The sequence below is a fragment of the Rhinoderma darwinii genome, chromosome 2 (assembly GCF_050947455.1).
Source record: "Rhinoderma darwinii isolate aRhiDar2 chromosome 2, aRhiDar2.hap1, whole genome shotgun sequence".
Classification (NCBI taxonomy): domain Eukaryota; kingdom Metazoa; phylum Chordata; class Amphibia; order Anura; family Rhinodermatidae; genus Rhinoderma; species Rhinoderma darwinii.
Window position 1 is genome coordinate 41,718,128 of NC_134688.1, and position 144,179 is coordinate 41,862,306.

At 42.3% G+C, this 144,179-nt stretch overlaps 2 protein-coding genes across 3 annotated transcripts; both read left to right on the forward strand.

Moving 5' to 3' along the window:
• The first annotated feature begins 20,368 nt into the window (after positions 1-20,368).
• On the forward strand, positions 20,369-94,416 carry CUL5 (cullin 5). 2 transcript variants are annotated; one of them, XM_075851589.1, is made up of 19 exons: positions 20,369-20,448; positions 38,687-38,796; positions 47,339-47,438; positions 48,808-48,984; positions 49,137-49,278; positions 50,238-50,383; positions 50,474-50,554; positions 53,009-53,102; positions 66,695-66,825; positions 67,045-67,152; positions 68,444-68,508; positions 69,135-69,267; positions 77,783-77,914; positions 81,357-81,480; positions 81,867-82,042; positions 82,735-82,896; positions 83,029-83,147; positions 87,058-87,181; positions 88,743-94,415. In XM_075851589.1, exons 1-19 carry the CDS (start codon positions 20,425-20,427, stop codon positions 88,935-88,937), a joined length of 2,343 nt encoding a protein of 780 aa, XP_075707704.1. In that variant the 5' UTR covers positions 20,369-20,424; the 3' UTR covers positions 88,938-94,415. The 2 variants fall into 2 exon arrangements, with proteins under 2 accessions (XP_075707704.1, XP_075707705.1); XM_075851590.1 differs by lacking the exons at positions 20,369-20,448; positions 38,687-38,796 and adding an exon at positions 43,898-44,019 and having other exon boundaries at positions 88,743-94,416.
• A 21,251-nt stretch (positions 94,417-115,667) lies between these two features.
• On the forward strand, positions 115,668-136,516 carry ACAT1 (acetyl-CoA acetyltransferase 1). The gene is made up of 12 exons (XM_075851591.1): positions 115,668-115,779; positions 118,863-118,910; positions 119,391-119,508; positions 119,614-119,709; positions 119,818-119,918; positions 121,352-121,495; positions 122,741-122,891; positions 125,227-125,322; positions 126,704-126,817; positions 133,309-133,373; positions 134,214-134,371; positions 135,606-136,516. The coding sequence occupies exons 1-12, from the start codon at positions 115,726-115,728 to the stop codon at positions 135,724-135,726; spliced, it is 1,266 nt and encodes a 421-aa protein (XP_075707706.1). The 5' UTR covers positions 115,668-115,725; the 3' UTR covers positions 135,727-136,516.
• Positions 136,517-144,179: the final 7,663 nt, after the last annotated feature.

A 144,179-nucleotide genomic window follows, 5' to 3' on the forward strand; every position in this document is an offset into this window, starting at 1 on the left:
TATTCAGAATCCTGACACTTCTGACTCTTTTCTTTGAGATTTCTAGCAAAGGAAACGAAATCTCGCGAGATTACGGAGGTAAACGAGATTTCGTTTCACTTGCGGGAATCTCACAGAAAAGAGTCAGAAGTGTCAGGATTCTGAATACACATGACGTCCAGGCTGGATGATCATGTGTATTCATTATCAGGACACTTGAATCTCTGTTTATGTGGCTGCACATCGCTGCTGTGTAAATGAATGGAGAGGAGTGTATGATGCTGACTGGTCACTGATTGGTCAGCGTCATACACGTAAACACGCCCAGTTAAAAACACAATACACGCCCAGTTGGACATAACGAAAAAAAAACGCCCAGTTGTCCATTTCAAACCTCATTTGCATATATGTATATATATATATATATATATATATATATATATATATATATATATATAAGCTAGTAAAGTAAAAGCAGCACCGTTCCTCCAGTGTGGGGTGCAAGTCCCTGTTCAGACACACGACCAGTGTCACAAATCCACAGACAAATCCAATACACAGGTCAGCACTCCAAGATAAAGTGTAAAAGAAGGATCCTTTATTCACCACAAGCGCAACGTTTCAGCCCTGCTCAATGGGGCCTTTCTCAAGCGATACATTTCAGTGTTAAAGTGCACATATAAATACGTAATTTGTGACATCCTTGTAATCAGACAATAAAATTTCAATCATGTATAAAATATAAAACCTAGTGCAGAACAATGTGATCAAAACATCACCCTGGAGTGATTACATGTTGGCATTGAAAATGCGTGCAATTAATAATAAGGGCAAATTGCCCAAATAGTTGAAAAGATTAAAAATACGATCTAATTGGCAAACTGCCAATAGAGCTAATACAGGTGTAAAGTATTTCCGTATAGTATACAAAATTAGTTTCAATAATAATGAATCAGGCTCACCGTTGTTTGAATCCCCCTTCCTCCACCATGCTTGTTGATTATGCCGATGCTTCCGGGTATCTATGCGCATGCGTCCGATAGTATGTCACTCTTTATAAACTCAAAGTGAGTCGTGGCACGCAAACACTTAGATGACACGCATCATGTGACTGCTCTGTCTGTCAGTGTGTCGGAAATCGTAGCAAACTTAATACATTCACTTTGTACTTCATAGTAGTGTGTATCTCAAATGATTATCACCACTAAAAGAAGCATACTTAATCATACACAGGATATTTGAATATTGAATCCATTTATTATAAGGAACGTAATCCTCAAAAATGTTTGCAAACTGAAATTATATCGTAACAAATGAAAAAATAGAGAAGTGAATGTAAAGTTACATTGATTTAGTCCTAACATACAAAATTGATATATTTCATATAATTTGATCTATATAGAACAAAACGAATTTCAAATTCCAGAGCATGGCATCCACCCTTTTTAATAGTATAGCATGGAATCAGGATAAGGGGATCCATAATAGGTGGGTCTTCACAATTTATCTGAAATAAGTAAAAAAGAGAGAGAGAGATATTTCAGATAAATTGTGAAGACCCACCTATTATGGATCCCCTTATCCTGATTCCATGCTATACTATTAAAAAGGGTGGATGCCATGCTCTGGAATTTGAAATTCGTTTTGTTCTATATAGATCAAATTATATGAAATATATCAATTTTGTATGTTAGGACTAAATCAATGTAACTTTACATTCACTTCTCTATTTTTTCATTTGTTACGATATAATTTCAGTTTGCAAACATTTTTGAGGATTACGTTCCTTATAATAAATGGATTCAATATTCAAATATCCTGTGTATGATTAAGTATGCTTCTTTTAGTGGTGATAATCATTTGAGATACACACTACTATGAAGTACAAAGTGAATGTATTAAGTTTGCTACGATTTCCGACACACTGACAGACAGAGCAGTCACATGATGCGTGTCATCTAAGTGTTTGCGTGCCACGACTCACTTTGAGTTTATAAAGAGTGACATACTATCGGACGCATGCGCATAGATACCCGGAAGCATCGGCATAATCAACAAGCATGGTGGAGGAAGGGGGATTCAAACAACGGTGAGCCTGATTCATTATTATTGAAACTAATTTTGTATACTATACGGAAATACTTTACACCTGTATTAGCTCTATTGGCAGTTTGCCAATTAGATCGTATTTTTAATCTTTTCAACTATTTGGGCAATTTGCCCTTATTATTAATTGCACGCATTTTCAATGCCAACATGTAATCACTCCAGGGTGATGTTTTGATCACATTGTTCTGCACTAGGTTTTATATTTTATACATGATTGAAATTTTATTGTCTGATTACAAGGATGTCACAAATTACGTATTTATATGTGCACTTTAACACTGAAATGTATCGCTTGAGAAAGGCCCCATTGAGCAGGGCTGAAACGTTGCGCTTGTGGTGAATAAAGGATCCTTCTTTTACACTTTATCTTGGAGTGCTGACCTGTGTATTGGATTTGTCTGTGGATTTGTGACACTGGTCGTGTGTCTGAACAGGGACTTGCACCCCACACTGGAGGAACGGTGCTGCTTTTACTTTACTAGCTTGTGTGGTTGACCGATAAAGCTTTGCACGTTTTCTAAGATGTCTACTACTAAGGATCGTCATCAAGAATCTACACAACCTGATGTCTTCTCATATACTCAAGCCGACATGGAGAGGATACTGCAAGGCTCAGTGGGAGATGCCACATTCCTATCGATTCCCTCAAGTAGAGATTCTAAAAGGAAATTTGAGTATGAAAAGAAAAGGACTATTACTATGGGTTTACATTTGTCCACCCTGACGGAATACTACAAAGTACACAGAATTCCGAGAGGTATGCGCTCTCAAATGAAACCTAATCTCTTCTTCCAGAATAGTGATTTCTGCACTAGATACATGCAAATTTCTAATAAGTATGCATTAGATATCCTTTTATTGAATATTGAATATCTACAAAAAGATCTATTATCAACTGAGGCCAAAATGCAGTCTGCGGAGGCATCATTAAAAACACTGTTGAACACAGAAGAATTTGACGAGTATATGGCTAAATTCAACAACCATTTGATAAAATTTCGTTCAGAATTGGAGGAGACGAAACGTCAAAAATGGCAAAGAGATGCCGATGACGACACTAACGGCAATATTTACAATTGGCAAATTGAACAGAAAAACTTCCAGCGTTATGTTGGTAATGACAAATCCCAGAACAGACGCACACGTTTTGACGACAGGAGGGAGGAGAATTCCATCGCGGAATATAATCAACGTGCTCCAAGTAGACACACATATGAAGATCCAAGGAGAGATGAAAACTTCACCATGGGACATATCCAAAAAGATTTTTTAGGACACACCAGGGACGAAGGGCGTCCACATATGGCCAAAGGAGGACTCGACGTGGTGGAAGAAAACATTCCAGACAACGGAAATCCCTCACTACCCAGATCACCCAGATCAGTGAGAACACGGACACAACCCTCACGCAAGATGGACTTTCCACGGAAACGCTAGTGGTAAATATTTCATCCACTGTACTTACCAATGCTCAGTTTACTGTATTGAACAAAGGTCTATCATTTTGTCCCACAACCAAAACTGATTGGTTTGAACTAGAACTAGACTTGTATAGATTTTACCGTACAATCAAACTTAAAACCTGGTTTGCAGAACATAGTCATACTTCTACTGATGCCAAAATTGGGGAATTAAAATTATGTAATTTTGATTTGTTTTTAAAGAGCGATTTTGTCCCATGCTGTAATTCACCGGCTATTGATACTTTTATCACAGCCGTGAAGTTGGATATTGGAACATTAAAAGAGGAATATAAAAATCAGAGATTTAAACATCCAAACATAACTAAAGAGGAGATGAAGGCTATATCTGAACTTAAAAACAATCCCAAAATTACTATTAAACAAGCAGACAAAGGGGGTGCGGTAGTGGTGATGGACACTAAGGATTATGTAGATGAAATATCAGGACAACTACAGGATAGATTGGTTTATGGGGAATTAACATGTGACCCTAAATTTAACATACAAAGACTCCTTGATAGGATCATTGAGAAAGCTACACAGAACAAAATTATTGATAATGATTTAAAACAATTTTTATTGGTCAAACATCCTGTCACACCCATTATCTACACACTCCCCAAGATACATAAATCCCTCAATAAACCCCCTGGCAGACCCATAGTATCTAGTATGGGTTCTGTTTTGGGAAATGTCTCTATATTTCTAGATAAAATATTGCGACAATATGCAATTGAGGCACCTTCTTATATACGTGATACTTCTGATTTCTTACTAAAAATTAGGGAGGTACAGATTCCTCACACTGCCCTGCTATGCTCGTTCGACGTAGTGAGCCTCTATACGTCGATCGATCATGCGAGAGGCATGTCCTCCATTTTTAAGACTCTTCGCAATAGTACGTATTCACAAATTTGCATCGAATTTATTCTTGCCTTACTAGATCTGGTATTACGATATAATTATTTCCTGTTCCAAGACCAATTTTTTATTCAACTTAGAGGTACGGCCATGGGTACTAACGTAGCACCCACCTATGCCAACATCTTCATGGCCGCCCTGGAGAGGGATTCTGTCTGTGTCCCACCACTTCGGACATGTACTGAGATGGTGGAGATACATAGACGACATCTTCTTCATTTGGCTGGGGTCGGATACAGAATTAGACTCATTTCATGATTATATTAATCACATTGATCCAGACATTAAGTTCACACTAGTCAAGTCTAGTCAATCCATTGAATTTTTAGACACTACTATAACCAAATCAGACTTGAAATTGACATCAGATATCTTTACTAAAATTACAGATAGGAATAACCTTTTACGCTTTGATAGTAGTCATCCTAGAGGTCTCATTAAAGCTCTTCCATATAGTCAATTATTGAGAGTCAAAAGGATTGTGGACACTGATGAGAAAAGAGAAAAGAGGTTCGATGAAATGGGTGCAAAATTTATCTCTCGCAAATACCCCAAAAAATTGATTCAGAAACACAGAGATAGGGTACTATCAACAGATCGAGAGACATTGTTATCCACTACAACGTCCATTCAAAGAAATAAAAATAAAAATAATATGACCAATAGGATACCGTTTGTATCCACTTTCAATGAAACTAGCAACAAGGTTGCCAAAATTTTATATAAACATTGGTCTATATTAGGGAGCAATCTCAAATATGTCCCGGAATTTTCAGTACCCCCATTAATGTCTTATAAACGGTCAAAAAATCTGAAGGATAATTTGGTGAAAGCCGACATAGGTTCAAATAAAAAAGTGACACAAACCTTTTTGGGGAAGAAAAAATTGGGATGCTTTCCTTGTTTGAATTGTGTCAATTGTAAATATATGAATAAAGGTGAATCATTTATTCACCCTACAACGAATATGGAATTTAAAATTAAGCAATTTCTCACCTGCTCCTCAGATTATGTTATTTATCTGTTGCAGTGCCCCTGTGATCTCCTCTATGTAGGAGAGACAACGTTAGATTGCAAGACACGTATCAACAATCATAGACATAGTATACGTTCCAAAAGACTGGATTTACCTGTATCAAAGCACTTTGCAGAAGCTAATCACTCAGAGAAGGATTTGAGATTTAGAATTTTGGATCATATTACGAAATTGAGACGTGGGGGTGACAGAATATCCCTTTTAAAAAAACGGGAATTAGAATGGATTTATAGGTTGAATACACTACGTCCTTATGGACTAAACGTTGATTTCAAATTGAGTGGGATAAGATAGGGGGTGGTTTGCCCTTAGTCTTGTTGGCATTTCTACATGTTAGGGAGTATGATTAGACGATGTGCATATATTATTTTATTAACATATACGTCTCTCTCTCTCTCTTTTTTACTTATTTCAGATAAATTGTGAAGACCCACCTATTATGGATCCCCTTATCCTGATTCCATGCTATACTATTAAAAAGGGTGGATGCCATGCTCTGGAATTTGAAATTCGTTTTGTTCTATATAGATCAAATTATATGAAATATATCAATTTTGTATGTTAGGACTAAATCAATGTAACTTTACATTCACTTCTCTATTTTTTCATTTGTTACGATATAATTTCAGTTTGCAAACATTTTTGAGGATTACGTTCCTTATAATAAATGGATTCAATATTCAAATATCCTGTGTATGATTAAGTATGCTTCTTTTAGTGGTGATAATCATTTGAGATACACACTACTATGAAGTACAAAGTGAATGTATTAAGTTTGCTACGATTTCCGACACACTGACAGACAGAGCAGTCACATGATGCGTGTCATCTAAGTGTTTGCGTGCCACGACTCACTTTGAGTTTATAAAGAGTGACATACTATCGGACGCATGCGCATAGATACCCGGAAGCATCGGCATAATCAACAAGCATGGTGGAGGAAGGGGGATTCAAACAACGGTGAGCCTGATTCATTATTATTGAAACTAATTTTGTATACTATACGGAAATACTTTACACCTGTATTAGCTCTATTGGCAGTTTGCCAATTAGATCGTATTTTTAATCTTTTCAACTATTTGGGCAATTTGCCCTTATTATTAATTGCACGCATTTTCAATGCCAACATGTAATCACTCCAGGGTGATGTTTTGATCACATTGTTCTGCACCAGGTTTTATATTTTATACATGATTGAAATTTTATTGTCTGATTACAAGGATGTCACAAATTACGTATTTATATGTGCACTTTAACACTGAAATGTATCGCTTGAGAAAGGCCCCATTGAGCAGGGCTGAAACGTTGCGCTTGTGGTGAATAAAGGATCCTTCTTTTACACTTTATCTTGGAGTGCTGACCTGTGTATTGGATTTGTCTATATATATATATATATATATATATATATAAAATAGCTCATAACTTGGCCAAAAATGAACGTTTTAAAAAAACAAAAACCGTTACTGTTATCTACATTGCAGCGCCGATCACATGCAATAGGAGATAGGGATTTGAGAATCTGGTGACAGAGCCTCTTTAAGCTCTGTCAAGGTCAAAAGTGGCAACAGCAGTAAGGGGTTAAAGGCCTTTTATACTGTTCACAGGCTTGTTCTTACAGGCCAAATTACTTGGCCCAAAAATTTCCACCACATATACCGCTACCCAACAATTTGCCATTGACGAGTCACTAGTGCATTTTAAGGGGAGGGTGAAATTCAGGCAGTATTTACCCAACAGGTATGGCATAAAAATGTATAAGTTGAGTCGGAGTCGGACTACACCCACACTTTTAGAATTTACTTTTAGAATTTATGATGGAGGGACAATCACATTAAGCCCCCAAACTGTCGTCCCCCCCCCCCATCCTGACTACAACCGGCAGGATTATGTGGGACCTCCTGCACCCACTGTTTGATCAGGAGTATCACGCGTACCTTGATAATTAGTGCACCCCTTTTCAAGCACCTGTTGAAGCGAAAAGCGGTTGTGTGTGGGACAGTCCATAAAAACCAGAAGAACCTCCCAAAGACCCTTCTGAGCCGAGTCCTGCAGCTTGGGGAGAGCAGGGCACCCCATAGTGAAGGGGTCCTTTTTGTGAAATACAGGGACAAAAAGGATGTAAAGTAGTGTTCAAAAAAATAGCAGTCCAAAATAATTACCTGATAAATCAATGTTTTTGGTAGAAGTGATATTTTACTTTAAAGTCTTGTATAGTAGAAAAAAAATAGACTCAACAAAAGACACGGAAGGAAGCGGGGAACTACTGTTTGAATGGGTCAAATAGCCATTTATGGACACTGTTCATATCTGATTGGACAGTGTCACAGCCATAGTAACACGCCCCCTTGCCAGTACACGCCCCATTCACTGTTCAGGGGGTTATTTAAATATCGGGGGCCAAATATAACGGAGCCGATATCTAAATAATGGAGGGAGATAGAAAAAATGTAAAGTGCCCCAGGGTTTGTGCAGCCCCCCCCCCCCCCCCAGCCATTACATGCTGCACTCAGCTGCACATGTATGGGGAGGTGAAAGGTTCTCTTTAAGGGGTTGAAGAAGCACGCCACTTTATTTTTTATTGCACCCTCCATTTGTACATTGGTGTTTCTGTGGGGTGCTGTGTGCAAAAATACTTACCAATGCCCGCATCTTGTCGTTTTTCAGGTACAGCGCCGCTCACGGGATCTTCATTCTGACCTGGTCTGGAATCTCTGCTTTTCAGAAAACTGGAAGTCAGGCTCTCAATGCATTCCTATGGAGCCTTGATCTGCCTCCCATAGGAATGTATTGAGAGCCTATGTTCCAGTTTATTCAAAAGCACAGTGACTCCGGTCACGTCAGAGAGAAGATCACGTGAGCGCCGCTGGACCTGAAAAAGACAAGATTGGTAAGTATTTTTCCACACAGCACCCCACTGAAACACCAATGTACAAAAGGAGGGTGCAATAAATAAGAAAAGTGGAGTGCTTCTTTAAGTGAAGTCAAGTAACCAGCAAGAACTCCCAGCAAAGTCCCGTTGTTGAAAGACATGTCGTGAATAGGTCAAAATTTGCCAAAGAACACATTGACTGGCCCAAGGAGAAATGGCGCAACATTTTGTGAACTGATGAAATCAAAATAGTTCTTTTTGGGTTTAGTGGCTGCAGACAGTATGTCAGACGACCCCCGAGAACTGAATTCAAGCCACATTACACTGAAGACAGTAAAGCATGGCGGTGCAAACATCATGATATGGGGATGTTTCTCATACCATGGTGTTGGGCCTATTTATCACATACAAGGGATAATGGATCAGGTTGAATATATCAAAATACTTGAGGAGATCATGTTGCCCTATGCCGAAGAAGAAATGCCCTTGAAATGGGTGTTTTAACACGACAATGACCCAAAACACAGAAGTAAGCGAGTAACATCTTGGTTACAAACAGGATTGAGGTAATGGAGTGGCCAGCCCAATCCCCTGGCCTCAATCCATAGAGAACTTGTGGGGTGACATAAAAAATGCTGAAGAACTGTGGAATGTCGTCCAATCTTCCTGGACTGGATACCTGTTCAGAAGGGCCAGAAGTTGGTCGACTCCATGTAACTCAGATGTCAAGCAGTTCTCAGAAACAACGGTTATGCCACGAAATATTAGTTCAGTAAAGTGAAATCTGAAACATTTTTTCAGTTTATACATTCCATTTTTGAGTTTTAAAGAAAAACACTGGCACTGCTATTTTTTTAAAAAAGCTAATATTCCTTTTTCTTTACTTTGTGTAAAGGATTAACCCCTTAATGACCGGCCTATTTTAGACCTTAATGACCAAGCTATTTTTTACGTTTTTCCATCGTCGCATTCCAAGAGCTATAACTTTTTTTTTTGCCTCGACATAGCTGTATAAGGTCTTGTTTATTGCGGGACAAGTTGTATTTTTTAATAGCACCATTTTCGGGTACATATAATTTATTGATTAACGTTTATTAACTTTTTTGCTGCGGTAATGGAAAAAAACCCATAAATTTCGCCACTCTTTTTGCGTCTTAGATATACGCTATTTACTGTGTGGTATAAATGAGATAATAAGATAATAACTTTATTCAGTGGGTCATTACGATTGCGGTGATACCAAATTTATATAGATTTTTTGTATGTTTTACTACTTTTACACAGTAAAAACAATTTTTTTTTCAAAATGATTTGTTTTTGTCGCCATGTTTTAAGAGTCATATTTTTTTTATTTTTACGCCGATGCAGCTGCATGAGGGCTTGTTTTTTGTGGGACGACTTCTAGTTTTTATTGGCACCATTTTGGAGTAGATGCGACATTTTGATCAGTTTTTATAAAAAAAAAAATTGAAGGCAGGATAAACAGAAAACAGCAATTCTGGCATTGTTTTTTATTTTATTTTTTTAAGGAGTTCACCGTGCGGGTTAAATAAAGTAATAGCTTTATAGGTTGGGTCGTTATGGACGCGTTGATACCAAATATATGTAATGGTTTAAAAAAAAAAAAAATCCCATATTAACCCCTTAACGTCCGGCGTATAGTGTTTTTACGTCGGCCGTTCAGGTTAGTTCATCTGAAGCGCCGCCTTTTCACGTCGGCACTTCAGAAGAACTTTCCCCGCATCGTGCGGGGATCTCCTGAAGCCGTACTGTTGCTAACAGCCTCGGGCTCCAGGGCAACGATCAGAGACCACTAGTAGCGTTCTCCGATCATATTTAACCCCTCAGATGCGGCGCTCAATAGCAAGCGCCACATCTGAGTTATTTTAGAGGGAGGGAGCTCCCTCCCTCATCCCACTGGCATCACCGCGTTCATCGCGTGGTGCCGATGGGTTCTATGGCAGCCTGGGGGCCTAACAATGGCCCCCAGGTCTGCCTTTAGTTATTTCCTGTTAGGCCATGCCAGAGGCATGACCTAAAAGGTGCCTGTCATTTTTATACTGACCGGCAATAATACACTGCAGTACTGAAATATTGCAGTGTATTATAATAGCGATCGAAAGTTTGCACAGTAAAGTCCCCTAGTGCGACTAAAATAAAGTAAAAAAAAGTTAAATAAAAATTTTGAAATAAATAAATGTCCCAAGTAAAGAAAATAAAACCCCCACTTTTTCCCCCTTACAAAATACTTTATCATGAAAAAAAGTAAAAAGTTACTCATATTTGGTATCGTCGCGTCCGTAACGAACCCAACTATAAAATGATTACATTATTTAACCCACACGGTGAACGCCGTAAAAAATATAATAAAAAACAACGCCAGAATTGCTGTTTTATGTTAATCCTGCCTTCAAAAGAATTTGATAAGAAGTGATCAAACCGTTGTCCTGCAAAAAAAAAGCCCTAATACAGCTGCATCGATCAACAAATAAAAAGTTATGGCTCTTAAAATAAGGCAACACAAAAGCAAATAATTTTGAAAAAAGTGTTTTTACTGTGTAAAAGAAGGAAAACATAAAAAAAATCCATATAAATTTGGTATCACCGCAATGGTAACGACCCACTGAATAAAGTTAATATGTTACTTATACCAAACGGTAAACGGCGTAAAATTAAGATGCAAAAAAAGTGGAAATTTCAGTTTTCTTTCCAGTACTCCACTAATAAAATTATTAAAAAGTTAATCAATAAGTTATATGTACCCCAAAATGGAGCTATTATAAAATACAACTTGTCCCGCAAAAAAAAAAGTCCTTATACACCTACGTCGATGCAAAAATAAAAAAGTTATAGATCTTTGAATGCAACGATGGAAAAACTTACAAAATTGCTCGGTCATTAAGGTTTAACCCCTTCCCGACATCCGCCGTATATATACGGAGCAGTCGGGAGGTGCTTCCCGCAAAGCGCCGTATAGGTACTGCGCAACGGGAAACGGTAATCGGTGCTAATTGCACCGTGACAAAGTAAAGATGGCTGCTGTCCCTGACAGTCACAGGACACAGTTAGACAGTGGTGATTGGTGCTGTCTAAGACAATACCCATCACCACCAACGTCACCTAGGGAGGTGGTGGTGATGCCACCTCTAGGAGCGCTGTGATTGATCAGTCTGTAATGACCGACCAATCAGAGCACCGTGGGGTGTTTTGAACATCGAGACCGCTCTGCACGCCGCCATTCCAGTTTGAGGCAGCGTGCAGAGAGGTTGAGAGACTGTCTGCTTTGGCTTTGCTCGGATTTGTAGTGCGATCTGCGCTACTGTGTATAAATGAGTGTCCTATCTTGCTACTTCTGTCTGATCATCACCAGTCTTTTTTTTTTGTGATCAGACAGATTGTTTTGGCCCTTTCCCTGTCCTTGGGCCTGTCCCAATCCACCCCCTCCCTGACCCAATCTACCCCCCCCCTTTCCCACCCCACCCCCTCCCTGATCGAGTCCTGTGCCCACTGAGCACTGATCAGTGACCACCATTACTGATCAGCATCTGTGCTAAATTTTTGGAGCAGGATTTTTTTTTTAAATTTGCACCATCTCCCTGTGTGCGCCCTGCGGCCACAAAGTGCTGGCTAGTGACCGCCATCACTGATCCGCATCCATAGTTTTTTTTATCGCAGGTTCTTTCTTTGTACCTTTTTTCACCCACACCAATTAGCTGTGTGCGTCCTGCGACCGCTGATCAGTGATCGCCATGACTGATCGGCATTTGTGCTCAACTTTTGGTCCAGGAATTTTTTACTTTTGTAATTTTTTTCCAATTATAAATTTGCCCCATCTACCTGTATGCACCCTGCGGCCACAGACTACTGATTAGTTATCAGCATCTGTGGTAATTTGTTGACGCAGGTTTTTTTTTTAGGTCTTTTTTTCCCCTGCACCTTTCCATAGACGCACATCACTGATAGCATATTTTCTGGCGCAGTTTTTTTTTTTTTTTTCTAATACACTATAAAATTTAAAATATAATAGTAGTTAGGTGTAGCTAGTAGATAGGGAGTTAGGGTAGCATACGCCAGCGTTAGAAACGTTCATTTAGTTTAGATCTAGATAGATATATCTAGCAACTTTTTTCTGCAGTTTTAGTAGAAATTTACCGTAGTTCAGTTAGACTACAGTTTTTTTTAGTAATAGATAGCGTCAGTTACTGATGGACGTTGTTTTTTTTTTAACTGAAGTTCGTCCAGTAAATTTTTAGAGCCTAGTTTTACTGTAGCATATTAGTTAGACTACAGGGTTTTTTTTTAGTAATAGATAGCGTCATTTACTGACGGACGTTTAGTTGTTTTTTTCTAACAGACGATCGTACAGTAAATTCTATTCTTTTTTTTTTTCCTTTTCTTCTCTTCTCTTTTTAAAAAAAATAATTCTTATCTTCTAATTTCTGTTCACTATACACGTGTAAAAACACTACTCACACACACCCCCTGTGTAAAAATAAAAGTTGATTACACGTGTAAAAACACCACACAACCCCCTGTAATAAATCAAAATGTCTCAATCGTCCAGAAGGATGTATTCAGTCGAGGAGGCATACGCCATCATTGCCTCTGACACTGATTTGGCCAGCGAGGGAGACGAGGAATATGCACCACTCCTTTTAGTTTCCTCCTCCTCCAGTGACGAGGAACCCCCCCCCCCCCCAAAAAGCGATCCAGGATAGCAACTGAGGCAACCCCAATGATTGATCCCATGTGGACCCCACTCCCCCAAAATTATGAGCCTCAAATTCCTGATTTTATACGCAGTTCAGGAATTCAGCTTGAGACTGAAGGCCTCAGAGAAATGATGATAATGCACAGTGCCCGCCCCAGGACGACCCCATATTTGACTGTCTATTTAAAATCAGGCCACTCATTGATCATTTCTACACCCCCGATAAATATATTTCCATAGATGAGTCTCTTGTTCATTTTAAGGGGAGGCTTAAATTCTGCCAATACCTGCTCAATAAGAGGGCAAGGTATGGAATTAAATTGTACAAACTGTGTGAGAGTACATCTGGGTATACACACAGGTTTAGGGTTTACGAAAGGAAGGACTCTATTATTGAACCCCAAGAATGCCCCCCCCCCCATTGCTGGACAAGGGTTATCATCTTTACGTGGATAACTTCTATACCGGCATCCCACTATTTAGGTGCCTTTCTGACAGAAGTACTGTAGCATGCGGTACTGTGCACAAAAATCAGAGACCTCCCTAAAACACTGCTTAGCCAAAGCCTCAGAAGGGGTGAGAGCAGGGAACTATGCAGCTATGCAGCGAGAACATGCTGTTCGTCAAATATAAGGACAAGAGGGTTGTCCTTATATTGACCACAATTGATGGCAGCGGCAGCACCCCTGTCCCTGAACGAGGTACCACCAGTGACCCAGAAGCCAAATTGCATCCTGGGCTACAATAACTACATGGACGGGGCTGATCTCTTTGATCAAGTACTAAAGCCTTATAGTGCCCTACGGAGAACAAAGACATGGTACAAAAAGCTGGCCGTGTACATTGTACAGATGGCATTGTATAACGCTTACGTACTATCCCGATGTGCAGGCCGGACAGGGACATTCCTTAACTTTCAAGAGGTGGTGATCAGGGCACTTCTATTTGGGAACCAGGCAGGGGAGGGCACAAGCACATCTGCTGGTAGCGATGGTCCACGTATTGTACAAGGGCAAATTTCCCCAATGAAGTGCCCAAAATTGCAAAGAAAGGAAGGACGCAAAAAAGGTGCAGAGTGTGTTCCAAAAGGGGAATAAGAAAAGACACTATTTACCACTGTGAAACCTGCCCTGAAAAACCAGGCCTGTGTATAAAGGATTGCTTCAAAGAGTACCATACATCCATAAATTAGTAATTTCATGCTTCATTAACCCCTGGATTTATCCAGTTAAATCCTAGTTCCAAAAGTCAAATGGCGCTTCTGAGCCCTGTCGTGTGTCCAAACAGCCGTTTATTACCACATGCGGGGTACTGTTTAACTCGGGAGAAATTGCTTTACAAATTTTGTGGAGCTTTTTCTCCTTTAGTCCTCGTGGAAATGAGAAAAAATTAGCTAAACCTACATTTTCTTTGAAAAAAATTTAGATTTTCATTTTCACTGCCTACTTCCAAAAATTTCTGCAAAAAACCTGTGGGGTTAAAATGCTCACTACACCCTAGATAATTTCCTCAAGGGGTGTAATTTCCAAAATGGGGTCACTTTTGTAAGGTTTGCTCTATTTTGGCCCCTCAGGTTCTTTGCACATGTGACATGGCCTCCCAAAACCATCCCTGTCAAATTTGAGCTCCAAATGGCGCTCTTTCCCTTCTGAGCCCTGCCGTGTGTCCAAACAGCCATTTATGACCACATGTGGGGTATTGCTTTACTAGGGAGAAATTGCTTTACAAATTTTGTGGAGCTTTTTCTCCTTTAGTCCTCGTGGAAATGAGAACAAATAAGCTAAACCTACATTTTCTTTGAAAAAATGTATATTTTCATGTTCACGGCCTATTTCCCATAATTTCTGCAAAAAACCTGTGGGATCAAAATGCTCACTATACCCCTAGATAATTTCCTCAAGGGGTGTAGTTTCCAAAATGGGGTCACTTGTGGGGGGGTTTCCAATGTTTTGGCCCCTTAGGGGCTTTGCAAATGCGACATGGCCTCTGCAAACTATTCCTGCTAAATTTGAGCTCCAAAAGCCAAATGGCGCTCTTTCCCTTCTGAGCCCTGCCGTGTGTCCAAACAGCCGTTTATGACCACATGTGGGGTATTGTTTGACTCGGGAGAAATTGCTTTACACATGTTGTGGAGCTTTTTCTCCTTTAGTCCTCGTGGAAATGAGAAAAAATAAGCTAAACCTACATTTTCTTTGAAAAAATTTAGATTTTTATTTTCACAGCCTACTTCCAATAATTTCTGCAAAAAACCTGTGGGGTCAAAATTCTCACTATATCCCTAGATAATTTCCTCAAGGGGTGTAGTTTCCAAAATAGTGTCACTTGTTGGGGGTTTCCACTGTTTTGGCACCGCAAGAGCCCTGCAAACTTCACATGGTGCCTAAAATATTTTCTAATAAAAAGGAGGCCCCAAAATCCACTAGGTGCTCCTTTGCTTCTGACACCCACTGCTGATGACGCCAGCTCAGCCATCTTGCCGATGGTACTGGAAGCCTCTTTGGCCCCGCCGACGACGGGGCATAGGAGGATTCCGTTACTGGCAAACCGGGAGGTAAGTATTAGGCCTCCGATCGCCTTTGCAGCCACCGGCAACCCAGCGATCACGTTGCTGGGGTGCCGGTGGCTATAAACTCCTCACATGCTGCGATCTCTATTGAACGCAGCATGTGAGGGGTTAATCTGTCTGATTGGAGGCTAGCTCAGGTCCTGCCCGATACCTCAGGGTGCCAGCTGTAACATACAGCTGTCACCCGGCGGTGATGTCGCTGGCTCAGTTCCTGAGCCAGCTCCATCACTTTCACGTACAGTTACGTGGAATTGCGGGAAGGGGTTAATTCCTATGAAACATCTAAAGGGTTGATAAACTTTCTAAATGCTGTTTTTAATACTTTGAGGGGTGCCGTTTTTAAAATGGGGTCACTTGTGGGGGTTTGTATAGGCCCCTCAAAACCACTTCACAACTGAACTGGCCCCTTTAAAAATAGCCTTTTTAAATTTTCTTGAAAATGTGAGAAATTGCTGCTAAAGTTCTACTCCTTGTAACGTCCTAGAAAAATAAAATGATGTTCAAAAAATGATGCCAATCTAAAGTAGACATATGGGGGATGTTAATTAGCAACAATTTTGTGTGGTATAACTGACTGTCTTACAAGCAGATATATTAAAATTGAGAAAAATGCTAATTTTTGCAATTTTTTCGCTCAATTTTGGTGTTTTTCACAACTAAATACTGAACATATCAAGCAAATTTTGCCAGTAACATAAAGTCCAATGTGTCACGAGAAAACAATCTCAGAATCGCTTGGATAGGTAAAAGCATTCCGACGTTATTACCACATAAAGTGAAACATGTCAGATTTGAAAAATGAGGCTCTGTCAGGAAGGTCAAAAGTGGCCAAAGCGGGAAGGGGTTAAAATACCTTCGGTATTAAGGGGTTAAACTCACTTGTATTATTTTTTTAACACTACTGTATTTATCCAACCATGATGCCAACTCCTCCCTTGTCTCTGTGTGTGGTGCAATATCCACAACGTCACCACCTGTGTGTATCCAGGTATACAATAGATCCATGGCTAGAGTGGATTTGTCAGACCAGATGCTCAAACCGTTACAATGCCATGAGGAAGTCCAAAGTCCGGTACAAAAAACTTGCTGTGTACTTCATCCCTATGGCATTGTACAACTCATTTGTCATCTACAGCACTGGTCACCAGGGGACATACCTGGAATACCAGCAGAACGTAACAAAATCCCTTCTTTTTGGTAATGTTGCACAGGTACGAGGAAGTTCTACCTCCGCAAGTGATGTCACCAGGATAGTTCCAAAAAAGATAAAAGAAACCACATACCAGTGCGACACCTGTCTCTCTCACCCTGGACTGCGAATGAAGGAGTACTTACGCATCTACCACACCTTTCTGGAGTACTAAATTTATTATTTTCATCCTTCCCTTTGATTATGTCGTTTCACCATTTAAAATTTGGACTCTGAACCCCACATGACAAAGGTAAAAATTATCATTATATCACTAGATGAGTACCTAAGATTTTAAAGACGGTGTAGTATGTACACAATTTTTTAGACTTCGCAAACATGACATGGTGCCCAAAAATCATCCAAGTAAAGATAAGGCCTCAAAATCCTTGTGCTGTTCCTATATTTCCAGGCCCGGCTATATGTGCAGGCAGCAGATTAGGGCCAATTTGGGGGTAATTCTAAACTCAGAATAGCCCAATAAATGTTAAGGTGCTTTTCCTCACTTATATGTTCTGTTCCTGAAAATTTCTTCCGAAAAATCGGAAGCAGAATGCCTCAAAACATCTGCCCATTGATTTCAATGGGGAAAAACAGCGTTCTGTTCGGACGGGGCGTTTTTTACGCGGCTGATTTTAAAAGTGGACACTTAAAAAACGCCCGCGAAAAAGAAGCGCATCACTTCTTGAGCCGTTTTTCATTGACTCTATAGAAAAACAGCTCCAAAAACGGCCGCTTAAAAAACAGCTGAAAGTCAGGAGCTGTTTTCCCTTGAAAACAGCTCTGTATTTTCAGACGTTTTTTATTAAGCGTGTGAACATAGCCTAAATGTCGCATTTGTGAAAAAAATGGAACATTTTATTTTGAATGCCAGATTTCCACTAAATTCTGCAAATATGGGGTCAAAAAGGTAATCACACCCCTAAATTTTTAGAGGGGTGTAGTTTTCAAAATCGGGTAATTTCTGTGGGTTTTCAATCATTCTGGGGGCTCAGTCTCCTCGAAGATCAAATGGAGTTGTTGGACAAATCATGCAAAAATTGGGCCCTGAAAGTCTAAGGGCTTGTCCACACGTAACGGAATTGCCACAAAAAACTTGTGTAGCATTTCCGCTTAAACTAGCAGACAATCCACTGCGGGAAAAACTGCACCGTTTCCTGCGTTTTAAACTGCAGAAAATTGTGCAGATTTTGCTGCGTTTTTTTCAAATCTGTGAGATGTGATATCTCCCCTGAAAAACGCAGGAATTGACATGCTGCGGAATGAAAAATACGCACTGCAGGTGAATTTAAGGACTGTAATTTTATGCAGTGCGTGGATGACATTTGCTCATTCACACCCACTTTGCTGCTACTGTATTCTGCTGCAGATTTCCTGACGGAAAATATGCAGCAATTAATTTACGTGTGGACAAGCCCTAAGGGTATGTGCACACACACTAATTACGTACGTAATTGACGGACGTATTTCGGCCGCAAGTCCCGGACCGAACACAGTGCAGGGAGCCGGGCTCCTAGCATCATACTTATGTATGATGCTAGGAGTCCCTGCCTCGCTGCAGGACAACTGTCCCGTACTGTAATCATGTTTTCAGTATGGGACAGTAGTTCCACGGAGAGGCAGGGACTCCTAGCATCGTACATAAGTATGATGCTAGGAGCCCGGCTCCCTGCACTGTGTTCGGTCCGGGACTTGCGGCCGAAATACGTCCGTCAATTACGGACGTAATTAGTGTGTGTGCACATACCCTAAGACTCCTCCGTCACTTCCAGGCACTGCCATGTGTACAGGCAACATATATGGGCCACTTTGGGGGTATTTTTGTACTCAGAAGAAATAGCCCAATAAATGTTGTGGTGCTTTTCTTCACTTGCATGCTCTGTGTCTAAAATATCTGTCCTATAAATGACGCATTCGTGAAAAATTTTAATTATTTTTTTTTCACACAAGATTTCCACAAAATATATGTTTTTTAAAAGGGGGTCATTTCTGGGGTGTTTTCATTATTCCAGCACTTCCACTGACTGCTCTTCCACAGTGGCTAGGTGCATACAAAAAAAAAAATGTCAGACCTGGAGGAGGCCATTGTTAGGCCTTCGGTTGTCATAGCAACCATTGGCACTCTGAAATCTCGTTGCTGTGGGGCCCCCGATGGCGTTCAACCCCAGAGATGCCGCAGTCGCTATTGACTGTGGCATCTAAGGGATTAATTGGTGTGGATCGGCGCTAACTTTGGTCCCTGCTGCTACAGCAGGGTGTCAGCTGTAATATACAGCTGACACCTCCTGACGATGCTGAGCCTGCGCCTTCACCATCATGTACAGTTAAGTGAGAAGGTGCTAAGGCACTAGCGCCCACGACGTAACTGTATGTGATTGAGCGGCAAGGTGCTAAAGGGGACCTGTGAAAAAACGGCAAATACTCAGCCCCCACGGAAAAACGTTTACAAATTATTTTGTGTTTTATTTTTTTCGGCGTGAAGAGATGCAAAAATGTCTGAACTTTATTCTGCGGGTAAATTTGATTCCAGCGATAACAAATTTACACATCATTTTTTTACTACTTTTACAAAGTCAAAACAAATTGTTAAAAAAGCATTTATTTTGTGCGGCCATATTCTGAGACCCAGAACTTTTTAGTGGATTATGGTATGAGGGCTTGTTTTTTGGGGAGCGAGCTGTAGTTTTTATTGGTACCATTTTGAGGTACACGACATATTGATCACTTTTTAAGAGTGTAACGTGACTAAAAAAATAGCAATTCCAGTGTTTGTTTTTTTTTTTTTAGTAATTTTGTACCCAAAACAAAATCCTTATATTGCTCCATTATGAATGGAAGCCATAGCGCTAATGTGTTATCAGGGTCCGTGGGCGTCTGTAAGCTTTGAATAAGGCCTGGCCCAAATTTACAAAGACTGGCGGGTTTTTTATAACTGTCTACCCAAACTAATATTTATGCCATTATTCCACATAATGTGGCCTAAACTACATCTCCTATGGACACCACAGCCCCTTTTCTCGTTGCTCGCCATCCTTGTCCGTGTTACGACAGAGCCTATTGGATGTTTCTCTATACACCTCACAACCAGGGAATGTAGGAGCGCCATCATTTTCGCTGCCTCCATCTTGTTAGCATGTGTTGCCGAGGTTCCTCACACCCATGAGGAACTAGAAAAAGGGCGGTTGTTCTGAGGCGCCTTTTCAACGAACGCCACAGAAGCTGCCCTAATAGAATATACAATTATTAGCTAATTCTTTTGAAAACCCGATATTGAGCTTATATTGCTACAAATAGATGGCCCCTAACGGCTTCTCCCGCCCTCATCTATTCCGACCCTCATTCTACACCACCCGTCGCGCTAATGGCGGATTGACGTATTTATATATTCTGTCCCCGCCCTACTAGCTAGCCCCTGACCAATGGTGAGACGAGTTATCGTGATTGACAGCGGTTAGCTAAATCGTTCTCTTACAAGGAAGTCATGTGACCAACAAACGTCGAAGCCCCTGGAGATCCCGCGGGATGTGACGTGACCTGAGGGAGATCTCGCGGGATCCGGCGGGAGGACAAGTTCAGGGAACATGGCGACGTCTAATCTGTTAAAGGTAAGGAGCCCCCCCTCCTGCTCTGCTGCTCTCCCGTGGCTGAGGAGTGGACGTGTTCTCCAGCTGGAGTGAAGTGTGTAGTGACGGGCACCGGTGGAGCAGAGCTGCACTGTGTCTTTGCGCTGTCATGTCCATCTCCGGTTGCTGTCACTGACAGCACTGGCCTGAGTCGCACACAGGTCACTGAAGCTGTCCCTCTGTGTGTGATCTGTGGAGGGGAGGCCATGTCCTCCTCCCTGGCACTGGTCATAGTAATGGCTGCTGACGTAAATGTACTGCTGACAACCGATGTAATAAATGAAGCGTGTACGTGATTGCTTAGTTTTCAGTGAAATTTAAAGGGGTTGTCTAGAATTCTGACTGGGAACCAGTGAAAGTTAAAAAAAAATCTGGTATAATATTACTGTTAGCGTTCTTGTGTCCCCCGCTGCGGTATAATTCAGTCCTTTATGATAAGGTCACATAGATGTTTCCATAGTGACGTAGCGTCCCGGAGACATGGCAGTCACATGACATCATTGCTCCATGGACCACATATCACTGCGGCCCACCGTCATTGGCTGATGTGATAATGCGACGGTGGATGCAAGTCTCTGCGGCTTAGTCTTACGGAGCCAAGGGGTCAGTCAGGTTTTTGTTGGGTGACAACCAATATGGCTGCCATTACAATGTGCAGAGAGGTGGTCACCCAAGTGACAGCAGGAAGAAGGGTCACAGCCTGGACTGTCCTCTCTCCCGGTACATCCAGGGACCCCGGGGTGGACGCAGGAACCGATCTTCATCTTACCGATTGGGAAGGATCAGAGAGGATGAGCAGTCGCATTGTAATCTCCCCCTGCGCTTAATCAGATAATTTGGCAACTCTATGACTCGGGGGTTCACTACCGTCTGGTCTCTTCACTTGTGGAGATTATATGAAGGCGTTGACATAAGTGATGTGTGAACTCTAGACATCCTTTCCTTCTAGGAGGCTTTGTGGGCCTCTCTGCTTGGGTCAGGTTTTTAGCCACAAACATGACTTTTTTTATGATTTTTTTATTTTTATTTTTTTACTAAATGTTACATTTTGATACAAAGTTGCATGAAGGCGCCCATGAGTATAAAGTGTTTGGCATTTTCACAATGTGTCCGGTATCTAATTTCAAACATTTATTTTGGTATGGGACATACAATGTGTTTGTGTGTGTGACGTTCCGTTGTGGGAATATTAAAGTGACATCTGCCAGTTATTCCCTCCTGTAGGAAGAGAGATTTCAATAATAACATAACATTAGGAAATTCCTATTTCTACAGTTTCCATCTGAAGCTTTTATGGCCTATCCATATATATTCTCTATACCTGATATATGGGGGTTCTCTAAAACGCCTACTTATAGGGAGAATATGGGGCCCATGCAAATCGTCCGATACTTACACCAGCTTTGATGGAGAGGTGCTTGTCCTCGGCAGTCTCCATTGAAGTCTATTGGAGCTATGGAGAAAGCGGAGTGCTACTTGCATGGTCGCCTCTCCATTGATCACAATGGTTAAAGCAGCCTCTGCATCGAATCCGCAAACGGGACCTCCTGTTCTCCCAAACAGCTTTAAAGGAAACCTGTCAGCAGGTTTGAGGTCACCAAACTGCTGACAGGATGATATATGGGAGGGGGGCATTTTAAACGTACCTTTTTACTCAACCATGCAAGATGCATGAGCGAATTTTTTTTGAATTTTCCTGGTGCGCCAATCGCAAGTGTCACAGAGGCGGGACTTGATGAGCAAGTTATCCTGCACTGCAAGCCCCACCCCCCTCTTCCGACTAACCGCTCTAGCGGTCCCCTGTTTGTCTACTAGAGCTGTCACTCAAAGCACAGAGTGACAACTTTAACCGCCGTGCCAGGGGAGTCAGACGTCGATTTCTCGGTCATGCAACTTGCATGACCAAGATAAGGTTACATTTAACATGCCCCCCCCCCCCCCCCCCTTTATATCACTCTGTCAGCAGTTTTTAAAGGCATCTAAACTGCTGACCGGTTCCTGTGATTACGCCACATTGTTGCAAGGGAATCCACAGTAAATACATTAATGGTCAATGAAAATATATGGTTTGCGCAGCTCGCGGTTAGGTGAGATCAATAAATCGTACATAAGTGTTCAGAAGCTTCGTGAAGTTGCTTTAGTTTGTCAGACATGTTGCGCTTGTAGGATCTTCGTTAGGATGGAATATTTATCAAAACATCAAATCTGTGTCTTCTGTAATCATTCATTCAGGGAAAAAACCCCAAAAGATTTTGGCCTCCGAGGGGGTGATAACGTAACAGTAGTGAAAAACACATATAGGTCCAGTTCACAGAGTTCTTCGACACGGAAACCGCGCCAAAAAATGGCCAAAATTGCCTCACATTGATTTCAATCGGAGACGGGAAAAAAATGCGACATGCTCTTTCTTCCTGCGGTTCTGTCTCTGACCTCCCATTGAAATCAATTAGAGGTCAGAGAAAGTGTTTTTTGGCTGCGACCGAAGAACGCCGCAAAAAAAAAAAATAAATATCGCAAAGAAAGTGCAGGCATTTTGCGGCAGATTTTTCTGCCTGCAAAAAACTCTGTGTGAACATACCCATAGAGTGATTACAGAGAATACAGATTCAGTGTTTGGGTAGATATTCCCTCCTAACAAAAAAACGGAGATCTTGCAAGCGCATAGTGGCTGACGTCAACTGAAGGAACAACTCCACTAAGCTTCTGAACCTCTATGCACCACGTGCTTTTCTGTTTACCAACACACAGAGTGTCATAATGATGGCGGCTGCGCAAAAATCACGCAGCCACGCATCATACGCTGCTGACACACAGAGCTGATCTGGACCTTTTGCGTGCGCAAAACGCCACGTGTGAATCCGGCCTCACTCTAATAAGGGGTTGCCCAGATGGTCTAAGCCTTTAACACTGTTCTTAGTAGGTACCTATTCACACTGGCATTTTTCTCTGTTAACGTGTTTTATTGATTTTACTCCAATATTTTCCGTAATGGACCAGTCACAGATCCGGCCGAAAATACCGAAAACATTAGCGCAGCCTGCAGCACTATTGTTTCCAGTAAAACCATGGAAACCCGAGCGAACCTTAAAGTCAATGGGTGTTGTCGGGTGCCGATGGTGTCCATCATACAACAGATCTGGCACTTCTGGTATTTTCGTTGTTCTGCTTCTCTGACCGAGCAGAACAATGGAAATGCCAACGCAGGTATGAACGGACACCAATCCTTTAAATGCCGCCTTTTAAGCTCCGTTCACATTTGCTTTTGCCCTTCCTTTTTTAACGGATCCGCCAAATTTAATGGAAACGGACGCCGAAAACGATGTCTAACTGAAGCAAACCGAAGGTAATGATCCGACAAAAAAGCAGAAACTTTACCTTCTGTTTGTTTCAGTTTGGCATCCATTATATTTGAATGAATCGGTCTTTTTTTTTTTTTTTTCTGTTTTTCTCCTTTTTTTGATTTAGGAATTGATGCGCCATAGTAAAAAAAAAAAAAACATTATCCGGGTATGTTCAAACTATTAACAAAATACATCTGAAAATACGGAGCTGTTTTCAAGGGAAAACGGCTCCTGATTTTCAGACGTTTTTTTGAGTAACTCGCATTTTTTGTGGTGTTTTTTACGGCCGTTTTTGGAGCTGGTTTTCAATAGAGTTTATGTAAAAACGACTCTAACAACGTCCCAAGAAGTGTCCCGCACCTCTTTTGACGAGCCGGCATTTTACGCGCCGTATTTTGACAGCGACGTGTAAAATAAAGGCTAGTGGGAGCAGAACATCGTAAGACCCATTGCAGGCGTAATGGAGCCGTCTTTTCAGGCGTAATTCTAGGCGTAAAACGCCTGAATTACGTCTGAAAATAGGTCGTGTGAACATACCCTTAGACGGAATGAATAACAGACACAAATGGAAGACATTCCGTCGACTTCAATGTTAAAAGAAAAAAAAAAATGAAACTCCTTTCTGTCAGGTTTTAGTCATTTTGCACAGAAAAATAGCGCAGTAGACTACGCTATTGTTTCCAGCAAAAATACGTAAATCTGATGAAATGGAGCTGAGGCTAAAAATAACCCCATTGAAATCAATGAGTACTTTGATGGAAAAAAATTGTTTCCCATTTTTCTGTTTCTGTGACGGAACAGAATAATAGGAAACACAACTCGGGTCTGAACAGAGCCTAAACAAGTGTATGATGAGCGTATGTGCTGGATGCAGTGAGGAGGGGGTGACTCTTACATGTCCACCACCATTAATGCATGAACCCTTCTACCATTGTACCCATTGCACCATCTTTATTCTGGCACGAACGGGAGCCGATAGGTAACAGATTGTTATATATATTAGATGGTTATAGAAGGTATATACATTTTACTTGCCCAGGTAGAGAACCTGAAAAAAAAAGTATGCAGCTTTCACTTTTTTCATGTAATTGTTTCTCTCTGCTCAGTCTTTGTTCGGCTGACGGCTCTTCTGCCTGATTCCCCCATAAACATGCATGCTCAGATTAATACCATGCATGTTTATTTCAGTAGGAACATGAGGATAAGCGGTGAGCCAAACTACTGATGTCACTTATCTCCCAGTACAAACGACAAAGATTGCCTTTAAGATGCATCTAGTCTAAATCTTTAATTGCCCTGATGGAAGACATTGGGGTACCGGCAGGCGCCTTACACATTAGGCCGCGTTCACATCTGCGTGAAGGCTCCATCATAGATCCGGCAAAAAAATACCAGAAACAATAGCGCAGCGTGCTATGGGATAGAATTAAAAAAGATCGGCACCAACAGAAAATTTCTGGGAGTAGTGGCTACCCGGTTATGTACATGTATATACATTGAAGCATTGAGTGTATTACTCACCCTGTTCTCCACGAGTTGTTGTTTTTTTGGGGCGGGGGGGGGGGGGGGTTCTAGTCCTTTGCCCATTCTGCGCTTATTTGTTTCCGTGCTTTTGTTGATTTTGTAGGACGGCTACCCAGTGACGATTTACTATAAACCCATTAGTTGCAGGCTCCATTCACACTAACGTAAACAATGGATTCGTTGTCCGTTTTTGCAGCCTGTGTCGTCCGTGTGTCCGCCGCATCTGTTCCATATGTTTTCACGTCACCAGACTTCAATGGGCGAGACCGAGCCGCAAACACGGACAGGAATAGGACCTGCTCTGAGTTTTGCGGCCCGGTCCTATAAACTACATCTGTGGAAAACACAATAGTGTTCATTGGATCATAGAAATGAAGGGTCATTTATGGTGTCAACTGCAGGCGGCATGATGAAGGGACAGGCGTCCTGATTGCACGAAGCTATGTTAGGCTTCGTTCACATCTGCGTCGGGACTCCGTTGATGGGTTCCGTCTGAGCTTTCCGTCAGGGGAACCAATTAACGGAATTCAAGCCGAAAAAAACGGAAATCACAGGTTTCTGTCTGCATCAACATTGATTTCAATGGTGACGGATCCGGTGCAAATGGTTTCCGTTTGTCACCATTGTGCAAGGGTTCAGTCGTTTTTGACGGAATCAATATCGTAGTCCCAACGCAGATGTGAACGAAGCCTTAGGCTGGGTTCCCTTATCGCGTTTAAAATGTGTTTTTGCTGAAAAATCGCTCCATTTTGCTGCGGTTTTAGCTAAATTGTGGCAAAATGACGCGGTTTTGCTATGATTCACAGCAAAAAAATTCTGACTGCAATGTGAGAACCCAGCCTTGTGCGCTAAAGTCCTGCAGCAGGGAAAAAAAAAAATAACTGGAGAGGAGTTGCCCAGCGAACATTTTTTTTTTTTTTTTTTTTCCCCCCAAGCCGGTACTTATTGATACTAAGATTTCACCAAATCTGCCACATCGCTTTAATCATATAGGATATGCCAAGATATGTCATAAATGGTGCGGGTCCCATCTCTGGGAAATCAACTGATCGCCCCAGGAACACATTGAATAGGGGGATGTCTCATCAGACAATGTTGTTCAAGTGGCACACTATTTTATGAGGGATGGTTAGGCGATATACAGCTTATTTTGGTCTGTACCCCCAAGAGCCAATACTTAGTATTATGTGTGTACTTTTTCTCTTCAATAAGTTTTATTAGAGATTTACAGGAAAAGTAAAGAAAGAGCATCATATGATACAACAAAGAACCGTGAACAGGTATCACAAAGTCTCCGTCAAAACAGCTTATCAAAAGAAGACATATAAGCAATGAAAATAGGTGGGGGGTAGGTGAAGGGGCGGTTAGAGAGAGAGAGGAGATTACAATTCCGTAATCAAGGTGGTAGACAGGTGTGGATGGGCATAACTGATCTGGGGGGCGCCAAAGTTCCTCGAAGTTCCTGTCCAGTAAAATACTTGTGAGCTTTTCATGAATAAAGTTTTGATCCATTCTTGACTTGACTTTATCAAATGCGAATGTACTCTTTTTGTGAGCTATGGTTATTTTATCGGCTAGGAGAACATATGAGAATAGCTTAAATTGTGGATGCATAAGTTCCGGAGGTTTGAGATGGAGGAGAGCGAGTTTGGGATCTTGACGAAGGATTATACCAAATAAGCTCTGGATGAGTTTGAATACTCGGCTCCAGAATCTGGTGAGCTCAGGGCAGGTCCTCCATATGTGGTACATGTCGCTGGGTGAGGAGCAACCACTGAAACGGGTAGCAGGAATTGCGTTAGCAATACGCCTAGCGACTAAACGCCACTTCATCGTAACTTTATATGTCGATTCCATAATTGTATTTATGGAGCAGTGTGAAACTGTGCTCCAAATGACTCGTCCGTCCACTACTTCAACAGTTGTCCCCAGGTCCTGGTGCCATCTGTCAACCTATAGATGAGTATCAGGGGGGTGACTAAGCAGCTATTTACAAAGTGTAGATATTAGACCTCTGGAGGTCGGGCATTTTGCGCAGATTCTCTCGAACTGAGAATAAGAATCAGTTTCAGCTTTATTGCTAAAGAGTGGGGAAATAACTTGTGTTACTGGGGATCTGTTTAGGATTTTGTAGATCACCGAACGAGAGAATCCGAGAATGGGTGGGAGAAAGAAGATGTTGACACTCAAAAAACCATTGGACCACCAGCATATAAAGGCCAGATAATTGTCTGCACCTGGGGAGAAGGGGGTTATGCCATAGTGAGATGAGGGGCAGATGTGGGGAGATAAGTCACGATATCCCAAACATATAAGAAATGTGTAAGGGTAGGTGTTAGACGGTTAGAGCGTAGAGGGGGGAATCCATGGTAAGGATTGAATGGGGATGGGTGAGACCTCCGGGATGTCCAGGTACACCCAAAGTGGCATATTTGTGGTGGCATGTAATCTGGTCGAGGGTGCCATCAGTGTGGGTACTTTTTAATTGTTTTTATTAATTTAGTCTTTCCAAATGATTGACCTTACATTGTCTCTCTCTCTCTTTTTTGCCTATATTTTATTTTTTTTGGTGTGGGGTCAATAGGGTTTCTTCCTGTTACTTATAGCAGTGCCAGCCTCTTTTGTATTGTGCGATTTTAAGTTTTGCTGGATCTGTATTTACCCGTACGATGAAAAGGACATATTATTTACTGAGCACGTTGGACACAGTGAAAAAAAATCTTAAAAGCAATACTAGAAATGCAGATTTTTATATATTTTTTTTTTTTTTTGTCATCCCACCTCCAAAAAAGTGGTCAAAAAGTCATATGTACCCCCAAAATGGTACTAATGAAGACTACAAGTCATCCCACAAAAGTCCTCACGAAGTTCCAATGACGGGAAAAGAAAGATGTTATTGGTCTTTGAATTGCTGCATTCAAAGACCAATAACATCTTTCTTTTCCCGTCATTGGAACTTCGTGAGGACTTTTGTGGGATGACTTGTAGTCTTCATTAGTACCATTTTGGGGGTACATATGACTTTTTGACCACTTTTTTGGAGGTGGGATGACAAAAAAAAAAAATTAAACATATTTAACACTAAAACATATTTTGTAAAAAAAATAATTGTTTTTATTGTGCAAAAAGTTATCATGTCGTTTATAGGGTACGTTGTACTCGCCATAAGAACAAAACCCAAAAAGCAATTGCGGACTTCTTTTCCACCATACCCATAAAAAAAATCCTAAATTGCACGATACATTATATGTACCCTAAAATGGTACCATTAAAAACTACAATTTGTCCCGCATAATACAAGCCCTCATATGGCTACGTCGACATAAACTGTTACCTTGTAAGGTGCCACCTCTGGGATCCCCCTCTCCATGTCCATATGCCCTATTTTTCTAAACAGAAACCACAACGGAACCAAACAGTCCCCATTATAAGTCCGTGGGGTCCGTCATACGACCCATCCAAAAATGCGTTTTGGTTTGTTATAATCTGGAAACCCAACGCAAGTCCGATCAGAGTCTTAATTATAATCTAGTTGGCCTCGTACATCAAAACTGTCTAACAGAATAAACGGCAACCAATCAGAGCTCGGTTTTAATTTCTTAAATTGTTCTGGAAAATGAAAGCTCTGCTGTTATTGGTTTCTATGGGAAACAGATTTTAGAAATGAGGCCCAAGGTTTTTATTTTATTTATTCCTTCAATTTGAATATAAGGTGACAGGGGCAGCTACTAAACGCTGGTGTGTCTGACCCCAAATATAATGTGAATGTTAGGTGGGTCACGCATGTGAGCTTGTACCATCTGTAAGCCTGGTAGATTTATTTATAGAAGAGGGCAGGGGCGCATTGCTGAGGTATTTGCATTGCTGTCCGGTTTCTATTTCAGACATTTCATGTCCAAGCAGGTTTGACATTGTAGAAAAAGTATTGAAAATGTTCCTGCTAAGAAAGGATTTAAAAGACATAAAATCAGCATATTTAACCCCTTAGCGCACCAGGACGTACCGGTACGTCCTGCATTGAAGTGCTTTAAGGCACAGGGACGTACCGGTGCGTCCTGGCTAAAAACTGTCACCCTGTCAAAGGACAAGGTGACAGAACTGTGCCGTCAACTGTTTATGACAGTTGATCGGCACAGTAAGACGGCAGGGGACCATTCACAGCGGTCTCCTGCCGGCGATCGCTGTGATTGGTCAGTCAAAGCAGACTGACCAATCACAGCTCTATGACGTGTGTATGTGATGACGCTGGCTCAGAAGCTGAGCCAGCGTTATCACCGCCGGGAATCAGCTGCCCGACGCCCCTCTGCAACGGCCAGGACCGGAGCTAGGCTCCGATCCGGCCGATTAACCCCTTCGATGCATCGATAAACGTGATCGATGCATCGAAGTGGCTTGTAGCCCTGTCGGCAACCACGATGGTTGCCACGGGCGCGGGTGTCAGCTGTTTGTCACAGCTGACATCGTGCCCTAACGGCCAGGACCGGAGCAAGGCTCCGATCCGGCCGATTAACCCCTTAGATGCAGCTATCGCTGCATCTAAGTGATTAGATCGTACCCTATGGTTGCTAATAACAACCATCGGCACCCGCGAGTGTTCTGATGGTTGCTATGGCAACCATAGCCTAACAATCGCTTCCTAGTACGGAAGCCTATTAGGCCCCGCCGGGAGGCGAAGCCTAATAGGCTTGCTGTCAGTGAATAGCTGACAGCTCTAATACACTGCACTATGTAGGTAGTGCAGTGTATTAGAATAGCGATCAGGGCTTCATGCCTTCAAGTTCCCTAGTGGGACAAAAGTAAAAGTTAAAACAAGTTAATAAAAATGTTGTAAAAAAGTAAAAAAAAAATAAGTTTCATGTTAAAAAACACTATAACAGCCTTTTTTCCTATAATAAGTCTTTTATTATAGGAAAAACCAAAAAACATAAATAAAAGTACACATATGTGGTATCCCCGCGTCCGTAACGACCCAAACTATAAAAATATCACGCTATTTTACCCGTACGGTGAACACCGTAAAAAAATTAAATAAAAAACTATTCCAGAATCGCTTTTTGTTAGTCACTACCCCTTGCAAAACAGAATAAAAAAAGGGATCTAAAAATTGCATGTACCCCAAAATTATACCATTAAAAAACGCAGCCCGTCCCGCAAAAAACAAGCCCTCCCGCAGCTTTTTTGACGGAAAAATAAAAATGTTATGGCTCTCAGAATCTGGTGACACCAAAAATAAATTATTTGAAACAAAAGTGATTTTATCGTGCAGACGCTGCAAAACTTAAGAAAAACTATATATATATGGTATCGCCGTAATCGTACCGACCCGCAGAATAACGTAAAATTGTCATTCATAGCGCATGGCGAACGCCGTAAAAAAAATAATAATAAAAATCATCAGAATTGCAGGTTTTTGGTCACCTTGCTTGCCAAAAAAATTTAATACAAAGTGATCAAAAAATCGCATGTACCCCAAAATGGTGCCAATGAGATCTACAGATTGTCCCGCAACAAATAAGCCCTCACCCAGCTCCAGGGAAAAAAAATAAAGACGTTTTGGCTCTCAGAATATGGCGATGCAAAATGTGCAGAGTGTCCAAAAGCGGATAATATCGGGCGCCATTTATCAGTGCGACACCGGCCACGTCTGCGGATTATTATTTATTTACCGAATTATTATACTCTCTTATTATACCCCTGATGTTCTCCACACAGCTTACATATGCCCCCACATCATAAACTGAAATACCAGCAATACCCCAAACAAAACAACTAGCGAGCAAAATCCACGCTCCAAAAGCCAAATGGTGCGCCCTGCAGCGTGCCCAAGCAGCAGTGTACGTCCACATATATGGCATCGCCATACCCGGGAGAACCCGCTTAACAGTTTGAGGTATTTGTCTTCAGTGGCACGAACTGGGCACAAAATATTGTGCACTAAAATGGCACATACCTGTGGAAATTTGCAATTTTCACTTTGCACCATCCACTGAGCATTCATTTCTAATAGAAAAAAAAAAAACCTGTGTGGTCAAAATGCTCACTACACCCGTTAATAAAATGCCTTCAGGGGTGCAGTTTCCAAAATGGGGGTCACTACTTGGGGGTTTGTTTTACTATTTGACCCCAGAGCCCTGCCGTTGTGGGCTAATGCTGCGAAAATCACCAAAATTGGTCTCACATGCGCCTTTCACTCCTAAGCCGTCATATGTCCAGGCAAATGATAAATGCCTTGAGGGGTGTAGTTTACCAAATGGGGTCACTTTTGCCGGGTTTGCAGTATTTTGGCCCCTCAGTGGCTTTTCAAATGTGACATGGGGCCGCAAACCATTCCAGCAAAACTTGAGCTCCAAAAGTCAAATGGCAATCCGTCCTTTCTAACTTCCGCCATGTGTCCAAACAGCAGTTTATTACCACATATGGGGTATTGCTGTGCTCAGAAGAGTTTGCTTTACAAATATTGGGGTGTTTTTTCTCCTTTATCTGTTGTAAAAATGAAAAAATCTGAGCTAAAACTACATTTTATTAGAAAAAATTTCAATTTTCAATTTCACGGCATAATTCCCATAGATTCAGCACAAACCGTGTAGGGTCAAAATGCTAACTATACCCCAAGAAAAATTCCTTGAGGGGTGTAGTTTCCAAAATGGGGTCACTTTTGGGGAGTTTCCACTGTTATGGTCCCTTCAGGGCTTTGCAAACACGGCATGGCACCGAAAACCATTCCAGCAAAATCTGCGCTCCAAAATCCAAATGGCCCTCCTTCCCTTCTGAGCCCCGCTGTGGGTTCAAACAGCAGTTTATTACCACATATGGGGTATTGCCGTAATCGGGAGACATTGCTTTACAAATGTTGGGGTGCTTTTTCTCCTTTATTCCTTGTAAAATCTAAAACATTGTATGTTTTTCCAGAAAAAAAGTAGATTTTCATTTTCACAGACCAGTTCCAATAAATTTAGCAAAAAATCTGTGGGCTAAAAATGCTAAATATACCTCTTGAAAAAATCCTTGAGGGGTGTAGTTTCCAAAATGGGGTCACTTTTGGGGAGTTTCCACTGTTATGGTCCCTCCAGGGCTTTGCAAACACGACATGGCACCGAAAACCATTCCAGCAAAATCTGCGCTCCAAAATCCAAATGGCCCTAGTTCCCTTCTGAGCCCTGCCGTGGGTCCAAACAGCAGTTTATTACCACATATGGGGTATTGCCGTAATCGGGAGACATTGCTTTACAAATGTTGGGGTGCTTTTTCTCCTTTATTCCTTGTAAAAACGAAAACATCGTATGTTTTTTCAGAAAAAAAGTAGATTTTCATTTTCACAGACAAGTTCCAATAAATTTAGCAAAAAACCTGTGGGCTAAAAATGCTAACTATACCCCTAGAAAAATTCCTTCAGGGGTGTAGTTTCCAAAATCGGGTCACTTTTGGGGGGTTTCCGTTGTTTTGGCACCACAAGACCTCTTCAAACCTGACATGGTGCCTAAAATATATTCTAATAAAATAGAGGCCCCAAAATCCACTAGGTGCTCCTTTGCTTCTGAGGCCGGTGTTTCGGTCCATTACCGCACTAGGACCACATGTGGGATATTTCTAAAAATTGCAGAATCTGGGCAATAAATATTGAGTTACATTTCTCGGGTAAAACCTTCTGTGTTACAGAAAAAACTGTATTACAAATGAATTTAGTAAAAAAAAATTGAAATTTGTAAATTTCACCTCTACTTTGCTTTATTTCTTGTGAAATGCCTAAAGGGTTCAAATAATTTCTGAATGCTGTTTTGAGTACTTTAAGGGGTGCAGTTTTTAAAATGGGGTGTTTTATAGGGGGTTTCTAATATATAAGGCCCTCAAAGCCACTTCAGAACTGAACTGGTCCCTGAAAAAATAGCCTTTTGAAATTTTCTTGAAAATATGATAAATTGCTGCTAAAGTTATAAGCCTTGTAACGTCCTAGAAAAATAAAAGCACGTTCAAAAAACAATGCAAACATAAAGTAGACATATAGGAAATGTTAACTAGTAACTATTTTGTGTGGTATAACTATCTGTTTTACAAGCAGATACATTACAATTTAGAAAAATGCAGATTTTTGCAAATTTTCTCTAAATTTGGTGTTTTTTACAAATAAATATTGAATTTAACGACAAAATTTTTTCAGTATCATAAAGTCCAATGTGTCACGAGAAAACAATCTCAGAATCGCTTGGCTAGGTAAAAGCATTCCGGAGTTATTACAACATAAAGTAACACATGTCAGATTTGAAAAAATAGGCTGTGTCCTTAAGGCCAAAACAGGCTGTGTCCTTAAGGGGTTAAAGGTCTTTTTCCAGTGTAAATGAATCTTAAAAGGGTTATTATGGGTTCAGCAAATTCATTGTGGAATAAATACAACTTTCCAATCTGCTTTTTGTAACAATTCCTCACCGTTTTAAAATCTCTGCTTGCTGTCATTCAATAGACATCTTCATTGTTTACTTCCAGTCGATTTAAAAATGTGTCCTGGTCATGTGATGTGATGTTCTGTTCACACGATCGCCAGCGGTTTCAGTATTATTGATTTAAGAAAATCGCTGCAGATTGAAGGCTTGACAGGACATCCGAATGCTAATGTAAAGCGCGCCGTCCACTGCAGGTATCCGAGCTGTGCCGCTGTGTGTCCATCACATGACCAGGACGGATTTTTATCTACTAGAATTAAACAAGTGTAGTATTGAATGACTTCAAGCAGAGATCTAAAAAACCAGAGGAATTGACAGTATATTGGAGTACTGTATAACTTTAAGGCTGGGTTCACACCGTTTTTTGCGGGCAGAAAATCTGTCTCAAAATTCCGTTTGGATTATGCTCTGCCGGCACGCCGGGCAAAAAACGCAGCGAAATACGCTCTCTCATTTTCGGCAGTTTTTTGGCGCGTTTTCCGACGCGGTTTCCTCGTCAAAAAATGTGTCAAAACTCCGTGTGAACTTAACCTTAATTTTACAAAGAATAACATTTACTTGTTGAAACCTTAAAGGGTAACTAATCTTTCAAAAAAACTTCTTACATGTCATAGTGACATGTCAGAAGTTTTGATCAGATCGGTGGGGGTCAGAGCACTGAGACCCCCACCGATCGCTTAAATGAAGCAGCAGCAGCGCTCGAGTGAGCGCTGTGCTGCTTAGTTTCTGATTGGCTTTTCTCGGAAAGCCGAGCAGTTGGTATACGGGCTCAATTGAAAGCCTATAGGCCTGTACACCAGCTGCACGGATTTCCGAGAAAAAACAATCGAAAAAAAAGCAGGAACCCACATACTAAGCAACAGATTCCCCTAACCCCCAGTCTTTTGTCACCTGCCTGACTTCACTCCCCCCGGCTCTACAAGAGGCTCATTTTCTGCATTTCCGCTACTGCCCGAAAAACTATCCTGCAGACCTGGCTGGGTCCAGATGTCTCCTTGTTACCGCTAAACACCAGCCTTTCATACACAACTGCAGCCCAATCGTCTGGAATTCTGTACATTGAGAGTAAGCGGACACCACCCCCTTCTATATTTCTACAAGATCCCTATTTGGAGTCACCCTGGATGACCTGCTCCCTGGAGCCCTCCCATCGGAATAACCCCTAAATGACCTAGAGACTTTATAATAAAAAAAAAAAAAGGGTGGGGAGGATGCAAGAGTTCAGAAAGAGTCTGAACTCTTGCATCCTCCCCACCCTTTTTTATTTTATTTTTTTCCCCTTTCCCTCCTGTTCTGTTTTTGTTTGATGTGGAATTCCATGCCTAGTTGTAAAAAAGTTAGATAATATTTACAATAAAAACATGTTGATAAAAAAGAAAGAAACTAAGCAGCATAGCGTTAACACGAGCGCTTCTGCCGCTTCGTTTTGGGGGTTGGTGGGAGTCTCAGTGCTCGGACCCCCACCGATAAAAACTTCTGACATCTCATGACATGTCAGAATTTTTTTTTAAAGTTTAGTTACCCTTTAATACCTCTTGAAATGGGTTGTCTCTTTTTTGTATAGTAGCCAACTGGGCGATCAACTGATCGCTGCAGGTTGGGCTTCTCTAACCCCCATCGATCCGCTCTGGAAACCGCATCTCGCTATAAATTTGAGCAAAGCTTTCCATATCGGGAGCCGCTTTCCATTCTGGCTTATAGAGGGTGGTCCTGGTGCATATTGGGCAAATGGACAGAGGTTATCTTCATTGTATAATAAAATACAGTTTTAACGAAAGCATTACCTAAAAACTATACATGTTTGGTATCGCTGTTATCATAACAAAACCTGGAATTAAGTTGACACTTTATACCACACCGTGAATGACCTAAAATGTATCCCAAAATATAACATGGGGCGTTATACAGCTACGTTCAAGAAAAAAAAACAACCTTTTAGCACTTGAAATGAGATTATGGAAACTAAATCGAGTGGCTGCGTCCTAAGGGTGCGTTCCCACAGGCAGGATACGCCACAGATTTTGCATGCATTTTTTAAGCCAAAAAAAAGAATTTAATCCATGAGAGCAGACCTATAAGGGTATGTTCACACGCTTAACAAAATACGGCTGAAAATATGGAGCAGTTTTCAAGGGAAAACAGCCCCTGATTTTCAGCCGTTTTTTAAGCAACTAGCGTTTTTCGTGGTGTTTTTTACGGCCATTTTTGGAGCTTTTTTTTCTCTATAGAAAAAATGAAAACTGGCTGTAGAAGTCACTTGCACTTCTTTTTCACAGCCGTTTTTCAAAACGGCCGCGTATAAAAAACGCCCCTTTGGAAGAGAACGCCGTTTTTCCCATTGAAATCAATGTGCAGATGTTTGGAGGCGTTCTGCTTCCGACTTTGCGGCCCCAAAAACAGCCGAAAATAAGCCGTGTGAACGTACCCTTAGGGCTTGTCCACATGTAACAGAATTGCTGCAGAAATTTTCTGCAGCAATTCCGTTGAAGTATCAGACTTTCCGCTGCGGCAAAAAACGCACCATTTACTGCATTTTTGACTGCAGAACATGATGCGTATTTTGCTGCGTTTTACTCAGTGCTTGGAGATGGTGACGACATCTCTGAAAAACGCAGCAATTCAGTCCACTTTCTGCAGCAGGAATTGACATGTTGCGGTCCGAAAAATACGCACCACAGGTGAGTTTCTGCTCTGAATATTTACGCATCGTGTGGATGAGATTTGTTAAATCTCCCCCACTTTGTTGCTACTGTATTCTGCTGCGTATTTTCCGTTTGCAATTCCGCTACGTGTTAAAGCCCTAAGGGTTTCCCGGCCGGGTGCCGGCCGTTCATAAATCGGCCGGCACCCGGCTGCATTAGGAATAATAGACCCCTAATGGGGCTATTCACACGACCGATTTTTTTGACGGCCGGGAAAACCGCCCGTCAAAAAATAGGACATGCTCTATTTTCGCCCGGGTACCCGGCCGCCCGGCTCCCATAGAAGTCTATGGGGCCGGGTAATACCTGGCCATCACCGGGATGTGTCCCGAGTGACGGCCGGGTTTTCCGGCTCTTGCGCTCTATCTCCTCCTCCTCACAGCGCAGAGTGCATGTGAGGAGGAGGAGTTGATGCCATTCTGACGAATGGCATCGCTGTACACGGTGTGGCAGGGCCGGGGTGTACAGCAGGTGGAAGGGAGCGCTGCGCTGGCTCCCTTCTCCTGCTTGTTTTAAAAGCGCCCTGGCCCGGCGACACCTTTGATGGCGCCGCTAGCAGCTGCAGCAGCTGCTGCGGCTGCTACTACTACTGTAGCGACGCCACTATAGCAGAGCGGGGAGGTATCTCCCCGCTCTGCTATGTGCTAGCCGCACTTTAGCTCCTTGAAGGAGCGGAATCCCCGTGTGTTCGGGGATTCCGCTCCTGGACAGAGCGCTTGATGTCTCTGTCCATATGTGGGCAGTGACATCAGGGGAAACTCCTGAAGCGGAATCCCCGAACACATGGGGATTCCCCTTCAGGAGTTGCCGCTGATGTCACTGTCCGGATCTGCCCGGCCCGGCACGGATGCATAACTTTATGCAAACCGGCCGGGCAGAATGGCCGATTTTACCGGCCGGCACTCGGGCTCGGACGCGACCCGGTCGTGTGAATCCCGCCTAAGGCTTTTCTTTTTATATATTCTGTTTAGGTTGCCTTGCTGGTTTTGGCTTGAAAAATACTGGCAAAATCTGTGGCAAATCTGCACTGTGGGAACAGGGCCTAAAATATGCTACGTCCACTAATATACAATACTATGCAAAAGTATTTAACCCCCCTAAAACGTAAACAGATTACAATTGTCACTAAAGTATAATGTACCTCCGTATGCCTCTAATTCGTACCGAGGCGTACAGAGGTTTTCTCTATCGAATTCTGAATGACACAAGCCTCTTCTAGTTAAGGCTTAAAAGGGCTGTATCATAAAGATGGCGGCAGGAAGTTAAGAATTGGTTATCGCCGGGGGGGGGGGGGGGGGGAGGAGACCATGGTCAGCCACATGCTTCCGCTGCAGGGAAAATTTAGCATTACATGCTGGTCACTCAAATTTCAGTGTGGCTCTCCCTTCCGGCTCATAGAAGGGGAGGTTCCGAACGGGAGACCGCCTCCATGATTTCTATATGCCCAAATAGGGCATACGAACCGGGGTTGTCTTGAAACAGCCCTTCAATAATTTTTCTTAACGTTTTGTTTTAAAGGGGTATTCCAGCCTCCAGCACTCTACACCTATCCACTGGATAGGTGTAAAATGCTGAATTGGTGATGTTCCATCCACTGGGACTCCCACTGATTGACAGAGCTTTGGACCCCAGTTCCATATTTCCCTCAGCCGCAGGAGGAGTGTGAATTGAGCGGAGGCCGGCCATGCACGGTACCACTCTTTTCAAAGTCTATGGGACTGACCGTCGGAGGATCAGTGCAGAGGAGGACGAGATTATGGCAACAGCGTAGCTCATCGAGCTAGACCCTTTCCGGAATCCCTTTTTGTTTTTTGCATGGTTTTGCTGCCTTGCCAGGTGGGATGTGGGGTCATGGGACATTGGGGGAAAGTTGGTACCCGCATCTATCAGACATTTTATCCTGGGGATATGCCATAAATTTCTGTCTTGAGACAACCCCTTTTATAAAAGTTTTTTAATACATTATATGCACCCTAAAATGGTGCCATGAAAAAATACAACTCGTCCCGCCAAAACAAGCCCTCTAACAGCTATGTCGACAGAAAAATTAAAGTTCCAGTTCTCAGGATGCAGTGATACAAAAATGTAAATTAAAAAAAGAGAAAAGCTGTGTCCTCAAGGCCCAAAATACCTGTGGTGCCAAGGGGTTAAAAACACATAGTCCAATCCTAGCAGACCTGAACTGATTTTATCTATGTGCGTGTGTTTTATTTTTCAGAATAAAGGTTCCCTTCAGTTTGAGGACAAATGGGATTTCATGCGACCTATAGTTTTGAAGCTTTTACGTCAAGAGTCTGTAACAAAGCAGCAGTGGTTTGATCTGTTCTCGTAAGTATCCCGAGTCGTTGCAGCCCTATTAATTACACATATTGCATGTTTAGAGCGTTACGCTTAAAGGTAAAACACTTCCTGAAATGTCAAACGTTTCTGGGGAATTTAACAGATGTTTCTAATATTTCCATATTACATTTTTCTGCAATAGAAAAGAAAAAATGAATAACAGTGAAAAAGGAAGCTGAAAAAAATACCTTTTTATGTATGGAGAAAGGTGTTCTCATTGTCACCATTGTGGGTGGAAGTTTGGTTATACACAGACAAGTCACATTATTATGACCACCGTCTAATATCCAGAGTAACCGGCGTGTGCAGCACGGACAGCAGCTAGACGGGCTGGGGGTGACTCCATAAGGTGCTGGTCTCCGGTATCTGGAGCCGCTGACTGCAGTACGTCCCACATTTTCTGGAAGGTGCGTGGAGGAGGATCCATAGAGCGAACAAGACCATCGAGGTCCCACAGATGCTCAATTGGGTTAAAGTCTTGCGAATTAGGGGGCTAGAGAAGTACTTGGACGTCTTAGTCGTGCTCTTCCAACCACTGTCGGACATTTCTAGCCGTGTGACATGTCGCATTGTCTTGCTGGAAGATTCTATCTGCCCCAGGGAAGACAAACAGCATGTATAGGTGGAGGTGATCTGCAACGATGGATTCATACACAAATCGGTTCAGTGGCTGCCATATGGATGAGTGGGCCAGAGAATGCCATGAAAAAATTCTCCAGACCATAACACTGCCGCCACCAGCTTGTGTTCTTCCAGCAATGGCTGCAGGGTGTTTGTTCTCTGTTTCTCGCCTGACACACCAATGGCCATCCGGTCAATGAAGCAGAAAACGTAACTTATCAGAGAAGGCAACCCTATGCCAATCGTCGGTGGTCCAATTCCGATACTGCCGTGAAAATGTAAGCCTTTTTTTCTGATGCACCTTTGTTAGCATAGGAGTAGTGACCATCCCTCTGCTTCGGAGCCCCATACGCAGTAGGTTTCACTGAATTGTTGTGTTAGACACACGTCTGGTAGCCCCTGGTTGTTTTTCATGGTGAGCTGCTCCACTGTAGGGTTTTGTTCGGCTTTCGTGCACCTTTGTAGCCGACGTTCACCCCTCACATCAATGGCACGGGATGCTCCGCAGTTTCCACCTCGGTTATTCCCACTGGTGCCATTTGGCCACTCACTACACTTTCACCACAGCAGCACGTGAGCAGTTCACAAACTGCGCTGTATGAGAAATACTGACACCCTTGGCCCGAAAGCCAATAATCATCCCTTTCTGCAACTCTGATCGCCCCATTTACGCATGGCAACAATGAGTGATGTGTTCAGACAGCCTATCACACCCCTTATATACCCACCAAGCCCACGGCACATCACTTCCTTCGTGGGCTACGCGCTGCCGACGTCAAAAATAAGAGGTGGTCATAATAATGTGACTCGACTGTGTATCTCTTCTGTTATCCTGTGACACAAAGTTCAGTTCATGTAATAGGATTTCTATATCACGGGTTTGAACTAACATTGTGAGCACGATCTGCACTTGTTAACCATTTTCCACACCTTCATGATCACAGATGGGGAGCAGATCCCTATACTTTTTAATCCTGTACCTGCGTGATCACTTGTGGGAGGACAGCTGTGATTGACAACTGATGTTATAAGGCTTGTTTTCAAAGGCGTTTTTTTTTGGGGGGGGGGGGGGTTTAGCGTTTTTATAGCAGTTATTATGTGCTTCTTAATTGCTTTGAAAACGCGATTTTAAATCTGCATTAAAACCATGTACTTTACTTGTAATAGCCGCAGGGCCAAAAACCGCATCGCAAAATTCGATGTAAAACACGTGGTTTTTAAAATGTTTTTGAAAGTAAATAAGGAGCACATTAAAACTGCATTAAAAACACGCTGGTATTAAACTTGGGTTTTATTGTGCTTCTCAGCGTTATATGTGAACAGAGCCTAACGCAAAGCAGTCGCTTTAAACTTTTCTCACAATACAAATAATTTTTCAAGTTTTTCTTCAGCAAGATAATCCTTATTCTTAAGGAATGTTCTAATCTCTCTAATTTGTGCACAGTAATGTTATGTTGTCCTAGAAAACATTCTCTGATATAAAGAAATCTGCCATGCAAAGGGTGAGATCTGCTTCTGAAATAAAAAAAAAAAACGTTCTCGTCCATGTCATTCGAGGATACCGAAGACCTAGAGTATGGGTTGGTGCCACTGGGAGGCACACACGGAGTAAAAAAAAAAAAAAAAAAAAGAGTTCGCTCCTCTTACCAGGCTATGGCCCTCCTGCAGACACTAAGCTAACCAATTTCGGTAAAAGGCGGGTCCATCTACCATTTTTTTCTTTCTTTTTTTTCCGTTTAGGTTGGGAATACAGGGTCAACTTGATCACCCTGTTATCCCATTACGAGGACAGAGAACAGTACGGTCTAACTTCACTGTTCTCTGCCTTAACTCCAAGAAGACTAAATGGCACAGTGGAAGTCCTACTCCCCTGTTTCCAGCCATGGGATCACGTGCAGTTCCAGTCAGCTCCCTTTTCAAAGGGGGAAGGCACGCCGAAGGGGTGATCCTGCTGGACTCCCGTGAGCCGAACATGAGGGGTTTCTTCAAGACATGGTGAGAATTGGAGGTGAGTATATAAAAACCAACCCCACACACACGCGCACGCTATTTTCTTTGGGGATTGTTTCCAGTATGAACCTGTCTTTTTCTCGCTATGCATTAAGCCCTGTCCTTGTTCTTGAGCCGTGTCTTCCTCCGGGCTGCTGCTAGTCATGCTCCATGGTCTGCTGTCACTCAGGCACCGTATCACAGGGGGCTGTTTATTTTATTGGCACTGACCACTTCGGCATCGACCCCCTTGGTATCCTCCGATTCCCATAGCATGATCACTGTCTCCATAAATGTATCCCCCAGCTTGTGCACTTGCAAGGCCTCTTCTTTTTTTTTTTTCTTTTTTTTTTCACTTTCCATCAGGGGGTGTGGCTTCACAGTAGGACTCCTATCAGATAGCAGCGTGCAATTTCCTTCCCTTCTCATTGGCTACCCAGCTTGCCGGGAATCTTTGTCGTCCTCCTTTCCGCTTCCCACTGTAATATTAAGTTTAAGTGGCGCCAATCTCAATCCCTCTGCACTTCTGGGAGCGAGACATCCTGTTGGGGGCCCACTGCTCAGCCAGGGACTGAGACAGCCTGTTTGTGCACTCGAAGTGTCTGACCTTACCAAAGTAAGCCAGTCCATGCTGGGCATGTTCGGCCGTGGTTGCTCCAACTGCGGGGCTTCCTCCTCTGCAGATCCACTGTACAGAAGACCCCACAAATGGGCTAGATCTTCCTATTCATGCCATGCCACAGTGTCTCTTGCTACCTCTATCTCCCCTCCAGGAGCACGTTCCGACGTTTCTTCCGAGATGAAGATTGCTCCAAGGGTGAGGCCTTTGAGTCTGATCTGGACGCAGAACAAACGTCTTACCCTTCATCCATGGTAGACTGCCTCATCATGCCTGTCCGGGAAACCTTGAAGGTAAAGGATTGTAAACCTTCCTCCACCCAAGAGGGGTTCTTCTTTCCCCATCCCCGGTGTTAACCTAAAAGATGTTGTTCTCTCCAATGGGTAGAAATTTCCAGACAGGCATTTTTTTCAAAGTCTATGCATTTGGATGTAATGAATCCCTTCCCTGACCCCGGTTTCTTGTCTGACTAAGAATACTACCTTTCCTAGATGTGACCTCCTTCTAAAATCGCCACGATGGCAGGAGACAATACTCTGCGAAATCCTCCTTTTGAGGCAGCAGCTGGTTCGGCCTTAAAACCGATCTTTGCTTGGGTGACTAGAGTCGCTACTGAATGGGCTAGATAACTTCCCCGGGCCATACCTTTTGGCACTCCTCCCAAATAATTGTCAGATCTTGCCCACCAGCTTTCGCATGCTAGAAAGTACCTCTATGAAGCTTTGCTGGATGCGGCCAGGTAACTAGCGTTCTAAGGCCCTCTCTCTGGCTATTGGCGGCATCCTCTGGCTTAAGTTTTGGTCTGCGGATGCAGCCTCTAAGAGATACCTAACAGCTTTCTCTGGCTCTCGTCTTTTTGTGGTAAGAGTTCAGATTTTTCACAAAGCAAAACTCGTTGTACTGGTCCAGCTAGGAAGGGAGTTGCTCAACTTCTGTCATTTCAATGTTTTTGTAGCCTGCACCCAATTTTCCAGGAAGCCGAACCCGCAGGACCAGAAGTCGTACCCTTTCTTTAAACTGAACCCTTCCTGGCACCCTAGCCATCCAAACCTGCTCCTGGCAGAACCTACTCTGCATGAAAATGACCCCCATTTCCTCCCCCCTTATCTCATTCTTTATTAGGACGTCTGACTCTCCCATGTTTCATACGCCTGGGTACGCGAGGCAGTCTTTAAGGACAACAAGATATTTTATTTTCTTCCCCTAAATCGTTTCTTCCCATCAGTACCGTGTTCCCTTCAGGACTTCTGCCTTTTTTCTTGTCTTTCAGTCTCTCCCCTCCAAGGTAGAGATTGTTCCGGTGCCTCCACAGAAATGTTTTCGCTGGATTTATTCAAACCTGTTTGTCATTCTCAAGAAGGATGAAACTGTGCGCCCTATTCTGGACTTGAAGCGCCTCAACTGGTATGTCAGGCTTTGTTGATTCCGGATAGAATGTCTGTGCATCCATGAAGCAGGGGGTATTTCCGTCAATGGATATCCAGGATTTATACCCTAACAATCCTACCTGTTTTTCCCACTGAGTTTTCTTCATTTTGTGTACCAATCTTGCTATTACGAGTTTGTGGCACTCCCAATTGGTCTAACAATAACTCTACAACTATTCATAAAGATGCTCTCCTTCGTGATAGAGCTTTCTTAATGGTGTAGCATCCATTCCATATCTGGACAACATCATGATCAAGGCACCCATCTGGACAGTCTCCAGATAACTCTTGACAAATTGGCCCGCTTTGGTTGAATCATTAACGTTCTTGCTCTCCCCCTCTCAACAAACTCCTCTTTCTGTTTGTGTTTCTTCACAGCTCGGGACAGAATTCTTCTTTCGCAGGACAAGCTCCTCTCTCTGCAACAGCAGTCTCTTCGAGGACACACTCTGGTGTCAATCTGCCACTATGGTTTTAGTCGCCCAGTTCCACACTGCAAAGACCCATTCTCTCCCAATGTGACAAGATGCGGGACCAACTGATTCTTCTTGCTCTGTAAGTATGCCATTCTCTTTAGTGGTGGCTCCTCTTCTCCAAGGTCTCACATGGCCGCTCCTTTCATCCACTCAGGTGGTTGGTCCTGACGTCGGACGCCAGTCTCCATGGGTAGGGAGGAGTCTTCTCAAATGTGACCGTTCAGGACTAATGGCCCCTCTTAAGTCCATCCTTCTGATCCATGTTCTGGCAAGGGATGATTCTTCTCTACCTCCATCGTTGAACACCACCTATCAGGTTACCCATCAGAATTTAGACAGACCACAAAACACTGGTTTCTTACCTGAACCACCAAGGTGGGATCCTGTCCGAAACAACCAGCATACTGAAGTGGACGGAAACTCACGTTCCAGCTCTCTCAGCATTTACCATCCCAGAAGTGGATATCTGGATCGAGGAGAGCTCTTTGAAAGGTCAGGTTTCAAGCCTGTTAGCAGCCAAGTCTGCTGTAGGTACCTTTCTGCAAGGGGTGGCATATGCTGTACCCCCTTACCGTCAGCTTCCCTGGAACCTCAATCTCATCCTGGATGTACTGCTGTCCACTCCATTTGAGCCATTAAACAACATTTGTCTCTGCCTCCTGTCGGGGAAGGTATCATTTTTGGTGGCAGTCGTCTCCATTAAGTGCGTGTCCAAATTGGCTTACCTCTCTAAGTCGTTCCCCATTCATGGTGATACATCAGAACACGGTGGTTCTCCGTCCTGTCCCTACCTTTCTGCCTAAGGTGATTTCAGCCTTTCACCTGAATGAGGATATTTTTTTCCCCTCCTTCTGCCCCTAACCACCCATGGAGCAGTCTCTCCATAATCTGGACGTTGTCTGTGCATTGAGAATTTAACTTGCGTATACTTCTTCTATTCGCTGCTCAGATTCCCTCTTTGTTATCCCGGAAGGCCCTAGACAGGGTCCTGCAGCATCCATGACCACCATATTCAGATAGATTCCGTCTGCTATTGGCAAGGTTTATCAGGTTAAGGGCAAGTAGCCAGCCTCACTTACGTGTAATGGCCCACTCCACCAGAGTGGTGGGTCCCTCGTGGGCGACTCATCATAGACCCGTGGCTCTTCAGGTCTGCAAGGCTACTAAATGGTCTTCCCTCCACAACTTCTCAAAACTCTACAGAGTCCATCCTTTCGGTCGTACAGTTTGGCAAGTGGCGCTGCATTAGACCACTCGGTTATTTTTATTTCTTTTCCCCACCCCTAGGGACTGCTTTGGGATAAACAAATGCCTTCTGTGTCTTCAAGACACAGATGGGAAAACCAAATTCTTTTTTTATTACTTACTGTAAAATCCTTTGCTTGTCAACGTTCATTGGGGAACATATTAGACACCCAATGTCTTTTTCTTTTTAGGTGTTCCGACCGTTTTTCTCCAGAGTGTGTTTCTTCCTCCTAATTCTCATATGGTTTTCATGGCTGTTTATATGTTTATCTTTTCTTACTGATTCTATGCAAACTGGTTGGCTCAGCGTCGGCAGGAGGGGTATAGCCTGGTAGGAGGAGCTAACTTTTTTGGCAACAGCCTATACCCAAGTGCATCTGTGTCCCCAATGAAGTGACAAGAAAGGGATTTTACGGTCGTAATAAAAATCCTGTTTTGCAGATAGTACAGTACTATGTGTCTCCATGGTTATAGACTTAAAAAAAAAACCTCTGGATTCTAAGCCTGCAGTTATACTTCCTTTCATCTGTCCCCTACTTGCAAACGGGACAAGGGAGACACCATAGAGAAGAAAAGTTTGCATAGGAGCTGTAAACACAAAATAAAAAAACTTTTTGCACAAAAAATCATTGCAAAAGTAAATCTGCCCTTTAACTTTAATTAACCCCTTAGTGACTACCAATACGCCTTTTCACGGCGGTCACTAAGGGGTCTTAGGCTTTTCATGGCGGCCCAGTCTAAGCCCTGCCTGGGTGTCCCGTGCAGGCTGGAGCCGGGGCTTCGCTGTCTAATGACAGCCGGGCTCCTGCTCTACTGGCCATGATCGAAATTTACTTTGGTCGCGGCCGTTTAACCCGTTAAATGCTGCAGTCATTACCGACCGCAGCATTTAAGTCATTTGCAGAGAGAGTGAGCTCCCTCTGTTACCCATCGGCGGCCCGCAAATGAAATCGCAGGCCTCCGATGGTGTGTCATTGCAGCCGGGGGCCTGATAAAGGTCCCCAGGTCTGCCCTGGGCATGTGCCTATTAGCATGCGCCAGTGTTTTTGGACTTTGCAAAGGCATTTGACACTGTCCCTCATAGACGTCTAATGGGTAAATTAAGGACTATAGGTTTAGAAAGTATAGTTTGTAATTGGATTGAGAATTGGCTCAAGGACCGAATCCAGAGAGTTGTGGTCAATGATTCCTTCTCTGAATGGTCACCGGTTATAAGTGGTGTACCCCAGGGTTCAGTGCTGGGACCACTATTATTCAACTTATTTATTAATGATATAGAGGATGGGATTAATAGCACTATTTCTATTTTTGCAGATGACACCAAGCTATGTAATATAGTTCAGACTATGGAAGATGTTTGGGCGTCCAGTTGGCAAATGAATTTTAATGTAGATAAATGTAAAGTTATGCATCTGGGTACCAACAACCTGCATGCATCATATGTCCTAGGGGGCGCTATACTGGGGGAGTCACTTGTTAAGAAGGATCTGGGTGTACTTGTAAATCATAAACTGAATAACAGCATGCAATGTCAATCAGCTGCTTCAAGGGCCAGCAAGATATTGTTGTGTATTGAGAGGCATGGACTAGCGGGACAGGGATGTAAAATAGAGCAACAAAGCTAATAAGGGGCATGGAGAATCTAAGTTATGAGGAAAGATTAAAAGAATGAAACCTATTTAGCCTTGGAAAGAGACGACTAAGGGGGGACATGATTAATATAAATATACATTAATGGCACATACAAAAAATATAATGAAATCCTGTTCCATGTAAACCCCCTCAAAAAACAAGGGGGCACTCCCTCCGTCTGGAGAAAAAAAAGGTTCAACCTGCAGAGGTGACAAGTCTTCTTTACTGTGAGAACTGTGAATCTATGGAATAGTCACCGCAGGAGCCGTCACAGCAGGGACAGTAGATGCTGCAAAAAAGGGTTAGATAATTTCCTAGAACAGAAAAATATCAGCTCCTATGTGTAGAAATGTTTCCCTCCCCTTTTCCATCCTTTGGTTGAACTTGATGGACATGTGTCTTTTATCAACCGTACTGTGTAACGTTGAAAATACACCTTAAATTGTGAAGAGTTACACTGTTCTTACGTTCCCTCCCTTTTTTATTTTAAGTTTTAATAGTGTTTGTTTTTTGTGTTGCAGGGATGTGCATGCGGTATGCCTATGGGATGATAAAGGTCCAGCAAAAATTCATCAGGCTTTAAAGGAAGATATACTAGATTTTATCAAGCAAGCTCAAGCTGTGAGTGATTTATTGTTCTCATTTATTCCCACTTAAAATTCAATTATAGGACTACATATTATAAGCCTAACTAATGTTCTATGGTTCTAAATTGGTATAAATAAACAAAACTCCAATAGCAGAGCATGTAAAAGCTATTATAACATTTGTCAAGAGGCATTGTTTATTTAAAAATGCCTCGCCTATGTAGGTGGTTTCAAGGGATACAACCATGGAGTGTTTTGGCAAATATTAACGGCCTTGGTACCATAGATAATCCCTCAAGGGAAAGAATGTAACTTCCCCTCCACCCCAGTTTGCAAAGTACACCCGGTTAAAAGGTAGGGCAAATAAAGGCCTGTTCACATCACCGTTCATTTCCGTTCCGCTATTGATTCAGTCGGAAAACAGGAAACCTGCCGGAATGGTGACGAACGGAAACCATTAGCGATGTTTCCGTCACCATTGAGATCAATGGTGACTGAAACGGAAGCTGTGCTTCAACTTTCCCTTGCGGGGGTTCACCCGACGGAAACCTCTGACGGAACCCCGGAACGGAAAGCGAACGGTGATGTGAACAGGCCCTTAGATCCCGGCCAGCGTTGTCATGTGACCGCGCCCGATTCCTACAGCATCTGCTGTGTAGACTGACTGAAAGTCACATTCACTATACATTCCTATGAGACTCACATTGAGCGTCTCATATGCAAAGAGAAAGTGAAGAGTATTCCGACAATAAGCTGATCGTACATTGCCCTGATGCTGAGAACCTCCGCGATCAGCTGTATTCTGAGGAAACATGGCAACAAGTGTTCAATATCATTGCAGCACCACCACAGGTTAAATTAAGCATTGGTCGGATAAACCCTTTTAAAGTGGTTGTTTTATAAAGATAACCTTGTCCATATACCCCATTAGGGCATATGGATGTCATAGAGGGGGTCCTTCTTAGGACCCCACAATATAAGAGCGGCTCATACTCTGGGAAAACCAGGCTGTCGATGCATTGCTACGTTCCCTTTGCAACGGCCACTGCAGAAGAAATGTATAGTTTCCCTCAGAGATCGCCGGTGGTTAGAGACGTAGGCTTGGACTCAAGAAACTTCTTAAAAAATTATTTATATAGTGCAAGATGGGACATTGGTAAAGTAAGGTTAAAAATGAGGACCACTGACTTGGTTGAGATAAGACATGCTGAATAGCCTAGAAATATAATCTTCTTTGTGGTTATTCTTCTGTTACGTCTCATTCATTGTTAACTAGCCAGAAATTGACCCGCAACTTGATACGTCTACTGGTTTTAATCTGAGATAATCCAGAGTATTTGATTATGTTCTGCTGATTTTTGTGGATAATGTGAATTTGTCCTTTTTCGTCTTTCACTTTACAGAGAGTTTTGAGTCATCAGGATGACACTGCTTTACTTAAAGCTTATATTGTAGAATGGCGCAAGTTCTTCACCCAGTGCGACATCTTACCCAAGCCCTTTTGTCAGCTAGAAATCACTTTAATGGGTAAACAAGGAAGCAACAAGAAATCAAATGTGGAAGACAGTATTGTTCGAAAGGTAGGCCTCGCTCCATATTTCATTTTGTTTTGTGTCAAATTTGAGAGGGTCTCAAGTGACGGAGAGTTTAACTGTTTTGCTTGAACATGATTCTCTATTTTTTTATTGTAGGTTGCCTTTTAATCTGCTTGTGCATTGTCTTCCTTTTGCAGCTAATGCTGGATACCTGGAATGAATCTATATTTTCAAATATTAAAAATCGGCTTCAAGATAGTGCAATGAAGCTGGTCCATGCCGAGAGATTAGGGGAAGCATTTGATTCCCAACTAGTCATTGGCGTTCGAGAATCCTATGGTAAGTGTCTTATGGAAGCTGCAGTAGCATTACAACAGATTTTGTGGTTGATAACCTTTCCAGCTGTTTTTTTACATTTGAGATTGATCTATTGACTTTTTTAGATTTTGATATATTCTGCAAATACATTTCACAGGCATTTAAAGTTGTTTTCTTTATACAACATAAATGGTCTATCCTTAGGGTAGGCCATCAATTTGTGATCGGTGGGGGTCTGACCCTTGGGACCTCTAACGATCAGCAGATTTAAGGGGCTATGGCACTCCTCTAAATGCCACAGCCCCTTGATTGTTTATGTGTGCAGCAGCTCATCCGTACAGGAGTCTGTGCCTGGTATTATGACTCAGTTAATTTTGCTGATCAGTGGGGGTCCTACGATGGAAGGCTCAAGTGTGAAGTGAACTGAGTTTTATTAATCTGTATGTTTTGTGCTCTTTAGATGGGATGCACGAAAAAGTGTATATTCTGTCCTTACAGTAGCCTTAGGCTATTTCCACTCTTGCATTGTGCTTTCCAGAAAGAACAGAACCCCTGACCTTTTGCCAGATTTAGCATACAGTTAATACCAATGGGGTCCGTCAGGTTCCATCATGGGGTTCGTCATTTTGCTGCGCTATTCTCATGAAGTCTGACATCGCCGGCAATGGCTCTGAATAAAGCTTCTGATGGCAGTGTGAACATAGCCTTATGGACAAAGCTATGTGGCCCCTGAGGTCCGTGCATGGGGAGCAAATTTAAAGAGGATCTGTCACATAGTTATGCCTATCAGAGACTAGGGGGCAGTTGCAGCAGAGTATATGAGCATTATTGGACTCATGCGCTGCATCGCATCCTGCACGCCTCAAGTATAACAACTAAATTTACCATACAAGTGACAGACCGCTGAAATCAGCGTGTCCGTCCCTTCTTTATGCTGCCCTCAGACAGGCCTCGTAATTTTTTGTGCATTGATTTTGCAGTTAACCTTTGCTCAAATCCAGAAGACAAACTCCAGATCTATCGAGATAATTTTGAGAAAGCCTACTTAGATTCTACAGAGAGGTTTTACCGGACCCAAGCCCCTTCCTACCTGCAGCAAAATGGTGTACAGAACTACATGAAATATGTAAGAGAACCCATTAGGTAAAAAAAATAAAAAAATTGTGTACAATCGAATTGTTTCTCCAGTTTCTAATGGTCGTTTCACCCTGAACAGGCAGATGCTAAACTTAAAGAGGAAGAGAAAAGAGCAGTGCGCTACTTAGAGACCAGGCGGGAGTGTAACTCTGTGCAGGCGGTGAGTATACGTGTATAGTTCGATTTCTATTTTTTGAAAGAAAAAGCAAGTGAGAGATTTTAAAATAGTGACACTTTTTTTTTATTTTTTTTTATAGTTTGCGTTCATCATTATATAAAGTTTATAATAGAGGAGAAAGTTTTAGAGAAATTTTGTTTTTAAAGGGTAACTAAACTTTTAAAAAACTTCATTGTGACATGTCAGAAGTTTTGATCGACTGGGTCCAAGCACTGAGACCCAAACCGATAGCTAAGAGGAAGCCGCAGAAGCGCTCGGGTGAGTTCTGTGCTGCGTGTTTTAGATCCGCTTTCTTCATAGGCTTTCTATTGAGCCCGCACACCGCTCAGATTTCCTCAAAAAGCCGATCAGAAGCGTCAGAGTTAACCTGAGCAGCTTTGTTTTATTTTAGCGATCGGTGGGGGCCAAAGTGCCCGGACCCCCAATGATCTAAAAACTTTTGACATGTCTGAAGTTTAGTTACCCTTTAAACCTTTAGTTACAAATGAAAGTGCATTTAAAGGGAATGTGTCGCTAGAATTTTTTTTATTTTTTTTTAGTTAAACATTTAGTATAAAAATGATTTACACATTGTTCTAATTTTTTAGATTTTTTCACAAGTCAGGAAATATTATAAATTAGATTTAAATTTATAACATTTCCATGTGCTGGTCACTAGAGGGAGCAATTCCCAAAATTGCAGCATTGCAACGTGGTAAAGCAACCTCATTGCTTTATGCTGCAAAATTGGAGAAGACACACTCGCTCTAGTGTGCTCAATTAATCCCCCTCCTTTATCCTGGCTAGTGCCAGGAGAAAGGAGGGGGTTGAATGTTCAAACTTCCTACACTGTGTGCCGCCATTTTTTGAGCGAATGTACAGTGTAGGAGGATTAGATACAGTGGTAATCACACAGTAAAACACAAACATAACTTACCTGCTCCTGCTGCCGCCGCTCCGTCCGCTCGCTCCGCTCTTAGTACTTGCTTCTGATCACGTGTCCGGAAGCCGCGACCGGAAGTAGTCATCTTACTGTTCAGCCGCGGCTTCTGTCCACATGAAAATGGATCCCCAATTTTGCTTGGCCGAAGACCTTCCTTTTGGACTGTGTGGCAGCGGCGCATGCGCCGTTCCCACACAGACGGCGTACGTTGTAGTGAATGGAACGGCTCCCGTTCGCATTCTCTATGGGGATGTGTGTGCCGTATTCCATCTCTGTATGTGTCGTTAATCGACACATACAGGGATGAAAAAAAGAATGGCAGCCCCCATAGTGAAGTAAAAGTTAGAAAAAGTGAAACACAAATAAATAAAATGTATTTAAATAACACAATAAAAGCAAATTTCTATAAAAAAAAAATAATTTCCGCGACACCCGTCCTTTAACTGTAAGTGACTTTTACACTGCACAGTAATGTATGCTGATTTCGACCAACAGCACCTCTGTCCAAATAGACAGATTTATGAACTTTTATCTTGGCAAGAGTTTTTGTTGAAAAGTTAATGACCATTTAAATGTAAATAAACTTGTATTTAAAAAAACAAAAAACCTTTGCATGAATCAATAGGACTAGCTAATATAAGAAACTTTGTAATATATCTTATTAGAGAAAAATGCCTATTTCTCCTCTTATCAGCCTGCTTTCCTCCCCCCTCCTAACTGTTCACTTACTCTGAATTTTACTCTGTCATATCAGCTCACTGAAGATTTGAGTTACAGCTGCCCATAGAAGTTTATGTACAGGGTAGGAGGGAGCACGAGCATAATAAGAGAAAGACAAAGAGAGACAGATGTTGCTGCAGCTTCTAGCTAGTGTTTTATCTCACCCCAGTGCTGGAGTCACAGCTACACTGCTATATAATGTCCTCCATGCTGCATTTCTCTCTGTGTGCAGCGTATAGAAGACGTGATAACCGATACGATCCACCCACTAGCTCAAAAACAACTGAGAATTCGAGAGATCCTGCAGAGGGGAAGACTGCTAAAAATGCAGAATACAAGTTCTATAATGGCCAGAAATAGTGTTATTCCTCATGTACACGCATATGACCGCTTATTCTGATGAAACGTCACCTAAAAAGTTAGGGACGTTTCAGATAGGATCTGTCGGCTCTCCTGACGTGTGTTTTAGTAAGTTCTTTTATTTAGGAAAATTCAAGGTGGGGTCTAAATAGAAGCCGACAGGAGGCCAGACTGCATAAATACATAATATACATAAAATATGTCCAGACCTGAGCAGACAAGGTGGGGGGAGTTATGATGCTTGCCCGGAGGTCATCTTGAAGGTCTATGGCCGAAACTATATGTATCGTGGTATGTTTGATAATCCAGCACCTGCCGGAATAAAGACATTTCACTGTATCGGCTTTTATGAAAATATAATGTTCTCTTTACTTCTGTAGTGCAAAATATTGTGAAAAATCTAATCATACAGTAACTTGTGTTTAACTTTACAGCTGATGGAGTGTTGTGTGAACGCCCTTGTAACGTCCTTCAAAGAGACTATTTTAGCTGAGTGCCAAGGAATGATCAAGCGCAATGAAACGGAAAGTAAGTGGAACTACAAAAACGAAGTCGCAGTTCATGTGTTGACAGAGATAGCTATCTGCCACTGTGAACACGTCTGGCCACCGGTATCCTTGTCTTCTAGGAGGCTGTACGAGCTATGTGTGACCAGAACGGTCATGACGGTGGCAGAGCTGCAGTAGCTCATAGTGGGAAGAGGGGCATTAGTCCACAAAATGTATTGGCATGAGATTCCTGTCAGGGGGACGGTGGAAATTGCTCTGCTTGCAAGTAGTTCATACATCCAATGAGGCTTCTTTTTACATGTGTTCGGAAACAAGTTCTCTTCTACAGTCCGGTGCAAAGGTTTGGGCAGCCCCTGGTCAATTGACATGTCTTCTTAGTGAAAGTTAATATAACCTCTGCAGTGAACTAATAAGCTGTGAAATTGTTTTTTCGCCCAGTGGATAAAAATCTGTCCTGGTCATGTGATGGACACAGAGGTGCACAGTTCGTTACAAGACACATCTCTGGAAGTACAGAGTAAATGTTCCGATAGTATGACAGCAAGCAGAGTTTGGTAAAACCATGAATTGATACAGAAAGTGTTTTGGAAAATCGTTATACAAAGAATAACCTTTATTTCCTGAAACCATAATACAGCTTCTTAACACCTTGGCAACATTTTCGGCACTAGTGCTGTGTAGTTAGTGCAAAATGCCATAAATGTACAGAATGAAGATGAGCTCCTTTGTGCACCACAATGTAACTGTACGTTGTGGTAAGGACTAACTTCTCAAACCACCCGGCCATTTACCCCTTAGATGCCGTGGTCATTAGGAGAGGGCTCCCTCTGTTTCCCCATCGGCAGCCCTGCAACGCGATCGCAGGGTGCAGTTGGTTGTCATGGCAGCTGATCAACTTTTATTTTATAAGTATTAGGGTTATATGTGGCGTCAGACGCTGCAAAACGCCGCTGTCAGCCAAATACGTCAGTTAGTTGGTCTGATGGGTCGGCTGACAGCAGCTCCTGTGTGCCTCCATGTACAGAGGATACTTAGAAGCTGCATTGCTGAAACAGAGCAAGAAAATGTTATTAACCCCTTCACGACATCCGCCGTATATATACGGCGCATGTCGGGTGGGGGAGTATGGAACGGGCTGGGCTCGCTCCGTAGGACGAGTGTGTTGACTGTGTGTTACAGCCGACCCTTCCGGGTAACGAGCGGGATCCCGATCGAGCGTGATCTTGCTTGTTTAACCAGTTAAATTCCGCGGTTCATAGCGACCGCGGCTTTTAAGTCACTGAAAGCGGGGGCGATTTGTTGGCATGGCAGCCTGGGGGCCTGATGAAGGCCCCCAGCTCCGCCATCTTTGTACTCCTATGAAGCCCCTTCCTCCGGCAGGGCTTCATAGAGGACTGTCAGAATCACGATATACTGCAATACAATAGTATTGCATTATATCGTGCAAGCAATCCAACGATCGCTGGTTCAAGTCCCCTAGGGGGACAAGTAAAAAACAGTAAAATAATTTTTTTTTTAATAAATAAAATAATTACAAAATTGAAAGTAAAAAAAAAAGACCTTTTCCCTCACGCATGTAAAAAAAATAAAAAGTCTCCCAATGTACCCCAAAATGGTACCAATAAAAAAATACAGCTCGCTCAACAAAAAAAAAAGGCCTCATACCACTAAATCACTGGGAAAATAAAGTTATGGCTCTCAGAATGTGGCGACAAAACTCCAATTTTATTTTTAACAATCTGTTTTTTCCTTGTAGTAAAACAAGAAAAAAAACTCTATAAATTTGGTATCGCTGTAATCGTATTGACACGCAGAGTAAAGTTAACATGCCGTTTTTACCGCACGGTAAATGCCATAAAAACAAAACCACCCAAAAGATTGAAGAATCGCTGTTTTTTTTTTCATATTCCACCCCACTCATATTTTTGTCGAGTTTCCCCACTACATTATATGGTGCAATAAATGGTGGTGGGAAAATCTACAACTCGTCCCGCTAAAAATCACGCTCTCGTACGGCAATATTGATGTAAAATAAAAAAGTTACGGCATTTGGAATGTGGGGACTGAAAAACTAAAGTGAAAATCCGAAAAATGGCTGCGGCGGGAAGGGGTTAAAATATATTGCAAAACCGAATAGTATCGCAAAATATATATATTTCAGGAAAAAAACAGGCAACAAAAGTTTCTACAGCCTTTAAGGCCCAAAATAGCTTCTTCCATAAAGAGGATCTGTCATTAGTTTAATTCCCTATCTCCTAGGCGCTATGATGCTGATAACTATAGTGTAATTTTTTTCAAAAACGTTTATTTGCATAGTTACATGCATTTATCTAAATATGCTAATTTGGCTATAATAGCCAAATAGGAGGGGACTCTTTCTTTTCACTGTGGGCGGTGTAATTTTTTTTGTATGACGCTGTACAATCCGCTTCTCCCCCTTCCCTGCCCAGCAACACAGTGTGATCATATAGTATACGGCTTCCATTCCCTGTGTTTCCAACTGGTGATATCTCCGGTTGTGTCACAGCTAGGATCTTTTAGAATCCCCTCTTTCATTTGCCACCAGAACTACTGTTCTATGGTCCGCAGCCAGAGATGGCTATTTGAAGTGATCCCCCTTCCCTCCAGCCGCAGTCCCTCACACTGTGTGAAGCAGCTTCATGCTGATAGGTCAGAGGCTGTGAGGAGGCTCCACCTCCGGGCAATCGCTGCTGTTCGCACCCACTTGTCTAGTATAGCCTTATTTGCATATTTAGAAAAAAAAGCTCCTAACTTTTAAAATAATAAACTTTTTGGGACACAATTTTCACTAGCATTATCCGTGTGACAGCACCTATTCGATTAGCTAGGCGATTGGGCATTACTAAACTAGTGACAGATCCTCTCTAAGGGCTTAAATGGACATTAACTTTTCAAACAACTTGTGCTAATCTAAGACTATGTCCACATGGAGCCTTTTGCAGGCTAAATCTTGGGGCAGATTTTGATCTGCCTGTATGCCTCTTGCAGCGTTTTTCGCCCACGGCCATTGAGCGCCGCGGGCAAATACGCTTTCTCTGCCTCCCATTGATGTCAGAGACGTAAACGTCCGAAGATAGGGCATGTCACTACTTTTTCCTGTGAGACGGTTTTTCCGCTTGCGGGAAAAAAACTCCTCCACCTCCCATTGAAATCAATGGGAGCCATTTTCAACATTTTTTTGGCACGGTTTCTGGCGCGGTTTCCGCGTCAAATGTGTCAACTCCGTGTGGACTGACCCGAATAATTTACCTGATATATATCAACTTTGTAGTTTACTTACTGTTAAAATGTAGTTGTTTTATCCAATCAAATTCTGTGTGAAGTCTCCCTGTAATCAGCTTTCCACACCCTGTTGTCAAGCTAAATCCGTTTCTAGTTACAGAGCAGAATTGACAGGCCACAAAAGGTGAAGGTGTATCTCCTCCACCTGCCAAATACGAGTCTGTGGGGAGGGGAGCAGGATGAGGGAGCAGAGAGAGTGAGTCAGCAACAGACACGCTGCAAGTCTATGGAGGGGGGAGGGGGGAGCAGGAGGAGAAAGCAGGAGCAGAGTGAGAGACACAGATTTGATGGTAAGATTTCTATGTCACCCCAGTGCTGGATTCTCCGCTACACTGCCCATTACTGCTATATAATCTCTTCCATGCTGCTGCAGCTTCTATGTGGTTGATAGATCGAAGAGGAGAGTCCTGCTCTCATATTTGTGCGCAGTGTATAAAAGACATGATAGCATTTAGGCACAGCCCACTATCTCAGAGACAATTGACAATTAATTATAGATAGAGCCTGCAGAGGGGTAAACTGTTAAAAAAAAAATGCCACATACAAGTCATATAATGGTAAGAAATAGGGTTATTCCTCATGTACAGACGTATGAACGCTTATTCTGAAAAGTCAGGTACTCTTTAAACAGAAGGCCACATACACACGATGCGTATTACGTGCAGATTTTCTGGGGTCAAATTGGCAGTGTAATACAGTAATAGCAAAGTAAATGAGATTTTAAGTAATCTCCTCTACATGTTGCAGTATTTTTCTGCGCGTAAATTGACCTGCGATGCATTTTTTAAAATCCGCAGTATGTTATTTTATCTTGCATTTCCGTCTCAGAATCCAAATTCCGTGTCAGTATCTATAAAGTTTATAAAGAGAACACCCCAAAATAGCATAAAATCTGCACCTATTTCCACATCAAAATCTAAAAGGTGCACCTAAAAACGCATTAAAAAAAAAAAAAAAGCATTATTAGGTGAAGATTTTACCAGCGGAATTACCTGCACTTATCTGTGGTTTCTGTACCAAATTACGCAATATGTGCATGTAGCCTAACGTGTCAAATGCAATTTACTTATATATTATTACATTACATCATTTGTACGGTTGAAAAAAGACACATGTCCATCAAGTTCAACCAAGGGATGGGAAAGGGGAAGTTAAAAATTTCTACACATAGGAGCTTATATTTTTTCTTTCTAGGAAATTATCTAAGCCTTTTTTAAAGCCATCTGCTGTGACCAGCTCCTGCGGTAGGCTATTCCATAGATTCACAGTAAAGAAGGCTTGTCGCCTCTGCAGGTTGAACCTTTTTTTCTCCAGACGGAGGGAGTGCCCCCTTGTTTTTTGAGGGGGTTTTACATGGAACAGGATTTCACCATATTTTTTGTATGCGCCATTCATATATTTATATAAGTTAATCATGTCCCCCCTTAGTCGTCTTTTTTCAAGGCTAAATAGGTTTAGTTCTTTTAACCCCTTCCCGCTCCTTGACGTACTATTACGTCATGGCAGCTGTATCGTTCGCGCTCCATGCCGTAATAGTACGTCTCGGGAGTAACGGCCGTTTCGGCCGTCCTCCCGACACATACAGGAGCTGTGACGCTGCTGTCTTGTTCAGCAGCTGTCACAGCTCCTACAGCGGGGACCGATCGCTGTGTCCCCGCTGATTAACCCCTTAAAAGCCGCGTTCTATAGAGATCGCGGCTTTTTAGGGGTTAAGCTGCCATCGCCGGCCTGCTACGCGATAGCGGCCGGCGATGGTGACTATGGCAACCGGACACCAAACAATGGCGTCCGGCTATGCCATAGACGGAAGCCTAGTGGGTCCTGACAACGTCAGGACCCACTATGCTTGCTGTCAGTGAGTAGCTGACAGTTCTAATACACTGCACTACGCATGTAGTGCAGTGTATTAGAATAGCGATCAGGGCCTCCTGCCCTCAAGTCCCCTAGTGGGACAAAGTAATAAAGTTAAAAAAAAGTTAAAAAAAGATGTGTAAAAATAAGAAAATAAAAGTTTTAAAAGTAATAAAAGTAAAAGTCCCACTTTTTCCCTTATCAGTCCTTTATTATTAATAAAAATATATAAACAAACAAATAAACTATACATAATTGGTATCGCCGCGTCCGTAACGGCCTGAACTACAAAATTATTTTGTTATTTATCCCGCACGGTGAACGCCGTAAAAAAAAATATTAATAAACCGTCCCAGAATCACAATTGTTTGGTCACTTCACCTCCCAAAAAATGGAATAAAAAGAGATAAAAAAGTCGCATGTACCTAAAAATGCTACTGATGGAAAATACAGTTCGTTACGCAAAAAATAAGTCCTCGCACGGCTTTATTGATTGAAAAATAAAAACGTTATGGCTCTTAGAATAAGGTAACACAAAAAGTGAATGATTGTTTACAAAACGTATTTTATTGTGCAAACGCCATAAGACATAAAAAAAACCTATAAACATCTGGTATCGCCGTAATCGTATCGCCCCGCAGAATAAAGTGAATATGTCATTTATAGCGCACGGTGAACGCTGTAAAAAAAAAAGTATACAAAAACAATAGTAGAATTGCTGTTTATTAGTCACCACGCCACCTAAAAATGGAATAAAAACTGATCAAAAAGCCGCATGCACCCCAAGAAAACTACAATGGATTCCTCAAGGGGTCTAGTTTCCAAATTGGGGTCACTTTTGGGGGGTTTCCAATGTTTTGGCACCACAAGACCTCTTCAAACCGGACATGGTGCCTAATAAAAAAGAGGGCTCAAAATCCGCTAGGTGCTCCTTTGCTTCGGAGGCCGGTGCTTCAGTCCATTACCGCCCGAGGGCCACATGTGGGATATTTCTCTAAACTGCAGAATCTGGACAATACGTATTAATTTGTGTTTCTCTGATAAATCCTTTTGTGTTATAAAAAAAATGGTATAAAAAGAGTAAATTTCACCTCTACTTTGCTCTAAATTTCAGTGAAACACCTAAAGTGTTCATAAACTTTCTAAATGCTGTTGTGAATACTTTGAGGGGTCTAGTTTCTAAAATGGGGTGTTTGATAGGGGTTTCTAATATATGGGCCCCTCAAAGCAACTTCAGAAATGAACTGGAACCTAAAAAAAAAAAAAAATGAGGCAATACTTCGCTTCTTACATTATACTGATAATGAGCCGTGCCCACTCCGAGATGACCCCAGTTTTGACCGTTTGTATAAACGGAGACCCCTATTAGACCGTTCCAGTGCCCGGTTTTCCCAAGCATACACCCCCGAGAAGTGTTTTTCTATTGATGAGTCCCTGGTACATTTTAAAGGGAGGGTTCAATTCCGCCAGTACCTGCCAGGTAAGAGGGCAAGGTATGGCGTGAAGATGTATAAGCTGTGCGAGAGTGCATCAGGGTATACCTACAGGTTTAGGATATATGAAGGAAAGGCCACCCCCAAACCAGACTGCAACCTGGAGTACAATAGGTACATGGGAGGGATGGACTTGTCAAATCAAGTCCTGAAGCCCTACAGCGCCATGCGGTGTGGTATAAGAAGCTTGCCGGGCACATCATACAGATGGCTTTGTACAATGCGTATGTGCTACGTCGATGTGCAGGCCAGAGGGGAACTTTCCTGGAATTTCAAGATCTAATCTTTAGGGACCAGGAAGGGGGGGCACCCAGTACTTCTGGAAGCGAGGCCACACGCATCGTACCAGGGCAACACTTTCCAGGAGAAGGTCCCCAAACCGGTGGAAAGGGAAAGAGTCAAAAGAGGTGCAGAGTCTGCTATAAGAGGGGGATAAGGAAGAACACAATATACCAATGTGACACGTGTCCCGAAAAACCAGGGCTCTGTATAAAAGATTGTTTTAAAATGTATCATACATCCCTTGATTTTTAATTTACCCTGATGCACTCCGCACAGCTTACCCCCCTCATCTTTCCCTTCTGAGCCCTGCCGTATGCCCAGGCAGCTGATAACAGCCACATGTAGGGTATTGTCGTACCCAGGAGAACCCACATTACAATTTAAGGGGTGTATATCTCCCGTGGCGCATGCTGGCCACACTATATTGGACACTGAAATGGCATATACATATATAAAATTGCAAATCTCACACTGCACCATCTGCTGCGCATTATCTTTTACACAGTACCTGTGGGGTCAAAATGCTCACTACACCTCTAGATGAATGTCTTAAGGGGTGTAGTTTTTAAAATGGGGTCACTTCTCGGGGGTTTCAACTGTACTGGTACCTCAGGGGCTTCTGCATACATGACTTAGCACCAGAAAAGCTCCAGTAGGCCAAATGGTGGTCCTTTCCTTCTGAGCCCTCCCATGGGCCCAAAGGGCAGTTTATCACCACAAATGGGGTATTGCCGCACTAAGGACAAATTTGGCAACAAAATGGGGTATGTTGTTCCTTGTGAAAATAAGAAATTTTGATCAAAAATGACATCTTATTGGAAAAAATATCATTTTTTTCATTTCACAGCCCAATTCAAATAGGTGCTGTGAAAAACCTGTGCGGTCAAAATGATAACAAAAACCATAAATGAATTCCTTGAGGGGTGTAGTTTCCAAAATGGGGTCACTTCTGGTGGGTTTCCATTGCTTTGATACCTCTGGGGCTCTGCAAATGCGACATGGCACCCGAAAACCAATCCAGCAAAATCTGGACTCCAACAAACACATAGCGCTCCTTTCCTTCTGAGCCCTCCCATGGGCCCAAACGGCAGTTTATCACCACAAATGGGGTATTGCCGCACTAAGGACAAATTGGGCAACAAAATGGGGTATGTTGTTCCCTGTGAAAATAAGAAAATTTGATCAAAAATGACATTTTATTGGAAAAAATATCATTTTTTTCATTTCACAGCCCAATTCAAATAGGTGCTGTGAAAAAACTGTGCGGTCAAAATGATAACAAAAACCATAAATGAATTCCTTGAGGGGTGTAATTTCCAAAATGGGGTCACTTCTGGTGGGTTTCCATTGTTTTGATACCTCAACGCCTCTTCAAACCTGGCATGCTGCCTAAAATATATTCTAATAAAAAAGAGGCCTCAAAATGCACTAGGTGCTTCTTTGCTTCTAGGGCTTGTGTTTTAGTCCACGAGCGCAGTAGGGCCACATGTGGGACATTTCTAAAAACTGCAGAATCTGGACAATACATATTTAGTAGTGTTTCTCTGGTAAAACCTTCTCTGTTACTAAAAAAAAATTGAATAAAATTGAAATTCAGCAGAAAAAATGAAATTTGCAAATTTCATTTCCAATTTGCTTTAATTCCTGTGAAATGCCTGAAGGGTTAAAAAACTTTCTATATGCTGTTTTGAATACTTTGAGGGGTCTAGTTTTTAAAATGGGGTGTTTTATGGGGGTTTCTAATACATAGGCCCCTCAAATCCACTTCAGAACTGAACTGGCACCTTCAAAAAAAGGCTTTTGAAATTTTCTTAAGAATATGAGAAATTGCTGTTTATGTTCTAAACCTTGTAACGTCCAAGAAAAATAAAATAATGTTCAAAAAACGATGCCAATCTAAAGTAGACATATGGGAAATGTGAACTAGTAACTATTTTGGGTGGTATAACCGTCTGTTTTTCAAGCAGATGCATTTAAATTCTGAAAAATGCTATTTTTTGTAAATTTTCTCTAAATTTTGCAATTTTTCACAAATAAAGACTGAATATATCGACCAAATTTTACCACGAACATGAAGCCCAAAGTGTCACGAGAAAACAATCTCAGAATCGCTTGGATAGGTTTAAGCATTCCGACGTTATTACCACATAAAGTGAAATATGTCAGATTTGAAAAATGGGCTCTGAGCCTTAAGGCCCAAACTAGGCTGCGTCCTTAAGGGGTTAATCTTTCCTCATAACTTAGATTCTCCATGCCCCTTATTAGCTTCGTTGCTCTTCTTTGTGTTTTTTTTTTTTTGTTTTTTTTTAACTCTAGAGCATCCTTTCTATGAACTGGAGCCCAGAACTGGACTGCATATTCTAGATGAGGCCGCACTAATGCTTTGTACAGTGGTAATATTACATCCCTGTCCCGCGAGTCCATGCCTCTTTTAATACACGACAATATCCTGCTGGCCTTTGAAGCAGCTGATTGACATTGCATGCTGTTATTAATTTATGATCTACAAGTACACCCGGATCCTTCTCAACAAGTGACTCCCCCAGTGTAGCTCCCCCTAGGACATATAATGCATGCAGGTTGTTGGTACCCAGATGCATAACTTTACATTTATCTACATTAAACCTCATTTGCCAAGTGGACGCCCAAACACTGTGTTTAAATCCGCTTGCAATTCACGAACATCTTCCATAGACCGAACATTACTACGTAGCTTGGTGTCATCTGCAAAAATAGAAATAGTGCTATTAATCCCATCCTCTATATCATTAATAAATAAGTTGAATAATAGTGGTCCCAGCACTGAACCCTGGGGTACACCACTTATAACTGGGGACCATTCAGAGTAGGAATCATTGACCACAACTCTCTGGATACGGTCCTTTGAACCAATTCTCAATCCAATTACAAACTATATTTTCTAAACCTATAGTCCTTAATTTACCCATTAGGCGTCTATGGGGGACAGTGTCAAATGCCTTTGCAAAGTCCAAAAACACTAAATCCACAGCGACCCCTCTGTCTAGACTTCTGCTCACCTCTTCATAAAAACAGATCAGGTTAGTTTGACAACTTCTGTCCTTAGTAAAACCGTGCTGGCTGTCCCTTATGATACTATTTATTGTCACATAATCCTGTATATAGTTTCTCAATAGCCCCTCAAACATTTTTCCCACAATTGATGTTAAGCTTACTGGTCTATAATTACCTGGGGAAGACCTAGAGCCCTTTTTGAAAATAGGCACTTTTGCCCTGCACCAGTCCCTTGGCACTATACCAGTCACTAGAGAATATCTGAATATTATGAAGAGGGGGACAGAAATAACTGAACTAAGCTCTTTAAGAACTCTAGGGTGTAACCCATATGGTCCCGTGGCCTTGTGTACATTTATTTGGTTTCATTTAGCTTGGACCATATCTACATTCATCCAATTCAGTATATCAACTGATATATTAATATAATTAATATCCAGCTCCCCAATTTTGCTTGCTATACTTCTGGCATTTGTGAACATACACTTTAACTTGCCTTTAAATTTTTCAGTATCAGAAATTTGATTTATTTGACATTATTTGGGCATTTTTATTTTCATTGCTATTTTGTAACGAAAGGATCTCCTTATCTTGTTGTCTAGTCCTCTCCCCACAGTCTGCTTCTCCCGCCACCAATATAGTCTGACCCCTCTCTAACCTAACTACCCCTTTATCTTCTAAATTGGCCTCCCCCTCAGCCCTAGTTTAAATACTCCGCCACCCCAGCTAGAATTCTCTCCCCCAGCACAGCGGACCCCCTTCCATTTAGTTGCAAATCATCTGCAGAATACAGTTTGTACCCCCAATGAAAAGTCAGCCCAGTGCTAGAGGAACCCAAAGCCTTCTCCTCCACACCAAGACTTAAAGAGGCTCTGTCACCAGATTTTGCAATCCCTATCTGCTATTGCAGCAGATCGGCGCTGCAATGTAGATTACAGTAACGTTTTTATTTTTAAAAAACGAGCATTTTTGGCCAAGTTATGACCATTTTCGTATTTATGCAAATGAGGCTTGCAAAAGTCCAAGTGGGCGTGTATTATGTGCGTACATCGGGGCGTGTTTACTACTTTTACTAGCTGGGCGTTGTGTATAGAAGTATCATCCACTTCTCTTCAGAACGCCCAGCTTCTGGCAGTGCAGACACAGCTGTGTTCTCGAGAGATCACGCTGTGACGTCACTCACAGGTCCTGCATCGTGTCGGACGAGCGAGGACACATCGGCACCAGAGGCTACAGATGATTCTGCAGCAGCATCGGCGTTTGCAGGTAAGTCGATGTAGCTACTTACCTGCAAATGCTGATGCTGCTGCAGAATCAACTGTAGCCTCTGGTGCCGACACGATGCAGGACCTGTGAGTGACGTCACAGATCTGCACTGCCAGAAGCTGGGCGTTCTGAAGAGAAGTGGATGATACTTCTCATCAGAATGCCCAGCTAGTAAAAGTAGTAAACACGCCCCGATGTACGCACATAATACACGCCCAGTTGTACTTTTACTTTTCAACACGCCCAGTTGTACTTTTGCAAGCCTCATTTGCATAAATACGAAAATGGTCATAACTTGGCCAAAAATGCTCGTTTTTTAAAAATAAAAACGTTACTGTAATCTACATTGCAGCGCCGATCTGCTGCAATAGCAGATAGGGGCTGCAAAATCTGGTGACAGAGCCTCTTTAAAGAGGCTCTGTCACCAGATTTTCAACCCCCTATCTCGTATTGCAGCAGATCGGCGCTGCAATGTAGATTACAGTAACGTTTTTATTTTTAAAAAATTAGCATTTTTGGCCAAGTTATGACCATTTTTGTATTTATGCAAATGAGGCTTGCAAAAGTCCAACTGGGCGTGTTTACAGTAAAAGTCCAACTTGGCGTTTATTATGTGCGTACATCGGGGCGTGTTTACTTCTTTTACTAGCTGGGCGTTAGGAATAGGAAACGAATGAGCATCATCCACTTCTGTTCGTTAACACCCAGCTTCTGGCAGTGCAGACACACAGCTTGTTCTCGAGAGATCACGCTGTGACGTCACTCACTTCCTGCCCCAGGTCCTGCATCGTGTCGGACGAGCGAGGACACATCGGCACCAGAGGCTACAGTTGATTCTGCAGCAGCATCGGCGTTTGCAGGTAAGTAGCTACATCGACTTACATGCAAACGCCGATGCTGCTGCAGAATCAACTGTAGCCTCTGGTGCCGATGTGTCCTCGCTCGTCCGACACGATGCAGGACCTGTGAGTGACGTGTCAGCGTGATCTCTCGAGAACACGGCTGTGTCTGCACTGCCAGAAGCTGGGCGTTCTGAAGAGAAGTGGATGATACTTCTCGTCAGAACGCCCAGCTAGTAAAAGAAGTAAACACGCCCAGATGTAACACACACAATACACGCTCACTTGGACTTTTGCAAGCCTCATTTGCATAAATACAAAAATGGTCATAACTTGGCCAAAAATGCTCGTTTTTTAAAAATAAAAACGTTACTGTAATCTACATTGCAGCGCCGATCTGCTGCAATAGGAGATAGGGGTTGCAAAATCTGGTGACAGAGCCTCTTTAAGTACAACTGGGCGTGTTTAAAGTTAAGTACAAGTGGGCGTGTATTGTGTGTGTAACATCTGGGCGTTTTTACTTGTTTTACTAGCTGGGCGTTGTGACTAGGAGTGTATGATGCTGGCGAATCAGCATCATCCACTTCTCTTCGTTCACACCCAGCTTCTGGCAGTGCACAGACACACAGCGTGTTCTCGAGAGATCACGCTGTGACGTCACTTCCTGCCCCAGGTCCTGCATCGTGTCGAACGAGTGAGGACACATCGGCACCAATTAAGTTATCTCTCAGATTCACACACACAGGAATACAGCAACACAATCCGGTTTTATAACTCCACTTATATCACAAGCCACTTAATTCAGCTAGCTCAGAACATATCATGGAGTAAGTCCCAAGGCAAGAAGTGCACCAGACATTAAAGGCGTTTTCCAGTCCCTAAATTCAGGATATGTCCTCAATAGCTGATCGCTCTGTGTCCGACTCCCGGGACCCCCGCCGATCACCTGTTTTGAAGGGGGTGCAGCACTCGTACGAACGCTGCTTCCCCTTCATTTCTTCTTGCTCACGTGAATGTTCGACACACATGTAGCACTGATTCACTTGAATGGGAGAAGAAGGCTGCAATTCCTGTGAATCGCCGCTACATCCTTGTCGGCGATTCATTGATCAAGTAGAAATGAAGGGGAAGCAGCGCTCGTACAAGCGCTGCACCACCTTCACAACAGGTGATCGGCGGGGGTCCTGGGAATCAGACCCCGTGCGATCAGCTATTGATGGCCTATCCGGAGTATAAGCCATCAATTTTTAGGGACTGGAAAACCCCTTTTAAGAATTCAGCTGAGCACACCTAACATGGGATTTATCAGGGTTGAGCCAAGGGTTATATGACGTTTTAGGATGAATTTACCTTCAGTTTGTGAAGAGCCCTATTAGAAAGCAATTCCCTCTCTAGAGAACACGGCGAGGCCATAATATGGAACCCATGAGGGTCTGACAACATTCGTGTGTGAGATAAATATAGCGGTGTCGTTTGAAAATATTTTACATGAATGTTATGGACCGTGCAAAGTATATGATGAGTCGTCTTTGCTTTATTCTTAGAATTGCATTTAATGTTTTCCCTGATGGATAAAGTTCCTAATGGGATTGAGCCAATGTTAAAAGACTTGGAAGAACACATTGTGAGCGCTGGGTTAGCGGACATGGTGGCAGCTGCAGAAACCATTACTACTGTAAGTTTCCTTCCTTTACATGGCACTAATGCCCGTAATGTTAGTTCTAATGAATCTGGATCTAGAATAAGCTGCATTTCTGTCTCTATAATATCATATAGGGATGAGTGGATAATAACCGTAAATGATTGACCGTAGTAAGCCGCGTATTGTGACATATTTTTATTAAATGGAACGATGGATTATTATTTTTTTTATTTATTATTTTTTTTCCCCAAGGATTCGGAGAAGTATGTAGAACAATTACTGACGTTGTTTAATAGATTTAGCAAATTAGTTAAAGAAGCTTTTCAAGATGATCCGAGGTTTCTTACTGCTCGGGACAAAGTAAGTTTTTTGGTTTTGTTTTGTGTGATTCTTTATAGATGAAGTAATTTATGTTCAAAGTGAGCAAAGTAAAAAATGTTCATAATGAGTAACCTGGACGTACGAGGGTGGGTAAGCATACAGGAGGAGTTGATTATTTCGGTCTGGCAAGTTCCCAAGGTGCTTGGTGGTCCATACGCCCTTAAAGAGGCTCTGTCACTAGATTATCAAATCCCTATCTCCTATTGCATGTGATCGGCGCTGCAATGTAGATAACAGTAAAGTTTTTTTGAAAAACTATCATTTTTGGCCAAGTTATGAGCAATTTTATATTTATGCAAATGAGCCTTTCTAATGGACAACTGGGCGTGTCTTGTGTTCGTTACATCTGGGGGTGTTTACTTGTTTTACTAGCTGGGCGTTGTGAATAGAAGTGTTTGTCAGCATCATATGTCAGCATCATGCACTTCTATTCACAACACCCAGCTAGTAAAACAAGTAAACACGCCCCGATGTAACAAACACAAGACACGCCCAGTTGTCCATTAGAAAGGCTCATTTGCATATATATAAAATTGCTCATAACTTGGCCAAAAATGATAGTTTTTCAAAAAAACAAAAACTTTACTGTTATCTACATTGCAGCGCCGATCACATGCAATAGGAGATGTAAATTTTAGCAGTAATTTTCACTATGGAGCGTAGCAGGGTAGAGGCTCGTGCTGGTTGTTTATTTAAAGAAGTATCTGCCGCAGGTACATTTGCAAAACGGATTGCAGTTGGTGCACTACTGGTCCCAGTGCACCCAGAAAAGACATAATGTTGTTAATATGTAACCTATATGTTTTGGGACTACATATCAAAAGCAACATTTATTTTTTTTTCTTCCGGGCATGCTGGAGACTATAATTCTCTACAATAACCATGGAGGGTCTTTTTGTTTTGTTGTATACAAATAAGCTTATTAGGATAAATTACGCACATTGATGCGTCTGAGGCCATATGAATGAATAATGTACCTTGCCTGGGGGGAGGGAAATCCAACTAACACACACCCAGTGCAGTTATGTAAAATCTCTACAGGAAGACAGGCGGGAGCCAGAGAGGAAAGTGTCTCCAGAGCTCCCCCTACAGGCTCCTGAATGCTTGTCATCTGCAGCAGAAAATTCTACTACAGAAGACAGCAGTGGCCCCTTCTTCCTCAGGGCCCCTGTGCTGATTGAATATGATTGAAACGCATGAATCCTTGTTCATTTCTCTTGTTTACTGGCAGTAAAATCTATTGATTTTGATTTGACTTTATCTATTTCAGGCATACAAGGCTGTTGTGAACGATGCTACAATATTTAAGCTGGAGCTGCCACTAAAGCAGAAAGGGTAACGTTTTACAGCTCATACTTTAAATTTCCAGCCCTTTTTGTTTTGTTTTTTTGCTAAAAAAAAAAGGGAATTTCACCAAATTGTGATTTTGGTAAAATGTTATTTCAATAATTCAGTCCTTTATGTATTAATGATCTTACAGTATATCAGAGTTAAAGCTCCACAGTTACAGATGCCGTTAAAGTACATACAAAGGGAGGCAATAATATCCTACAGAGGGATTTAGAAAAATGGTAGAAATTCTATTACAGAATTAAAGGGGTATTCCCAACTTAGACATTTATGGCATATGCACAGGAGATTCCATAAATGTCTGATAGAGGTGGGGCCAATTCCACAAAGCCGGACGGAAAATTTGCAACAATTCCGCTTTGTGTGAACGTAGCCTTATCATACTAGTAGATGATGAACTTCTCTAGTGCACTTTTATGACATGCCAACTTTGCCCAGAAATAAGAGAATCCCATTCTCAACATTGAGGTGGCTGTGTGTGCACATATTGTGTCACAATCACTGAATGGGAATTTCAATAACCTAAAAGTGAAATTTTTATTTTATGTTTTTTTTTTTGTTTTTGTTTTTTTACTAAACTAAAAAAAAAAACGCGATACTTTTTGTCACAGGGTTGGATTGAAAACACAGCCTGAATCAAAGTGTCCCGAATTACTTGCTAATTACTGTGATATGTTGTTACGAAAAACGCCGCTCAGTAAAAAATTGACTTCTGAAGAAATTGAGGCAAAGCTCAAGGAAGTGGTGAGTGCAAATTAAATCTTTGATTAATTCAAATATAATTTTAGTCTCACTTACATCTATTAAATATCTGGTATGTTTTGTTTTGAGAGCTTGCTCGTCATGCGTCCGTGCTGTGTCTTTTTGCTCAGTGTAATACTGCAGTAGGCTAGGGTCCCTCTTGGTTTTGTGTATGTAATATATAAATATCTATCTATCTATACAGCACACAAGAAAATGGCGACCGCACTCTGCGAACACTAATACCACCTAAGCCGCTAAATATAAATAAATATGCATTACTGCTAAATCCACTTACAATCAGGAGGTTCTTAGCGCACATTTTGATCACATTGTGTGAGCCCACCTGCCACGACAAGGCGACCTCTGTAAGGTGGGAACCTACGCTGCACATACACCCAGAACTGGGACTAAGCCTACATATATACCTGGGGATGGTGGGAACCAGCATTAAACTAATTTAAATCACCCAGGAAAGCATGGGAAGAGTGCAAGAACAACAATGGAGGCAGTCACTAACCCCACATATATGGATACCATAAACACAAAAATGTGAACAGCACATTCCAACAAAATGTGCATACAGGTGCAAGAACGCCTGTGACACTATATATATATATATATATATATATATATATATATATATATATATGTATATGTGTGTGTATGTATTATGTACTCTCTGCAAATTATATTTTGTAGCTAAATTTTTCACACAGGATGTAGCAACCAGCAAACATAAAAAAATAAAAAAATTAAAAACCCTGAGCGTTCTGAACAAACTAATAATACATATAGGACTACTTGACTTGATCCTTTTGGAATGATGCATATGTTTAACCATGTAGTAACTGTTCAAATAAGATATGGTGAGCAGAGAGACAGACACTGTCCATAGAAGTCTATGGAGAAGATGGGGAGCAGAGTGAGAGACAGCTACGCTGCCCATATAGGTCTATGGAGGAGAGAGCAGAGTGAGATAGAGCAACACAGATACGCTGCCCATAGAAGTCTATGGAGAGGGGAGGGAAAGTAGAAGGAGGGAGCAGAGAGAGGAGGTGCAGGTTGCTTGTAAGAGTTATAAGTCACCCCAGTGCTGGATTCTCAGTTACACTGCTCATTACTGCTGTATAATCTCTTCCTTCTATATATGTATGATAGAGAGAGAGAGCAGGACTCTCCTCTTTTATGTGTGCAGTGTATAGAAAACATGAAAGCAGTTAGGCTCCAGCCACTAGATCAGAGAATACTGAGAATTAGAGCGAGTGCCTGCAGAGGGGAAAACTGCTAAATAATGCATAATACAAGTTGTATAATGGCCAGAAATAGTGTTATTTCACGTACGTACACATACACACACTCTCTCTCTCACACTCTCTCACACACTCACACTCTCACACTCACACTCTCTCACACTCACTCTCTCACACTCACTCACTCACACACTCTCACACACACACACACACACACACACACACACGTGACCGCTCATTCTGAAAGTCACCTGTAAAGGTGCGCTTTAAACTTCAGAGAGGATCTTAGACAGCATATTCATTTTATTTATTTATTTTATTATATTTTTGTGAATATGATATCCGACAATACCAGGGAGTACCATACAGTCAAAAGGATATATATACACGTCACAATTACAGCGTTTAAACCAAAAACAATAGCCAATAGAGCACATAGCAAAATTATCACAATAATCATGACCATTCTGGACAATGGCAGAAAGCAAAAAGCACATAGAAATTTAGTGTTGATGCTTTATTATAACACTGCATACTGACCGCCGAGATATTCCCTCAACAAATATATATACACAAAAACAACGTATAAAAACAATGTACATTAACACTTGATATATTGAGTGCTTTTGGAGAAGGTATGTATAAAAAGAAAGTAAATTCTAAAGGGGGTGGTATGGCCATATCTGTTATTTCAACACAGACTGCCAATTCAGGTCATTAAAGTAGGGCAACATTAAAGTGCCAGGAGTGACAATGTTCCGAGAGGCAGAAAGTCGTATGGGAAGAGGATACACAGATCTATAGAGAAACTCAAATATTCAACCCGGTGTAGAACAGGTGCAGATTCAAGGGAGTGTCTGTAACTTTTCCATGGGAACTAAATCAAGGAAAATTTTGAATGAGCTCTACGCTCCCAACTCACCAATTCCTCCATTCTATATGAATGATCCATTTTGATCATTAGCTGGTGTATGGAAGATGTATTCTTGAATCTCCAATTTAGAGGAATCGGCAACTTGGCTGCTGTGAGACTGTGTGTAATAAGGTTATTTCTGGACGGGCAGGAGGAGGTTGGGAACCACGCTAGTATTAGAGAAGCTGAGAAAGTTCTACTATTCCCAGTTACATGATGGATCAAATTAGAGACTTCCGGCCAAAATGTTTGTATTAATGGGCATTCCCACCATAAACGTGAAAGTGAACCAATATAGTCGCCACATCGCCGGCAAGACCTATCGGGAGACAAACCAATCTTATACAAATATTCCGGAGTTCTATACAATCTAGTTAAAGGGGTTGTCCGGGATTAAATGACTTTGTGCTAATGCTTGTAATTTATAAATGTAAATACATTTGTAATATACTTACATTTTCCAAAGTGGCCCGGTTTCCAGATCACTCTCTGCACTGGCTCTGGCCGCTTTGTTGATCTTGAATTATTTTCCGGGTATACGACACGTCTCTCCACTTCCACGTGTGGAGGCGGTAAGTCTTTCCATCTATTCAACAAGACCCATCTAGTCAGGTGATTGGCCTGATAATAGGCGAGTCTGGTAGCCCCATTCCTCCCTGAGGTTTTTTAAGTATGAGGCGTCTCGGATATTTTGTAGCTCAGAGGAAACTAACAAATAAGGACCTTATTTTATTAGAAAAGGATTGGGGAAGAAAGATGGGAACCATCTGCAATACATATAATAACTTTGGTAAGACGTAAGTTTTAATGAAAATTTTTCTTCCCATCCAGGGCGAAAGCGAGTTATTAACCTCTTAAAGGACACAGACATTTTTTCATTTTTCACTTCCCGCATTCCAAGAGCCATTAACGTCCTGTATTTTTGCGTCAATAGAGCGGTGTGAGGGCTTATGTTTTGCGGGAGGAGTTGTTGTTTCTATTGGTAGCATTTAAAGTACCATATAACATACTCGGAATCTGAAAAAAAAAGTATTTGCGGGCTGAAATTGGGAAAAACTGTGATTACTCCATTATTTTTTGGGTTCCGTGTTTACATCTTTCACCGTGTGGTAAAAACAACTTCATTTTATTATGTGACTCATTATGATTACGGTGATATCAAATTTATATAGATTTTTTTTTATATTTTACTACTTTAAAAAAAACAAAAAACTTTTTGTTAAAAAAAATAATAGTTGTAACTTTTTTTTTTTCCCGTGCATTGAGCGGTGTGAGGGCTTATTGGCACCATTTGTTGGTACATATGACTTTTTGATCACTTTTTCTTACATTTTTTGGGAGTGAAGGTTACCAAAAAACTGCAATTTTGGCGGTTTACAATTTTTATTTTTTACGGCCTTCACCGTTTTACATTACTTCAGAGGAAAAAGGGGGTTTTTTAACTTTTTTTTTATTTATATATATTTTTTTTGCACTACTAAAAATGTTATCACTTCTTTTTAGACATTTTATTAGTCCACAAGCAGGGCTTAACAGAGGCAGGGTGATGGCAACACTGGGGGCCTTCATTAGGTGCGTCCTGGTGCGCTAAGGGGTTAAGGTTTTGTAGCTGGCTTTTCATCTGGGATACAAGCGGTTGATAGTTTAATGAAAGGTTCTTGGGTACGAGGATTCCCAAATATTTTATAGCCACTTCCTGATGTTTAAATGGAGTGTGGGAAACAAGAGATGCAATATCTGATATTGGAAAAATATCTGATATTTTGGAAAAATCTCAAACTTAAACGTCACAAAATCAGAACTCAATGTATCAGCACGATACATTGAGTTCTGATTTTGTGAAGTTTATGTTTGAAGTTTGAGATTTTTCCAAAATCAAAAATTGTCAGGATCTGAGGTATCGCAGAGGTCGGATTGGTGATAAGCAGTAAATAGTCTGCAAAAGCAGCTGTGGTATGTGTAAAGCTACCTACTCCCAAACCTGCGATATTCCCATCCTGACTGATTTTCTGGATGTGGATTTCCGTGGTCCAATATAAAGAGTGAGGGTGACAGGGGGCAACCTTGCCTCGTGCCATTTTGAATATAAAAACGTGGCGATAAAGTGCTATCCAACATCCAACTAACTTGGTCGAAAGCTTTCTCTGCATCAGTTCCCAGAAACCCCAGAGGAATCTTTTTATTTTGGGCATGATGAATGAGGTGAATCAAGCGTGTAGTGTTATGTTTACCTTCTCTGTTTGGCACAAATCCCATCTGTTCTGGGCCAATGTGTTTATTTAGTAAGGGTTTTATTCTGTTGGCTAAAAGTTTCGCCCACCATTTTAAATCTGCGTTTAAGAGGGAAATCTGACGATAACTGCCACAGGAACATGAATCCTTGCCTTCTTTTGGGATCAGAGAGGTATGTGCTTCTAAAGCTTGTGGAGTAAGGCGACCTCCCATGAGCAGGTCATTACATATCATCAGGAATTTGGGGAGGAGGACAGGATTAAATTTTTTATAATAGGAGATCGGAAGGCCATCTGGTCCTGGACTTTTGCCGTTACTAATAGAACTCATTACCGAGGTGAGATCTTGTAGCGTAAATGGAGTCATGAGGTTTTGTCTATCAACCTCTGTCAATTGATGACAAAAACTGTGAGGTTAATTCAACTACACCTGGGGTCAAAGGAAGGTTGTATAGGGAGTTAGTAAATGAGAGAAATTCAGCAGTGATGCCCTCTATATCTGACATGTGTTGACCTCTCGCATCTTGAATAGATGAGATGAAGGTCTGTTCAGATCTCTTTTTTTTTATAAATGAAGACATCACTTTTGAACCCCTGTCACCATGCGCATAAAATTTAAATTGGCTATATTAACAGTTTTTAGCTGAGCGAATATTCAGAAGGTCCCGGAGCTTGAGTCTTATGTCTGTGAGGTCTTTCTGAGCTTGTATAGCTTGGTATTTTTCCCCAGTTCTTCCATAGTGGGAATTTTGTACCACTAATAAGTTTCGTTCTAATGACCTTTTTGTTTTTTAAGTCTGGAAGTCAATGCAATAAACTCACCTCGTATAAAAGCTTTGTGGGTGTCCCATATCACTGGGGAAGAAATGTCAGGAGTCTCATTCAGCTCAAAAGACACACAGACCTCTCATTACGCTCAACATCTCGGTCATTGTCTAATAAAGTCTCATTCAGTCTCCGCGACCATGATTTAGCAGGGATGTTCGAAAGAGTCAAGTTTAGGTATACTGGGGCGTGATCAGAAATGGTGGTCACATCTATATCTGCTTGTAGGACCGCTGATATGTGTTTAGAAACAAAAAGGTAATCTAATCTGTGATGCGAATCATGTAGGGGAGAGAAGGAGTAGTCCCTTTTCTCGGCGTGAAGGTAACGCCATATATCAATTAGTCCTAAGGTATTGAGGGTTTTACGAACTCTGTAAGGAAGCAAAGGAATGTGAGGAGTGTTGAGTAGAGGTGTCGAGCAATGGATCACGGGCTAAATTTAAACCTCCGCCCACCAAGAGCATGCCCTTTGCAAAACTATGAAATTTCTCGTTTGTAGTAACCAAGGTACTTGTCCCCTGTTAGGTGCATATAAATTCACAATTGAGAGTGTTATATATTCGCTATGTTCCCCTTAATAAACAAAAAACGAACTTCCGGATCTGATTGTGATAAAACATGATCAAAGGGAAAAAATTTAATAGAAGGCTATGCTCACACTATTGGAATAAGAGGATGGATGAGAGCTATGAAACCATTTAGAGTAGTGGTGGTGACGCATTAAAAGTACATGTGGGGTTTTAAAATGGGTCTCGGAGTAAAATTATATCCGATTTCGACTGTTTAAAGAGGGAGAGTATCTGGCTTCTCTTCTTGGGTTCATTCTAATAGGGTTAAGAGTCATCCTGGTATAGACCATAATGAGGAGAATCTTTAAGAGGTGTCTTACTTCTCTCGGGACATAGGGGTGTACGGACACTGAGTATTGACCTGTTGGTGTGTTGCACTTCTCCATAAGAGCTGGGAACAGGAGCTGAACCTACTACCATCCGGTTTCCTCCTTGAGCACCAGGAAGAAAATGAGTTAAAGAGTCTCTGTCACCACATTATAAGTGGCCTATCTTGTACATGATGTGATCGGCGCTGTAATGTAGATCACAGCAGTGTTTTTTTTAGTTAGAAAAACTATCATTTTTGACTGAGTTATGACCTATATTTGCTTTATGCTAATGAGTTTCTCAATGGACAACTGGGCGTGTCTTACTATATGGCCAAGTGGGCGTTGTGGAGAGAAGTGTATGACGCTGACCAATCAGTGACCAATCCGCGTCATACACTTCTCTCCATTCATTTATACAACACATAGCGATATAGCTATATCGCTATGTGCAGCCACATACACAAACACTAACATTACTGCAGTGTCCTGACAATGAATATACATTACCTCCAGCCAGGACGTGATGTGTATTCAGAATCCTGACCACTTCTCTGTTTTACAGCATAGCAGGCGTAGTCTCGCGAGATTACGCTGTAAACTGTCATTTACAGCGAGACTACGCCTGCTATGCTGTAAATCACAGAGACGTGCAGAGAAGTGGTCAGGATTCTGAATACACATCACGTCCTGGCTGGAGGTAATGTATATTCATTATGAGGACACTGCAGTAATGTTAGTGTATGTGGCTGCAGATAGCGATATATCTATATCGCTATCTGGAGAGTAAATTAATGAAGAGTATTGTGTGACGCTGATTGGTCAGCGTCATACACTCCTCTGTACAACACCCACTTGGTCCTATAGTAAAACACGCCCAGTTGTCCATTGAGAAACTCGTTAGCATAAAGCTAATATAGGTCATAACTCTGTCAAAAATGATCGTTTTTCTAAATAAAAAAAACTGCTGTGATCTACATTACAGCGCCGATCACATTATGTAGAAGACAGGGCACTTATAATGTGGTGACAGAGCCTCTTTAAGTGGGAAACAAGGGTTAGAACATACATATATATCCAGTAAGCATAAAGCGACACCGGCTTATTAACAGCACATGTCATGGTGTCAACATATAAGGTGATGACCAGATTCATCATTATAAGTAAAGTTAGGAGCGCATATATGAGTAATTTAATAAACCGGTAACTGTTATATACATTTTTACACAACATAGATCTAAGGAAAACCTAAGGAAAACCATTAAGTAGCGGCACCTAGAACCTCAACTAAAGTATCTTGTGTAAGGAGGGGGTGACCACTGTCCATTCTATCTATCCATTAGAACACATGGTTCAAGACCAGAGGGTTATGTGTAGTAAATAAATGGATTTTAGGGTGCCAAACATCAAGGAAACAATGTGTGGAAACCCATATTACTAAACCAAAGATAGTAAGCCGCATTCAACGTTCATTTCATGTAAAAACAAACAGTCTATGTCATAATGGGATTACTTTTCTATTTAGCAAGTTGGGTTCGAAATGGAAAGTATTGATCGGAGCTCAGATTCCTGAGTGCAGTCCGTATCTATCCTTATGGGAGTGAGTTTTCCATGTTTCTTGTGGACTTTCGAACCTTTGCTGGAGCCAGCGACTTCCCAGGGAGTCCTAAAAGGGAGGGAAGCGACATTTTGCTCTTGCGCCCAGTCTGGGATATTTAGGTTAGTAAGATCTATAAACGAAAGCGCATCCTGGAGCTCTTCCCGGTTATGGATAGAGAAGTGTTTGCTTAGAAAGCATATTCATTCTAAGAATTTACAGGATTCTCTCCGGGATGTTGGACTTAACAGAACCCCTGCGTCCTTGATGAGAAGCTATGCATAGGAATACATTGAGACTGCATTTTTTGACCTTCTGGCATAGGACTGGTGGCAAAAGATTTAGTAGATAGAGGCTGAAACATGTTGTCTATTGGCAAAACCAGCAATATTTATGTATTGGGCTAGACTTCGCAACATGAGGCTGAAAAAATACTAAAGATAGTTTGGTAAAAATCTGCACCATGCCTCAAATTCGTACTTTTTTATTTTTTATTTTTTATAAAACCCTATTTACTTGCATTGTTTACTGTACTTTCTGGTGCAAAATCTGCAACAAATGCCGCGTGTGTGAACATAATCTATGATGACCACTGCTCTGTCAATTATGTACCAGTGTGTATCTGTTTAAACCTCAGGTTTACTGTATTGTAATCCTTGATACATTAGAAATATACTTTTACTATATTTCTAAACTATGGATGAATGAAACGTGTCAGTGTGTATATATGGATTTCTATATATTTTTCAAATTTTTTGTTTTGGGGTTACAAACCTGGTATTTTATATAAAATTGTGAATCTTCTTTCTGCTTTCCGCAGCTGCTGGTGCTGAAATATGTTCAGAACAAAGATGTCTTCATGAGATATCACAAAGCTCACCTTACCAGACGTCTCATCCTGGACATATCTGCTGACAGTGAAATTGAAGAGAACATGGTTGAATGGCTCAGGGTAAGATAAAATAAGTTATTGTTGTTGTTAAATTAAACTCAATTGGTTTTATTAGCATTCTGGGCTATACAGGGTGGCAGCGTTCTTGATGGAGAAGCTTTTATAAACCCATGCACACTACCTTTTCTAATAACTTAAAGGGTTTGTTTAGTCAAAGACCTTGGCATATAGCTAGGATATGCCACCAATGTGTGATTGACCGGGGATTTAAAAGGGGCATTCTGATGTCTAATCTGAGCTTATCCATAGGAAATTGTGTTACTGGTGGTCTTGCGTTTCCTAATGCTTCTCAAAATTGGAGCCAAAACGGGGAAGAAAGAACTGGCGATTCTGCTGACCGTGTTTACTTCACTTCCCAAAGACTTAAATGGAGAACGCCATCCGCTGCTGAATTGCTGGTCCTCTCATCGCCTGCAACATTTTCTTTTTATTTTACTATTAAGATGGCTTGAAGGGGAGGGGGCTTCTGGATACTTTGTGTTCCCTTGCCTTGGGGAGGAGTTTGGAGTGTGCTCATGGTCTGAATCTGCAATAAGCGTGTCGGCAGTGCAGTGTGCTTCAGTACAACCAGCAGGATCCTGCTCTTTGAACCCCATAGATGCCGCAGTTAACAGCGACCGCGGCATCTAAGTAGTTAGGACATCACGGGGTGTCGATGGCTGTCATGGCAGCTTTGGTGCCTAATGAAGGGAACCTTGTGCTCCTATACATTAGGAGCCAGAAAAAACCCACAATCTGCTGCAATACATTAGTATTACAGTATAAAGTGAAAGTGGTCCAACTTAAAGTTGTGTGTGTGTGTCCTTCTCAATTAGTTAGAATATCAAAAAATGAAACTCCTATATTATGTAGATTGATTACACGCAGAGTGATCTTTTTCCAGCATTTATTTTAATGTTGAGGATTATGGCGAATAGTTCATGAAAACCCAAGATTTTGTCTTTCAGAAAATTAGATTATTAAATAAGCCCAATATCAAAAATTCTTTTTAATACCGAAATTTTCGAGCACTCCATGCTTCCCTCTGCTGACAAGCTTTATGGAGATGCTGATTTCATTTTCCAGCAGGACTTGGCACCTGCCCTCACTGCCAAAAGTACCAATACCTGGTGTAATAACCACAGTATCACTGCGCTTGATTGGCCAGCAAACTCGCCTGACCTAAACCCCATAGAGAATCTATGGATTATTGTCAAGAGGAAGATGAGACGCAAGCAACCTGGGCTTCCATAACCCCTCAGCAGTGCCACAGGCTGATCACCTCCATGCCACGCCGCATTGATAACACCTCAGCAGTGCCACAGGCTGATCGCCTCCATGCCACGCTGCATTGATAACACTACAGCAGTGCCACAGGCTGATCGCCTCCATGCCACGCTGCATTGATACAGTAATTCATGCAGAGTCGGAGCCCCAACCAAGTATTGAGTGCATGTACTGTACATACTTTTCAGTAGGCCAACATTTCCGTTTTAAAAATCATTTTTGAAATTGGGCTTATATAATATTCTAGTTTTCTGAGACACTAAGTTTTGAGTTTTCATTAACTGTTAGTCATAATCATCAACATTAAAAGAAAAAAAATGCTGAAAATAGATCACTGTGTGTAATGAATCTATAGAATGAGTTTCACTTTTTGAATTGAACTACTGAAATTAACTTTTTGATATTCTAATTCATTGAGAAGGACTAGTCTATATAATAGTCCTTCTCAATGAATTAGAATATCAAAACGTTTATTTCAGTAATCCAATTAAATTTTTTTTTTAAATGTATATATATAATAAAAATGTTGTATGCGCCCCACTAAAATGATGGTATGCTTTGCAAAAAAATAAGCCCTCACACCGCTCAATCAACAAAAAAATAAAAACTGATGGCTCTCAGAATATGGTGACACAAAACAATTTACAAGTTGGCTTTTTCCTTGTAAATTGAACAAAACATAAATTTGGTATCGCCAAGTTACGGCTTTTGGAAAGTGGGGGGGAGGGAAAATAAAAAAACGAAAAAAGACTGCGGAAGGATGTGATTAATGCAAGTCTGGTTTAAATTTAGGAACTGCTTTCTGACTCTTCTATTTGTTTTTTTTAAATCAAACAACTTTTTATTAATTTACTCCAACAAAGTATAAACAGCTGTTACATACAATAGTAATCAATTTTTTCCCCATTGTACAAAATGCAGGCATGGCCTACCAAGGCCCCTTTCACAGTACACGTTCTCTATGTCCCTCCCTCCCCCTTGCCCTTCAACAAATTTTCATTTGGGAACCCTTCAGAAACTTATCCCCACCCCCCATCTCACTCTCCTTGCACTGTTATAGGAGACATCTATGTATCACAGCATTAAACCATCCACCACATCTTGCAATGAACCACTCCCCCCCCCAACCAACCAACCCCACTCCCCATCCCAACCGCAGTACTCCATTCCTTCCCAGGCATATCCTGCCGAGCATCTCGCCACCTTATATATCCAAAACATACGCCGTCGTTAAGCGACCCTATGAAATTCCTTCCTAACTCGCCAAACCATGACTTTGTACCCATTTGCCCCATTGTTTGTCATATTTGTGCATTGCCCCTCGCTTCATATGATTAACATATCCTACCAGTTCAGGTAAGCCCGGAGGATCCCTTTGCAACCAATATTTTGCTATTTGCTTTCTGGCATGATATAACACTTTTTTAAGAGACCGTAATTCAGCTCGATCACCCCCCCCCCCCCCCCCCTCCCAAACATCCCAGAAGATATACCTTAGGATCTAACGGGAAATCCCTTCCATACACCCTCGTTAACATTCCGCCTAACCTCCCCCCAGTATCTACCTAGTTCTGAGCAGCTCCAGAAGATATGTTTCAAATCCGCCCCATCAGACGAGCATCTAGGGCATTCCATTGTTGACCTAAGCTGCATTTGTCATAACACCTTAGGCGTCCTAGACACCCTATGTAGCAAAAACCGTTGCGATCTCCTATGTGCAACACTAATGGAAAGTACTTTCGGAGACTCCAGTATATCCCCCCATTCTTCATCAGTAAGAGCCCCTACATCCCCTTCCCATTTTCTTTTAATCTCCACCATAGGATCTCCGTGGAATTTGGAAAGTAACGTGCAACATACCAGAGATCTAATACCGTTCGTGCCCCTAGCGCCTAACACCTGTTCCACTACCCCCACGGTGGAGCAACTCGAGTCCACTGATCTAGCCTGAGCTTGTGCAGCATGACACAGTTGAAGGTACTGATAGAACAACCTATGCGGGAGCTCAAACTCCTCCTGCAATTGAGAGAACAACTTGAAATGACGCTTCTATTTTTACTATGGTTACTAGTTCCATGTTCTGCTCAGCAATGATAAGAAATGTATTACAGAATTAGTTAGGAATGAAACTGCTCATCTGATGCTTCACGATGGCCGTGTCTTGTATTCTCTGTAGGAAGTGGGAATGCCTGCAGATTACGTCAACAAGCTGGCTCGGATGTTCCAAGACATTAAAGTTTCTGAAGATTTAAATCAGGCTTTTAAGGAAATGCATAAAAACAATAAATTGGCACTTCCAGGTAGGAGATGTAGAAGATATGTCTGCCCTGTGTTTGTTTAAACTGGTACATTTAACCATAGTTTGTGTCTATGTACAGATTCTAGGTACAGCTACACAATGAGCCTTATTTATCAAAACTGTCTGACATTAAAACCGGTCTTGTTGCCCGTAGCAACCAATCAATCAGAGCTGAGCTTTTAGTTTTGTAAACTGTTCTGGAAAAATTAAAGCTGAGCTCTGATTGGTTACTATGGTCAACAAGGCCAGTTTTTTTTCTATTCGACTAATTGGGTATATGAGGCCCAATGTGTATGAATATACAAAGTGAGCAGTTTTTTTTTTGTTTATTTTTTACATAATTCTATGTATACTAATCTTGATGATTGTAACTCTTTGTTATTGCAGCTGATTCTGTAAATATTAAAATCTTAAATGCTGGTGCTTGGTCGAGAAGCTCTGAAAAAGTCTTTGTGTCCTTGCCTACTGAACTGGAGGACCTAATCCCTGAAGTGGAGGAATTCTATAAGAAAAACCACAGTGGTAGAAAACTGCACTGGCATCACTTGATGTCTAATGGCATTGTAAGTATGTAGTGGTAGAAGACCGCATTGGTCATCATGTCTTGGGATGTCTGGGTGTCAAGCCTGCAGCTCCCTGAATAATTTACCAATGAAAGGGTCACTATCGTTCTACAGTGCTGTCAGAAGTTTTGACGTGTGGGGGTCTGGGTGGCCGGATCATTTCAGCGATCGCCCCCAACCCAGAAAAGGTGCTCAGGTGAGCATTGTGCTGCTTTGACTGTGTGATCAGCTTTGGCGGGGTTAGCGGTGTATAGGCCATAGACTTTCTATGAGCCCATACACCATTCTTCTCCGCTGAGCTGAACACAGTCGATCAAAAGGCAAATGATGAGTTCCTCATCGATCAAAACTTCTGGCATGTCCCTGCCGATGATCATCATGGTGGTGTATACACTAGACTTACGGGACGTTGCATATGTATTGAAGAAATTACACGCAGTCTTCGCATCCCACGGCAGTAACTGAATGACAAGACTCTATGGATCCAACTTTCTCTGAGGCCCGCAATAATTGGACAATATTACGCCATATCTCTATGGATGTAATGTCAGGGAGGCCACGTGACAACAGGTTTCTTTTGGTTTGAGGACATTCCCTTTAAAAAAAAACAAAAAAAACCTTCCTTTTTATATGCCGCTGTACTACGTTTTGAGACATGTTGTAATACAGCTAAATACTGTTGATAATTTCAGATCACATTTAAGAATGAGGTGGGTCAGTACGACCTTGAAGTGACCACATTTCAGCTTGCAGTTTTGTTTGCCTGGAATCAAAGACCTAAAGAAAAAATAAGTTTTGAAAATCTTAAATTAGCAACGGAGCTACCTGATGCAGAACTCCGGAGGACTCTGTGGGTACGTCCTTGTTTCTATTTCTGTTTTGTTGGCGTACTTTTTTTTTTTTTTTTCCTGTATTGTTAAAATTGCCTCCTAATTTGTGCCTTTCCTTACAAAAGTTAATGTTTTTATATTTTTATGTTTATTTAGTCGCTAGTAGCTTTTCCCAAATTGAAACGTCAAGTTCTGTCCTATGAACCACAAGTTAACTCACCTAAAGACTTTACGGAAGGCACCTTGTTTTCTGTGAACCAGGAGTTCAGCTTAATGTAAGTACTTTATTGAGTGCTTCAAACTTTCATGGGGGGGGGGGGGCTGGTAATTGCATTTCATTCTGCGTTCTGCTGTTTACCTTTCATAAGTAACAAAAAGAAAACTCTTATGAATATATTAGGCCAACTCTTTAAACTGATACTCCAGGCAAAAGCTCAAAACACAGCTAGATGTTTATCCTAGCCCCAAAGCCTATTTTATGGGGTCCTTGCCGAATGGGGGATCGATGACTTTCTTCTGGCAAGGCTGATCCTGCAGCCTTACCTGCACAATCAGGGCAGCGGTTGTTTTGATCCACCCAGAAACCTGTGTAGGGAACTACTCCGTGCGTGCACACGCAGAATTACAGTAAGTCATTTCTTATAGGTTCCATGGCGGGTCAGGATAACCACCGCCCAGGATGAAAGTACTGCCAAAAGACACCAGTGGATCCCTCAATCTGCGGGTGCCTTGTAAGACTGGGGCTGGGGTGGGCCCCTCTTTCCTTCCCTCCCTCCTCTCCAGTTAATGGCTGTATTTTCAGTTTTTGATTAGGGTTTCACATTCATTTCTGCATTAAAAGGATTCTCTACAGAGTGATCTACAGTAATTTTATTTTTATTGAACCTGAAATAATTGAATGCAATGAATCACCACCGGAACATCTAGTTGGTTTTAGAAGTCACATTTGTCAAAAGAAGATTAACTGTGGTAGATCCAACTGTTATTTAATCATGAAGCCAAGACAATCAATACCAGGGCTTCAAAATAATAAAGGACTAAATACAAGAAAATCTTTGCTGTAGGACAGTTGAATTACTCATTAAAAATGGACAGAATATGGCACAACTGTAAGGCTGCCAAAAGAGGTTGTCCTCAAAATGTGTGATCATGTAAAGAGGGCACTAGTGAGGGTGACCTCCAAAAGACCTATGACAATCGTGGCTGAGATGGAAGAGACTGCGCATTTATCAGCTGTTGTTGGTTGTTTTTTCAGTTAAAACTTTATAGGAAAGTGGAAGAGAGAAAGCAGCATTCATCTTTGACACGTTGGAAACCCCAAAATCAAGTGGGATGATGGGTTAAAAATCAAGCATTTCGGCCATAAAAAAACGCTGTTAGGTAAACCGCACAGCACTGAAAACGCCATCCAAATCATGAGACATGGATGGTGGTGGCAGCAGTTGGGGATGCTTCTCTTCTGAAAGTAGTGGGCAAAAAAAAGGGAATCCTTAAAGGAAACTTGCTGCAGTATGCAAGAGAACTGCCATTTGGGAGATGATTTATTTTCCACAAGAAAACAACTCTGAAAATAGCTACTAGAGCATAAAGCATAACTCTGATTATATACAACTTTTCATAAATCAATAGTACAAGCAGACATAGAAGACTTTTGTAATATATCTTATTACAGAAAAATGCCTTACTCCTTCCGCCACTCTCCGTCCTTAATTTTTTACTCCTAGAATCCGTATTCAGTGAGGCAGAGAAGATACAGTTTCTAAACTCAACTAAGAGATTAGGTTACAGCTGCCCATAGAAGTGTAGGGAGGGGGAGCAGGATGAAGAGCAGAGAGAGAGAGTGGCACACAGAGACGCTGCTGCAGTTTCTAGTAAATGTTATTATCTCACCCCAGTGCTAGATTCACAGCTACACTGCTCATTACTGCTGTATAAGTGATCTTCTCTGTATGCTGTGTATAGAAGACTGTTTCCTATTCTTCTGCTTCCTCCTCCCCCTTCGCTCTCCATAGTGTTATATGGGCAGCTGTAGCCTGATTTGTCAGTGAAGCTTAGAATTAGTCTCGACTCATTTGTGACACAGGTGTCTCTACTACTTACGAACTTGCAGGGGGTAAGTAGTTTTGCATTCATTTATGTTTTGTTTAACCCGTTAGTGACCGACCCATCGTGTTTCTACGTCGGTCACTAACGGGCCTTATTCCGATGCCATAGACTTTTTACGTCGCGGCATCGGAATAAGTTTACAGAGCAGGGAACTGTCAGATCTCCCTGCTCTCAGCTGCTAGAGGCAGCTGAGGGCTGGGAGCGTCCCTGCTCTGCCGTGTGAGATCGATATTAGTATCGAACTCGCATGTTTAACCCCTCAGATGCGGCGCTCAATAGCGAGCACCGCATCTGAGTGGTTTTGGAGAGAGGGAGGGAGCTCCCTCTCTCTCCCACCGACACCCGGCGATACGATCGCCGAGTGTCTGTGTCTCTAATGGCAGCCGGGGGTCTAATAAAGGCCCCCAGGCTGCCTGGAGTGAATGCCTGCTAGATCATGCCGCAGGCATGACCTAGCAGATGCCTGTCCATGTTAAACGGACAGGCAGTAATACACAAAAGTATTGCAGTGTATTATAAATGCGATCGCAGAATCGCATATTATAGTCCCCTAATGGGACTAGTAAAAAAGTTTAATAAAGTTAATGTGAAAAAAAATGAAAAACCCAGCTTTTCCCCTTACAAAATGCTTTACTATTAAAAAAACAAAATAAAGTTAAAAAGTTACACATATTTGGTATCGCCGCGTCCGTAACGACCCCGACTATAAATCTATTACATTATTTAACCCGCACGTTGAACGCCGTAAAAAAAATTATAAAAAACTATGGAAAAATTGCTGTTTTCTGTGAATACTGACTTTAAAAAAATGTAATAAAAAGTGATCAAAAAGTTGCATCTACTCCAAAATGGTACCAATAAAAACTACAAGTCGTCCCGCAAAAAAAAAAGCCCTCATTCGACCGCATCGGCGAAAAAATAAAAACGTTACGGCTCCTCAAATATGGAGACACGAAAACAAATAATTTAGAAAAAAAAGCGTTTTTACTGTGTAAAAGTAGTAAAACATACAAAAACTATACAAATTTGGTATCGTTGCAATCGTAACAACCCGCTGAATAAAGTTATTGTGTTATTTATACCACACGGTAAACGGCGTAGATTTAGGACGCAAAAAAGAGTGGCGAAATTTCAGATTTTTTTCTATTCCCCCCCCCCAAAAAAAGTTAATAAAAGTTAATCAATAAATAATATGTACCTAAAAATGGTGCTATTAAAAAGTGCAACTTGTCCCGCAAAAAACAAGACCTTATACAGCTATGTCGACGCAAAAATAAGAAGGTTATAGCTCTTGGAATGCGACGATTGAAAAACGTAAAAAATAGCTCGGTCATTAAGGTCCAAAATAGGCCGGTCATTAAGGGGTTAATAACTGTATTGAATGTTTATCACTTTGTAGAGGGATTTGTTTTCTCTTCGTGTACCAGTGTCAAAAAATGCTTTTTTATTTTACCTGTGATCCAACAGAACCTGAAAATCTATGCTGTTCACAATGCAGAGGGAGGCAGCTCCCTCTGTTACTTGTCAGCCCTGACATTGCAAATCCCGGGGCTTCTTATTTCATACTGACCGCACAGGACCTAAAAAAAGCCCCCAGGACTGTCCAGCATTAATGCCTGTTGGGGCATACCTTCTGTCTAAGGAAGGCAAGAAAAGATTTATATAGGCACAAAAAGGTCTTTCATCACAAGACTTTCATTGGATATGTGATTTCCAAAAATGTATAATGTATTATGAGTTTTAGTAGATAAGGACAAGCCATTAGCTGTGATCTTGTCACTGGCAGCTGTTCTACTATATAGAATCCGTTGTAGTCGTTCATTTGCTGCTGCAGAGTTATTGTGGTAACTCACATCAGTCTCACACACAAACACTAGGGCTGAAATATAGGATGTCATGTTTTTGGAGAGTGGCAAGGAACCAGAGGAAGATAAAACAAGCACTTACAAACTTTAAAATTTTGCCTCTGGTTGAATTTAAACCACTGAGCCACCGTACTGTTATGTATCCAAGTCCAAATAATGGCCCTTTCTACTTTGCTAAACGAAACCTTTGTTTTACAATTTGGATTTCTTGTAGAAAAAATGGAAAAGTTCAAAAACGAGGAAAGATCAACTTGATTGGGCGCTTACAGCTGACCACCGAAAGGATGAGGGAGGAAGAAAATGAAGGCATTGTGCAACTGCGAATACTGAGGACACAGGTAGGTGTTGGCAGAACATCTTTGTTCCTGTTGGTGAGAGGCGGGGGGGGGGGGTTTATCTATTTTTTTTTTGTCTTACATGAATGGGTAGAACATTTTTATTTTTTTATTTAACCCTTTAAGAAATTCATTTTGTTAAATCTCTCTCTTAATCCCTGTGCAATTATCACACGATCAGTCAGGGCCGATGCTTGTGCCACCTAATCGCTGCCAGTAACATCACAACGGCTTACTGGCAATGCATGAGAGATAAACACTGTCTTTTCTGTATTTGTAAAGAAAATGGATGGGTAGATCTCTTGTTACATGTATGAAAAGCTGTTTGCGGTAAAGGGCGGTTCTGACCATTGGCATCCCTCGCTATCGACCCCTTGCACAACATGGTTTTCTTCCTGTCACTGGATGGGACCACAGATCCTAGACATTTATGGCCAGCATAACTTGAATTTATTCTACTATCCGTTATCCACTCTGTTTGCCTTGTGATTTTAAGGCTTTGTTCAGTAATTATTTTGCCCTTCTATAGAAAGACTTGGATGATTCACTTAGTGAAGCTTTTCCTGCCTTTAGCCATAAAATGATGTCATAATTGAGGGGTCCTCACCGCACCAGAACGTATTAATATGTCCTGGTGGTTGTGCGGGGCCAGATGTGCTCGCACTATCACCGTGGGAGCTAGGCTGTGATTAACTGCTGGGCTCCCACTGTAACCCCGTTTAACTTCTTAGATGCCACAGGGAGGGGGGTGCCCTCGATCAGCCCATCTGCGCCCTCAGGGTGGCCGCCGGGTTAGCTTGGCAGCCGGGGGTCCAACAAAGGCACACCGGTGTGCTATATGTATAGGACTGTGCACCAGCAAGTGCTGGGGCCCCTTCATTAAGATGAACGGGGGGTGAGTCGGTGCTTGGACATCCACAATCAAATTATTAATGGCCTATCCTAAAGATACCCTGAACTAAGTTATAATCCATATAAGTAACTGCCCCCAGCATTTTTCACCTATCCACTGGATGGGTTAAAAATGCTGGATCGGTGGGGGTCCGACAGCTGGGATAGATCCCTTGTTCCCCGAGCCACAGGAGTGCGGCCTGGAGGAGATTGAATGGATCGGAGGCCGGGCATGTGCGGTGCCGTTCCATTCAAAGCTTTTGGGATTGATGGGAATTGCTACCTAACATTTCCTACAATGTGTTTTTTTGGTATTTTTTTCCTCCGTGTTAATAGGGTTTTCTCACCACAGATATTAATGGCATATTTCTAGGAAAACCCCATGATCTCTAAAAGGAATTGTGGTCTGTGCGGCCCTGGGTAACTCACAGAGGCTCCTTTTGGATTTTAGACTTGAATGGTTCTGTGTTGCCATTCTCTACAAAGCGTCTGACCAGGGTAGTACCGTGCCCTGGCACCTGCTTTCTAGAGATCAGTGGTGTTCCCTACCAACGAGATAGTGAGGGCATACCCTGGTGATATGCCATCACTTAGTATAGAGGGGGGGAGGGTAGAAGAATATTGTTCGTTTATTTGATGAGATTCCTAAAAAGCCATGCACTTTTCTTTCCAGGAGGCAATTATTCAAATCATGAAGATGAGGAAGAAAATTACTAACGCCCAGCTCCAGACGGAACTTGTAGAAATTTTGAAAAATATGTTTTTGCCACAGAAAAAAATGATAAAAGAACAAATTGAATGGCTTATAGAACACAAATACATCCGAAGAGACGAGTCCGATATCAACACCTTCATATACATGGCATAATCTATGGCGCCTGCCTGACGTATCTGGACGACGTGAGTGCTGGAGCAACTCCAATATTTATGCTGAAAGCAAACTCTCCGCGGACTTTTTTTATTGCATAAATATTACAGTTTCCCCCCCCCCCCCGCCTTATCATTACTAAAGGACGAAAACATATTGCCAATGTCATTCTGCCAGCATGACAGCATCTCTCACATCGCTTCTACCAGCATGCTGTTTTAATGGAAAATCCTTTTGGAAGAACTTGTGAGCTTGTAAAGTAGAGTAAGCTTCTTTTTTTTTTTTTTGTTTTTTTTGTTTTTTTTTTTCCAAACATAAATCTTCTTCAGTGTTCATTTTTTATTTTTATTTTTTCCGCCCAGGGGGATGGGATTATCACATTTCCATGAACTGATTCATTGCTGTTACTGTTAAGACTTTGTTTAAGAAAGGAAGAAAAAAACGTTAAAAAAAAATCCCCATCCCAAAACTCTCACTTTCACATCAAAATATTGCGTTCATTTAATTGCTGTCGTTCTCTCTTGCACAACTTTTGTGACTCTTTTTTATGCACATCAATCATTTTGAAGAGATTCGTATTAATTAGTGGAAATCTTAAAAAAGGACCCGGCACCTCTCCTGATAGGTCTGTTTTAGTAAATATTTGTATTCTCCATGAAATAACCATTCTAGGGCATCTTTTGTGCATTGTGCCGTTCCTCTGTTATTCTTTCTGGAAATGTATCGACTAAACAACAGGGTGTTACAATTCACCCTGTCAATGGGGCGTATCCCTATACAGGCTGACACGGTCCCGTCAGTGTAGGGGACACAACGTATTGATAAGGAGAATGGTAAAGCCCAGTTGTCACTTTATTTATACATTTCCAGGAGGAATAATGGAGGAACCGGACAACGCAGAGTTCCAAGAAAAGATGCTATTTTGTGGGGAATGCAAATATTTACTAAAATAGACAGGAGAGCTGCAAGGTCCTCCTTAAAAACTGCTTCTGATATATGTAAATTTTAAGGGGGTGATCGATACAATCGTACGCTGTGAAGGCGCAAGCTGGCTCGTGTAATGATCAGTTCCAGACCGCTCAGTCGTCTCCACTCATGCCAACGGTAGATTCAGACTGCCAAAATAATAGTACAAGACTCACGTGCTGACCAGTAATTAAAAAAAATAAAATATATATGTATGTGTGTATGTATGTATGTATGTATGTATATATATATATATATATATATATATATATATATATATATATATATATATATATTATGGATTCGCAAAAAAAAACAACACCGGTCAGCGGCACTTTCCCGCCCATTTTATGGGACAATTTCACCTTCTTATGTTGAAGGCCTCCTACAGCAGAGACTGCCATCAAAACAAACTGTATTGTATATGTATGCATTTGTATATACATATGTCTAGATATATTCCTATGTATCTAGATATATATTTTGTGTATTCATTTTCCCATATACTCACACATGTGTGTATATATATATATGCATGTGCCTGTATATATATTGTACATATGTGTTTGTGTGTGTGTATATAAGTGTGTGTGTATGCGTGTGCGCGTGTTTGTACATAATCATGAGTTTCACAAAGCCAACACAATCAGCTCTAGGATATATATCGAAATAATAAATTTAAATATTTGCACCTGATATTTTTATATAGTTTTAAATGTCTCTTCTGCAAAGTTACCGTATAACAGAAATGAAAGTCATATTTTTTTTTTTTTATCCGTTAACCTTTCTATCAGGTCCTTTAGCTTCACTTAAGTATATTTTTATGTTTAATAAAATCTCTTCCACATAAAAGATATAAAGGTGTTTGTAGATGGAGTTGCGCACAAAGGAACTGTACATTACCGCATTATATAGTTCTCATTCTATAGGCTCTGTAATACAATCATTGTTCAAACTCCTAGGCATCCATGCAGGCCAAAGGAATCTGAATACGGCGATGTGCAAAGGTCCGTTACCGCGACGGCGCCCTCTGCAGGGGCAAACCATCATGCAGGAAACTTGTCCAATACAACATTGCCCTCTATGGTGAGCAGATGTCCGGTGTATAGTGAGTTCTATGAGATGACTATCCAGTTTGCCTTCTCTTTGGCTTGTTTGAGACAAAGACATAAATGATTACATGTTGGCTGCCTGCAAGCCACCACTAGAGGGAGCTTTAACGCATATTGTTTGTACATTGAACTCCGTAATAACAGGGTGTGCAGTCAGCTCCCTAGTGGTTAGAATGTTATCATTTGAAAGGGTCGTCCCAAGATCAACACTTATCACCGATTCTGTGGATAGGTGATAAACGTCTGATCTCTAAGGGTCCCCACCGATCACTAGGCCATCCCTTCCTGTACCCCCACGTGGTGAGGAGGAGCTTGAATGTAGGGGCGTTCAACTTGCACCCTGCTGCTCCATTCAATGTCTATGGGGCTGACGGAACAGCCGAGCGCTGTATACAGCTGTCTCTTTAAGTGCCGTAGACTTTGATGGATCGGCACTGCGCAAGCTGGACTGCTGCTCAATTCAAAGAGGAACGAGGGGGCTCCAGTGATTGGGGGGGTACTGTTCTAGGGATTGTGGGGTTATATATGTTTGTGTGTTGCCTTATCCTGGTAATTTCCTTTTCACTATATAGAAATCTATAGGTTTGAACAAAGTGTCCTCTTACTGGTGATGTTTTCCTGGTGGTAACTTGGGCTCTCTGTGGCGGGTTCAGCGGGCTCGCCACCTACCTACATTAGCACATGACCGTTCTATCATTTCATCTAAAACCGTTATGAATGAATTTCTTCTCCGATTCCTACGGAATGGCGCCCGCGCTCGTTGAGATGTGAATGTACAATGCACTGAATTGAGGTAAACTTGTACAAAACACAATATAGGATTGAATGTGATCTTGAATATGTCGTCTTTTTCATGTTGACTCTTATTTTTAATTGAATTTTCGGCTGTACAATTAAAAACCTTGAGGTGCGTGGAAGCGTCATACAATCTTTTCATGCATTTTTATTATCAGATCGCACAATAACGCCACCGGTGCTCTATCCTATATAATATTGGACCAGATATAAGATTGTAACGCAGGCCGGTGACACGCTGAATGCTTTCTTTATTATTTAGATGATGTGCAAAGTCCTGACACAAAACCACATCCTAACTCTGTTAACGTGATCCTGGCGTGGCTTTGTAAAGAAAATACAGAAGATGCCCTTTATGTAGTGATTCAGCAGGTGCTATTGGGAGTTAAAGGCCATGTAAACCATTGAAGAACATTTTGTTTAATATAAAACTGTGTATAATGTTATTTTAAACAGCTTATAAATAGTATATATTTTTTATTTATTTTTTTTAAAACATGTTACTTTTTGAGATACAGCTTCTATGTATCCTGTATACATAGAAGCTGCCTCTTGCCATCTAAGTTGAATCCATTAGATCTGCAGGACTGACCGCTTTGGTGAGCGCATGTCTCTGACCCGCAGGATCCAGCTAATCATGATCACATCTAACAGGTAGATCCTGCGCTCACTGAAGCCGTCAGTCCTGCAGACCTGAGGGATTTGGCCTAGACCGCAACATACAGCTTGTATGTATACAGGATACCTAGAAGCTGTTTCTCAAAAAAATGTTATGAAAACCTATTTAAAAGTTGTCCAAAATCACATTATACAGTTTTGTAAAAAAAAATAAATAATAATAATTTCAATTTTTGACTTTAAAGGTTTACATAGCCTTTAAGGGCATCATTGAAAAATGTAATCTGTATGCTAATTATGTCGTCTCGCAGCCTGATTGGCTCAGAGCAATATCGAGCGGCCTCGCCACTTGCCAAAAGGAATTGCAGTCACAATACGTGGTGCCTTTAGGCCAATCTGCTAAGTTTGGGATGTCGTTCCGTAGGTGCAAAAGCACCTGCTGAACCCCATTAAAAGGGGGATCTTCCAGAAGGCTAAAAACACCTACAAGTAATGACATTCTAGATGGATGTAACATGGATATTCTTTACTTACCCCAATGAACACACTGTGGCCCCTTTAATGCCGTACCCAATATAGTGCTGTGTCAGGTAATTGATCTCCGTCCCATTACAGGGAATATAGTATTAGACACCGGTGCATTGATAAGTGGTGATGTGCGGGTCCTGCAGCCCCTTCTTTCTGCTGATTGGTGCCAGTAGCGGATATCGGACGCCTACTGATCACACATAATGACCTATCCTAAGGATAAATGTTATAGCCAACCTTCTCATAAACTGGCCATTGCTGACTGCTCTTTGAAGCATCTCCTGTTCTCCGAGCCCTTGCTGTGCTATAGCTCCAGTCCTTCCCTATTATACGATCAGAAGCATTTGATAAATCAATGCAAAATTTCAGTCTGATACAATGATCACCCCATGTATGGCCGGACTTATTGTGACCATACACCTTTTAAAGCCGTAGTCTGCAATCTGCGGCTCTAGCTCAGTGGTGTCAGACCTGTGGCCCTCCAGCTGTTGCAAAACTACAACTCCCAAGCATTCCCTTGTTGCTGCATGCTTTTAAGGCATGCTGGGAGTTGTAGTTTGGCAACAGCTGGAAGGCCAAAGGTTTGACACGTGTGTTGGCTGTTGGGGAACTACAACTCCCAGCCACAGGCTGTCATGAAGTTGACATCAATAATCCTACAGCATAGGATCAGTTCAAATAACAAGCAGTGGAAAGGGTGGAAGTTTTAGAGATTTATTTTTATTACTGAAGTTTTTTAAGGTTCAGAGAAGAATGTATAATACAGTTGTGTGCGCTGCAGTACTACATATAGTCTTACATTATTCTGATTCCACACCAGATCATGAATGAAGAGATTATCATTTCAGGTATTTTTGGTATTAGATGAGAATGTTTTGTGAGGTCCAAATTCTTCCCAATGTATATGGTTATAATTCTTTTATAAAGTTGTTATATAAAGGGGATTACAGTTCCAGAAAATGCAACTGGTTTACTGTATAAAGAAAAGTTATGCCGTTTCCTATTATACATTGTGTGTTTATTCCTCAGGATCTCTGCTTATAGTCATTGAATGTACACCAGCATGTCCCAGTAAATAAAAGCAGAATAGAGCGTTAGACCCCCCCCCCCCTCCAATAGTTTCTGGTTGGGTTTACAATCACGTGCAGTGAATTGTACAATGGTAATAACATACAAATACATTTAATTTTATTATTTTATATAGTCATTGACTAAAAATCTTCAGGGTCTTAAAACGGATAATAAAGATCCCATTCAATGACTGCAAGCAGAGATCTTAGAACACATGAGTAAGTGATGCACACCGTTTTTTTGTTTTTTTTTAAATTGCATAACTTATCCTTATACAATGAACAAACTTTATTTGCTAAAACAGGAAAATCCCTCTTCAGTAATCGTCTTCAGGTAAATTGAAGACATATACATTAAAGGACGAGTGTTGCGAAAAAAAAATTATATCAATTTGCTTTTAGTGTTTTATTAAAAAAGGTTTTATTTATTTGTGTGTTTGTGTTTTTACTTTTTTTTATTTTTTTTTACTTTTTCTTGTCTATGGGAGCTGCCATTTTTTTTTCCATCTCTGTATGTGTCGATTAACGACACATATAGTGATGGAATACGGCACATACAGCCCCATAGAGAGTGCGAACGTGGGCCGTTCCATCCACAATGCTGTACGCCGTCTGTGTGGGAACGGCGCATGCGCCGCTCCCACACAGTCCAAATTGAAGGTCTTCGGCCGAGCGACGTCCGGCGCAATTTTCTTGTGGACCGGAAGCCGCGGCCGGACAGTAAGATTACTACTTCCGGTCGCGGCTTCCAGACTTGTGCACTTGGAGCAGACGGACCGGAGGGAGCGGCGGCGGCAGGAGCAGGTAAGTTATTTCTATGTATGTTCGTGTTTTACTGTGTGATTACTACTGTATGTAAACCTACTACACTGTGTATTAGCTCAAAAAATGTCGGTACACAGTGTAGAAGGTTTGAACGTTCAATCCCCTCCTTTCTCCTGGCACTAGCCAGAATAAGGGAGGGGGGATTCTGTGAGCTCACTAGAGCAAGTGTGTCTTCTCAAATTTTGCAGCATAAAGCAATGTGGTTGCTTTACCACATGCCAATGCTGCAATTTTGGGAATTGCTCCCTCTAGTGACCAGCACTGGGAAATGTTATAAATTAGAATCTAATTGTTATAATAGAACAATGTTTAATCATTTATACACTAATTGTTTAACTAAAAAAACCAAAAAAAAATTCTAGCGACACATTACCTTTTAAATGTAAGTCATAGCGGCCGACGCAGCTGGAGACGTCTCCAACCAGACTTGTCAGAGACCTCTCTTAGGCCCGCTTTACATGGAGGCCATTAACATCACGCAGTCTACGGCTTATATTAAAGGGGCACATCTAATCTGTGCCTGACCCACAAGGCATGCTATTCACATCTGGGATCCCGCCACTGTCTATGTGGATTCTGGTCCCTGCATTCAGAGATGGCCACATATGTGAATTTCTTCCCAACTGTATTGAATGAGAGACAAGTCATATAAATAATTTAAGAAGAACCAAAGGGCAACTTAACTTAAAAAACTCATGTCATAGTGACATGCCTGAAATTTTGATCGGTGGGGGTCTGAGCACTGAGACCCCAACCGATCACTAAAACAAAGCGGTAGAAGCCCTCGGGTGAGCGCTATTCCGCTTAGTTTCTGAAGGGCTTTTCTCTGAGCAGTGTACGGGCCTAATAGGAAGTCTGAGCCCGTACACCGCTGGCTCGGATTTCCAAGGAAAGCTGATCAGAAACTAAGCAGCACGCCTCTGACCCGAGCACTTCTGCCGCTTCATTTTAGCGATTAGTGGGGGTCTCCGTGCTTGGACTGCCACCAATCAAAACTTCTGACCTGTCACTATGACATGACAACGATTTTTAAAAGTTTACTTATCCTCTAAGGTTTTACTATAATAAGACAGCAAAATTGGTAAAAATTGTATAAAAGCCACAAGCTTGGAAAAAAAAATTCTCATCTGAGTGGACGCGCAAATTTGTTGATTTGCAATGACTATTTTTAGTTTTTACTAACAAGTCTTAGGCCACTTCCAGTAGTCGGTAGTTTGCCCAGTATTTTTAAGCCAAAACCAGGAGGGGGTCCGAAACACAGAAGAGGTGAAAACCTTTCAATTCTACTTTTTCTCTGTGACTGTTCCACTCCTGGTTTTGGCATATAAATACTGATGCAAAATACCGCCATGTGAACGTGGCCTAAAGTGTAGGCTTGATGGCGGCATCTAGAAGATCATCAGCAGTGTTCTAGATTTACAATAGCATTGCAGGGATCCATTTTTTTATTTTACTCTTTTATTGGTGGCAGTGGTTTTTTTATTATTTCAAAAAATGTGACGACGGAGAGAAAGTGGAAAACTCCTACACCGGTCATTGGAAAGTTTCCCTCTGCTGGGATCTGTTCTCTAACTGGTGAAAAGGGATTGAATGGGATAACACATCCCCATGTGAAACCAGAAAAAAATACTCTTGTGATCGTTGGGAAGAAAATGAGTCTATCTACAGAGTTCACTAATTAATTATTTGGGCTTTTTATACTGGGCACTGAAAAACAAAATTTGACAGGCAGAACTTTCATTACTACTTGTGACATTTCTCTTTCTACAATGATGAATTGTAGTTGTTAAATTTGGATCACACTTTGTGTGTGTTTCACTTATTTTTTTGTCCGGCAAATATGAGGCAGCCTCCGACGCAGATGTGAACAGAGCCTTATGACTTCCTTTGTCAGTAGGATGTGTCCCTACACTCCGACGCCGTTAGCAGTGATTGGACTGTTTTAGAATGTGTAGTGGCATGTCCCATTGACAAGAAGAATGGTTTAGAACTAGTTGTCAGTTAATTAATATATTTCCAGGAGGAATAACAGAGGAACACAAAGTTCTAAAAAAAAAAAAAATGCTCTAGTATTATTAATTCATGGGGAATATAAACATTACTTAAGTTGTGTGTCAGGAGAGCTGACGGGTCCATGGTGTGATATATGTTTGGTTCGGTTCAGTAGAACTGTGGAGGTTTGGTTACTACGTTTGCAATGCGGACCCCCTAATATGCAGCTACATAACGCCCATCTAGAACTTGCCATAAAGCAAATCTCTACGGGTATTTAAAAGCTGTCCAGTAGCAAGAATTGTTGAAAACCGTAAGAACTATAGATTATATATTACTCCCACATTCTCGAATTCTGATTTCTTTATGTAGTGATTTCGAAATTTATTGTTTTTACTTTTTTCATTGCATTCTAAGCTGTTAAATATTGAATCGTATATTCCCAGCACCCACAGAAATACAGTAGCAGTTTCCGATTGTCTTCCGCTCGATTTGCTTTGAAACCTGTGCAACTCGCAGTCGCACTTCACAAAAGTCATAGAATGTCGGGTTTTCATTTTCCTCTATACAAAGTATTTCTAGCACCATTTACATTCTACGTTTCGCATTGTCATTTTGTGGTGCAGAATTTACTAATACAAAAGTGCGGCAGGTTCACATGTTTTACAGAATGTTCCCCTTTACACTCGTCTGAGAACGCATTCTTTGTAAATGGTTCCCTGGTGACAAGTGCTTCCTATACGTGGAGTGTGGAGCGATTTTTCGGTTGTTGACTTTATACGGTATATATGTGTATGGTATTTACCATTTTGAATGTGTGCCACTACATGGATAATGCTGTGCGGTCTTGACATGAAGCAGGTCAGTGTGGCGGTGCAGAGATGTACTGTTTAATTTTTTAATTTTGTTTTTTAAGTTGTATAATTTATTTTCCTTCCAAATAAAAAATTTTTAATGTTTGTTTCCAGTGTTACTTTATCTATTTTGCAGTTTGTTTTTTGCAGTGGTCACCCATATAGTTTCTCTTTAAACATCAGCATGATTGGCACCAGGGTCATAGACACGTCTCAAAGGGGTATTCCGATAACCCATAGTTTTTCCAGAAAGCCCAGTACCATGTGTAAGGCCCCCATGCACACGAACATGCTTTTGCGGCCGCAATTCCCCCGAAAATCCACGGTAGAATTGTGGCCCCATTCATTTCTATGGCACCATGCACACGACTGTGGTTTCCATGGTCCGTGTATGGCCCAGGAGCCTGGCGGTCCAGGCTCATAGAAAATAATGGACAGCCCGCAGGCAGCTCGCGGATGACACTCCGCGGTCGGCCGACTCGAAAATCACGACCGTGCACATTAGGCCTAAATAGACTGCCAAATGTTAAAATAATCTTACTTTTGTCCTGTCTTAGGCCTTATGCACACAGCCATACCCATGCTCCCATATAAAGGGGAGCACGGTCCGTAAAAAAGCAAAAGATAGGATATAGTGCCACACAGCCCCCTTAGTAGAAAGTGCCACACTCAGCACCCTGTAGATAGAGCCACGGCCCTCCCCCTTGTAAATAGTGCCATAGTTCCCCCATGTGTATAGTGCCACACAGCTCCCCCTTGTGTATAGTGCCACACAGCTCCCCCTTGTGTATAGTGCCACACAGCCCCCCTCCTTTGTGTACAGTGCCACAAGGCAATGGTGCATCCGAGAAAGTTGTATCAGCCAGGGAGATGTCACTCAAACATGGAAAGTTGGGTTTGGAGGCAGGACTATGTGACTCATCAGGATAGCGGCACCGACCCATGACCCTTTATGAGTAATTAGCATATAGTGTACGCCGTTTTAAAAGTGGATTTTAAAGATTTTGCTGCATCTGAAAAAAACCTACAAGGGAATGTTTGGAAATAGTCAGGTCATGTATCACCGCATGGTTGTGGTTCAAGGGGTTAAAACTACCAGACAGATTCCCATTAAATATACAATGAATTGAGAACAATTCCATCTGCAATGCAATTTTGTTATTAGAAATATATCCTATGTAATTACAGCTCCAGAACCAAGATCTGACATATATACAGCACCAGAACAAAGCTGAGTACATATATAAAGCACTAGAACAAAGCCCATACATATATACAGCACCAGAACCAACCTCAGTACATAAATACATCCCTAGAACAAACCTTGGTACATATATACATCCCCAGAACCAAACTCATTACATATATACAGCACCAAAACCAATCTTGTATATATATACACAACACCAGAACAAATACATCTCCATTTACTGCGACCCCTGCCGTATAAGTTTGTACGGTGTAAAACTACAGCTCCCAGCATGGCCCGGACAATGGTGAGGATATGCTGGGAAATGCTGTTTCACAAAAAAAAAAAAAATCTTACCACCCATCATCTCACTGCAGATCATACAGTGACTACAGTACTGATTAGAGGCAGAATAAATATTTACATTAAGTAACTCACCGGTGACGTCTCAGATTCTAGTTCTTCTCCCTCCGGTCCAGACCTCTATGATGGATTTCTACCGGCCATGACCCATTTCTGCAGTTTTCCACTCACATGTCTTCAGCTTCTCACTTTTAAAACATTTCTGCACCTATAAACTAAGTTAAAACCCTCAACACATCTAAATATAATAAAGCGCCATACACACACCGTGCCTCCTGTAGATAGTGACCCCCCATAGAGCCTCTGTATATAGTGCCCTACTTAGAAGCCCCTGTAGATAGTGTCCCACATACAGCTCTCTGTAGATAGTGCCCACATATGGACTCCAGAGCTGCAAGGCAATAGTGCTAACCACTGAGCCACCCTACATATGGCTTCCTCTATAGACCGTGCTCCACGTATAGCCCTCCTCTGTAGATAGTCTCACATATATCTCCCCCTGTACACCATGTTCCAAATTATTATGCACATTGGATTTAAGTGTCAAACATTTAATTATTAGTTTTTCAATTAAACTCATGGATGGTATTGTGTCTTAGGGCTCTTTGGATCATTGTAATCAATCTCAGAAACCTGTGATAATTAGTTTGCCAGGTGTGCCCAATCAAAGGAAAACTACTTAAGAAGGACGTTCCACATTATTAAGCAGGCCACAGCTTTCAAGCAATATGGGAAAGAAAAAGGATCTCTCTGCTGCCGAAAAGCGTGAAATAGTGTAATACCTTGGACAAGGTATGAAAACATTGGATATTTCAAGAAAACTTAAGCGTGATCATCGTACTGTGAAAAGATTTGTGGCTGATTCAGAGCACCAATGGGTTCGTTCAGATAAAGGCATAATGAGGAAGGTTTCTGCCAGACAAATTAATAGGATTAGGAGAGCAGCTGCTAAAATGCCATTGCAAAGCAGCAAACAGGTATTTGAAGCCGCTGGCGCCTCTGGAGTCCCGCAAACCTCAAGGTGTAGGATCCTCCTGAAGTTTGCAAGTGTGCATAAAGCTATTATTCGGCCACCCCTAAACAATGCTCAGAAGCAGAAACGGTTGCAGTGGGCTCAGAAATACATGAAGACTAATTTTCAAACCGTGTTGTTTATTGATGAGTGCCGTGCAACCCTGGATGGTCCAGATGGATGGAGTAGTGGATGGTTGGTAAATGGCCACCATGTCTCAACAAGGCTGCGACGTCAGCAGGGAGGTGGCAGAGTCATGTTTTGGGCTGGAATCATGGGGAGAGAGCTGGTAGGCCCCTTTAGGGTCCCTGACGGTGTGAAAATGACCTCTGCAAAGTACGTAGAGTTTATGACTGACCACTTTCTTCCGTGGTACAAAAAGAAGAACCGTGACTTCCGTAGCAAAATTATCTTCATGCATGACAATGCACCATATCATGCTGCAAAGAATACCTCTGTGTCATTGGCTGCTATGGGCATAAAAGGAGAGAAACTCATGGTGTAGCCCCCATGTTCCCCTGACCTCAACCCTATTGAGAACCTTTGGAGCATCCTCAAGCAAAATATCTATGAGGGTGGGAGGCAGTTCACATCCAAACAGAAGCTCTGGGAGGCTATTCTGACATCCTGCAAAGATATTCAAGCAGAAACTGTCCAAATACTCACAAATTCAATGGATGCAAGAATTGTGAAGGTGATATCAAAGAAGGGGTCCTATGTTAACATGTAACTTTGCCTGTTAAGTTTTTTTTGATTGAAAGAGCTTTTGATTTCTGTAAGTATGACCTCCTGATGCTGCGTTCTCTTTACAACCTTTAAAATGTTTTGATCTCTGTTGTGCATAATAATTTGAAACAGTGCATTTTGAGTTATTTACTTCTAAAAAAAAATCTGCTATCATTAGGAGATTTGTTCAAAAAATTTGCATTATACTCCAACGGTTGATGGCTTGAAGATTATACTGACTCATTTGCATCGACTATTTAGGAAAATCAGCGAAACATAACATTTTTTCATAATAATTTGGAACGCGGTGTATATAGTGTTCTTCATATAGCCCACCCCTGTACACAGTGCCCTACATATAGCTACCCTGTATCTAGTGTCCCACATATAGCCCACCCCTATAGAAAGTGCCCTAAAACATAGCTCCCCTATAGATAGTGCTCTACATATAGCCCACTCCTGTATAGTGTCTCACAAATAGCTCCCCTGTATATAGTACCACACATATAGACCCCCCTGTAGATCGTGGCCCACATATAGACCCCCCTGTAGATAGTGGCCCACATCCCCAAATTTAGACCCCCCCTGTATATAGTGGCCCACATATAGACCCCCCCTGTATATAGTGGTCCACATCCACACATATAGACCTCCCTGTATACAGTGGCCCACATCACACAAAGACCCCCCTGTAGATTGTGCTCAACATATAGACCACCCCTGTAGATAGAGCCCCACATATAGACACCCTCTGTATATAGTGGCCCACATATAGACGACCCCCCCTGTAGATAGAGCCCCCACTATAGATAAAGCCACTCATAGTTTTATGACAAAAAACTTTACATACTCACATGATCCCGTTCCCGCGCAGTCCGATGGCAAAGCAGACCTGCTGTCTACTGAGCAGGTCTGCTGGAGCTGAACGACGCATCGTTCCATGACGCTGATTGGCGGGGCAGAATGACTTGCCCCGTCAATCAGCGCCTTTCAAGCACAGAAGCGGCGCGATGACGTCATCGCGCCGCTAGCATAGTTGAAAGGCGCTGATTTTCGGGGCAAGTCATTTTGCTCCGCCAATCAGCGTCATTGTAAGGCGCTGAATGGTCGGGCACGGAACATGCCCGGCCATTCAGCGCTAATGCATGTATTTGGCTGTTGCTAGCAACAGGGCCCCCTCCGGTACTAGAGACGTACACGGGCATGGCGCCCGGCCCATAATTGTTGGATTCTCGGCAACGTGGGCCCCGTAGTAGCGGCACTACCGCTGTAGCAGCCATAACGGCTGCTAGCGGCGCCACCGAGCATATGGGGGGAGTGTCGGCTGGCGGCACGGGCACCCTCAAGCTGCCGGGCCCCGTAGCAGCCACTACGGCTGCTACCGTGGTAGTTATGCAATTAATTCAGACCCTTTACTCAGGACTTAGATGGAGCACCTTTGGCAGTGATAACAGCCTCCAGTCTTCTTGGGTATGATGCCACAAGGTTTGCACACCTGGATTTGAGTATTTTCTGCCATTCTTCTCTTCAGATCCTCTCAAGCTCTGTCAGGTTGGATGGGGACCGTCTGTGGACAGACATTTTCAGGTCTCTCCAAAGACGCTCGATTGGGTTCAAGTCAGGGCTCTCGCTGGGACACTCAAGGACATTCAAAGAGTTGTCCCTAAGCCACTCCTGTGTTGTCTTGGCTGTGTGCTTAGGGCCATTGTCTTGTTGGAAGGTGAACCTTCAGCACAGTCTGAGGTCCAGAGCACTCTGGATCAGGTTTTCATTAAGAATATGTCTGTACTTTGCTCCATTCATCTTTCCCCCAACCCTGACCAGTCTCCCTGTCCCATATGCTGAAAAACACCCCCACAGCATGATGCTGCCCCCGCCATGCTTCACTGTAGGGATGGTATTTGGCAGGAGATGAGCAGTCCCTGGTTTCCTCCAGACATGATGCTTAGAATTGAGGCCAAAAAGTTCAATCTTGGTTTCATCAGACCACAGAATCCTGTTTCTCAAAGTCTGAGAGTCCGTTAGGTGCTTTTTTGCAAACTCCAGACGGGCTTTCATGCCTATTTTACTGAGGAGAGGCTTCTTTCTGGCCACTCTGCGATAAAGTCCAGATTGGTGGAGTGCTGCAGTGATGGTTGACCTTCTGGAAGTTTCTCCCATCTGCACACAGGATCTTTGGAGCTCAGCCAGAGTGACCATTGGGTTCTTGGTCACCTCTCTTACCAAGGCTCTTCTCCCCCAATTACTTCGTTTGGTGGGACGGCCATCTCTGGGAACAGTTCTGGTTGTTCCAAACTTCTTCCATTTAAGAATTATGTAGGCCACTGTGCTCTTGGGAACTTTCAGTGCAGCAGAATTTTTTTTGTACCTTCTCCAGATCTCTGCCTCCACACAATCCTGTCTCTGAGCTCTATGGGCAGTTCTTTCCTCCTCATGTCAGGGATCATTAGCCTGTATATTGCTTGCAAAAACATTATTACTTTGTGTAAACTAAATATCCGTATATTCCACAAAGAACTTGAATGGAACAAGATGGAGTCTGCATAAGGAACACGCCTATGGAGACACCGCCCCTGGAATGCAAGAGGAGTTTACAGATGAACTTACAGCTGAATAGAGCCAATAGGGCTTAAGCACGTCCCACATCTCTAGGGAGGAGATTTGTACATTCTTTGTTCAATAAAGCTCAATTGTACTTCCTACTTCACTGAGGGAGGATGTCTACCACCATTTCTGTCTGGTATATCTCTTCCATGCATGCCCTCAGTTTCCAACTTACAGAGGTGGTTATTCGGTGTGAAATAACAGGGAAAAGGAAGTTACCCTGACACTCATGGCTTGCTTTTTGCTCTCATATGCATGGTCAGCTGTGAAACTTTATACATACAGGGGTATGTCTTTCCAAATCATGTTCAATCAAATGAATTTACCACAGGTGGACTCTAAGGTGTAGAAATATTTCAATGATGATCTAGAAAAATGGGAGGCCCTAACATCTTTTGCACATGACCGAGTTCGGTCGTGAAAAATGGTCCGTGTGTCGGCTGCATCTCCCGGCCCGACCGCGGTACAGTTGAGTAGGACTCCTGGCATCATACACATTTTATGATGCTAGGAGTCCCTGCTTCCCCGCGGAACTGCTGTTCTGTACTGTATCCTTTTGTTCAGTATGGAACAACAGTTCTGTGGGGAGGTAGAGACTCTGTTTCCGCTTTGTCATTATGGGGTATGGAGTGCAGAATGATGGGGATAAACTTACATTTTTATTTTGGCACAAGGCCTCAACATAACAAAATGTGAAAAAAGTGAAAGGGTCTGAAGAATTTCCGATTGCACTGTACTGTATATATATATATATATATTGTCTCTGGATCTATTAGTAAACTGTGTTCCATGTCTGCTGCTTCTACAATTATCCTCTGCTCCCCATGTCTCCACACCATAGCGTCTGCCCGCTTTGATGTAAACCTATCACCAATACGTCTTGACCGTTGTCTCTTTGTATATTATCTTCATGTAACAGTTGTAGCAGCAGGAGGTGTCAGCCGCTCTTACCGACCGCTCTCCCTGCTCCTGTGCTGTATAAGGGTAAGTTCGCACGTAGCATAAATACTGAATACTGATTTTGTTGCAGAAAATCTGCAGCATAATACACTAGCGGCAATGTGGATGAGATTTGAACGAATTCCGCCGCAAAGATTGCAAATGAGAAGAAAAAAAAATATTATACTTACCCAGAACTCTATGCTTCTTCGTCCAGGCCGGCTTCCTGGGATGACGTTTCATCCCATGTAACCGCTGCAGCCCGTGATTGGTCATATGGGATGAAACGTCATCCCAGTAGGCCAGTCTGCAGACATTCCAGCTGAAAAACTGCACCACAATTTGGTGTGTTTTATCGGCCGGAATTCCATGCGGCACCCAGGGCAGATATGTACTTTTACTCAGGCATATCCGCCCTGTGTGAACATAGCCTAACGTGAGAGTGTCTTCTCTATGTTTACGGAGCACAGGAGCAAGGAGAGCTGTCTGTAAGGGTATGTTCAGACGTTTTTAAGCCACTTGCGATTTTCGCTGCGTTTTTCACATCCGTAAAATGCCCGAATTAGGTCTGAAAATAGGCCGTGTGAACATACCCCTAACGTGTTTCTAATACAAAGAGACAACGATTAACACGTCTTGGCGACACAGTTTCCTTACAGCCGAGTGGCGCTTAGTGGAAGCAGACTATACAGGGTGGGCCATTTATATGGATACACCTAAATAAAATGGGAATGGTTGGTGATATTAACTTCCTTTTGAAGACGGCCATTTTGTATCCAACTTTAGTTTTTTCAATGGGAAGAGGGTCATGTGACACATCAAACTTATCGAGAATTTCACAAGAAAAACAATGGTGTTCTTGGTTTTAACGTTACTTTATTCTTTCATGAGTTATTTACAAGTTTCTGACCACTTATAAAATGTGTTCAAAGTGCTGCCCATTGTGTTGGATTGTCAATGCAACCCTCTTCTCCCACTCTTCATACACTGATAGCAACACCGCAGAAGAAATGCTAGCACAGGCTTCCAGTATCCGTAGTTTCAGTTGCTGCACATCTCGTATCTTCACAGCATAGACAATTGCCTTCAGATGACCCCAAAGATAAAAGTCTAAGGGGGTCAGATCGGGAGACCTAGGGGGCCATTCAACTGGCCCACGACGACCAATCCACTTTCCAGGAAACTGTTCATCTAGGAATGCTCGGACCTGACACCCATAATGTGGTGGTGCACCATCTTGCTGGAAAAACTCAGGGAACGTGCCAGCTTCAGTGCATAAAGAGGGAAACACATCATCATGTAGCAATTTCAGATATCCCGTGGCCTTGAGGTTTCCATTGATGTAGAATGGCCCCACTATCTTTGTACCCCATATACCACACCATACCATCAATTTTTGTGTTCCAACAGACTTGGAGGGATCTATCCAATGTGGGTTAGTGTCAGACCAATAGCTGTGGTTTTGTTTGTTAACTTCACCATTCACATAAAATGTTCTGTGTAAACTGAGGGTCCTGTTCCAATTTTTGTTTTGCCCATTCTGCAAATTCAGTGCGCCGATCTGGGTCATCCTCGTTGAGATGCTGCAGCAGCTGGAGTTTGTAAGGGTGCCATTTGTGAGTAGCTAATATCCGCCGAAGGGATGTTCGACTGATGCCACTTTCCAGTGACATGCGGCGAGTGCTACGCTGTGGGCTCTTGCTGAATGAAGCTAGGACAGCCACTGATGTTTCTTCATTAGTGACAGTTTTCATGCGTCCACATTTGGGCAAATCCAACACTGAACCATTTTCACGAAACTTGGCAAGCAGTTTGCAAACTGTAGCATGGGAGATGGGTGGTCTCGTAGGGTGTCTTGCATTGAAATCTGCTGCAATGACCCGGGTACTGCGTTCACCAGACATCAACACAATTTCTATCCGCTCCTCACGTGTTAACCTCTGTGACATGTCCATGGCTGTAAACAAAGAGAAGCTTGTAAATAACTCATGAAAGAATAAAGTAACGTTAAAACCAAGCACACCATTGTTTTTCTTGTGAAATTCTCGATAAGTTTGATGTGTCACATGACCCTCTTCCCATTGAAAAAACTAAAGTTGGATACAAAATGGCCGACTTCAAAATGGCCGCCATGGTCAACACCCAGCTTGAAAAGTTTCCCCCCTCCCATATACTAATGTGCTACAAACAGGAAGTTAATATCACCAACCATTCCCATTTTATTTAGGTGTATCCATATAAATGGCCCACCCTGTACTATAGCTGAAAAGTAGAGAGACAGAATAGTTTTCTGCACAACCTTGCCCGTGGTGAAGATGGGGTAGCCGCACATGAATGGTTTCCCTGCAGATCTGAGAGACGAAGATACCATAGGAAGCAGAGAAGTTACTGCGCATGCTCGAGCGCCGAGTGAAAATTACTAGAGGACATTTCCAGTAAAAACAGAAGGAAAATAAAGCGGTACCACGGGGTATTTGTGGGGAGGCGGAGAAGTCAATATTACTGCATTTCAGAGAAATAAAAGTATGGACTAAGGCCCCATGCACACGAACGTGTTTTTGCGGCCGCAATTCCCCCGAAAATCCACGGGAGAATTGCGGCCCCATTCTTTTCTATGGGGCCATGCACACGACCGTAGTTTTTACGGTCCGTGCATGGCCCGGGAACCCGCACCGCAGAAAGAACAGGCACGTCCTATTACGGACATCTTCTGCGGTCCAGGCTCATTGTAAACAATGACGGCGGCCATGTGCATGTCCCGCGATTTGCGGGCGGCCCGCGGCTGACAGTCCGCAGCCGGCCGACCTGAAAATCACGGCCGTGCACATGGCTACGGTCGTGTGCATGAGGCCTAAGTTTGATGATTTCCACAGTAGATCACACTGATCTTGGGAATATTGCCTTTAGGGTATGTTCACACGCAGTGTTTTCAGGCATATTTCGGGGCGTTTACACCTTGAAAAACGCCTGAAAAAACAGAAGCAGAACGCTTCAAAAAACGGCAAGTAAAAAGACGCCCGCGAAAAAGAAGTGCATGTCACTTCTTGGGACATTTTGGAGCCGTTTTTCATTGACTCTATAGAAAAACAGCTCCAAATCGGCCGTGAAAAACGCAGCGAAAATCACGCGTGGCTCAAAACACATCTGAAAATCAGGAGCTGTTTTCCCTTGAAAACAGCTCCGTATTTTCAGATGTTTTCGAGTTTGTGTGTGAACATACCCTAAGGGGTTATCCAATTCTTTAACCCCTTAAGGACACAGCCTATTTTGGCCTTGTGGACACAGCCGATTTTTGCAAATCTGACGTGTCACTTTATGTGGTAATAACTCCAGAATGCTTTTGTCTATCCAAGCGATTCTGAGATTGTTTTCTCGTGACATGTTGTACTTTATGATACTGAAAAAATTTTGTCGTTAAATTCAAGATTTATTTGTAAAAAACACCAAAATTTTGAGAAATTTGCAAAAATCTGCATTTTTCTAAATTGTAATGTATCTGCTTGTAAAACAGATCGTAACATCCCCCATATGTCTACTTTATGTTTGCATCGTTTTTTGAACGTGCTTTTATTTTTCTATGACCTCACAAGGCTTAGAACTTTAGCAGCAATTTCTCGCATTTTCAAGAAAATTTCAAAAGGCTATTTTTTCAGGGACCAGTTCAGTTCTGAAGTGGCTTTGAGGGCCTTATATATTAGAAACCCCCTATAAAACACCCCATTTTAAAAACTTCACCCCTCAAAGTATTCAAAACCACATTCAGAAATTATTTTAACCCCCCAAAAGTGACCCCATTTTGGAAACTACACCCCTCAAGGAATTTTTTAAGAGGTATAGTTAGCATTTTTAGCCCACAGGTTTTTTGCTAAATTTATTGGAACTGGTCTGTGAAAATGAAAATCTACTTTTTTTCTGAAAAAACATACGAAGTTTTAGTTTTTACAAGGAATAAAGGAGTAAAAGCACCCCAACATTTGTAAAGCAATGTCTCCCGATTACGGCAATACCCCATATGTGGTAATAAACTGCTGTTTGGACCCACGGCAGGGCTCAGAAGGGAACGAGGGCCATTTGGATTTTGGAGCGCAGATTTTGCTGGAATGGTTTTCGGTTCCATGTCGTGTTTGCAAAGCCCTGGAGGGACCATAACAGTGGAAACTCCCCAAAAGTGACCCCATTTTGGAAACTACACCCCTCAAGGAATTTTTTAAGAGGTATAGTTAGCATTTTTAGCCCACAGGTTTTTTGCTAAATTTATTGGAACTGGTCTGTGAAAATGAAAATCTACTTTTTTTCTGAAAAAACATACGATGTTTTAGATTTTACAAGGAATAAAGGAGAAAAAGCACCCCAACATTTGTAAAGCAATGTCTCCCGATTACGGCAATACCCCATATGTGGTAATAAACTGATGTTTGGACCCACGGCAGGGCTCAGAAGGGAACGAGGGCCATTTGGATTTTGGAGCGCAGATTTTGCTGGAATGGTTTTCGGTGCCATGTCGTGTTTGCAAAGCCCTGGAGGGACCATAACAGTGGAAACTCCCCAAAAGTGACCCCATTTTGGAAACTACACCCCTCAAGGAATTTTTCTAGGGGTATAGTGTGCATTTTGACCCTACACGGGTTTTGCTGAATTTATGGAAATTATGACGTGAAATTGAAAATCTAAATTTTTTCTAATAAAATGTAGTTTTAGCTCAGATTTTTTCATTTTTACAACAGATAAAGGAGAAAAAACACCCCAATATTTGTAAAGCAAACTCTTCTGAGCACAGCAATACCCCATATGTGGTAATAAACTGCTGTTTGGACACATGGCGGAAGTTAGAAAGGACGGAGCGCCATTTGACTTTTGGAGCTCAAGTTTTCCTGGAATGGTTTGCTGCCCCATGTGACATTTGCAAAGCCACTGAGGGGGCAAAATAGTGCAAACCCGGCAAAAGTGACCCCATTTGGGAAACTATACCCCTCGTGGAATTTATCTAGTGGTATAGTGAGCATTTTGACCCCACAGTTTTTTGCTGAATTATTGGGATTATGCAGTGAAAATGAAAATCTACATTCTTTCCACTAAAATGTTGAATTGTTTTCATTTTCACAAGGAATAAAGGAGAAAAAGCGCCCCAACAATTGTAAGGGTATGTTCACACGGCCTATTTACGGACGTAAATCGGGCGTTTTTGCCCCGAATTACGCCCGAAAATAGCGCCTCAATAGCGCTGACAAACATCTGCCCATTGAAAGCAATGGGCAGACGTTTGTCTGTTCACACGAGGCGTATATTTACGCGCCGCTGTCAAATGACGGCGCGTAAATAGACGTCCGCGTAGAAGAAGTGACCTGTCACTTCTTTGGCCGTAATTGGAGCCGCTATTCATTGACTCCAATGAATAGCAGCGCTAATTACGGCCGTAATTGACGCGGCGTTCAAGCGCCTGCACATGCCGGTACGGCTGAAATTACGGGGATGTTTTCAGGCTGAAACATCCCCGTAATTTCAGCCGTTACGGACCCCCGCCGTGTGAACATACCCTAAAGCAATTTCTCCCGAGTACGGCAATACCCCATATGTGGTTATAAACTGCTGCTTGGATACACCGCAGGGCTCAGAATGGCAGGAGTGCTACTTGGCATGTAGATTTTGGTTGATTGTTTTTTGGGCGCCATGTCGCATTTGCAGAGCCCCTGAGGTACCCGTACAGTAGAAACCCCTGAGAAGTGACTCCATTTTGGAAACTTTACCCCTCAGGGTAATCATCTAGGGGTGTACTGAGCATTTTGATCCCACAGGTGTTTCATAGATTGTATTAGAATGAGGCAGTGAAAATGAAAAATAATTTTTTTTACCAAAAATATGTCGTTTTGCACCCAATTTTTTTTCCCACAAGGGGTAATAGGAGAAAAAACAACACATAATTTGTTACCCAATTTCTCCCGAGTACGGCAATACCCCATGTGTGGCCCTAAACTGCTGTTTGGGCACATGGCAGAGCTCAAAATGTAAGGAGTGCCATGTGGCTTTTAGAGCACAGATTTTGCTGGACTGGTGTATGGGCGCCATGTCGCATTTGCAGAGCCCCTGAGGTACCAGAGTAGAGTGTAAAACAGAGAACTTATTTGAATTGGGCTGGGAATTAAAAAAAACCTTTTTTTTCCAATAATATGTAATTATTTTCACAAGAAATCAAATACTCCATTTTGTTGCCCAATTTGTCCTGAGTGCGGCAATACCCCATTTGTGGTGATAAACGGCCGTTTGGGCCCATGGGAGGGCTCAGAAGGAAAGGAGCGCTATTTGTTTGTTGGATTGGTTTTCGGGTGCCATGTCGCATTTGCAGAGCCCCAGAGATATCAAAGCAATAGAAACCCACCAGAAGTGACCCCATTTTGTAAACTACACCCCTCAAGGCATTTATCATTTGCCTGGACATATGACAGGGCTTAGGAGTGAAAGGCGCATGTGAGACCTATTTTAGTGATTTTCGCAGCATTAGCCCACAACGGCAGGTTTTTTTTTTCTATTTGAAATGAATGCTCAGTGGATGGTGCAAAGTGAAAATTGCAAATTTCCACAGGTATGTGCCATTTTAGTGCACAATATTTTGTGCCCAGTTCGTGCCACTGAAGACAAATACCTCAAACTGTTAAGCGGGTTCTCCCGGGTATGGCGATGCCATATATGTGGACGTACACTGCTGCTTGGGCACGCTGCAGGGCGCACCATTTGGCTTTTGGAGCGTGGATTTTGCTCGCTAGTTGTTTTGTTTGGGGTTTTGCTGGTATTCAGTTTATGATGTGGGGGCATATGTAATCTGTGCGGAGAACATCAGGGGTATAATAAGAGAGTATAATAATGGGGTAAATAAATAATAATCCGCAGATATGTGGCCGGTGTCGCACTGATAAATGGCGCCCGATCTTATCCGCTTTTGGACACTTTGCACATTTTGCATCGCCATATTCTGAGAGCCAAAACGTCTTTATTTTTTCTCCACCGGAGCTGTGTGAGGGCTTATTTGTTGCGGGACAATCTGTAGTTTTCATTGGTACCATTTTGGGGGACATGCGATTTTTTGATCACTTTGTATTTCATTTTTTTGGCAAGCAAGGTGACCAAAAACCTGCAATTCTGATGTTTTTTATTATTTATTTTTTTCGGCGTTCGCCATGCGCTATGAATGACAATTTTACGTTATTCTGCGGGTCGGTACGATTACGGCGATACCAGATGTATATAGTTTCTCTTATGCTTTGAAGCGTCTGCACGATAAAATCACTTTTGTTTCAAATAATTTATTTTTGGTGTCACCATATTCTGAGAGCCATAACTTTTTTATTTTTCCGTCAAAAAAGCTGCGGGAGGGCTTGTTTTTTGCGGGACGGGCTGCGTTTTTTAATGGTATAATTTTGGGGTACATGCAACTTTTAGATCCCTTTTTTTAATTCTGTTTTGCGAGGGGTAGTGACTAACAAACAGCGATTCTGGAATAGTTTTTTATTAAAAATGTTTACGGTGTTCTGTAGGGTAAAATAGCGTGATATTTTCATAGTTTGGGTCGTTACGGATGCGGGGATACCACATATGTGTACTTTTTTTTATGTTTTTTCCTATAATAAAAGACTTATTATAGGAAAAAAGGCTGTTATAGTGTTTTTTAACATGAAACTTATTTTTTTTTACTTTTTGACAAAATTTGTATTAACTTGATTTAACTTTTTTTTTTTGTCCCACTAGGGAACTTGAAGGCATGAAGCCCTGATCGCTATTCTAATACACTGCACTACCTACATAGTGCAGTGTATTAGAGCTGTCAGCTATTCACTGTCGTGGTTGCCGACAGGCTACAAGCCACTTTGATGCATCGATCACGTTGATCGATGCACCGAAGGGGTTAATCGGCCGGATCGGAGCCTAGCTCCGGTCCTGGCCGTTGCAGAGGGGCGTCGGACAGCTGATTCCCGGCGGTGATAACGCTGGCTCAGCTTCTGAGCCAGCATCATCACATACCCACGTCATAGAGCTGTGATTGGTCAGTCTGCTTTGACTGACCAATCACAGCGATCGCCGGCAGGAGACCGCTGTGAATGGTCCCCTGCCGTCTTACTGTGCCGGTCAACTGTCATAAACAGTTGACGGCACAGTTCTGTCACCTTGTCCTTTGACAGGGTGACAGTTTTTAGCCAGGACGCACCGGTACGTCCCTGTGCCTTAAAGCACTTCAATGCAGGACGTACCGGTGCGTCCTGGTGCACTAAGGGGTTAAAATTGATGGCCTGTACTTGCAATAGGCCATCAATATTAGATCAGTAGTGGTCTGATTCTCAGCACACCACCCACTCGGCTGTTTGTAGGGGACGCGGCCTTCGCTCCCTTTCATGGTTTACACAACTTCGTACTGTACAGCTCTTTTCGTATTTTCACTTTAGTTATTTTCCAGCCACACTTTTCAAAAGCTATAACTTTTTTATTGTACCATATAATGTACTGGGAAACTGGGAAAAAATTATTTGTGGGGCAGAATGGGGAAAAAAAGCAATTCCATTTTTTTGGGAGGACTCATTTTTATGGTGTTCACCGTGCGGTAAAATGGCATGTTAATTTTTTTCTGTGGGTCAATATGATTACGGCGATACCAAATTTATATAGGTTTTTCTGAGAGCCATAACTTTTTTTATTTTTCCGTCGAATGAGTGGAGTGACGGCTTAGTTTTGCGGGTTAAGCTGTAGTTTTTATTGGTACCGTTTTGGGGTACATGGGGCTTATTAATCAATTTTGATTCCCTTTTTTTGTACAAGATCAAGTGACCAAAAAACAGCGATTCTGGCGGTTTAATTCTTTTAAGGTGTTTACCGTGTGGGTTAAGAAATGTTATATTGTAATTGTTCGGACTTTTGCAGACACGGTGATACCAGTTGTGTTTATTTTTATTGTTTATTATTCTTGACCTGCCTACACTTTCTTGCGCCGTTTTTCAGCCACGGCCATGGAGTGCCGCGAGCAAAAAACGCAGCAGAAAATGCTTTCTCCGCCTCCCATTGATTTCAATGGGAGGTCAGAGACGGAACCGCGGGAAGAAAGAGCATGTCGCTTTTTTTTCCGCAACGTTTTTTTTTTTTGCCTCTGCCACTCATTAAAATCATTTTTTTGGCGCTGATTCCACCGCAGTTTCCATATATGTATTATTATTCATTTATTTTACACTATTGCAAAAATAAAACAACTTTCTGTGGAAAATATCGTTTCAGTAAGTTTTTTTTCATAAACTCTATTTCACTTTCTTTATTCATTTTTATTCCCACTAGGGGACTTCACAAAGTGATCTTTTGATCGCTTATATAATGCTTTGATACACAGTCGAGTCACATTATTATGACCACCTCCTACTTTCGACGTCGGCAGCGCGTAGCCCATGAAGGAAGAGATGTGTCGTGGCCTGGCTTGGTGGGTATATAAGGTGTGTGATAGGCTGTCTGAACACATCACTCGTTGCTGCCATGGGTAAAGGGGGGAGTTGCAAAAAAGGATGATTATTGACTTTCGGGCAGTATTTCTCAGACAGCGCAGTTTGTGAACTGTTCGCGTGCTGCTGTGGTGAGAGTATCGTGAGTAGACAAATGGCACCATTAGGAATAACCAACATGGAAACTGCGGAGAACCCCGTGCCATTGATGTGAGAGGTGAACGTCGGCTACGAAGGTGCGCAAGAGTTGAACAACACCCTACAGTGGAGCAGCTCACCGTGAAAGTCAACCAGGGGCTACCAGACGTGTGTCTAACACAGCGAACCCTACTGTGTATGGGGCTCCGAAGCAGACGGATGGTCACTGCTCTTATGGTAACAAAGTAGCATTGGAAAAAAGGCTTCAATTTGCACAGCAGTATCGGATTTGGACCACCGATGATTGGCATAGGGCTGCCTTCTCCCATGAGTCACGTTTTCTGCTTCATCGACCAGATGGCCATTGGCGTGTCAGACGAGAAACATCAGAGAACAAACACCCGGCAGCCACTGCTGGAAGAACACAAGCTGGTGGTGGCAGTGTTATGGTCAGGGAAATTTTTTCATGGCATTCTCTGGGCCACTCATCCATGTGGAGGGCTCTGAACCGATTTGGGTATGAATCCATCGTTGCAGATCACCTCCACCCATACATGCTGTTTGTCTTCCCTGGGGCAGATGGAATCTCACAGCAAGACAATGCGACATGTCACACGGCTAGAGATGTCCGACAGTGGTTGGAAGAGCATGACCAAGACTGCCAAGGACTACCCTGGTCCCCTAATTCACCAGACTTGAACCCAATTGAGCATCTGTGGGACCGCCTCGATCATCTTGTTCGCTCTATGGATCCTCCTCCACGCACCCACCAGCAAATGTGGGATGCTCTGCAGTCAGCGGCTCCAGATACCGGACACAACCGACCAGCACCTTATGGAGTCACCCCCAGCCCGTCTAGCTGCTGTCTGTGCTGCACACGCCGGTTACTCTGGATATTAGACGGTGGTCATAATAATGTGACTCGACTGTGTACATTCGGTATACTAAAGCATTGATAACTGGCAGACTCGGGGGTTTTTGATAGGCGCCTGGCTTCTATGACAACCCATCGGCAGCCAGCGATCACATTTGCAGTACGATGTTGGGTGACAGGGAGCCCGTCCCTTTGTCAAACCACTTAAATACGCGGTCCTGCGCAAAACGTGGCTGTTGGCAAGTATTTATGTTACTTCATGCCATGCTTCGGTTAGTGCTCAAGTAAAAGTAGTTATGCTGCTGTTTTTAATACTAATGTCAACAAGGTGGGGGCCCATTCCTGACTTTGTTATGGGGGTCTCCAGAACTTCTGCAAGTAGCCATATCCCTGTTGGCTGTAATTACTGTGTCTGTCCCGCATTTTCAGCACAATTAATCACGATACGTGTGATCCTATGATCCACCATTCATTCTCCACAAGTCATTTTCAAGGTTTTCCAGGACAAAACATGGCCGCCCAGCGATAACATCCCTATGGCGACGCTCAAGCTTCTACCAATCCCCTTCTCTTTAACTTTTAGTCACGCCTCTATAAATTACTGCCCCAATAAGATTCGGGGGCAGGGCTTTTTGCGGTTGGTGATTGGTCAGTGTAGTAGGCGGTGTCTGTTGGCCAGCGTAGAGGTGACTCGCAGAGTGACAGCCGGCAGTGTAGTCATGGCCTTCTGTCTCCCGCGTCCTGCTGCCCGCCTGTCCTCCAGCGCCTCCCGGGTGAGTGTCCCGCCGCAGTCCGGCAGTAGCGCTGTAGTATATAAACGTATCATACGCTGTGTGCCGTAGGAGGAATGGCGTCTGTGGTGCAGATGCTTCCAGTGTTATTAGGCAGCTGGTGGCACTGGTGCCCTTGTCTGGCTGGCAATACGTGGGGATCTTCGAGCAGTGCAGAGTAAATAATGCTATGGTAGCAGCTCCTGGGTGTAATGAAGACCAATGGGGCCCTAGAGCAGTATGTTTTGGGGGGCCCCAGTAGTTCATTAGTCCCAAGAAACATAGACCTGAATTCAATGCAATAGGGGTGACCATGAATGCCACGTCTATGGCGCCCGCCGCCACTTTTCTGGTGCAAATAACAATTTCTGCCGCTTCTTGAAAGATACTTCTGGGTGTAGCTTAAAAAACGGAGGCACCCAACAAGCAAAAGCCTTTTATAATTCTGCTGTCCTCATGTGAAGACTAAGGCTATGTTCGCACAGTGCAGTTTTTAAAGCCACAACCAGGAGTGGAGTTAAAAAATGAGAAGTAGAATCTTTCCTATAGACCGCCCCTACTCCTGCCTTCAAAAACAGCACTGTGTGAATATACCCTTATTGTGGGTTCACCCGCCTATGGTTACACCACTTGCCATACTAACGCCCACCTAATACTACCCAGAGATGAGCACAATCCCCACATTATACCACCGCCAGGGCTATGATGTAAGTTTTACATTGTCTGCTGGGGAAGAATTTCAGATTGGGGCATACGGGGTTGTAGATGCCGCAGGAAATTGCCCCTTTCACCGATGCTGTAATGGGACGCTGGTCACACACCGGATGCTGGCGCCGCAGACTCTGGGAACTTCCAAAAATCTTGGTAAAGTGTTCCGTGTTTCTGATGAAGAGCTTTGGATGTTCTCTACAGACTTCATATTCTTGTCCCCATGTTTAGTATCAATAATCTATTTCCCTAGTTTCCTCCTCTATAAATATGAGCCCACAGATTTGATAAATAACTTAATCTTTATTATTTAATTAGTTAAAAAGTTACACGTTCATAAAAAATATCTAAAAGTTTTTTCCATACAAACCGTACAGGACCATCTACGAACCCCCAGCTATATATAGAATTCATGATATAATGGGTTAGATGGCGAATTCATCTAGATGTGGGTACAAAAATAAACCTTAAAAAATAATCCCCCCAGTGGGAATACGTAATATAATAATATATTTCATCCCAAACAAAAGCCAAAACGGCAACTTGTGTATAAAAGTCCAACAAGACACAACCGTAAACCGCATGGTCATCGTTGGCGCGGATTCTGCATGCAAATTATCTCCTTTCATTAAAAATGATGGCAGTTTGTATGAGGATTCAGATGTCAATCAGCAGCAGAAATCCGTGTTTCAGCGGTGGATTAGCGTTGTATATAATAACCCATGGACTATCAGGCAGTCGTCGCGGTAAATATATTGATTATAAATACGACCGTGCAAATGAGCCCTAATAGAGTATTGAGTAATGTGGATGGGCTGGTGTCAGTGTGGCGCTTCTTGGTACAAAGATCACTTGCTGAGGAAACTTCTGTGTCCGCTGCCATTATGCAAAGAAAATTGAGATCTGTAAATGATGTCGCTAATACATAAGTATACAGTATGGCGGCATGTATACGTTATCCATAGGTTGATCTCTAGTAATATAAATGATCTGTAAAAAAAACACTTCCTTTTAGAGGGGTGACTTGCCTATTCTGGACCCGATTGCAAAATTGGTAACCGGACCATCACCATGTGCACTTATAATACTGGCATCTTCTTAAAGTGGTATTCCTAAAATCATAAATGATCACTTATCCACAGGATAGGGTATCGTTTTCTTATCGCTAGGAGTCCCACTGACCGTGAGAACAGGCGTCTAGAACTCACACGTCGTCCTTACTGCTCGACTGCCGCTACGTTTAATGCCCTCCTCACTGCAGTCAAGCATGCACGCTGCCGCTCCAGTCAATATCTATGGGAATGACGGACGGAAACAGCAGTGTACAGTGCTCAGCTGTTTGTCATTCTCATATACTGTGAATGGACTGGCCGTGCATGCTCAACCGCCGCTCTATTCAATGTCCTCCGCCCTGCAGTCGAGCAGTGAGGAGGATCTGGAGGTTCTGGACCACCGTTCTCACGATCTGTGGTGGGACCCCCAGGGATCAGAAAGTGATCACTTATCCCGTAGATACGTAATAATTTATGATTTTGGGAATACCTCTTTAAGTGGCAGGGCCCCCTTAAGGCCTGGGTGCAGCTGCTGCCTTTCCACCCCTTATAGCTATGCCCCTGTTTCATTCTTACTCTTCTTGTACATGAACAATACGGCCCATAATGTCCTTTACCACCCTACATTCCCTTAATTATTTTAGTCGCCCAACTCTGAACCCTCTACAGTGATGCAGTTTTTGTTATGGCGACATTTCTTCTATTGTCCTGATTACGTATCTTTACATTTATCTTCAGCGACATCTTGCTGATGCCGCAGCCATTTTTCAGATTTTTGTATTTCTCTTGACCCCCCCATTGCCTAAAGTCATAACTTTTTTGTGGGACTGATGTCGTTTTTCACGGCCCAATTTATTGTACCATATAATGTACTTACTGGGCAACTGAAAAAAAATTCTTTGTGCGGGGGACTGGGTCATTAACAACGACTTCATTTTTATTCTGCAGGTCAATGTGATTACAGAGTTTTTAAAGTGATAGGTTTTTTTCTACTTTTACAAAGAAAAAACTGTTCCGAGACCCATGACTTTTTTTTTTTTTTTGCGGGATGAGATGTAGTTCTTATTTGTACCATTTTGGGGTACATGAGACCTTACGATCGCTTTTTATTAAAAAAATTTGTGGAAGCCGAGGTGACCCAAAGTCAGCAGTTCTGGCATGTTTTAAGTTTTTATGCCACTTACCGTGTGGGTAAAATAATGTTATATTGTTATAGTTCAGACTTTTGCGGACTCGGCTATGCCAGTTATGTTTAATTACTTTTTTTGTTTTTAACATTTCCTGTTCTATTACAAGTAAATGTGCCATCATTTGTTCCCTTTCTAGGCACTGAAATATACGCACCGATCGTATGCATCCCAGCGCTCCTTACATGTAAGTATATTTTAAAAGTGGAGTAGTTGCCCATGGCAACCAATCAGGTCGCTGCTTTCAGTCTCCAAAGGGCCCCTGAAAAATGAGGTTGCCATGGGCAACTACTCCACTCCTCCTTTGCACCAGTTGTGATAAATCTCCCCCAGCGTTTCTATGTTTGCTCTGTGAGTTGGTTTAGCAGGAGCTTGTGCAAAACGCGTGAGTCTGGCGACATTATTACATTTATAGCAATTTTTCTTTGCAAGTTGTTTAGTGAGTACCTGAAAACTACTACAGAAATGCTGCTGAGTGTCCGTTCCACAATGTTACCACCTCACAATACATCATCTTCTCTGACATTCACAGCTCCGTCCATCTCTCCACCAATCACATCCCATCCCACCGATACTCCACCGATCACTAGGCACTTACGCCCAACATTCGCTTCTCACATCCTGCCCAAGATTTATTTTATTTTTTTAATCGGATTTTTTTTTTCAGGAAGTGGTGATTGCAAGTGCAGTAAGAACCCCAATAGGGTCGTTTCAGGGGTCCCTGTCGTCTTTTCCTGCCACCAAGCTTGGCTCCATTGCCATAAAAGCTGCGGTAGAGCGAGCCGGTATGTGCGGCGATTACTTGCCTACCTTTTCTTGTCTGATAGTTGCCGCGTCTGTTCTTAGAAATATAGAGCCATGGGTCAGTTTATTTTTCTTGCATTTTTTAGGTATTCCTGCAGAGGAGGTCAATGAGGTGTACATGGGCAATGTCCTGCAGGCAGGGCAGGGGCAGGCACCAACACGACAGGCAGCACTTGGCGCAGGTACTTTTTCTGGGCGTATTTGACAAAAAAAATTGTCTCTTTATACAATATATGATGATGTGAAATAATTCTGTGTCTTTTTTATTTTTATTTCTTGGTTGACTTCAGGCCTGCAGATTTCTACTCCTACCACCACTGTGAACAAGGTCTGCGCCTCTGGAATGAAATCTATTATGTTAGCGGCACAGAGCCTGATGTGCGGACACCAGGTGAGACACTGGACGATTCTCAACTATAGGTTCACATTATCTAGTGTTTAGTATTTCCTAGAACGCATTGCATTTCACGGTAATGTCCGTGTTTGAAATTTAAGGCCCTGTTTTTGGTTAAGCGTGTGAACATACCCTCACAATCATTGCTCTGTTTGAATTGAGCAAACGAGCGTCTATTGATCAGCTGTATTGTCGATGGGCGCTCATCAATGGGGTGAATATCTGCCGACCTTTAGAAGATGTGGCTGATTACAATAGATTGCCGGGAGATAAGCAGCTGCCATGCGGTTTATCTCTGCGGTAACGATAGGATCAGGCAGACAAAACGTGACCTAATAATTCCATGATTCACCCGACAGCAGATGTCCAGTGAGTGTCTGGTGGCCCCTGCAGACGTCGGGTCCTGCTGATTTGAGGCCACCTGCTAAAAATCTAAAGACTATAAAATATCAGTTCTATGGCCAGTTTAAGGGTAAGGACCAACATAGCGAGGAATCTGCGCCCAAAATCCACACCAACATGCGGTTTTACTGCTACAGGGCGCGCTTTTCAAATGCTTATTCATGTCCACAGTTTTTGCAGATAAAACTTCTGTTTACCTGCAAATCAAATGCAATGACATGAGGTTGAAAATGGCAGTTTGGTCGCACATCGGCCAAACCGCATCCGTAAGTGACCCTCCAAATGTGAACGCCAGTTTTTTTTTCTTTTTGTCCATATTAATGTCATATTTCGTGTGTGGTGTGTGTGGGGTGTGTGTGGTGTGTGTGGTGTGTGTGTGTGTGTGTGTGTGTTTTTTTCTTATTTTTTGTTTTTCCAAATCCATTACGATGGGTCCACCTGTTGTGGTAGTGTGCCACGCAGTCCAAAACGCAGGCGTTTTACCATGAATTGCCATGCGGTTATTAGCTACATGTTTTATTTCAAGTGAATCACATGTTTTTGACTTTACAGGAGCATGTGAACCCAGCCGTATATAGATTATATTTGTACATAATGATAAAACTTCGTCTGCCTGCATTTGTTGATGGGTGGATATTGAATTTAATGAAGCACTGTATAAATTCGTCTACTGTGTGCTCCCTCTAGTGGTGGCTGCAGGCAAACAGAATTTTGATTTGCCAATTTGTAACAGAAAAATAAAGCTCTAAACGTTTTGAAATAGTGCAGAATTTTGGACTTAAAGATATAATTCTTCTAAGGCTGGGTTCACACATTGTTTAAATATTGCACTGTTGATCAGTCTGGAGAACGGCATGTGGTTTGCGGAAACCTCACCCGATGCGTTGCAATGAATGAAATCTGCGGCGAAATTCCACTACATTTCCGCAACAGTTAGAGACTGGATCCCTGCAATGTGTGCGTGGATTTCTTGAAGTCACTGTTTATAATTTGCCTCGATAGATTCTAACGATTTTATTTTCCTACAGAACGTAATGGTAGCTGGCGGGATGGAGAGCATGTCTAATGTACCTTATTGTATGACTAGAGGAGCCACACCATATGGTGGCGTAAAACTGGAAGATTTAATTGTGAAAGATGGACTTACTGATGTCTACAACAAAATCCACATGGTATGTTCTATAGTAAAGACGTTTATATATTACACCCCTGTTATATTCCCATTACTACAACGCTAGGCTTTCTTAACGGGAGCCTGTCAGTAGGTTTGGAACTACTAGCATGTCGATGTCCAGCTGGTGTATGTTGTTCCAAACCTGCCCACCTCAAAGACGAATGTTTAGGGTATAGTTCGTAAAGGAAATGACAACTTAACGCAAGGTGTCCGGCGGTATCGGGCACATGCGCGTTGCACACGTCAAGCCGAGGACGGTACACTTCACCTCACTGTCGCCTGTCACTTTCTGGCATTGTAGCTGCCCTAAAGCATACGCGTACTGTGCTGTATAGTCTATACCAGGGGTCTCAAACTCAGCCAGGTAAGTGGGCCGCATATAGAAAAAATGTGAAGTGGTCGGGCTGGATTACTTTGAAATTTAATAGAATACAAAATTATTGTTAATCAATTAGTTATTTGATCTACTATAACACTATATTACTATAACAATAACACTACATTACTATAATAATACCGCTAGGTTTAAAATTTGAGATATTTCTCCACGTGCTTATTTCAACAATCCAGCTTTCCCGTTTAAGTGTCGCTAAATGCAGTCCGGCGGCTCAGTTAGCAGCGTTTGGCTGACACGCATGTCAAGATTGGGCAGCCCCTTTTTAGATGCTGCTGCCACCGCGCCCTCTGTGGATGCTGCCGCCACGCTGTACAGAAGTACAAATTATGGCGCACGCCATATTTGCTAAATATTTTGCAACTTTTTGCTGTTTTCGCATTAGAGGTGGGTCCACCAGCAGCCTGACCAATTCACTATAATTGACACCAAGAACTTGTGTAAATTATAGAGAAAATCTATGCTAGCTTGTATCTGGTTATTTTCCTTTCTGGTGCATGGACAGCAGACGAAGCAACAAATTTATTAAGGGGCCTCCGAATAAATTAGTACCATCTTACTCATGCAGACTTCATACTAAGACTGGTGTATGAAACGCCAGTCTTAGTAAATCTGCCCGATCATTTCTCTTCTACAGACTTGCAATTAATATAACCAAAATGCGTGAGACGTTTCCTTTTTATTAGGTCTTGTGAAATGAAACAAGATTAACACTTTTGTATAATGATGTGGCTTTTTTTTTTTTATGTATTCCCCCCCCTCAATAATACAAGACTCATGCCCAAATTTCTTTTTATCTTTGTTAAACAACCTAATAATGCAAATTAAATGTGTCGTATGTCATTGCAGGGAAACTGTGCAGAAAACACAGCTAAGAAGTTCAGCATTGGGCGGGATGAACAAGACCATTTTGCCATCGGTTCTTACACCAAAAGTAAAGCCGCTTGGGAGTCAGGGTTAATAGCAAAAGAAATTGCACCCGTTACCATTTCACAAAAAGGTACCGATACGATGGAAAATATCCTTGTTTTCATTATAGGAAATTGCATTATTAGCTGTCCCCGAATGTAAAGTTTTGAGGTAAAGGTAGAACAGAAGTGATTCATTCATAAAATGGCGCAGAGCCACAAGGTAGATCGAATTCCCTGCGGCTGCTCTATCTGTACCATCAATAGGCTTCAAAAGCTATTTAAAGGGGTTTTCCACCAATAACATTTATAACCTATGCATAGAATAAGTGTTATAAATGTTAAAATCTGAAATAAATAAAAAAAATAAGTGCCTCATGGTGCAGAATCCCAAAACAATGTTAAATAGGAATACATCTGTACGAATTATCCTCACCTGGGGATGTTGTGCAGTGTCCAGGCACAATGCGGCTAAAAGGCATTCAATGGATAAAGTTGCTGCTGCTTCCTAGCCAATGGGGCCAAGAAGTTCCACCGCGTAGTAATGGATCAGTGTGAAAAAAAATAGTGTGTGTGTGTATATATATATATATATATATATATGCGCAAGTCAAAAAGCGCTGTTTCATCTGGAGATGGAAAAGAAAATAAGTTGGGTATTTGAGCAGTATTTATTAAGGCAACGCGTTTCAGCACCGGACTGGCGTCTTCATCAGACCTAATACATTAAAACCCACAAACAGTGTGGTTTATATACATAAAAAAAATGCCAGAATGCCCCCTGGGTGACCGTTAAAGCAGCCAAACAGAGGTGAACAAAGGTATACAAACAATTAACAAAAAAACAATTGCAACTTTTTAACAAAAACATGACAAAGGGTACAATAGAATAGCTTATTCCTATGTTAGTGTTAATTTGGTATATTTATTTGATTTAAAAAAAACTAATAGAGGATGAGTATTGAGAGGAGTGGACATAGACAGAGGAACCGAGGAATCAAAGCCAGAGGGTTAGACGTTAGGGCATAATAGATGAGAAGCCGAGGCAAAGGAGTGAGAAGTGGAAATGCACTACATCCCCAATACAAACATATCCCCAAAATATAACACTCAGTAAACTGTGAGCGCAAGGATGAGAAGATTACACCCTACCAATCACTTAAACAGCGGACTCCATCCCTCCTCACTAGGACTGTAGCGGTAAGAAGTTGTATGGATCAGAGCCTGGTTTGCACACTCGTCCGTACATCCTATAGAGGTTGTATAGACGGCAGCTCGCATACTGGACCGCAGCTCACTGAAGCAGAAAGGGCAGGGGTCTCTGCTCATGACATGTAAGGAAAACGTTAAAATGAATTTCCACCTTTTAAACATCCTTTTATATTCCGCATATAGGCTTAATCTACATAAAAGTTCAATAACCATTTGTATATGCATTACAATACCTGAGTTGGTCTGTATTTTTCAGAGCTGCATTCACCATTCTCCAGGCTTCAGAGCTGAAATCTCCGATCATTCATTGCTTGCCCCATGTATGCACAGTGCTTGCTCTGGTGATTTTTTTTTATTCTACTTTATACCAGTAATCTGTGGTATGGTTGACTGTCCCACTGCTTTATAGGAGCTAAGCTGTTTAACACACAAGTTGACAGTTTCCAATGGTGACCAGCAGAACGCTAAATGCAGCTCCAGGATATGTCGCAGACTGTAACTTGGCCCAAAATACGTAATGCAATGTCTTAACGAAGTTGGCAAGCTTTTTTTATTCTCTATATATATATTCTCCTGTAATCCGGTTCTCTGTGGTCAACCCTTTTAAAAGTGCCATTAAAAATGCAACACACTGACACTTGCGTTTTTTGGAAGAGACGAAAAAGCCACTAAATGCTGAAAAGAAAAAAGATAAAGCCAGCCTGTATGCTGCATGTTAAGCCACCTTCAAGCAGGTTTGTGCAGGATTATAAAAACATAGCTGCTTTTTTTCCCCCAAAAAACAGCATCACAACTGTCAACAGGCTGCATGTGGTACTGCAGATCAGCCCGATTCACTTCAATGCAGCTGAGCTGCAGTACCAGACACAACCCATGGACAAGTGTGGTGCTGTTTTTGCCATATTTTTCTAATCCTAGACAAATCCTTTAATCTATATGGGCTTCACTGCGACAAAAAGGGGCACGTTCGGAATGCGGCGAGTTCCCAATTGACCTGCCAGGACTGGAAAGTGTTGCAGCGTATGTGCTACAGAAGTAATTACAAAGATTGAAGAAAAGTCTCGCTTCATACATTCTCTGTAATTCAATCCAATTTAATATCGGCAAAGTCTGTAAATTTAGAACGTCTTGGCGAGACCCAATAATTGGCTTTTATTAAGCATCTGGAATCTAATTGTACATAGCAGGACGTAAATCTCGAAATGATTCTTGCAGGGAAACCCGATGTTGTTGTACAAGAAGATGAGGAGTACAAACGAGTGGATTTCAGCAAGTTTCCAAAACTCAAGACTGTTTTCCAAAAAGACAATGGTGAGGAATTCTGGGGGAAGGTGTGCTGGTTGGGGACTTTATTTCTCCTTATAACAAATACGTCTGATTGTCTGTGTCGATCTTATCTGAGGCTTGCGCTTTACATTGCATAAGAGACAAGATGGGATCAAAACAGGATGATATCAAGCGAACGATTGCTGAGATTTTGTGTTTTTGCTCTATTTTTTCCATTTAGTGTTTGAAAGAGGCATTTCTCTCTAACAAGATATCGTACAAAGTTTCTTCTAGTCGCTTGTACTAGTGATTTATGGAAAGTTGCTTTTATAATTGTAGGTATGCTTTAAAGGAATACTAAATGTAAAATACGTAAATCTCAGCAATTCCTCCCTTGATATTCTACGCTTTTTGATACTATCTGGTCTCATAAGAAATCAAAACTGCAAGCTGCGGATCAGACCTGTCTCTGGCTGTAAGTTAACTGGCTGCAGCAGGAGCACTCCCCTACTACTGTCTGCAGTAGTAGAGCAGGCACCCTAAGCCCCGCTATTTTGCCCAAGCCTCTCTCCTCCGCAGTCTGCAAGCTAAAAATGGGAGGGTCAGGAGGAAATTAACCCGTTTCTTCAGGATTTCTGTGAGGCCCCATGCACACGACCGTATAAATCGTTCGTAATTGCGGACAGCAACTGCGGTCCGCAATTAAGGACCCATTGACTTTTGTCCACGGACACCTTCCCGTTTATTTACAGGAAGGTGTCCGTGCCGTAAAAGTGTCCCGCTAAAGATAGGACATGTACTATCTTTTCCTTTATTGGTGTATGAGAGCACGGGCCGAAAATGCGGGCGGCTGTCGGCCGTGCCTGCATTGGAGGGCCGTGATTACGGGTGCAGCCTTGTGCATGGGGCCTGAGTCTTGATTCAGGACACTGCAGAGTGTGGGCAAGTTTGTCTTCCGTTTATCTTATTTCTATGCCTACTGCTCCTTTACTAAGCTAAACGCCTCTTTTCTCCTCACTATATGAGTACTCGCACACACAGCAGAGTTTCCGAAGGAATTGCGGAATTTGCTGTGGATTTAACCCCTTTCTACATTGAGAAGGGTCAACATCCAGAACAAATTGAGTATGCTGTGGATGTGAAAATCTGCATTCTACTTTGATTTCTGTGTGGAAAATGTTCAGCAGCATCCACTTGCCTGAAACAGTCTTCCGCTGCAGATTTTCCACCCGCTGGTACAGATGGAAAATCCGCAACAAATCTGCTCCTTGTGTAGAGGACCTGTGGGGACAGACTCAACAACTAAATGGTTTTAAGATTTAACAAAAAAGACACCTGTCTGAGACCACAGGCGATACAGTTCAGGCTCTGGGGGGCTGCTGGGTTCTGAAATCTTTTCTATAATTGTATTTTTGTCTCTTCCCAGGCACTGTTACTGCAGCAAATGCCAGCACATTAAATGATGGCGCGGCAGCCTTGGTTCTTATGACTTCAGAATCAGCAGACAAACTTAACGTCAAGCCCCTGGCACGGATCCTAGGTATTTAAGAAGAAGCCTATTTTCTAAAGTACTGATCACGGTTGTACATGTTTCCAGACTTCATACTTCTTATTGGTAATTAATAATCGGTCAAATTATTTAAACCCTATACCACATTTGGATGTAATTATCCCCTTCCCGCAAAATCACGTACAGTTACGTCATGGGAGATGGACTGTTCCCGCATCTTGACGTAACTGTACGTCATGGAGATGAAGCTGGCTCAGGAGCTGAGCCAGCGACATCACCGCCGGGTGACAGCTGTATGTTACAGCTGGCACCCTGAGGTATCGGCCAGGACCGGAGCTAGCCTCCGATCCGACCGATTAACCCCTCACATGCTGCGTTGAATAGCGATCGCAGCATGTGAGGAGTTTATAGCCACCGGCGCCCCAGCAACATGATCGCTGGGTTGCCGGTGGCTGCAAAGGCGATCGGAGGGCTAATGCTTACCTCCCGGTCCGCCAGCAACGGAATCCTCCTATGCCCTGTCGTCGGCGGGGCCCAGGAGGCTTCCGGTACCATCGGCAAGATGGCGCCGGCTCAGCTTCCGGCTCAGAAGCTGAGCCGGCGTCATCAGCAGTGGGTGTCCGCTGTATGTTACAGCGGACACCCCGATCTATCGCCAGGAACCGGAGCTAGCTCCGATTCCTGGCATTAACCCCTTCGATGCAGCGATCCATTGTGATCGCTGCATCCTAGAGGTTTGTAGCAAATCGGCAGCCTTGCCACGCGATGGCAAGGCTGGCGACTGCTACCATGGCAACAGGAGCCCTAACAATGGACTCCTGTCTGCCATTACGTAAGCTGATTAGGCCCCGCCCAGAGGCGGAGCCTGATCGGCTTGCTGTCAGTGAACAACTGACAGTTCTAATACATTGCACTACATAGGTAGTGCAATGTATTAGAACATCAAACAAACTGTTGGACCTTCATGTCCCCTAGTGGGACTAAAGAAAAGTGTCAAAAAAAGTGTCAAAAAAGTAAAAATAAAAGTTGTAAAAAATACAATAAAAGTTTCAAATAATAACACAAAACACAATCGCCCTTTTTCCCTTATCAAGTCATTTATTATTGAAAAAAATAATAAAACCATACATATTTGGTATCGCTGCGACCGTAACGACCTGAACTATAAAAATATTATGTTATTTATTCCGCACAGTGAACGCCGTAAAAAAAATAACTAAAAAATACTGACATAATTGCTATTTTTTGGTCACTTTGTCTTCCAAAAATTGAAATAAAAAGTGATCAAAAAGTCGCATGTACCTAAAAATGGTGTCTATAAAAACTATAACTCGTCTCGCTAAAAACAAGCCCTCATACAGCTCCGTCGACTAAAAATGTAAAACCGTTATGGCTCTCACAACTTGGCGACAGAAAAAATCCATTCTCTTTACAAAAGTTATTTTATTGTGCAAAAAGTTGTAAAACATAAAAAGTGCTATAAATTAGGTATCACCGGAATCGGACTGACCCGCAGAATAAAGGTAACATGTAATTTATAACACGTGGCGAACGCTGTATAAAAATAACTAAAAAAATATGCCAGAATTGCTGTTTTTTGGTCACCTTGCCACCCAAAAAAAAAAGGATAACAAGTGATCAAAAAGTCGCATGTACCCCAAAATGGTACCAATAATAACTACAGCTCGTCCCGCAAAAAAAACCAGCCCTCATACCACTACGTCTATGAAAAAATAAAATTAGTCAAGGCACCAATAAGCCAGGAAATAAAAATATGCAGTTGTGCCGGCCCGAGGGGAACGTTTCTTCTGTTTCAAGTGACGAATTATCAAGGCCCCTAAAATTAGGGAACCAGGAAGGGGAGGGCCCAAACATATCTGCTGGAAGCGAGGGTGCCCGTATTATACCAGGACAACACTTCCCAGCAAAATTCCCCAAACTGCAAAGGTGCCGAGTGCGGACCAAAAGGGGGATAAGTAAAGACCATTTATTAGTGCGACACTGGCCTGTGCAGAAAGGATTGTGTCACAGCATAACACACATCTATGGATTATTATTTTTTATTTTTTTTTACCCCACTATACCACCTGACTATGCCCCTTATATACTCCGCCCGCCTTACATGTACCCCCACATTATAAACGGAAACACCAGTAAGACTCTAAACAAAACTACTACAAGCAAAATCCACGCTCCAAAAGCCAAATGGCTCTACCTCCCTTCTGAACCCAACAGTGTGCCCAAACAGCAGTTTACTTCCACATATATGGCATCGCCATACCCGGGAGAACCCTTTTAATAATTTTTGGGGTGTGTGTCTCCAGTGGCACAAGCTGGATATTGGCATATCTATTGAAAAACCATTTTCACTCTGCAACATCACGTGCACACCAATTTCTGCCAATCACCTGTGTGGTTAATATGCTCACTACACCCCTAGGTGAATACCTTGAGGGGTGTAGTTTCCAAAATGGGGTCACTTCTGGGGGGGATCCACTGTTTTGGTCCCACAGGGACTTTGCAAATGCGATATAGCGCCCAGAAACCAATCCAGCAAAATCTGTACTCCAAAAGCCAAATGGCGCTCCTTCCCTTCTGTGCCCTACTCTGTGCCTAAACAGCAGTTTATGACCACATATGTGGTATTGTCATACACAGGAGAAGTTGCTTTACAAGTGTTGGGGTGCTCTTTTACATTTATTTGTTGAGAATATGAAACATTTTCAGCTAAAACTACGTCTTATTGAAGAAAAAGGATTTTTTTTATTTTCACTGCCCAATTCTAATAAAATCTATGAAACACCTGTGGGGTCAAAATGCTCACTACACCCCTAGATGAACTCCTCAAGGGGTGTAGTTTTGTGAATGGAATCACTTTTGGGGAGTTTCCACTGTACTGACACCTTAGGAGCTTTGCAAAAGTGACATGGTGTCAAGAAACCAATCCAGCAAAATCTGTGCTCCAAAAGCCAAATGGCACTCCTTCTGTTCTGATCCTTGCCGTGTGCCCAAACAGCAGTTTATGACCACAAATGGGGTATTGCCGTACTCCAGAGAAGTTGCTTTACAAATGTTGGGGTTCTTTTATTCCTTTATTTGTTGAGAAAATGAAAAATGTTGAGCTAAAGCTACGTCTTATTGGAACAAAAGGATTTTTTTTATCTTCACTGCCCAATTCTAATAAAATCTATGAAACCCCTGTGTGGCCAAAATGCTCACTACACCCCTAGATGAATTCTTCAAGGGGTGTAGTTTCCTAAATGGAGTCACTTTTTTGGTGTTTTCACTGTTTTGGTCCCTTAGGGGCTTTGCAAATGCGACGTGGTCTCCGCAAACCATTCCTGCTAAATTTGAGCTCCAAAAGCCAAATGGCGCTCTTTCCCTTCTAAGCTCCGCCGTGTGTCCAAAAAGCCGTTTATGACCACATGCGGGGTATTGTTTTACTCGGGAGAAATTGCTTTACAAAAGTAGTGGTGCATTTTCTCCTTTTAGTCCTTGTGGAAATTAGAAAAAATTAGCTAAACCTACATTTTCTTTGAAAGAATGTAGATTTTCATTTTCACGGCCTACTTCCAATAATTTCTGCAAAAAACCTGCGTGGTCAAAATGCTCACTATACCCCTAGATAATTTCCTCAAGGGGTATAGTTTCCAAAATGGTGTCACTTTTGGGGGATTTCCACTGTTTTGGTGCCGCAAGAGCCTTTCAGATCCGACATGGAGCCTAAAATATTTTCTAATAAAAAGGAGGCCCCAAAATCCTCTAGGTGTTCCTTTGCTTCTGAGGCCGGTGCTTCAGTCCATTACCGCACTAGGGCCACATGTGGGATATTTCTAAAAACTGCAGAATCTGGGCAATAAATATTGAGTTGCGTTTCTCTGGTAAAACTTTCTGTGTTACAAAAAAATAGATGAAAAATGTATTTCTGCAAAAAAAAAAAAGAAATTTGAACATTTCACATCTAGTTTGCCTTAATTCCTGTGAAACATCTAAAGGGTTAAGAAACTTTCTAAATGCTGTTTTGAATACTTTGAGGGGTGAAGTTTTTAAAATGGGGTGACTTATTGGGGGTTTCTAATATATAAGGCCCTAAAATCCACTTCACATCTGAACTGGCCCCTGTAAAAATAGCCTTTTGAAATTTTCTTGAAAATGTGAGAAATTGCTGCTAAAGTTCTAAGCCTTGTGATGTCATAGAAAAATAAAAGGATGTTCAAAAAACGATGCCAATCTAAAGTAGACATATGGGTGATGTTAATTAGCAACAATTTTGTGTGGTATTACCATCTGTCTTACAAGCTGATACATATAAATTTAGAAAAATGCAAATTTTTGCAATTTTTCGCTACATTTTGGTGTTTTTCACAATTAAATACTTAATGTATCGAGCAAATTTTGCCAGTAACATAAAGTCCAATGTGTCACGAGAAAACAATCTCAGAATCGCTTGGATAGGTAAAAGCATTCCGGAGTTATTACCACATAAAGTGAAACATGTCAGATTTGAAAAAATCGGCTGTGTCCTGAAGGCCAAAACAGGCTGTGTCCTTAAGGGGTTAAACATTCATTTTAGCGCTGCCTTCCCGCAAATGGATGTACAGTTAGATCCAATGGATGACGCGAGCACAGAAGCTGCGCCCATGCCATCAATAGTGGGTGCCAGTTGTAAGATACAGCCAACATCCCGCTGCAAGGGCCGGGATCAGAGTTGCCTCCGACCCCGGTCGTCTTACCCCTTTGTTGCTGCAGTCAATAACTGGGTCATCTAGGTGGTTAGACAGAGCGAGGGGGCTTCCTCTGTCGCCCATTGGCGCCAATGAGTTTCTATGGCCCAACGACTGCCATAGCTGTACGCGTATTGGGCTGTGCTGAAGTCAGTTTGTTACTGACAGGCGAATGCTAGATCAGCGATCAAATGATCGCATTGTCACGTCACCTAGTGGCACTAAAAAGAAATTAAATAAAGTTGATTCAAATTAAAGTTTTCCCTTTTTTTAAAAAAGGATCAAATGGTTTTAAAAATTTTTATTCCATTTTTTGTAAAGCGTTTATTTTGAAGATGTATAAAAAAAATATTTAGGGTATCGACGGAATCGTAACAACCTATACAATAAAGTTTATCATGTTATTTAAACAGCATGGTGAACAGATTAACAAAAGATTACAAATAAGTGCCACACTCCGTTCTTATATTTTTTTTTCCTCCCTATTCTTTCCCCTAAATATTAATATCCTAAAAATGAATCAATTTATATGTATCCCAAAATGATTCTATGGCTACATGGACGGAAAAATCAACAAAAAGTTATCGATCTGGAAATGCGGTGAAATTAACACTTTTTTTTTTCCATGAAATGCGCGGCTATTGTGCAGAAGTTTTAAAACGTAAAAAGAAAAAGGTATACGTATTTGGTATCGCCGTAATTGCGCCGACCCATAGAATAAAGGCAGTGTGTTATTTATCCCGCATAGTGAATGCCACAAAATTAAAACCGCAAAAGAAAAATGGTGAAATTGCTGTTTCCATTTCCCCCGTAGGTAGTTAATAAAAAATAATCCATAAATTACATTATATGTACCCCAATGGTGATATTGAAAAATACAATTTATCCCTCAAAAAATCAAGCCCTCATACAGCTACATCAACGAAAAAAACCAAAAAGTTATTACTCTCGGACTGCAGCGACGCAAAAACCTGAAAAGATCCTGCAGTCCGGTAGGCCAAAATAGGTTTGTTCCTGAAGGGGTTAATCTGGCGTCCTTGATATCAGCTGTATTATGAAATATTCCAGTTTCTCAGATGGCCATAGGAACGCTTATAAAATGTTCTGGATTATTGGCTGCTGGATTAAAGGAATTTTACGGTTGTCAACCATAAGCCTAATAATTTCTATTAAATATCATGCGTAGTATCCAGCGTCTCCAGTTCACTTGATGTATAGAAAAATGGAATTGCTGCATATAAATGTAGAAAGTATATTATATATTATACAAATGTGTGTGCTGATTTATGAGCAGTACTGCTAAGGCTTCGTTCACATCTGCGTCAGGCTTCCATTCATGAGTTCCGTCAGACTTTTCCTTCAGGGGAACCCATGAACGGAAACCATAGCTTTCTGTCTCCATTACTATTGAGTTCAATGGTAAAACTTCTGTTGCTAATGGTTTCCGTTTGTCTCCGCTCTGTAAGGTTTCTGCTTTTTTGTCAGAATCAATAGCTTAGTCAACTACTATTGATTTCGCCGGAAAAACGAAAACCTTACGAAACGGAGACAAATGGAAACCATTAGCAACGGAAGCATTACCATTGAAATCAATAATGCAAATGGAAAACTATGGTTTCCGTTTGGCTTCCATTCATGGGTTCCCCTGAAGGAAAAGCCTGACGGAACCCATGAATGGAAGCCCGACGCAGATGTGAACGAGGCCTTACTTGCAAGATGTTTTTTTTTTTTTTTTTTGCATGTTCATTTTCATGAGTTCTTTTTTATGTTGTGTGTTCTTGTTTCTTTCTTGTCCAGCTTTTGCTGACGCTGCTGTAGACCCTATTGACTTCCCTATTGCACCTGCTTATGCTATTCCTAAGGTGAGAATTACTTTCTGTCTACGGTACAAACTCATGATTTCACTTAGTTAGTTTTCACTTTTTAAAATCATATCATATTAGCTCCAACATTCTGCTGATTAATTTCCTAATCTGTCTTTTTATAGGGGTTGGTTCTCTGTTAGTTTTCTTTGATACAGACGTCCAAATCCTGTGCATAGACAGTTAAATAATAAAATTCTGGTTTCCTGCAACTACCACTAGAGGGAACTCACTGCATAATTTTTTATCATAGAGTTCAATGTATAAACCGTAAGCTCCCCCTAGTGGTGGCTGTAGGCAGCCAGAGTTTTATCATTTAGAGGGGCTATGTGGGGACCAAATATTATTAGCAGTGTACTCTTTGCAGTATGTGAGTACACTCCGTAATATACATTCCCCGTCGCGCTGATTCTGAGATTTTTATAGCGCTGCCGGGAGACCGGAAGTCTAGTGGCACAGTCTTCTTTGATGATGATATGACTCTTCGTCATGTGACCGGCCCCACTGTACTCTATGTACTACTGCTTATACTCTCAAAGACTGCAGTGAGTACGCTGCTAATAATTTTTGGTCCCCACCCTTTAACTCCGTTTAGAAGTCCCCTGCACGGACAGTGTTCAATTTATAGCGGACCCTTTAGGTACCTGTTCTATGCTGCTCTAGGCTTTGGACCTGTAATTGAGTTGATTCTATGTAATCAATGTATCCATCTATTTGTGTATCCCAGTACACTATATATCTGTGCCATATACTGTTTCTCTCTGTATTTATTATGGGAACCTCTATCTGTTTGGTTTTCTATATACTGAATATGATGTCTTGAGTTTGTTTTATTTACAGGTCCTGAGTGCTGCTGGACTAAAGACAGAAGATATCACCATGTGGGAGATCAATGAAGCATTCAGTATTGTAGTGTTGGCCAATATAAAAATGTTGGCTATTGACCCTGCAAAAGTCAATATCAATGGTGGTGCGGTGTCTCTCGGACATCCTATTGGGTATGTCAGGCAAATATCTCCATGAATTAACTGCTGCTTGACCACATGACCGGTTTTAATCCCGTCGCGCACCACTACGTGACATTATGTCCTGGTGCGTGGGGTGTTGTGTTTTACACCTGACACCCAGGACGAACAGCCAGTAACAATGATCGCACAGTTGCTGGCAGTTTAACCCCTCATGCTGTGGTCAATCACAACCACAGCATCTGAGACCTTAAAAAGAGGAGGGCGGCCCCCTCTGACAACTCATCGGCACCCCCAAAACACGAACGGGTGTGCCAATGGTTGTCATGGACTGCCTTCACCCTGCATCTAACAGAAGCCTGTAAAAAATCCACTTTGGTCAACTTAGCTCTCAAACAAAATGTAATAAAAAGTGATCAAAGTTTTACTTACTAAAAAATGGTACCAATAAAAACCACAGCTCGTCCTGCAAAAAATAAGCCCTCACGACGCTCAATCCACGGAAATATAAAGTTATGGCTCTCAGAATGTGGCGGCACAAAACCATTTTAATTGTTTGTTTTTTTTAATTTTATTTTTAAAGTAGTAAAAAAAAATATATAAATTTGGTATCGCCATAATCGTATTGAGCCGCAGAATAAAGTTAACTTGTCGTTTTTACTGCACGGTGAAAGCCGTAAAAACAAAACCCAAAAAACAATGGAGGAATCACAGGTTTCTTTTCCAATTTCAGCCAGCCAAATATTTTTTTTGTTTCCCAGTACATTTTATGGTACTTTAAATGCTACCAATAGAAACTACTACTCCTCCCGCAAACAATAAGCCCTCACACCACTCTATTGATGAAGAAAAAAAAAGTTATGGCTCTTGGAAGGCGGCAAGTGAAGAACTAAAATGAAAACTCAAGAAATGGCTTAGTCCCGAAGGGTGTAAAGGCGTTTTTCCACCTAGGATTCTCTTGCTCAAATCAAGGGACTAGGCGTTCTCTAGAGCAGCACCACTTCTGCCCTGGTGGTATGAGCAGGTACTGCAACTCAAACTTGACTACGGCTGAGTTGCATTTTTCTGCACAGCACCAGGATGGGAGCAGCGCTGTGCAGATAAAATGCAGAGGAGGCAGTGGGGGAGCCTGCAGTCGGACCTCCACCAATTGGCAAATGATGGCATATCCTAGTACTATGACCATCATTAATGTTAGAAAACCCCTTTTAATGTTCCTCTTCTACATATTGCTTGTTGCTTACTCTCTTCTTTATATCTCCTCTAGAATGTCGGGGGCTAGAATTGTTGGTCATATGGCCCACGCATTGAAGAAGGGACAGTTCGGTGTTGCCAGTATCTGCAATGGTGGAGGAGGCGCCTCAGCGATCTTGATCGAGAAGTTATAGAACCACAAGCCAAATATCTGACCGTAAATTGGAGCATCCTCCATCCACGCACTTTTATAATCCTTATAGTTTGGTGTCTGTTACACTTGTCTTTCCGGCTACAGGAGTTATTTTTAGAATATATCCGGCTTTCAAACTGTAGATCCATCAAGGGCTACGGCTACAGTAAGAGTTCAGGTGAACCTCGGACTTGGGTTTTCTTTACAGTTGGCACGCGCTTGTACCCGGCCTTGAACAAAAACATCCCATACTCTAGTATGGATGTAAAGAATAAAATGTGTGCGGCGTATCTGAATGTTTAGGATTTCTATAGTCTTTCCAATGGCTGGAAGGTGTTTAATTCAAGTGTTTTATGTCCGTAGTTTCCAAGGCCTTAAACGGTCACCTGTTATGACCATTTGGTCACACCAATATTGAAGGGGTTGTCTTCGATAAAAAAACAGGCAAACCTATTTTTCTTGTCTTTAATTTGCTGAAACAGCAACACTCTTATCTATGGACTGTCTGGCATTGTGGCACATTTCTATTCAAGTGAATGATTCGTGGGAGGAGGGGTTCGCAGGGTGCTGTTGACCATTTTTCTAATGCCATACAGCCCCTTTAAGGAACCATCTGCAATATTATACGTGACAATCACATACAACTACTGCAAAATAAATGGTTCCTGTGAAACCTGTGAAATTGATGTCCAAAAGACTACATTTGGTCAGCCATCATCCATTCTTCTACAGCGGTCTCTCTATAATAACTATCAGTGCTTACAGTTTTAATAAAATCTAATTTCAACATAGACAGTCTTATTTTTCACTTATGTGTAATTCTACTGTAGTTTGTGGTAAATTAGATTGAAGTACAGCTACTATTGAACCGACCCTTTTCTCTGCCAAGGACCTCTCAAACCTCCTGTCAGGAAGGCACTTCTGTAGCCAAGGATGTAACTGCTAATGGCTGTAACACTGGCTAGGTCGCAGCTAGGACTGCTATCTAAGTCTTGTTTCAAAGCTTTAAAACCAGATCTGGATCACGGCTGTATTTGCGACCAGCTTCAGTTAGAGCAGTTTAAAGTGGAAGCTGCATATACCGGTTCTTCTCAATGAATTAGAATATCTTTTAGTAATTAAAGTCAAAAAGTGAAACTCATATTTTCTATAGATTCATTACACACACACACACATCTATTTCCAGCATTTTTTTTCTTTTAATGTTGATGATTATGGTAACAGTTAATGAAAAACCCAAAATTTTGTCTCTCAAAAAGTTAGAATATTATATAAGCCCAATTTCTAAAATTATTTTTAATACTGAAATGTTGTCCTACTGAAAAGTATGTACAGTATGTGCCATCAATAATTGGTCGGGGCTTCTTTTGCATGAATTACTGCATCAATGTGGCATGGAGGCGATCAGCCTGGGGAGCTGCTGAGGTGTTATCAATGCGGCATGGCATGGAGGCGATCAGCCTGGGGAGCTGCTGAGGTGTTATCAATGTGACGTGGCATGGAGGTGATCAGCCTGTGGCACTGCTGAGGTGTTATGGAAGGTTGCTTTGATAGCGGACTTCAGCTTGTCTGCATTGCTGGTTCTGGTGTCTCTCATCCTCCTCTTGACAATACCCCATAGATTCTCTATGGGGTTTAGGTCAGGCGAGTTTGCTGCCCAATCAAGCGCAGTGATACTGTGGTTATTAAACCAGGTATTGGTACTTTTGGCAGTGTGGGCAGGTGCCAAGTCCTGCTGGAAAATGAAATCAGCATCTCCATAAAGCTTGTCAGCAGAGGGAAGCATGAAGTGCTCGAAAATTTCCTTGTAGACGCACTGACTCTGGACTTGATATAACACAGTGGACCAACACCAGCAGATGACACGGCCCCCAAACCATCACTGACTGTGGAAACTTCTCACTGGACCGCAAGCAACTTGGATTGATGCCTTTCCACTCTTCCTCCAGACTCTGGGACCGAGATTTCCAAATGAGATGCAAAATTTACTTTCATCTGAAAACAGGACTTTGGACCACTGAGCAGCAGACCAGTCCTTTTCCCCCTTAGCCCAGGTAAGACGCTTCCGACGTTGTCTCAAGGAATGCGACAGTTGTAGCTCATGTCCTGGATACGTCTGTGTGGTGGCTCTTGAAGCACTGACTCCAGCTGCAGTCCACTCCTTGTGAATCTCCCCCAGATTCTTGAATGGCCTTCTCTTGATAATCCTCTCAAGACTGCGGTTATCACTGTTGCTTTTTCTACCACACTTTTTCCTTCCTCTCAGCTTTCCATTAATATGCTTGGATACAGCACTCTGTGAACAGCAGCTTCTTTAGCAATGTCCTTTTGTGGCTTACCCCCCCCCCCCTCCCTTGTGGAGGGTGTCGAAGACTGTCTTCTGGACGACTATCAAGTCAGCAGTCTTCCCCACGATTGTGCAGCCTACTGAACCAGACTGTTGGACCATTTAAAGGCTTAGGAAACCTTTGCAGGTGTTTTGTGTTGATTTGCTGATTAGAGTGTCACACCATGAGTCTACAATCTTGTACTTTTACCCAATATTCTAATTTTCTGAGAGACTAGATTTTGGGTTTTCATAAACTGTTCGCCATAATCTTCAACATTAAAAGAAAAAATGCTGGAAATAGATCACTCTGTGTGTAATGAATCTATATAATATGAGTTTAACTTTTTGAATTAAATTACTGAAATAAACTTTTTGATATTGTAATTCATTGTGAAGGACCTGGATTTGCAGCAGCCTGTGTGGAGGATGGCGGGGGGGGGGGGGGGGGGCCTGTCATCCTCCTGTCCCTGTAAGGCCTTATTTACACGAACGTGTGTGTTTGGCGCATGCAAGAGTTTTTTGCGTGTTGCAGTTCCGTGTGTCATAAGTGTTTGTTGTGTGGCTGTGTGATTTTCACGCATATGCCATCCTTATGACACGCGGTTTTGATGTTTCGAAAAATAAATTAAGGAAGTGCTTTTATTTTTCCCTTCATTTCTTGATCTACTGTTGCGCGAATCACGCGTGACACACAGAAGTGCTTCCGTGTGCTGCGCGTGATTTTCCCGCACCCATTGACTTCAATGGGTGCGTGATGTGCGAAAAACGGCCAAGTATAGGACATGTTGTGAGTTTTACGCAGCCTGAAAATCACGGACTGTCTGAACGGCCCCATTGACTAACATAGGTCCGTGCGACACGCGTGATTTTCACGCGCGTATCACGGACGTTAAACACGTTCGTGTGAATAAGGCCTAAGACTGTAAATGACCTCAGGGAGGGGGTTACATGAACTTTTTGTCATATTATCAACCCCCCCCCCCTCCCAATTGGTCAGAGAGCAAACATGCACTCTCACATATGGGGGTATTTACTTTTTCTATTCTGTTTGTCAGAAGTGAGAAGATCAGCACTAGCTTATTTAATCACCCCTTTGCCCCTTATTAGATTATTGACTCCACGACCTAGACGTTTGCCATCGTCCCGATTTTGTTGTCCAATAAATGTTACACCAAGCACTTCACCACACGCAAAAATTAATGTTTATACATTTTATCCAGTCTGTAACCGATCTTTAGCGTAAAATCCTCTGTGTGCTTGGTGGTGCTTTTCTGTTTTCATTCATCCTTTTCACTGCTGTTGCGCGAATCATGCTGTTCGCACGGAAGTGCTTCCGTGCGGCATGCGTGGTTTTCACACACCCATTGACTTCAATGGGTGCGTGATGCGCGAAAAACGCTCAAAGAACGGACATGTCGTGACTTTTTCGCAGCGGACTAACGCTGCGTAAAAATCCCGCACATGTCTGCACGGCCCCATAGACTAATATAGGTCCGTGCGACGCTCTTGAAAATCACGCGCGTTGCACGGACGTATATCCCGTTCGTCAGAATAAGCCCTTAGAGTTTGTATAGGGGAATGGAAAATGATATATGTATATAATCTCCAATTTAGTATGGATGCAAATATTGGTTGGTGCGTTGCTGCAGTTCTAGCGTCTCTTCAACACACGCACCTGTGACTGTTGACGTGTGGTATGTATGAACTCTTCACGTCTTAGGGTATGTTCACACGTGCACGGCCGTTACGGCTGAAATTACGGAGCTGTTTTCAGGAGAAAACAGCTCCATAAATTCTGCCGTAATTGCATGTACTGGTGTTTTTCGCTGCGTCTTTTACGGACGTAGTTTGGAGCTGTTCTTCATTGAAGTCGATGAAAAACGGCTCCAATTACGTCCCAAGAAGAGACGGGCACTTCTTTGACGTGGGCGTCTTTTTTACGCACCGTCTTTTGACAGCGGCGCGTAAAAAAATTGTCCGTCGGCACAGTACATCATAAAACCCATTCAAATGAATGGCCAGATGTTTGCCGACGCTTTGGAGCCGTATTTTCGGGTGTAATTCGAGGCTAAAACACCCGAATTACGTCCGTAAATAGGGCGTGTGATCCCAGCCTTAGGGTATGTGCACACGATGAGTGGCTTTTACGTCTGAAAAGACAGACTGTTTTCAGGAGAAAACAGCTGCCTCGTTTCAGACGTAAAAGCTCCTCCTCGCATTATGTGAGGCGTCTTTGTCGCCCGTAATCTTGAGCTGCTCTTCATTGAATGCAATGAAGAACGGCTCAAATTACGTTGCAAAGAAGTGCCCTGCATATAATGTATATAAGTGTCCTGCATTTCTTTGCCAAAGTAGTCCTTTTACGCGTCGTCGTTTGACAGCTGTCAAACGACGACGCGTAAATTACAGGTCGTCGGCACGGTACGTCGGCAAACCCATTCAAATGAATGGGCAGATGTTTGCCGACTTATTGTAGCCGTATTTTCAGGCGTAAATCGAGGCATAATACGCCTCGTTTACGCCTGAAAATAGGTAGTGTGAACCCAGCCTATCTGTTGATTGGAGAGTACATTTCGTTTGCATAAGTAGTCTGCTTCAGTCCGAATTTTAGTCATAAAGTTGAATTTTCATGCAATTTTTGCTTATCACTGTTTGATGTAAAGTTGCATGAAGGTGGCTGTGTGTATACATTAGGCCTTATTCACACGAATGTATAATACGTCCATGCTACACGTGTGGAAATAACGCGTGTCGCCCGGACCTATGTGACTGAATGGAGCCGTTGAGACTGTCAGTGAATTTCACGCAGCGTATGTGTGCTGCGTGAAACGCACGACATGTCCTATATTTGGCCGTGTTTCGTGCAGCACGCACCCATTGAAGTCACTGGGTGCTTGCAAATCGCGCTTGGCACACGGACGCACTTCTGGGTGCCGCTCGTGATTCGCTCAACAGTAAAATGGATGCAAACCGAAAAACCAGAGTGTCATCATGATGCCGGCAGCGCGAAAATCACGTAGCCGCGCACCATATGCTGAAGACACACGGACCTTTTGCTTGCGCAAAACGCAGCGTTTTTTGCGCACGCAAAATGGACACTTCCATGTGAATAAGGCCTTAAGTTGTATTTTTATACACGGCATTCTGTGCGCTCTCAAATATTTTTTTTATTTTTTTTTGGTAGCATAGTACCTTTTTGCCATGTGCTGTATATAATTTTTAACACATTTATGGATGATGGCCAAATATTGTATGGCATCTGTTTCAATTTATATTTTTTAAAAGCACATGCTCTTGTTTTGATGTGTGTGTGTGCGCGCGTGCGCGATATATATATATATATATATATATATACACACACATATATATTTTTTTTTTTATTCCTGTGTCACAAAGCTACATGAAGGTGGACATGACTGCCAAAAGCACGTCAAGACAACTGCAGTCGTTCGGTTGTATGCTTTCATGGAAGTAATTTAGGAGTTCACTCCCTTTTTAATAGGAGTCTGTCAGTGGATTTTACACTACTAACAGCTGACACCACTAGCTAGCTATCAGGTAACAAATTAGGGACGTACTTCTGTTCCTGCTTGCATTAGTGGAAAAGATAAGTTTTAGTCTTCTGCCGAACCAGGAAGCGTCCAGCGTCTAGTTCTCAAACCCTTCACCTATGCAGTTGATTGACTGTTGAATCAACTGCACAGAGGGAAAGTTTGGGGCATTAGATGCCGGACGCTTTCTGGTTGTGGCAGAATAAGACGGCTGTGCCCGTAATCACGGCCTGCGATTGCGGGCACGGCCAGCCGCCCCCATTTTCGGGCCATGCTCCCATACAAGGTATTTTTGAATTGCGATTGAATTTTTCGGGCCGCCGATGGGGTGTCATGGCAGACGGGGGCCTAACAAAGGCCCCCAGGCCTGCCCTGGCTATAGGCTTATTAGGCCATGCTAGAGACCTGGCCTTATAGATTGCCTGTCAGTTTGAGGCCTGATTTACACGAGCGTGTGCGTTTTGCGCACGCAAAAAACGTGGCGTCAGCAGCGTATGATGCGTGGCTGCGTGATTTTCGTGCAGCTGCCATCATTATGACACTCTGGATGTTTGTAAACAGAAAAACACGTGGAGCTTTTCTGTTGTCATTCATACTTTTTACTGCTGTTGCGCAAATCACGCGCGTCACACGGAAGTGCTTCCGTGTGCTGCGCGTGATTTTCACGCACCCATTGACTTCAATGGGTGCGTGATGTGCAAAAAACGCACAAATATAGGACATGTCGTGAGTTTTACGCAGCGGACACACGCTGCGTGAAACTCACGGACAGTCTGCACGGCCCCATAGACTAATATAGGTCCGTACAACACGTGTGAAAATCACGTGCGTTGCACGGACGTATATCACGTTTGTCTAAATAAGCCCTTACACTAACAGGCAATAATGCTTTGGTATACTAAGTATACCAAAGCATTATATCTGCGATTTAAAGATCACACAGTGACGTCCCGTAGTTGGACTGCAAAAATAAGTAATAAATGTTAAATAAAAATTACAGTAAAAAATTTTCCATTAAAAAGCGGTTTTATTTAGTAAAAGTGTAAAAAAGAAATAAAAGTACAAATATATAGTATAGACGCGACCGTAATGACCTAAACAATAAAGTTACCATGTAATTGAAACTGCAAGGGGAACGCCGTAAAAAAAAAACGATGGTGGAATTGCTATTTGTTTCCATTGCTCTCAAAAAGTAATAATAAAAGTTAATCAATAAGTCCCATGAACGCCAAAAAAGTACCAATGAGGGGAGGGGGGGGGGGGGGCGTGGCTGGACGAGCTGGAGAGCAGACGTGCTTGAGAGAGCTCTCCTCAGGCCTGTGCTAAAAAGGGACAGACCGGGCACCTAAATGGGGAAAACCCGTTCCAAAAAAGCCCCACAGGGTACCCAGACACAAGGGGGTGCAGATACCCTGATCTCCAATTTTTTTTTTTGCCGCTGGCAGCCGGAGATTCAAGCTCGGAGGGAGCCGCAACGCCGCCTTTGATGGAGCCGCCGGCGGGAAGCATGGAGTGCAACCCCGCCTGGCTAGCTATCAGCCTGGAGGAGCGACTGTCCCCGGAGACAGAGCGAGCAGCATCACAGGCCACCGGTTCCATGGCTAGGTGTGACGGCCGGGAGAGGAGTGGAGGTCGGTTGCCTGAGTCGGTAGGGGCCTCGAGGAGGATCTAAGATGGTGGCGGCCAGGACCGAGGTGAGCTACCGCATGAGATGGCGGATGCCGAGCCGTCCCTCAGACGAGAGCCGGCCCAGCCTGCGTTGAGGCAGAGGACTCTGCCACAGGAGACGGAGGAGCAGGAGGAGAGTGGCCCAGGAGTGGGCAGAACCAGCAGGGGATGCCACTTACCTGATTCTGCCGACACCTCGTGGCGGAGCCAAGATGGCGGCCGTGACCGGAGCCTTGCAGTGGCGCAGGAGGATGGCGCTGGGGAGGTGAGAGGCAGTGCGTCAGCCGGTTCTCCTGTGCAGGTCACCGGGAGGGACCTGGGAGCAGTGGCCCTGATGGCCGACCCGGGGACGATGTCGGACCAGAGGTCTGACCAGGCTCAGGAAGAACCTGGGGAAGAAGAGGTTGAGGAGTGCTCATCGGAAGAAGGGGGGATACCCCCAGAAACCTGCAGGCGGCAGAGACTTAGGGGGATTGTGGGAGAGAGGTCCTCCCCACTTTCCTCTGGTGGTAGGAGCCTGATGGGAGTTCTACCGCCGCCGGACCGGGCGGCCCAGACGCTCAGGGGTCATCCGGAATTACAAGCCTTGCTGGCTCTTCTCCCCTCTAAGAGGGACATGGAGGTGATGGCTGCCGATTTGAAAGTGGCGTGGCGCCGGGATCTACACGTGGTCCAATCTGAAGTATCTACCTTGCGAGCTAAGGTGGGTGCATTGGAATCATGGAAGGACTCTGTGTCTGCAACTATACAACAGCTTACGGAGGCGCAGAGAGTTTCAGGCTCACAGCAGCGACAACTGCAAGGGCAGCCGGACGACCTGGAAAACAGGAACAGGAGGAATAATATGCGTCTGAGAGGTTTGCCGGAAGCAACTAGAACAGCTGACTTAATGCCGACGTTGACAGG

Bases quoted from the DNA above. Each gene is read 5' to 3' on its own strand.
- CUL5 (XM_075851589.1), top strand. From the start codon at position 20,425: ATGGCGACGTCTAATCTGTTAAAG. The intron at 53,103-66,694 runs GTAAGTGGAACT...CTTTATTCTTAG, and splicing joins CAAGCGCAATGAAACGGAAA to AATTGCATTTAATGTTTTCC. The intron at 67,153-68,443 runs GTAAGTTTTTTG...TATCTATTTCAG, and splicing joins TTCTTACTGCTCGGGACAAA to GCATACAAGGCTGTTGTGAA.
- ACAT1 (XM_075851591.1), top strand. From the start codon at position 115,726: ATGGCCTTCTGTCTCCCGCGTCCTGCTGCCCGCCTGTCCTCCAGCGCC. The intron at 115,780-118,862 runs GTGAGTGTCCCG...TTCCCTTTCTAG, and splicing joins TGTCCTCCAGCGCCTCCCGG to GCACTGAAATATACGCACCG. The intron at 119,509-119,613 runs GTATGTGCGGCG...TGCATTTTTTAG, and splicing joins AGCTGCGGTAGAGCGAGCCG to GTATTCCTGCAGAGGAGGTC.